The sequence below is a fragment of the Pavona decussata genome, unplaced genomic scaffold, assembly GCF_977016875.1.
Source record: "Pavona decussata unplaced genomic scaffold, jaPavDecu1.1 SCAFFOLD_146, whole genome shotgun sequence".
In the NCBI taxonomy this organism is placed as follows: Eukaryota; Metazoa; Cnidaria; class Anthozoa; order Scleractinia; family Agariciidae; genus Pavona; species Pavona decussata.
The window spans coordinates 367,355-511,533 of record NW_028145559.1 but is presented as its reverse complement, the minus strand read 5'-3'; the positions used below and the strand labels follow the sequence as shown (position 1 = coordinate 511,533).

At 37.3% G+C, this 144,179-nt stretch overlaps 2 pseudogenes across 2 annotated transcripts; both read left to right on the top strand.

Annotated features, from left to right (window-relative positions):
- The first annotated feature begins 28,314 nt into the window (after window positions 1–28,314).
- On the top strand, window positions 28,315–36,637 carry LOC146466288 (Golgi SNAP receptor complex member 2-like; annotated as a pseudogene). Its single transcript, XR_014868072.1, has 8 exons — window positions 28,315–28,460; window positions 29,706–29,770; window positions 31,788–31,898; window positions 32,396–32,474; window positions 33,345–33,398; window positions 34,477–34,620; window positions 35,114–35,200; window positions 36,238–36,637. The product of XR_014868072.1 is annotated as a Golgi SNAP receptor complex member 2-like (transcript).
- Window positions 36,638–36,729: 92 nt separating this feature from the next.
- LOC146466287 (allene oxide synthase-lipoxygenase protein-like) lies at window positions 36,730–75,431 on the top strand (annotated as a pseudogene). The gene is made up of 12 exons (XR_014868070.1): window positions 36,730–36,869; window positions 54,335–54,520; window positions 56,932–57,277; window positions 58,513–58,654; window positions 59,372–59,478; window positions 60,269–60,473; window positions 67,218–67,324; window positions 69,239–69,493; window positions 70,671–70,777; window positions 72,456–72,546; window positions 73,099–73,319; window positions 74,506–75,431. The product of XR_014868070.1 is annotated as an allene oxide synthase-lipoxygenase protein-like (transcript).
- The last annotated feature ends 68,748 nt before the right edge of the window (window positions 75,432–144,179 follow it).

Genomic DNA, 144,179 nt, shown 5'->3' with positions numbered 1-144,179 from the left:
GTATTTAACTGAAAGGACGTTTTGACACAAAGAAGTGCGACAATAACAACACATCAAAACACAAGTTAATTAAGCGATGGTTCTTGAAACGAACAACTTCACAGCTAGATAATAACATCAGGCTAATACGAAAATATTTCGTTCTCCGGCTCTAAAGCAAACATGACAGTGAAAAGAAACAACATAATAAGAACTGGAGTAAACCAGTTCATTTAAGTCGATTGTGCATTTTAGGTGGCCCCGAATCCCTGAATAAAGTTCACTGAATCTAGTTAAACACAACAACACAGCTGAACAGCAGACCAAAAATATTGCCGGCAAAAACATGGCCTTAACTAAACACTTTGATTACTTAGCGATATGTGAAAGAGAAATACAAACTCTAACTGAATAAAACACGATTGTTCAAGACTTACTGAGACCTTTAAGTTGTTTCCCTGTCAGAAGAGAACTTTCTAGCGGCGCCGCTGTGGTTCGCCAGATTCGCTCCCCAGCAAAGTCAGCCGATACCGTTCTATAATGTCGTATGCACTGCGCTGTTCAAAGGGCGCTTTGAAATGAAATGCTCAAGGTAAGTTTTTTTTTGTAATGAAACAAATATTCTTTTAACTGAAATGGCCAAAAATTTGATTAAGCGATGGTTCTTGAAACGAACAATTTCATAGCTAGAATAATAACATCAGGCTAATACGAAAATATCTTGCTCTCCGGCTCTAAAGCAAACATGACAGTGAAAAGAAAGAACATAATAAGAACTGGAGTAAACCAGTTTATTTAAGTCGATTGTGCATTTTAGGTGGCCCCGAATCCCTGAATAAAGTTCACTGAATCTAGTTAAACACAACAACACAGCTGAACAGCAGACGAAAAAAATTGCCGGCAGAAACATGGCCTTAACTAAACACTTTGATTACTTAGCGATATGTGAAAGAGAAGTACAAACGCTAACTGAATAAAACACGATTGTTCAAGACTTACTGAGATCTTTAAGTTGTTTCCTGTCAGAAGAGAACTTTCTAGCGGCGCCGCTGTGGTTCGCCAGATTCGCTCCCCAGCAAAGTCAGCCGATACCGTTCCATCGGTCAATCGCTGCCACTGACGGCGCGCTGACTTCTCATCGCAAAGAAGGCCTGAAAGTCAATGTGATCATCCTGTTACTAAAATAATAATAGTAATAATAATAAACAAAATAATGGTGACATGTTGTCGCGGAAACGTCATGTTTTCACCCTTTAAGCCCTAATATCAAAGGACAAACTCTCCTGTCTTGTCCCTATATTTTTCTTATAAAAGCCGACTGGGTAGAAGTTATTAAAATATCAAGAGAATTCATCTTGGGTGATCGTATCCTTAATTCTCATGACCTCAGGGATTGAATAAACATTAATTTTAGCAGGAGAAATTTGATGCTGATCACTGTTAGGGCTTAAAGGGTTAATCTCTCTACTTTTTATTGTGAAATAATACAACCGTCCTGGCACAAGCCTGACCCCATGCACCAAAGGTCTCTTATGCCAGCGGGGATGATCTTGCCACTCAGTCCGATAACTTGTCTGACGACAAGCCAGGGAGGGAGAGATGAACTGGCCCCTAGACCATAATAAGTACATCCCTTTCGGCTAGCGCTCACATCCGACTGTCTCAAATTCAGCTTCATCTATATATAACATGATTAGCCGTCTTCCAAGTGGTACGTCTTGAGGTTTGGGCATGCGTACGTAGTGAACCTCATATAACGAATAGAGAAATATCTCGTTGTTTATTTCAACAAAATGATCAGGCAATGATCAAAAATATGAAAAGCTAGGGGGAAAAAACACACTTGTGATTAGTCTATAAAGTCACTTAACGACGAGGGAATCTTTTCATTATTTTAATTTTGTTTAATAAAAAAAAAAAAAAACGCTCAATGTATGTGATTGTTCATTCTACCCAAGCCTTGGCATCCGTACAGATCGACGTCGTAGTTCATTTTTTATCTCACTCAAAGAGTTAATTTGTTTAGAAAAGAACTTTGCCGGAAACTTTTACCATCACTTTATAGGGATTCACGCCCTGGCCTCAAAATTAGTTTTTTCAGGTCACACATGTCATAATAGTTAATGATCAACCAGCACGCTAAGTAAGAATTAGGGCTGTTGATTGCAAGAACGGCTGATATCTTACTAACGCACGGTTGGATAAGTATGAAACCAACTTAGATCTGTCTACTAAAGAATTTTTTAGGCCGTAAACTTCGAAAATTAAGCAGGTTTTTGACCTCCAAACATTGAGCGTGTTCTATAATGTCGTATGCACTGCGCTGTTCAAAGGGCGCTTTGAAATGAAATGCTCAAGCTAAGTTTTTTTTTGTAATGAAAGAAATATTCTTTTAACTAAAATGGCCCAAAATTTGATTTCTCTGAACTGAACAATTCAACTTCAAATGAGAAAAAACATCATTTTGACAACAACTCGTCATATAATTAGTTTTGACAAATGCGAGCATCTCGAGCGACGGGCTAGGCAAAATTTTCACGCAATTCTAGAAAGTAACTAAGACATTCGCGGAAAGTCTGATTGTGTTGATTAGCTAGGTAAACTTAACTTACGGTATTTAACTGAAAGGACGTTTTGACACAAAGAAGTGCGACAATAACAACACATCAAAACACAAGTTAATTAAGCGATGGTTCTTGAAACGAACAACTTCACAGCTAGATAATAACATCAGGCTAATACGAAAATATTTCGTTCTCCGGCTCTAAAGCAAACATGACAGTGAAAAGAAACAACATAATAAGAACTGGAGTAAACCAGTTCATTTAAGTCGATTGTGCATTTTAGGTGGCCCCGAATCCCTGAATAAAGTTCACTGAATCTAGTTAAACACAACAACACAGCTGAACAGCAGACCAAAAATATTGCCGGCAAAAACATGGCCTTAACTAAACACTTTGATTACTTAGCGATATGTGAAAGAGAAATACAAACTCTAACTGAATAAAACACGATTGTTCAAGACTTACTGAGACCTTTAAGTTGTTTCCCTGTCAGAAGAGAACTTTCTAGCGGCGCCGCTGTGGTTCGCCAGATTCGCTCCCCAGCAAAGTCAGCCGATACCGTTCTATAATGTCGTATGCACTGCGCTGTTCAAAGGGCGCTTTGAAATGAAATGCTCAAGGTAAGTTTTTTTTTGTAATGAAACAAATATTCTTTTAACTGAAATGGCCAAAAATTTGATTAAGCGATGGTTCTTGAAACGAACAATTTCATAGCTAGAATAATAACATCAGGCTAATACGAAAATATCTTGCTCTCCGGCTCTAAAGCAAACATGACAGTGAAAAGAAAGAACATAATAAGAACTGGAGTAAACCAGTTTATTTAAGTCGATTGTGCATTTTAGGTGGCCCCGAATCCCTGAATAAAGTTCACTGAATCTAGTTAAACACAACAACACAGCTGAACAGCAGACGAAAAAAATTGCCGGCAGAAACATGGCCTTAACTAAACACTTTGATTACTTAGCGATATGTGAAAGAGAAGTACAAACGCTAACTGAATAAAACACGATTGTTCAAGACTTACTGAGATCTTTAAGTTGTTTCCTGTCAGAAGAGAACTTTCTAGCGGCGCCGCTGTGGTTCGCCAGATTCGCTCCCCAGCAAAGTCAGCCGATACCGTTCCATCGGTCAATCGCTGCCACTGACGGCGCGCTGACTTCTCATCGCAAAGAAGGCCTGAAAGTCAATGTGATCATCCTGTTACTAAAATAATAATAGTAATAATAATAAACAAAATAATGGTGACATGTTGTCGCGGAAACGTCATGTTTTCACCCTTTAAGCCCTAATATCAAAGGACAAACTCTCCTGTCTTGTCCCTATATTTTTCTTATAAAAGCCGACTGGGTAGAAGTTATTAAAATATCAAGAGAATTCATCTTGGGTGATCGTATCCTTAATTCTCATGACCTCAGGGATTGAATAAACATTAATTTTACCAGGAGAAATTTGATGCTGATCACTGTTAGGGCTTAAAGGGTTAATCTCTCTACTTTTTATTGTGAAATAATACAACCGTCCTGGCACAAGCCTGACCCCATGCACCAAAGGTCTCTTATGCCAGCGGGGATGATCTTGCCACTCAGTCCGATAACTTGTCTGACGACAAGCCAGGGAGGGAGAGATGAACTGGCCCCTAGACCATAATAAGTACATCCCTTTCGGCTAGCGCTCACATCCGACTGTCTCAAATTCAGCTTCATCTATATATAACATGATTAGCCGTCTTCCAAGTGGTACGTCTTGAGGTTTGGGCATGCGTACGTAGTGAACCTCATATAACGAATAGAGAAATATCTCGTTGTTTATTTCAACAAAATGATCAGGCAATGATCAAAAATATGAAAAGCTAGGGGGAAAAAACACACTTGTGATTAGTCTATAAAGTCACTTAACGACGAGGGAATCTTTTCATTATTTTAATTTTGTTTAATAAAAAAAAAAAAAAACGCTCAATGTATGTGATTGTTCATTCTACCCAAGCCTTGGCATCCGTACAGATCGACGTCGTAGTTCATTTTTTATCTCACTCAAAGAGTTAATTTGTTTAGAAAAGAACTTTGCCGGAAACTTTTACCATCACTTTATAGGGATTCACGCCCTGGCCTCAAAATTAGTTTTTTCAGGTCACACATGTCATAATAGTTAATGATCAACCAGCACGCTAAGTAAGAATTAGGGCTGTTGATTGCAAGAACGGCTGATATCTTACTAACGCACGGTTGGATAAGTATGAAACCAACTTAGATCTGTCTACTAAAGAATTTTTTAGGCCGTAAACTTCGAAAATTAAGCAGGTTTTTGACCTCCAAACATTGAGCGTGTTCTATAATGTCGTATGCACTGCGCTGTTCAAAGGGCGCTTTGAAATGAAATGCTCAAGCTAAGTTTTTTTTTGTAATGAAAGAAATATTCTTTTAACTAAAATGGCCCAAAATTTGATTTCTCTGAACTGAACAATTCAACTTCAAATGAGAAAAAACATCATTTTGACAACAACTCGTCATATAATTAGTTTTGACAAATGCGAGCATCTCGAGCGACGGGCTAGGCAAAATTTTCACGCAATTCTAGAAAGTAACTAAGACATTCGCGGAAAGTCTGATTGTGTTGATTAGCTAGGTAAACTTAACTTACGGTATTTAACTGAAAGGACGTTTTGACACAAAGAAGTGCGACAATAACAACACATCAAAACACAAGTTAATTAAGCGATGGTTCTTGAAACGAACAACTTCACAGCTAGATAATAACATCAGGCTAATACGAAAATATTTCGTTCTCCGGCTCTAAAGCAAACATGACAGTGAAAAGAAACAACATAATAAGAACTGGAGTAAACCAGTTCATTTAAGTCGATTGTGCATTTTAGGTGGCCCCGAATCCCTGAATAAAGTTCACTGAATCTAGTTAAACACAACAACACAGCTGAACAGCAGACCAAAAATATTGCCGGCAAAAACATGGCCTTAACTAAACACTTTGATTACTTAGCGATATGTGAAAGAGAAATACAAACTCTAACTGAATAAAACACGATTGTTCAAGACTTACTGAGACCTTTAAGTTGTTTCCCTGTCAGAAGAGAACTTTCTAGCGGCGCCGCTGTGGTTCGCCAGATTCGCTCCCCAGCAAAGTCAGCCGATACCGTTCTATAATGTCGTATGCACTGCGCTGTTCAAAGGGCGCTTTGAAATGAAATGCTCAAGGTAAGTTTTTTTTTGTAATGAAACAAATATTCTTTTAACTGAAATGGCCAAAAATTTGATTAAGCGATGGTTCTTGAAACGAACAATTTCATAGCTAGAATAATAACATCAGGCTAATACGAAAATATCTTGCTCTCCGGCTCTAAAGCAAACATGACAGTGAAAAGAAAGAACATAATAAGAACTGGAGTAAACCAGTTTATTTAAGTCGATTGTGCATTTTAGGTGGCCCCGAATCCCTGAATAAAGTTCACTGAATCTAGTTAAACACAACAACACAGCTGAACAGCAGACGAAAAAAATTGCCGGCAGAAACATGGCCTTAACTAAACACTTTGATTACTTAGCGATATGTGAAAGAGAAGTACAAACGCTAACTGAATAAAACACGATTGTTCAAGACTTACTGAGATCTTTAAGTTGTTTCCTGTCAGAAGAGAACTTTCTAGCGGCGCCGCTGTGGTTCGCCAGATTCGCTCCCCAGCAAAGTCAGCCGATACCGTTCCATCGGTCAATCGCTGCCACTGACGGCGCGCTGACTTCTCATCGCAAAGAAGGCCTGAAAGTCAATGTGATCATCCTGTTACTAAAATAATAATAGTAATAATAATAAACAAAATAATGGTGACATGTTGTCGCGGAAACGTCATGTTTTCACCCTTTAAGCCCTAATATCAAAGGACAAACTCTCCTGTCTTGTCCCTATATTTTTCTTATAAAAGCCGACTGGGTAGAAGTTATTAAAATATCAAGAGAATTCATCTTGGGTGATCGTATCCTTAATTCTCATGACCTCAGGGATTGAATAAACATTAATTTTACCAGGAGAAATTTGATGCTGATCACTGTTAGGGCTTAAAGGGTTAATCTCTCTACTTTTTATTGTGAAATAATACAACCGTCCTGGCACAAGCCTGACCCCATGCACCAAAGGTCTCTTATGCCAGCGGGGATGATCTTGCCACTCAGTCCGATAACTTGTCTGACGACAAGCCAGGGAGGGAGAGATGAACTGGCCCCTAGACCATAATAAGTACATCCCTTTCGGCTAGCGCTCACATCCGACTGTCTCAAATTCAGCTTCATCTATATATAACATGATTAGCCGTCTTCCAAGTGGTACGTCTTGAGGTTTGGGCATGCGTACGTAGTGAACCTCATATAACGAATAGAGAAATATCTCGTTGTTTATTTCAACAAAATGATCAGGCAATGATCAAAAATATGAAAAGCTAGGGGGAAAAAACACACTTGTGATTAGTCTATAAAGTCACTTAACGACGAGGGAATCTTTTCATTATTTTAATTTTGTTTAATAAAAAAAAAAAAAAACGCTCAATGTATGTGATTGTTCATTCTACCCAAGCCTTGGCATCCGTACAGATCGACGTCGTAGTTCATTTTTTATCTCACTCAAAGAGTTAATTTGTTTAGAAAAGAACTTTGCCGGAAACTTTTACCATCACTTTATAGGGATTCACGCCCTGGCCTCAAAATTAGTTTTTTCAGGTCACACATGTCATAATAGTTAATGATCAACCAGCACGCTAAGTAAGAATTAGGGCTGTTGATTGCAAGAACGGCTGATATCTTACTAACGCACGGTTGGATAAGTATGAAACCAACTTAGATCTGTCTACTAAAGAATTTTTTAGGCCGTAAACTTCGAAAATTAAGCAGGTTTTTGACCTCCAAACATTGAGCGTGTTCTATAATGTCGTATGCACTGCGCTGTTCAAAGGGCGCTTTGAAATGAAATGCTCAAGCTAAGTTTTTTTTTGTAATGAAAGAAATATTCTTTTAACTAAAATGGCCCAAAATTTGATTTCTCTGAACTGAACAATTCAACTTCAAATGAGAAAAAACATCATTTTGACAACAACTCGTCATATAATTAGTTTTGACAAATGCGAGCATCTCGAGCGACGGGCTAGGCAAAATTTTCACGCAATTCTAGAAAGTAACTAAGACATTCGCGGAAAGTCTGATTGTGTTGATTAGCTAGGTAAACTTAACTTACGGTATTTAACTGAAAGGACGTTTTGACACAAAGAAGTGCGACAATAACAACACATCAAAACACAAGTTAATTAAGCGATGGTTCTTGAAACGAACAACTTCACAGCTAGATAATAACATCAGGCTAATACGAAAATATTTCGTTCTCCGGCTCTAAAGCAAACATGACAGTGAAAAGAAACAACATAATAAGAACTGGAGTAAACCAGTTCATTTAAGTCGATTGTGCATTTTAGGTGGCCCCGAATCCCTGAATAAAGTTCACTGAATCTAGTTAAACACAACAACACAGCTGAACAGCAGACCAAAAATATTGCCGGCAAAAACATGGCCTTAACTAAACACTTTGATTACTTAGCGATATGTGAAAGAGAAATACAAACTCTAACTGAATAAAACACGATTGTTCAAGACTTACTGAGACCTTTAAGTTGTTTCCCTGTCAGAAGAGAACTTTCTAGCGGCGCCGCTGTGGTTCGCCAGATTCGCTCCCCAGCAAAGTCAGCCGATACCGTTCTATAATGTCGTATGCACTGCGCTGTTCAAAGGGCGCTTTGAAATGAAATGCTCAAGGTAAGTTTTTTTTTGTAATGAAACAAATATTCTTTTAACTGAAATGGCCAAAAATTTGATTAAGCGATGGTTCTTGAAACGAACAATTTCATAGCTAGAATAATAACATCAGGCTAATACGAAAATATCTTGCTCTCCGGCTCTAAAGCAAACATGACAGTGAAAAGAAAGAACATAATAAGAACTGGAGTAAACCAGTTTATTTAAGTCGATTGTGCATTTTAGGTGGCCCCGAATCCCTGAATAAAGTTCACTGAATCTAGTTAAACACAACAACACAGCTGAACAGCAGACGAAAAAAATTGCCGGCAGAAACATGGCCTTAACTAAACACTTTGATTACTTAGCGATATGTGAAAGAGAAGTACAAACGCTAACTGAATAAAACACGATTGTTCAAGACTTACTGAGATCTTTAAGTTGTTTCCTGTCAGAAGAGAACTTTCTAGCGGCGCCGCTGTGGTTCGCCAGATTCGCTCCCCAGCAAAGTCAGCCGATACCGTTCCATCGGCCAATCGCTGCCACTGACGGCGCGCTGACTTCTCATCGCAAAGAAGGCCTGAAAGTCAATGTGATCATCCTGTTACTAAAATAATAATAGTAATAATAATAAACAAAATAATGGTGACATGTTGTCGCGGAAACGTCATGTTTTCACCCTTTAAGCCCTAATATCAAAGGACAAACTCTCCTGTCTTGTCCCTATATTTTTCTTATAAAAGCCGACTGGGTAGAAGTTATTAAAATATCAAGAGAATTCATCTTGGGTGATCGTATCCTTAATTCTCATGACCTCAGGGATTGAATAAACATTAATTTTACCAGGAGAAATTTGATGCTGATCACTGTTAGGGCTTAAAGGGTTAATCTCTCTACTTTTTATTGTGAAATAATACAACCGTCCTGGCACAAGCCTGACCCCATGCACCAAAGGTCTCTTATGCCAGCGGGGATGATCTTGCCACTCAGTCCGATAACTTGTCTGACGACAAGCCAGGGAGGGAGAGATGAACTGGCCCCTAGACCATAATAAGTACATCCCTTTCGGCTAGCGCTCACATCCGACTGTCTCAAATTCAGCTTCATCTATATATAACATGATTAGCCGTCTTCCAAGTGGTACGTCTTGAGGTTTGGGCATGCGTACGTAGTGAACCTCATATAACGAATAGAGAAATATCTCGTTGTTTATTTCAACAAAATGATCAGGCAATGATCAAAAATATGAAAAGCTAGGGGGAAAAAACACACTTGTGATTAGTCTATAAAGTCACTTAACGACGAGGGAATCTTTTCATTATTTTAATTTTGTTTAATAAAAAAAAAAAAAAACGCTCAATGTATGTGATTGTTCATTCTACCCAAGCCTTGGCATCCGTACAGATCGACGTCGTAGTTCATTTTTTATCTCACTCAAAGAGTTAATTTGTTTAGAAAAGAACTTTGCCGGAAACTTTTACCATCACTTTATAGGGATTCACGCCCTGGCCTCAAAATTAGTTTTTTCAGGTCACACATGTCATAATAGTTAATGATCAACCAGCACGCTAAGTAAGAATTAGGGCTGTTGATTGCAAGAACGGCTGATATCTTACTAACGCACGGTTGGATAAGTATGAAACCAACTTAGATCTGTCTACTAAAGAATTTTTTAGGCCGTAAACTTCGAAAATTAAGCAGGTTTTTGACCTCCAAACATTGAGCGTGTTCTATAATGTCGTATGCACTGCGCTGTTCAAAGGGCGCTTTGAAATGAAATGCTCAAGCTAAGTTTTTTTTTGTAATGAAAGAAATATTCTTTTAACTAAAATGGCCCAAAATTTGATTTCTCTGAACTGAACAATTCAACTTCAAATGAGAAAAAACATCATTTTGACAACAACTCGTCATATAATTAGTTTTGACAAATGCGAGCATCTCGAGCGACGGGCTAGGCAAAATTTTCACGCAATTCTAGAAAGTAACTAAGACATTCGCGGAAAGTCTGATTGTGTTGATTAGCTAGGTAAACTTAACTTACGGTATTTAACTGAAAGGACGTTTTGACACAAAGAAGTGCGACAATAACAACACATCAAAACACAAGTTAATTAAGCGATGGTTCTTGAAACGAACAACTTCACAGCTAGATAATAACATCAGGCTAATACGAAAATATTTCGTTCTCCGGCTCTAAAGCAAACATGACAGTGAAAAGAAACAACATAATAAGAACTGGAGTAAACCAGTTCATTTAAGTCGATTGTGCATTTTAGGTGGCCCCGAATCCCTGAATAAAGTTCACTGAATCTAGTTAAACACAACAACACAGCTGAACAGCAGACCAAAAATATTGCCGGCAAAAACATGGCCTTAACTAAACACTTTGATTACTTAGCGATATGTGAAAGAGAAATACAAACTCTAACTGAATAAAACACGATTGTTCAAGACTTACTGAGACCTTTAAGTTGTTTCCCTGTCAGAAGAGAACTTTCTAGCGGCGCCGCTGTGGTTCGCCAGATTCGCTCCCCAGCAAAGTCAGCCGATACCGTTCTATAATGTCGTATGCACTGCGCTGTTCAAAGGGCGCTTTGAAATGAAATGCTCAAGGTAAGTTTTTTTTTGTAATGAAACAAATATTCTTTTAACTGAAATGGCCAAAAATTTGATTAAGCGATGGTTCTTGAAACGAACAATTTCATAGCTAGAATAATAACATCAGGCTAATACGAAAATATCTTGCTCTCCGGCTCTAAAGCAAACATGACAGTGAAAAGAAAGAACATAATAAGAACTGGAGTAAACCAGTTTATTTAAGTCGATTGTGCATTTTAGGTGGCCCCGAATCCCTGAATAAAGTTCACTGAATCTAGTTAAACACAACAACACAGCTGAACAGCAGACGAAAAAAATTGCCGGCAGAAACATGGCCTTAACTAAACACTTTGATTACTTAGCGATATGTGAAAGAGAAGTACAAACGCTAACTGAATAAAACACGATTGTTCAAGACTTACTGAGATCTTTAAGTTGTTTCCTGTCAGAAGAGAACTTTCTAGCGGCGCCGCTGTGGTTCGCCAGATTCGCTCCCCAGCAAAGTCAGCCGATACCGTTCCATCGGCCAATCGCTGCCACTGACGGCGCGCTGACTTCTCATCGCAAAGAAGGCCTGAAAGTCAATGTGATCATCCTGTTACTAAAATAATAATAGTAATAATAATAAACAAAATAATGGTGACATGTTGTCGCGGAAACGTCATGTTTTCACCCTTTAAGCCCTAATATCAAAGGACAAACTCTCCTGTCTTGTCCCTATATTTTTCTTATAAAAGCCGACTGGGTAGAAGTTATTAAAATATCAAGAGAATTCATCTTGGGTGATCGTATCCTTAATTCTCATGACCTCAGGGATTGAATAAACATTAATTTTACCAGGAGAAATTTGATGCTGATCACTGTTAGGGCTTAAAGGGTTAATCTCTCTACTTTTTATTGTGAAATAATACAACCGTCCTGGCACAAGCCTGACCCCATGCACCAAAGGTCTCTTATGCCAGCGGGGATGATCTTGCCACTCAGTCCGATAACTTGTCTGACGACAAGCCAGGGAGGGAGAGATGAACTGGCCCCTAGACCATAATAAGTACATCCCTTTCGGCTAGCGCTCACATCCGACTGTCTCAAATTCAGCTTCATCTATATATAACATGATTAGCCGTCTTCCAAGTGGTACGTCTTGAGGTTTGGGCATGCGTACGTAGTGAACCTCATATAACGAATAGAGAAATATCTCGTTGTTTATTTCAACAAAATGATCAGGCAATGATCAAAAATATGAAAAGCTAGGGGGAAAAAACACACTTGTGATTAGTCTATAAAGTCACTTAACGACGAGGGAATCTTTTCATTATTTTAATTTTGTTTAATAAAAAAAAAAAAAAACGCTCAATGTATGTGATTGTTCATTCTACCCAAGCCTTGGCATCCGTACAGATCGACGTCGTAGTTCATTTTTTATCTCACTCAAAGAGTTAATTTGTTTAGAAAAGAACTTTGCCGGAAACTTTTACCATCACTTTATAGGGATTCACGCCCTGGCCTCAAAATTAGTTTTTTCAGGTCACACATGTCATAATAGTTAATGATCAACCAGCACGCTAAGTAAGAATTAGGGCTGTTGATTGCAAGAACGGCTGATATCTTACTAACGCACGGTTGGATAAGTATGAAACCAACTTAGATCTGTCTACTAAAGAATTTTTTAGGCCGTAAACTTCGAAAATTAAGCAGGTTTTTGACCTCCAAACATTGAGCGTGTTCTATAATGTCGTATGCACTGCGCTGTTCAAAGGGCGCTTTGAAATGAAATGCTCAAGCTAAGTTTTTTTTTGTAATGAAAGAAATATTCTTTTAACTAAAATGGCCCAAAATTTGATTTCTCTGAACTGAACAATTCAACTTCAAATGAGAAAAAACATCATTTTGACAACAACTCGTCATATAATTAGTTTTGACAAATGCGAGCATCTCGAGCGACGGGCTAGGCAAAATTTTCACGCAATTCTAGAAAGTAACTAAGACATTCGCGGAAAGTCTGATTGTGTTGATTAGCTAGGTAAACTTAACTTACGGTATTTAACTGAAAGGACGTTTTGACACAAAGAAGTGCGACAATAACAACACATCAAAACACAAGTTAATTAAGCGATGGTTCTTGAAACGAACAACTTCACAGCTAGATAATAACATCAGGCTAATACGAAAATATTTCGTTCTCCGGCTCTAAAGCAAACATGACAGTGAAAAGAAACAACATAATAAGAACTGGAGTAAACCAGTTCATTTAAGTCGATTGTGCATTTTAGGTGGCCCCGAATCCCTGAATAAAGTTCACTGAATCTAGTTAAACACAACAACACAGCTGAACAGCAGACCAAAAATATTGCCGGCAAAAACATGGCCTTAACTAAACACTTTGATTACTTAGCGATATGTGAAAGAGAAATACAAACTCTAACTGAATAAAACACGATTGTTCAAGACTTACTGAGACCTTTAAGTTGTTTCCCTGTCAGAAGAGAACTTTCTAGCGGCGCCGCTGTGGTTCGCCAGATTCGCTCCCCAGCAAAGTCAGCCGATACCGTTCTATAATGTCGTATGCACTGCGCTGTTCAAAGGGCGCTTTGAAATGAAATGCTCAAGGTAAGTTTTTTTTTGTAATGAAACAAATATTCTTTTAACTGAAATGGCCAAAAATTTGATTAAGCGATGGTTCTTGAAACGAACAATTTCATAGCTAGAATAATAACATCAGGCTAATACGAAAATATCTTGCTCTCCGGCTCTAAAGCAAACATGACAGTGAAAAGAAAGAACATAATAAGAACTGGAGTAAACCAGTTTATTTAAGTCGATTGTGCATTTTAGGTGGCCCCGAATCCCTGAATAAAGTTCACTGAATCTAGTTAAACACAACAACACAGCTGAACAGCAGACGAAAAAAATTGCCGGCAGAAACATGGCCTTAACTAAACACTTTGATTACTTAGCGATATGTGAAAGAGAAGTACAAACGCTAACTGAATAAAACACGATTGTTCAAGACTTACTGAGATCTTTAAGTTGTTTCCTGTCAGAAGAGAACTTTCTAGCGGCGCCGCTGTGGTTCGCCAGATTCGCTCCCCAGCAAAGTCAGCCGATACCGTTCCATCGGTCAATCGCTGCCACTGACGGCGCGCTGACTTCTCATCGCAAAGAAGGCCTGAAAGTCAATGTGATCATCCTGTTACTAAAATAATAATAGTAATAATAATAAACAAAATAATGGTGACATGTTGTCGCGGAAACGTCATGTTTTCACCCTTTAAGCCCTAATATCAAAGGACAAACTCTCCTGTCTTGTCCCTATATTTTTCTTATAAAAGCCGACTGGGTAGAAGTTATTAAAATATCAAGAGAATTCATCTTGGGTGATCGTATCCTTAATTCTCATGACCTCAGGGATTGAATAAACATTAATTTTACCAGGAGAAATTTGATGCTGATCACTGTTAGGGCTTAAAGGGTTAATCTCTCTACTTTTTATTGTGAAATAATACAACCGTCCTGGCACAAGCCTGACCCCATGCACCAAAGGTCTCTTATGCCAGCGGGGATGATCTTGCCACTCAGTCCGATAACTTGTCTGACGACAAGCCAGGGAGGGAGAGATGAACTGGCCCCTAGACCATAATAAGTACATCCCTTTCGGCTAGCGCTCACATCCGACTGTCTCAAATTCAGCTTCATCTATATATAACATGATTAGCCGTCTTCCAAGTGGTACGTCTTGAGGTTTGGGCATGCGTACGTAGTGAACCTCATATAACGAATAGAGAAATATCTCGTTGTTTATTTCAACAAAATGATCAGGCAATGATCAAAAATATGAAAAGCTAGGGGGAAAAAACACACTTGTGATTAGTCTATAAAGTCACTTAACGACGAGGGAATCTTTTCATTATTTTAATTTTGTTTAATAAAAAAAAAAAAAAAACGCTCAATGTATGTGATTGTTCATTCTACCCAAGCCTTGGCATCCGTACAGATCGACGTCGTAGTTCATTTTTTATCTCACTCAAAGAGTTAATTTGTTTAGAAAAGAACTTTGCCGGAAACTTTTACCATCACTTTATAGGGATTCACGCCCTGGCCTCAAAATTAGTTTTTTCAGGTCACACATGTCATAATAGTTAATGATCAACCAGCACGCTAAGTAAGAATTAGGGCTGTTGATTGCAAGAACGGCTGATATCTTACTAACGCACGGTTGGATAAGTATGAAACCAACTTAGATCTGTCTACTAAAGAATTTTTTAGGCCGTAAACTTCGAAAATTAAGCAGGTTTTTGACCTCCAAACATTGAGCGTGTTCTATAATGTCGTATGCACTGCGCTGTTCAAAGGGCGCTTTGAAATGAAATGCTCAAGCTAAGTTTTTTTTTGTAATGAAAGAAATATTCTTTTAACTAAAATGGCCCAAAATTTGATTTCTCTGAACTGAACAATTCAACTTCAAATGAGAAAAAACATCATTTTGACAACAACTCGTCATATAATTAGTTTTGACAAATGCGAGCATCTCGAGCGACGGGCTAGGCAAAATTTTCACGCAATTCTAGAAAGTAACTAAGACATTCGCGGAAAGTCTGATTGTGTTGATTAGCTAGGTAAACTTAACTTACGGTATTTAACTGAAAGGACGTTTTGACACAAAGAAGTGCGACAATAACAACACATCAAAACACAAGTTAATTAAGCGATGGTTCTTGAAACGAACAACTTCACAGCTAGATAATAACATCAGGCTAATACGAAAATATTTCGTTATCCGGCTCTAAAGCAAACATGACAGTGAAAAGAAACAACATAATAAGAACTGGAGTAAACCAGTTCATTTAAGTCGATTGTGCATTTTAGGTGGCCCCGAATCCCTGAATAAAGTTCACTGAATCTAGTTAAACACAACAACACAGCTGAACAGCAGACCAAAAATATTGCCGGCAAAAACATGGCCTTAACTAAACACTTTGATTACTTAGCGATATGTGAAAGAGAAATACAAACTCTAACTGAATAAAACACGATTGTTCAAGACTTACTGAGACCTTTAAGTTGTTTCCCTGTCAGAAGAGAACTTTCTAGCGGCGCCGCTGTGGTTCGCCAGATTCGCTCCCCAGCAAAGTCAGCCGATACCGTTCTATAATGTCGTATGCACTGCGCTGTTCAAAGGGCGCTTTGAAATGAAATGCTCAAGGTAAGTTTTTTTTTGTAATGAAACAAATATTCTTTTAACTGAAATGGCCAAAAATTTGATTAAGCGATGGTTCTTGAAACGAACAATTTCATAGCTAGAATAATAACATCAGGCTAATACGAAAATATCTTGCTCTCCGGCTCTAAAGCAAACATGACAGTGAAAAGAAAGAACATAATAAGAACTGGAGTAAACCAGTTTATTTAAGTCGATTGTGCATTTTAGGTGGCCCCGAATCCCTGAATAAAGTTCACTGAATCTAGTTAAACACAACAACACAGCTGAACAGCAGACGAAAAAAATTGCCGGCAGAAACATGGCCTTAACTAAACACTTTGATTACTTAGCGATATGTGAAAGAGAAGTACAAACGCTAACTGAATAAAACACGATTGTTCAAGACTTACTGAGATCTTTAAGTTGTTTCCTGTCAGAAGAGAACTTTCTAGCGGCGCCGCTGTGGTTCGCCAGATTCGCTCCCCAGCAAAGTCAGCCGATACCGTTCCATCGGCCAATCGCTGCCACTGACGGCGCGCTGACTTCTCATCGCAAAGAAGGCCTGAAAGTCAATGTGATCATCCTGTTACTAAAATAATAATAGTAATAATAATAAACAAAATAATGGTGACATGTTGTCGCGGAAACGTCATGTTTTCACCCTTTAAGCCCTAATATCAAAGGACAAACTCTCCTGTCTTGTCCCTATATTTTTCTTATAAAAGCCGACTGGGTAGAAGTTATTAAAATATCAAGAGAATTCATCTTGGGTGATCGTATCCTTAATTCTCATGACCTCAGGGATTGAATAAACATTAATTTTACCAGGAGAAATTTGATGCTGATCACTGTTAGGGCTTAAAGGGTTAATCTCTCTACTTTTTATTGTGAAATAATACAACCGTCCTGGCACAAGCCTGACCCCATGCACCAAAGGTCTCTTATGCCAGCGGGGATGATCTTGCCACTCAGTCCGATAACTTGTCTGACGACAAGCCAGGGAGGGAGAGATGAACTGGCCCCTAGACCATAATAAGTACATCCCTTTCGGCTAGCGCTCACATCCGACTGTCTCAAATTCAGCTTCATCTATATATAACATGATTAGCCGTCTTCCAAGTGGTACGTCTTGAGGTTTGGGCATGCGTACGTAGTGAACCTCATATAACGAATAGAGAAATATCTCGTTGTTTATTTCAACAAAATGATCAGGCAATGATCAAAAATATGAAAAGCTAGGGGGAAAAAACACACTTGTGATTAGTCTATAAAGTCACTTAACGACGAGGGAATCTTTTCATTATTTTAATTTTGTTTAATAAAAAAAAAAAAAAACGCTCAATGTATGTGATTGTTCATTCTACCCAAGCCTTGGCATCCGTACAGATCGACGTCGTAGTTCATTTTTTATCTCACTCAAAGAGTTAATTTGTTTAGAAAAGAACTTTGCCGGAAACTTTTACCATCACTTTATAGGGATTCACGCCCTGGCCTCAAAATTAGTTTTTTCAGGTCACACATGTCATAATAGTTAATGATCAACCAGCACGCTAAGTAAGAATTAGGGCTGTTGATTGCAAGAACGGCTGATATCTTACTAACGCACGGTTGGATAAGTATGAAACCAACTTAGATCTGTCTACTAAAGAATTTTTTAGGCCGTAAACTTCGAAAATTAAGCAGGTTTTTGACCTCCAAACATTGAGCGTGTTCTATAATGTCGTATGCACTGCGCTGTTCAAAGGGCGCTTTGAAATGAAATGCTCAAGCTAAGTTTTTTTTTGTAATGAAAGAAATATTCTTTTAACTAAAATGGCCCAAAATTTGATTTCTCTGAACTGAACAATTCAACTTCAAATGAGAAAAAACATCATTTTGACAACAACTCGTCATATAATTAGTTTTGACAAATGCGAGCATCTCGAGCGACGGGCTAGGCAAAATTTTCACGCAATTCTAGAAAGTAACTAAGACATTCGCGGAAAGTCTGATTGTGTTGATTAGCTAGGTAAACTTAACTTACGGTATTTAACTGAAAGGACGTTTTGACACAAAGAAGTGCGACAATAACAACACATCAAAACACAAGTTAATTAAGCGATGGTTCTTGAAACGAACAACTTCACAGCTAGATAATAACATCAGGCTAATACGAAAATATTTCGTTCTCCGGCTCTAAAGCAAACATGACAGTGAAAAGAAACAACATAATAAGAACTGGAGTAAACCAGTTCATTTAAGTCGATTGTGCATTTTAGGTGGCCCCGAATCCCTGAATAAAGTTCACTGAATCTAGTTAAACACAACAACACAGCTGAACAGCAGACCAAAAATATTGCCGGCAAAAACATGGCCTTAACTAAACACTTTGATTACTTAGCGATATGTGAAAGAGAAATACAAACTCTAACTGAATAAAACACGATTGTTCAAGACTTACTGAGACCTTTAAGTTGTTTCCCTGTCAGAAGAGAACTTTCTAGCGGCGCCGCTGTGGTTCGCCAGATTCGCTCCCCAGCAAAGTCAGCCGATACCGTTCTATAATGTCGTATGCACTGCGCTGTTCAAAGGGCGCTTTGAAATGAAATGCTCAAGGTAAGTTTTTTTTTGTAATGAAACAAATATTCTTTTAACTGAAATGGCCAAAAATTTGATTAAGCGATGGTTCTTGAAACGAACAATTTCATAGCTAGAATAATAACATCAGGCTAATACGAAAATATCTTGCTCTCCGGCTCTAAAGCAAACATGACAGTGAAAAGAAAGAACATAATAAGAACTGGAGTAAACCAGTTTATTTAAGTCGATTGTGCATTTTAGGTGGCCCCGAATCCCTGAATAAAGTTCACTGAATCTAGTTAAACACAACAACACAGCTGAACAGCAGACGAAAAAAATTGCCGGCAGAAACATGGCCTTAACTAAACACTTTGATTACTTAGCGATATGTGAAAGAGAAGTACAAACGCTAACTGAATAAAACACGATTGTTCAAGACTTACTGAGATCTTTAAGTTGTTTCCTGTCAGAAGAGAACTTTCTAGCGGCGCCGCTGTGGTTCGCCAGATTCGCTCCCCAGCAAAGTCAGCCGATACCGTTCCATCGGCCAATCGCTGCCACTGACGGCGCGCTGACTTCTCATCGCAAAGAAGGCCTGAAAGTCAATGTGATCATCCTGTTACTAAAATAATAATAGTAATAATAATAAACAAAATAATGGTGACATGTTGTCGCGGAAACGTCATGTTTTCACCCTTTAAGCCCTAATATCAAAGGACAAACTCTCCTGTCTTGTCCCTATATTTTTCTTATAAAAGCCGACTGGGTAGAAGTTATTAAAATATCAAGAGAATTCATCTTGGGTGATCGTATCCTTAATTCTCATGACCTCAGGGATTGAATAAACATTAATTTTACCAGGAGAAATTTGATGCTGATCACTGTTAGGGCTTAAAGGGTTAATCTCTCTACTTTTTATTGTGAAATAATACAACCGTCCTGGCACAAGCCTGACCCCATGCACCAAAGGTCTCTTATGCCAGCGGGGATGATCTTGCCACTCAGTCCGATAACTTGTCTGACGACAAGCCAGGGAGGGAGAGATGAACTGGCCCCTAGACCATAATAAGTACATCCCTTTCGGCTAGCGCTCACATCCGACTGTCTCAAATTCAGCTTCATCTATATATAACATGATTAGCCGTCTTCCAAGTGGTACGTCTTGAGGTTTGGGCATGCGTACGTAGTGAACCTCATATAACGAATAGAGAAATATCTCGTTGTTTATTTCAACAAAATGATCAGGCAATGATCAAAAATATGAAAAGCTAGGGGGAAAAAACACACTTGTGATTAGTCTATAAAGTCACTTAACGACGAGGGAATCTTTTCATTATTTTAATTTTGTTTAATAAAAAAAAAAAAAAACGCTCAATGTATGTGATTGTTCATTCTACCCAAGCCTTGGCATCCGTACAGATCGACGTCGTAGTTCATTTTTTATCTCACTCAAAGAGTTAATTTGTTTAGAAAAGAACTTTGCCGGAAACTTTTACCATCACTTTATAGGGATTCACGCCCTGGCCTCAAAATTAGTTTTTTCAGGTCACACATGTCATAATAGTTAATGATCAACCAGCACGCTAAGTAAGAATTAGGGCTGTTGATTGCAAGAACGGCTGATATCTTACTAACGCACGGTTGGATAAGTATGAAACCAACTTAGATCTGTCTACTAAAGAATTTTTTAGGCCGTAAACTTCGAAAATTAAGCAGGTTTTTGACCTCCAAACATTGAGCGTGTTCTATAATGTCGTATGCACTGCGCTGTTCAAAGGGCGCTTTGAAATGAAATGCTCAAGCTAAGTTTTTTTTTGTAATGAAAGAAATATTCTTTTAACTAAAATGGCCCAAAATTTGATTTCTCTGAACTGAACAATTCAACTTCAAATGAGAAAAAACATCATTTTGACAACAACTCGTCATATAATTAGTTTTGACAAATGCGAGCATCTCGAGCGACGGGCTAGGCAAAATTTTCACGCAATTCTAGAAAGTAACTAAGACATTCGCGGAAAGTCTGATTGTGTTGATTAGCTAGGTAAACTTAACTTACGGTATTTAACTGAAAGGACGTTTTGACACAAAGAAGTGCGACAATAACAACACATCAAAACACAAGTTAATTAAGCGATGGTTCTTGAAACGAACAACTTCACAGCTAGATAATAACATCAGGCTAATACGAAAATATTTCGTTCTCCGGCTCTAAAGCAAACATGACAGTGAAAAGAAACAACATAATAAGAACTGGAGTAAACCAGTTCATTTAAGTCGATTGTGCATTTTAGGTGGCCCCGAATCCCTGAATAAAGTTCACTGAATCTAGTTAAACACAACAACACAGCTGAACAGCAGACCAAAAATATTGCCGGCAAAAACATGGCCTTAACTAAACACTTTGATTACTTAGCGATATGTGAAAGAGAAATACAAACTCTAACTGAATAAAACACGATTGTTCAAGACTTACTGAGACCTTTAAGTTGTTTCCCTGTCAGAAGAGAACTTTCTAGCGGCGCCGCTGTGGTTCGCCAGATTCGCTCCCCAGCAAAGTCAGCCGATACCGTTCTATAATGTCGTATGCACTGCGCTGTTCAAAGGGCGCTTTGAAATGAAATGCTCAAGGTAAGTTTTTTTTTGTAATGAAACAAATATTCTTTTAACTGAAATGGCCAAAAATTTGATTAAGCGATGGTTCTTGAAACGAACAATTTCATAGCTAGAATAATAACATCAGGCTAATACGAAAATATCTTGCTCTCCGGCTCTAAAGCAAACATGACAGTGAAAAGAAAGAACATAATAAGAACTGGAGTAAACCAGTTTATTTAAGTCGATTGTGCATTTTAGGTGGCCCCGAATCCCTGAATAAAGTTCACTGAATCTAGTTAAACACAACAACACAGCTGAACAGCAGACGAAAAAAATTGCCGGCAGAAACATGGCCTTAACTAAACACTTTGATTACTTAGCGATATGTGAAAGAGAAGTACAAACGCTAACTGAATAAAACACGATTGTTCAAGACTTACTGAGATCTTTAAGTTGTTTCCTGTCAGAAGAGAACTTTCTAGCGGCGCCGCTGTGGTTCGCCAGATTCGCTCCCCAGCAAAGTCAGCCGATACCGTTCCATCGGCCAATCGCTGCCACTGACGGCGCGCTGACTTCTCATCGCAAAGAAGGCCTGAAAGTCAATGTGATCATCCTGTTACTAAAATAATAATAGTAATAATAATAAACAAAATAATGGTGACATGTTGTCGCGGAAACGTCATGTTTTCACCCTTTAAGCCCTAATATCAAAGGACAAACTCTCCTGTCTTGTCCCTATATTTTTCTTATAAAAGCCGACTGGGTAGAAGTTATTAAAATATCAAGAGAATTCATCTTGGGTGATCGTATCCTTAATTCTCATGACCTCAGGGATTGAATAAACATTAATTTTACCAGGAGAAATTTGATGCTGATCACTGTTAGGGCTTAAAGGGTTAATCTCTCTACTTTTTATTGTGAAATAATACAACCGTCCTGGCACAAGCCTGACCCCATGCACCAAAGGTCTCTTATGCCAGCGGGGATGATCTTGCCACTCAGTCCGATAACTTGTCTGACGACAAGCCAGGGAGGGAGAGATGAACTGGCCCCTAGACCATAATAAGTACATCCCTTTCGGCTAGCGCTCACATCCGACTGTCTCAAATTCAGCTTCATCTATATATAACATGATTAGCCGTCTTCCAAGTGGTACGTCTTGAGGTTTGGGCATGCGTACGTAGTGAACCTCATATAACGAATAGAGAAATATCTCGTTGTTTATTTCAACAAAATGATCAGGCAATGATCAAAAATATGAAAAGCTAGGGGGAAAAAACACACTTGTGATTAGTCTATAAAGTCACTTAACGACGAGGGAATCTTTTCATTATTTTAATTTTGTTTAATAAAAAAAAAAAAAAACGCTCAATGTATGTGATTGTTCATTCTACCCAAGCCTTGGCATCCGTACAGATCGACGTCGTAGTTCATTTTTTATCTCACTCAAAGAGTTAATTTGTTTAGAAAAGAACTTTGCCGGAAACTTTTACCATCACTTTATAGGGATTCACGCCCTGGCCTCAAAATTAGTTTTTTCAGGTCACACATGTCATAATAGTTAATGATCAACCAGCACGCTAAGTAAGAATTAGGGCTGTTGATTGCAAGAACGGCTGATATCTTACTAACGCACGGTTGGATAAGTATGAAACCAACTTAGATCTGTCTACTAAAGAATTTTTTAGGCCGTAAACTTCGAAAATTAAGCAGGTTTTTGACCTCCAAACATTGAGCGTGTTCTATAATGTCGTATGCACTGCGCTGTTCAAAGGGCGCTTTGAAATGAAATGCTCAAGCTAAGTTTTTTTTTGTAATGAAAGAAATATTCTTTTAACTAAAATGGCCCAAAATTTGATTTCTCTGAACTGAACAATTCAACTTCAAATGAGAAAAAACATCATTTTGACAACAACTCGTCATATAATTAGTTTTGACAAATGCGAGCATCTCGAGCGACGGGCTAGGCAAAATTTTCACGCAATTCTAGAAAGTAACTAAGACATTCGCGGAAAGTCTGATTGTGTTGATTAGCTAGGTAAACTTAACTTACGGTATTTAACTGAAAGGACGTTTTGACACAAAGAAGTGCGACAATAACAACACATCAAAACACAAGTTAATTAAGCGATGGTTCTTGAAACGAACAACTTCACAGCTAGATAATAACATCAGGCTAATACGAAAATATTTCGTTCTCCGGCTCTAAAGCAAACATGACAGTGAAAAGAAACAACATAATAAGAACTGGAGTAAACCAGTTCATTTAAGTCGATTGTGCATTTTAGGTGGCCCCGAATCCCTGAATAAAGTTCACTGAATCTAGTTAAACACAACAACACAGCTGAACAGCAGACCAAAAATATTGCCGGCAAAAACATGGCCTTAACTAAACACTTTGATTACTTAGCGATATGTGAAAGAGAAATACAAACTCTAACTGAATAAAACACGATTGTTCAAGACTTACTGAGACCTTTAAGTTGTTTCCCTGTCAGAAGAGAACTTTCTAGCGGCGCCGCTGTGGTTCGCCAGATTCGCTCCCCAGCAAAGTCAGCCGATACCGTTCTATAATGTCGTATGCACTGCGCTGTTCAAAGGGCGCTTTGAAATGAAATGCTCAAGGTAAGTTTTTTTTTGTAATGAAACAAATATTCTTTTAACTGAAATGGCCAAAAATTTGATTAAGCGATGGTTCTTGAAACGAACAATTTCATAGCTAGAATAATAACATCAGGCTAATACGAAAATATCTTGCTCTCCGGCTCTAAAGCAAACATGACAGTGAAAAGAAAGAACATAATAAGAACTGGAGTAAACCAGTTTATTTAAGTCGATTGTGCATTTTAGGTGGCCCCGAATCCCTGAATAAAGTTCACTGAATCTAGTTAAACACAACAACACAGCTGAACAGCAGACGAAAAAAATTGCCGGCAGAAACATGGCCTTAACTAAACACTTTGATTACTTAGCGATATGTGAAAGAGAAGTACAAACGCTAACTGAATAAAACACGATTGTTCAAGACTTACTGAGATCTTTAAGTTGTTTCCTGTCAGAAGAGAACTTTCTAGCGGCGCCGCTGTGGTTCGCCAGATTCGCTCCCCAGCAAAGTCAGCCGATACCGTTCCATCGGTCAATCGCTGCCACTGACGGCGCGCTGACTTCTCATCGCAAAGAAGGCCTGAAACTCTACAGGTTAAGGACCCTACGTCTTCTCGCTAGCTGTTTTTTAGTTATTTTCGTCTCGGCCTGATGTCAAAAACGATTTGCTGATATTGCAATGCATTATGGGATAGCTGTGACAATTTTGCGCGGGGAACACCATACCTCGAATTTATTCAAAAATATTTTAAGTCTAAAATCACCTCTTCATTTACAGACTTCGACCACCACACGCTTTGGCAAATGAGCCACAACTCACGTTGGTACCATTTTGAGAGTGATACCGTCCGCTTTTAGAGAAGAGGTAATAATAGACTTTCGTCTGGCTCGGCTTGCCTCCGACTGTAAACTGTCACCTCGAGCGCTGAAAAAAGCACTATTTATCAGTCGAAAGGCAAAACATGCCTCGCTTCTTTGAGGGATGCTAGTGATTTTGCAGATTTCCAGGCTTAATGATGCCCTTCCATCACCAGACGGCCAAAAATATTTCAAGCAAAAAAGAAAACCATTAGGTAAAGCTTCGAAAACGCTCGCTTCACTTGCTCGCTTCTCCGAAATGTCAGTTTTGTCTTCGTCACTTGGTCACGTGGTTGAACGAATTCGTTTCAGGGCTAACGCGGTCATCAGCCAAAGCCAACAAGGTTTTCAGTGATCATCCTGTTACTAAAATGTAGTTACTGTCTTTCACATGGCATAATTAAAACAAAATAATGGTGAAGGGGTATCGAATGGTCTTTGCGAGCATGGGAGCAGTGTGTTTATTTTTGCGAGCACGAGCAGTTGAAAAATTTTTCCTGCGAGCACTTTAGAAAATACAGATGGCGAGCAGTGAACACTTCGAGTACTTCGTAAATTTTCCGCTAGCAGGAATCTCTCTTTTATTTAAAATAGGATACATTGTTTTGCGCCAAGTTATAGCTAATAATCTGGCTGACACCTCCAAAACGGAGCAATAGTTACAAGCCAGAGGTAAGGATGTTTCAACCTTTTTGTTTTAACGATATCATAACTGATTTATTGTTAATATATGTATAAAAAATGACTACAAAGGAGGATTAACGAAATTTCGAGCAATCGAGCACATGTTAACGAGAATGCGAGCATGCAAGCAGTTGCAAAAATTTTGCGAGCACGAGCAAGCGAGCACCCGTGTAATTTTTGCGAGCAATTTGAGCAGAGGCCAAATTTTGCGAACACTTTTAAATTGAATGAGACAATTCGATACCCCTTGGTGACATATCGTCGCTGAAACGTAATGTTTTAATCTCGCTACTTTTTATTCTGAAATAATACAAAAGCTGACAAAAGAAACCTCGGACACCGCAGACCTCTTATGCCAGCGGAGATGAATCTTGCTGCTTTGTCCGATAATTTGTCTTACGACAAGACAGTGAGGGAGGAAAAAGTCGGCTCCTAGACCATATGTGAGACAGATCCCTTTCGCGCTAGCGCTTATTAGTGTCACATGTATCACGTTACAACACACTCGGATTCTCAAATAACATCGACGTAATATTTAGTGAAGGTCAGGTACATGCGTTTCAGATCTCGGCAAAATGGGGAAAGAAACAATACCTCCAATAAGGGAAACTACAGTCTTGACTGTAATTGTATTGAAATAAATTTTTATTCATTCATCCAATTTAAAAAAAAAAAAAAAAACAAAGAAAGCCTTCAACCTCGTGGACCACAAGTGCCTTCTCCATAAATTAGAACCTTATGGAGTTCGAGACCCAAGCTATAACCGGTTCCTGGATTATCTCTGCACCCGCTCACAGAGAGTAAAATTTGGGAAGGAATTATCATCTAGCCTTCCCCTGGATTATGGTGTACCTCAGGGTTCACTTTTACTGGACCCCTTACTCAGTGCTTGCTGTGATCCAATATCAGCATGTATGCCTGATACCGTCATATATACCACTGGCTCGGAGTCAGACTGCATCATGACAGAAATACAAAAAGCCCTCCAAAGAGTTTAACAGTGGATGAAAAACAGCAAGCTTGTTCTAAATCTCGCGAAGACCAAATGTATGCTTTTTGGTACTAACTTGCAGAAACTTGCAAATGCCATCGAAAGGGTGAGAAATTTTTGCTATTTAGGGGTCACCCTTGACGAACACCTCTCATGGAAAGAGTATGTTAGTAAAGTGTTTACCAAGGTTAACAAGTGCTTGGGTCTACTCGGCCGCATCCGATCATGTCTAACGCAGCGAAATGCGGATACAACTGTCTCGTATTACCAGTAGTGTGCTACACCGACACGGCCTGGGGTGAATTGTATGTTGAGTGCAAGAGTAGGTAACAGCGACACAGCGCCTACAAAATCGAGCTGCACGCATAATTGTCAGACTAGCAAGCACCAGCGAAGCTCTCAAGACACTAGGATGGCCTAACTTAGAAACTATCAGGAAAGGGAACAAATCTATCTTAGTCTACAAATGTCTTAATGATTTAGTGCCCTAGTATCTTTCTGATCATTAATAGAAACCACATTTTCCATAATTACAATATACGTCGGCGTGAAGACATTCATCCTTCAAGACCCAAACTTAGCCCCGGAAAGAGAACTTTTAGATACTCCGGAGCGATTTTATTTAACTCATTACCTGAAACATACAAACGGGAAGCGTCCTTGGAGGCTTTTAAGCGACTTATGATGAAACACGATTATGCATAGATTTTTCTTAGTTTGCAAATGTTTTATTTATTTTTTCTATCTTGTAATTTTAGCCCAAAAGTGTTTATTACAGTCATATATATTGTATTTTTTTCTCTCAGACCACAAGTTTTTAGACTACAAGCGTTCATTGTAATTCATTACTTTGCTATTATGATTTTAGGTGTATACAGGGCCCCTCAGGATAACAGCCCCGTAGCTGATTGGGCCACCCTGTCTTAAATGAAGTCCGCTTACTTACATTTCGTTTCGTACACTTTTTGTCGAACATTAGCTCACCTCCAACTCCCCAACCCCTCACCCCACGTCCTCCACCCCTGTCACTCAAAAATGGACTGACTTGGGAGTTTAAGATGTAACGAGAACATAAAAAACCGGTAGATTTAGTAAGTAAAACTATAACTTTGCACCTGGATCAGTGACACTCTCAGGTCATGTTTTTGCCCTTTCTTTAACGTGGACTACTACGTGAAGTTTCCTAATTTCACGTTTGAAAGGCGTAGACAAACGACGACAGATTTTTCTTTCCCTTTTTAAATTTGGAATCGGGCAGTAAGAATCCGACTGCAGGATAATTTTTTTCCTCTGGTCTTGAGAACATATTTGTGTTGCTTTTTTGTGTGACAACGCGGGAACACTAAATTGTATAAACTAAGGACATTTGTATTGCTTAAAATGAGCGGATGTCTTAGAAAACAAGTTGTTTATTTCGACAGCTTTCACGGCTTCAGATTGGTTGATTCCAATCCATTTTGATTCTTATTTACGATTCACAAGGTAGGAGTGCCTGTTAGCGAAGGAAACTGACTGGTAGTAAACAGACTATTAAAGGTTGTGAAAAGGCACTTGCAGCGTCAGAATTCAACATTAATTTGTTTTAATTATATATTTTTGGGCACATTGCTTTTAATCTTCAAAAAATTCTGGGGGGGGGGGGGAAGCTCAAGCCTCCCCCCCCCCCCTGTCCCTCCCCGCGCTACGGGCCTGGCCAGGGCTGAGTTCCTCGAAGCATGGTTAGCGCTAACCATTGGTTAAGAGGTATTAAAACCTATAGGTTGTCATGGCATTTAACCCGGGTGAGCGCTAACCATGCTTCGGAGCAACTGGGCCTTGCTCTATCCGAGTGAAATCCAATCGGGCGACAGGGCTAGATGTTCCGAGCATGTCTCGTTTTGTGTCAGCGGAAGAGTCCATGAAAACAAAATGGCGGATTGGCTGATGGGTTCGGAAATGCTGACGGATAGATTTTAAATTTTTTGAGAATTAGGGAGAAGTGTTTTTATCCTGATCAAGTTAAACAGTCGTTTTTCAGCCATGGACAGTCTTAATCAAGAGACTGATCGGTGAGTTTTTTGTCCTGTTCTCGTTCATAGCTTAAATCGAGCTACGGATACGTGTCGCTTACTATAAAAATTATTGAAAGTGCCTTATAGTATTGCGTTATTTCGGTCATTGAAAAGAAAACTTAAACCTTTCCGAAACTTCCCTTAGTTACTGTACAGCTCTGTATTTTATTTTAAAGAAACTGTAGATATTTATAATACCGACTTCTCAATCTGGTAATGATGGTTATCATGAAATGAAATAAAATTTAAATTTTGTGACTTAAAATCTATAAATGCAACATTACCACTGAGGAAAATAAAACACAGTGACATACAAAATTGCGCATGGATTTTAAAATTGCCGTCTCAACTGACACAACTACCCAGAGCACATGTGCCCTTATATATGCAGATCATCCAAGCAAAATCAAGGACGGTGTCTACTAATAGAGAAGTATTTTTGTGTGGTTTATGGCTATGCCTGGAAAGCAGATCTCAGCAAGGGCTACTGGAATCCACAAAGAAAATTGGGAGTAACCACGCATTTTTAAGAGATAATCAAGCAACAATTATTCTAAAAAACAGAAAAATACAAAGTAATGTATGGCGTTATTTTCCAAATTGAAGCTTTGTTGAAAAATGCATGGTTACCCCCAATTTTTTTTCTGGATACAAATAGTTTTAAACGGCATAACAATATCCCCATATTAGTAGGCATCACCCATTGGAAACCCAAGTATTTTGAGATGCGCAGAATGTATGCGCAGTAACAAAGTAGGCACCGTCCTTAACTTTATGAAATGTAGTACAAAAGCTTATAAAAGGAGCCTCTATGATCTTCAAGAACACTTAAATTAAATGACATGGGACACTTACACAACTGATGGCTACAGTGTAGATTTAAGAAATATGCTCTCAGCGTATTTTATATAAGCTTATAGTTATTAGCATAGAGTTGCACCACTGCATGGTCAATTTATTAATTTATCCTATTTTGTTTTATTACTCTAGCACCCTATGATCTTAACATTATGGCCTTTGCTTTTGTGGATTAACTGCGAACAAGTCGAAGTAAAAAATAGACCATGGTTTTATGCCTTTATTTTATGGTCTTTTATAATTGAATCTCATTTTTTCATATAGGAAAAATACATGAAACAAGTGTAAAATTGACGCATAAATTAAGCAAGCCACTGTCAAGTTCAGTTGTTGCATCCATGAAAACTAATGCTCTGGATGTTTTTGTATCTTTTCTTACTTAAGGCTAATTGTTGGGGTACAAGGACTGCTGAGCAAGCTAAGTACAACACATCCAGACTTGTTACATGGTAAGAGAGCATTAACATGTTTACAATAGTTCCCGTATTTCCCAACTGGTTTTGTGTCCCTCTCACCCTTCCCCCATTTCTGCCAAGGATTTCATATTCCACAACACTAGCTGGGCATTGGGCATCCCCCCCTCTCATCCCAGTCCCAGTCAGTCAACTGACTTGGTACCTCTTGGGAGTAAAAAATTTATTCAGACCATGCCCACAAAACAGAATTCTGGTACTTTTTAGGGGACCTTTTCAAAATTTCTGAAGATCACCACTGTTACTTTTATATAGGAGAAACCCCCCCCCCCCCCCTCAAGCACTTTGTTAGCCATACTGTAAGAACACCGAGACTTTCTTCCCAGGGTCCTTTTCTGTTCCTTCTTCAAGAAATCAGGAACCCTAGTTGTGTTCTGTGAGGATCTTTCTTCTATTTGATCTTTCATCCACTGTTCAAAATATATCTTTCGCATATTTACATTTATTTAAAGCAATTTAATATTGTACACTTTACCGCCCATTGATAAAAAAAATTAATAAATAATAAAGCGTTAATATTGTGCACTTTAATGCCCCTCCTTTACAGGGAATTTCATCCAGAACACATTTTAGGTGTCATGCAACCAGCCAAAACCAGGATTCTTTCCGAAGGGAAGAAAAAACAATTTTCATTCTTGGTGATCATTTCCTTTACTCTTATGATCTGAATGTTTGATGATGTACCATAAAGTTCTGATAGTAGCGACCCTCTTTACTTTCATTATAAAAATTATCAGCTTTTGGGGCTCGTTACTTTTGGGGAGACATTATTTTCGGGGAACAAAAAAAAAAACATGAAACAAAGCTAGCGCTAGCTCTTTTTTCCAAAATGAAAAATTATATGATTCGCACAGAGCTCAAAGTACAACATACAGAATAAAGACCATTCTGATGTAAGAGTGCCAGATGACATTGGGGCTTGCAGCTCCACGCAGGCCCACCAAGCAAGATTCAATTACTCGATGTTGCATTCAATGCAGAATTTAAGAAGAGTGTTGACAGACTCACTACGGAACACTTGTTCACAAATCCAGAGCTATTTATGAGTGAAAAATTAAGCGCTGGTTATCAATGTGTGCTTTTCACAAAATGGGTGGGCACAGCATGGCAAGAGTTCTCACGTCAGCTGAAAGACAGTTATCCATTCATTCGTAAAATGTGGTACTGCACTGCCCATTTCTGGTAGCAGGGACAGTGAAATAAACATCAATGGTCTACCGCACTCCTGCATGAATGAATCAGCCGATGTAGAGGAAATCAAATTCTTTTCTGACTCAGGGGAGGAAACTAAACTCAGTGTTTTTACTCCATGGCACAGTCCAATGCATCTTATATTGCAGTATATAGAGTTTTTAATTTTAATTTGAAGAAACGTTCCTGTTTGTTAATACCAAATTGTACCAGTTTAGTTTTCACATTATGCCATCAGTGAACTGATGTCAAGGGCGGATAATGGTTTAAGGCTTTCCTTTGTTGAAAGTGCCTTATCATGATCAATTTGTCAATGCACCAACTGAAGATATTAGCATTGCATATTAATAATTTGACTATGGATTGGAAAACAAAGGCATTCGGTATGGGTATAACATAATTAAAAACCAACTTTGTCTTGCTACTTTTTGGGGGAGTCACTACTTTTTTTGGTGGGGAGGGGGGTGCTACTTTTGGGGACTCGCTATTTTCGGGATTTATTAGAAGCCACAATGTTTTGACGTTATTTTCGGGGGGGTCGTTACTTTCGGGGTGTCGTTACTTTCGGAGCGTCGTTACTATCCAAACTTTAGGGTAGTGACATTGTGAGAAGAAATTAGATGCTGGTTATTTTGTTGGGGCATAAGGGGTTATTTTGCTTTAATCTGTCTCTTAATTTGTCTTTCTAAGGTTGTGATCAAACAACTGCCTCCAACCCTTCCCCATGCTTTAGCCCTTTAACTGTGTCTAGATATAGACTGATGTATGTATTCACTTGTTTTTTTTTTTTTTTGTCGTGCAGCTGTTGAACAAGAAATAGAACACAACTTGGAACAAGCTTAAGTGAACTGGGACCGACTCACCATCCTTATTAACATTAAGAACCGCCACAGAAAAAGCAGAGTGCTCGAATGTAAGTCTTTCTGAAAGTTTCTTCTGTTTAAAATGAAATAATTGCAAGGTTATTAAATCTTCTTCTCATTGGCACAAAATTAGGTATAAGGGTTGAAATTATTCATCCAAAATCAACTTATTGCAGCAACAAGATAAAGCAAAATAACAGACATGGCTTTAAAGGAAAATTAATTTATTGATCACCAATAGAAACTGGAATGGGGTTTATAATCTTGAGAACCATGGACAAAAAAAAGACATTTTCCACAAACCCTTGTGAACTGCTATTGATGAATTCTTCCACTTAAGGTGTAGGACTACACCCTCTGACAAACCTTTTCTTTTTTTAATTATTTGCCTTACAGGACAGTACAGAGAGATATAATCTGTAGGACGTGAAAGAACCCACACACTGTTTGAAAAGATTAAGGTCATGCTGATGTCCAAATCTCACCCCAAATTTTATACCAACTTGATACTGAGATATACTATTTTTTTATGTTGATGCTTTCACAGAAAAGTGGATCAACTTACGTATGATTTGAGACATTTGAAAACAGGCCTTAACAACTACAAACATCGGAAGATGATGAAGGTACATATAACAATAATGACATTGTTACCTTTACTGCCAGTAAGCATGTTGGCTTACAAGTTCTTAACCTGTTCTTCATAATTAGCTTTGGAAAAATCCGAATCTGGATTATTGATTCAAGATCACTCAGATCATGGTGTATCAAAGGAACTAATGAATCTACTCTGGGTAAAGATACGTCGGTTCCTTGGATGCAACATGGCCCAAGTGACCTTACGTCAAAAATCCGGATTTGGATTTTTCCAAAGAAACACATCCTAAATCTTCCATGGATTAAGTTTGATTATTTTATTATTATTTGCATTTTAGTAAAATGAAATAGACAACAATAAGTACACGATGAAAATTCTAGGAAAAAATTTCCAAGCCCCCAGCAGGAATCGAACCCACAACCTTCCATATACTAGTTTGGATGCTCTAATAACTGATCTATGGGTCATTCATATGGTGAACAGGTCAGGCTTGAGGTCACCTATAGCTCAGTGCTTAGAGCATCCAAACTAGTATCTGGAAGTTTGCAGGTTTGATTCCTGCTGGGGGCTTGGAAATTGTTTTCCGAGAATTTTCATTGTGTACTTGTCATAGCATTGGGTGGTTGGCTGGTTTGCTAGATTTTAGTAAAAGCTTGTAAAATATGAGACAGGCTATTTAAACATACAACAACAATCTGTCAGTAAGGATGCCTCCAATAATAAAATTTAACCTCAGAAATTATTTTAACAAAAAAAATAATAATCATCCAGTCTTCATGAGCAGCAGCACCGTATAATGACAAACTTGTTGCCATGTAGAGTCCTCTTCTTTTGGAATAAAAAGACCTTGTGTTAAAATTGTTGTTTTTGTGGCTGATAACATTGATTCTTTTGGCAGGAACAAGAGGGAAAAGAAAGAGAGGAACTTTTAAACAGAAGGTTTAGAACTAATGTAAGCTACGTTACTTTTAGTATGTTAGATGTGTGTTTTTACTTCCAGAATCAGTGGAAGAAATCCCCAAGTGTTACCATTCAGATGTAAGCCATCAGAATCAGAATTCTTATGAATGCTGTTTTGCCCCGTGTTAAGCTTACTAGGTGATATTGGGGGTTATAGGTTAACCATCTAACTCGACCAGAATCTAATTTCTCCTTACCTAATGACTACATTTTCAAACATACAGGTCATGAGAAACAAATAAATGATCACAAAAGATGACATGTTCTGATATTTAAACAAATTTTCCCAGCTAGGTATCATAGAACAGAAAGGAGAGTAAATACATGTTGATATTTTGCAAAGGTTTTTATAGGAAATTAGCGTTAATTTCGGACAAAAATAGTGTCCGAAAATAAAACCGTCCGAAATTTTTACAGTATAGTATAAAACTTTAAAAGTACTTTCTGGGCGACAGCATCACATATTCAAAGCCAATATGCATGATATGTTCAGAATTCGGATTAGGTGGCTGTGCTCAATTGTTCTTTTTATCTTTGGAGAGGTAAGTATTTGAGACACTGCTTGAGGCATAAGCTTGATTGAGTTTGTGTTATTTTCTGGTTGGTGTAAAACCTTGAAGGTACAGTAAAACTATCATTTTCACAGATTTTATTCCAGTCAAATTCATGTTTTTTAGTCGTAAATTTACTTTGGGTATGTTTCAGCGCAGTGTCGGAAATTTTTGTCCGAAAGTTGTCCGAAATGAGGGAAAAAGTGGCCGGAAATTAAACGTCCGAAATTTTCTGCAAGTAATGTAGTATGTGGTGTTTTATGTTTTTTTGTATTGTTAATTTCCAACGTTCACAAAAGCATCATTGTTATTAACTCTTTTGACACAGCTTTTCCAGGAATGTTTTTGAAGGCATTCAAAAACTCGCAGCGCATGATTAAACACTGCTGCTTGTGTTTCAAACATTACTTCATTTTAGAATGATGATGTCAAAGATTGTAATAATGATGATGATGTCGTTAATGATGATGATGTGAACAGCTGTACTTGACTGTTTAGATTGTGTTATTTGTTTTTTAGGATAGTGGCGAAACATCTATCATGATAGACCATGAACTACAGCATAACACCTCACTTCAAAATGCAGACAGAGGAATAAGTGATTTATTGAGCAGTGGATCTAGTATTTTAACAAGTTTGAAAGGTTAACGTATAACTTTAAAAGTGAGCTCATTAAATTTCCAGTAACTTAATAATAAATTCATTTACACATGACATTCCACTGAGTAGTATTTTGACGAAGGAACTTTAAGGTAGTTTTGATTCTTATTTGACACCTTTTTATGATGTAGTTTATATCTACTGTATTTTTTTATTTTTCACCCATGAAGTAAATGTTTAAAGAAAAAACAAGCTGCACTAAGTTATTACAAATTTTATGTAGGAAGGAAATCAAGAACATATTACATTAACTTGAAGTTGGTGTCTATATTTTTTCCATTTGTATCAAAAACATTTGAAGGCTGATTGCATAACCGTTTTGTTCCAAATTTTAGGCTGCTTTTTTTTTCATTTTGCTTGAAAAGTGGCTAAATATTTGCATGTGGCCTTTGGTTTTGTTAGTGAACCTTGCTCTTTGGTTTTATTCACTGGTTTACGCTTAGTTTTCTCCAACTGGCCATCAAAGCAAATTTGCCAATTAACTGTCTTTCAACAGGGAGCTCATAAAAGAATATTGGATATTGCCAGCACGCTTGGTTTGTCTAACACTGTTATGAGGCTGATTGACAAGAGGGCAACACAAGTATTGTTGTTTGTTGGTGCAAATGAAGGGCTTGGTGCAGATTGCGCTTTTGCTGTTTCAGCTCACATTCACAGGAATGTGTGCAAGTGGCCTTGAGTTCCTTCAGGAAACACTGTCCCAATGTTTTATCCATTGCTTTATCCATTGCTTCGTTTGCAATTAAAACATATTAGGATTTAGAACAAGCTGATTGTGAGTTTCCAGTTTTTCAAGACTTGTGCCTGGCGTCAGCATTTTATCCTGTCATTGACTCATCACAAGTCAAAAGCTCAGCACAAAAAAGATAAAGGAAAATGCTATTTATTTATTTATTTATTTATTTATTTATTTATTTATTTATTAAGTTATTTTATTTTATTTTATTTTATTTGCTGTAAAACATGATATAGTAATACAAAAGGAGCAATAACGATTTGGCGAGGAGACCTCAAGAAACCATCAAGCTTATATAAAGAGGTCACTTCGAAAACGCAATAAAAATTAATACAAAATAGTGCTGCGTATGTGGGGCATGATCAAATCAGGATTATTACAATAAAAACTTGTGCATTCGTTTCGTGAAAGTAGGGAAACAAGATGAACCCGTTGTGCATGCTATAAAAATTTTGCATTGATATCTAAAACACTATTGCCTTCTGGGGATGCTTGGGAGCTAGGGTCCCACTCATTGTTCAGAAAAAAATGAGACTGAAATGGTAGACTGCGAAATTTTTTGCGTTGCATGTCGTATCAATGCACGGCCTTTGAAGGGAAAGCCTGGAACAAGTGCGAAAATAGAAAGAGACTGGAGAGTTTTTCTTGCCTCGCATGTTCATATCTCGCAATTACACATCACAAGTTATGCTTTCAATATATTTTACCTCGTATATTCACTTTACTCTTCACATGTATGTGAATGTCAAGGGAAAAAAAGCGACTGTTCTAAAGTTTGTCTGTAGTTCTAGCCTCTTGTCTTACAGAAATTCTAGATACGCAACTATTATATGTCTTCCATAGATAGCCTAATGATGTGTTTATTTCTCTGTATTTCCTATTAGGACAAATGGATTGCGTTTGGAGGAATGATCGTAACCTGTATAATTATGTTCTTAGTCGTCAAGTACCTCACATGATATTCAAGGATAAGCCAGTAGCTTATCAAATAATAATTACTGATCCCCATGAAATTCTATTGTTCTCTCTGCATAAAATCAACGATTGTAGTCTTTAAGATGACAAAACAACTGTCTGCGGAAAACGGAGGCGGTCCGTTTTTGTCAGCAGGGAAATTATCAGGGGTAATATAATTAAACGCGCTAAATAAGCATGCTGCAATATTAAAAAATATTGCAGTGTGGAGGTTACAATATTAGGTAAGGCTCTTCCACATCTTACAGCTCTACAACAGTACGTCTCTTCTTTTCCAGTCACTGAAACAGCCGGCATACCGCCAGCAAATCTTCCACCTCCTCCAGCTACACAGTCAAACAATGCTGAGGTATTTAGTGTGGGAAGAAAGCGAAAAGCATTGGATGATCAACAACCCAACGGTGTTCCCTTCAAGCAGGCGGCGCAACAATTCTTTTGCGAAATCTGCAGCGTACAGCTCAATTCACAAAGTCAAGCATCACAGCGCAAGGAGGGAAAAATTCACAAGGTTAATGCAACCAAACGTGACCTTTTAAACTCGGTAGGTCTTTTAAACTTTGCTGTAATTCTGCTTGTTAATATTTATGTTTTTCCTTTCTCGTGGCCTACAATAGTTAACAATCGCGCGCACTTGTTTTCAAACCCTTTCTATTTCAGCTGTTTTACTCTGACATAAAAGGTTTTTGTTGTGTAAATGTAATTGGACATCTCTCCTTTTTTATGTTTAAGAATTCAATTTAAAATCCCGGTATGTTTCCATTTTAGTTAGGCGTCAATGAAATATGTACGTTTGTGGTTAAAATGAAGCTTAAATAAGTAATAATTAAATAAGATAAACCCTTTGTATTTGGTGAGAGTTGAAGACCTTGATTAAGCATATTTCATCAGATAACTTGTTGAAAAACTATGGCAAAATAAGTCGGAAATATATCAAATTATTTTAATTGCATATTCTAACCATTTTGTTATAATTGCATTTAATTTAAAAAAAATAATAATTCAGGTATTTATATATCATTGACAAAAATGTGAATCTGCATGCTTACGTCTGACAGCTGTGCTCAGACGTTCCTCGTTACCTTGGCCTTATAAATATTTTAAATTAATATCTCTCCTAATATTTGCTTAAATTACGCTGAAGTTTTACTAGAGTGGCCAGTCCATCAGCTTGCACAGAATTAACAGCTATTTGTGAAAAGGTTTCGGTAAATGGATCAACATTGGGGAGAAAAACATTTCCAGACCATTGCAGTGAGCAGGTCGTTTTCCAGAAACAACCCATTCATGTAATTTAGTAAACCACCTAATTGTTAGGGTACTTAATTAGTTGTGGTCTTCCAGGTGAACTTATGTAATCAGCTGTTCTTTAGATCTATTAACAGAGCTTGTATATTGCTTGTGTTTTAGAGGGTTATATAATCACCAAGCTTCTGGAGAAAGCTATAAGTTTATAACCGTATTCAAAAGCGATATGGGGCGCCAATTTTCGGTCCTTTTTGTGCAGCAAGCGCAAGAGACTCTCGCGCTGGATATACGTAAGAACACCCAGGCGATATCTCTCGTTCAGAACCAGAACGCGAATATCACCCAGGTCATCCCAAAAAGACAAATAGAAATCGGTGGGCAGGCTGTCAGAGCCAGGCGATTTGCCGGTCTGAAGGCCTTTCAAAGCGGAGAAAAGCTCGTCTTAGTAAATAAGCCCTCACAACTAGCACGCTCAATATCATTCAAAGAAAATTCTAAACTATCGATCAAATCGGTTTGGATCTGCATGTCAATAGAATTATCCTTGGCATGCAGATCACGTTAAAAATTCGCAAAAACCCGCTTAATATCAGCCTGTGAAGTTTTTTCGCTATCATCAGCATCTACAACAGAATCAAACGAAGTTTTCTCCGCACGCTGTTGCTCGAGGCGAAAGAAATACCGCGTGGGCTTTTCTCCTTCCTCGATCCACTTGGCACGCGATCGAATTTTAGCGCCCTCCGCCTCACGAGAAATAACAGACGAAAGAGCGCTTTCAACATCTCGTAATTCGGAAACGACAGAATTGTCACCAGCATGGAAAGCATTTTAGCAAGAATTAAACGCTTAGTTAAAAAATTCCGCTCACGATTTACAGACTGACACTTACGTGTGCAGTAATTAATGCAAGCAGAACGAATGACAAGTTTCAGATCATCCCACCAAGTCGGCAATAACACTCTTTTGGCGATCAAAAACAGAAGAAATCTCACGCTTAAACTCATGATCAGCCGAAAGAGCGATATTTAATCTCCAAACACCATCTCGATTATTTGAAAAACCATCAAAAGAAAAATCGAGAACTACAACTGAAATCGTGATCGGAAAAAACACACGGTAAAACCTTGTTTGAACAAACAAATTTAAACAAAGAACGAGACAGCAAAAAACCATCAATACGAGTAGCCAGCGAGTGATCAGATTAGACCAAGTAAAAGAAACACCGCGCGGATTCAATTTGCGCCAAACATCGCTCAAAAAAAAAATCGGACAAAAAGGCCCTAAGACACTTTTTGTCCGACAGCAAAGTATTAGCAGAATAGCGATCTAATTTGTTATCAATACAATTTTTAAAAAAGTCAGCAGCAATAACGCGAGAACCATTAGAAATAAAATAATCATGTAACCACTCAAAAAAGGTTTTACGCTACGAGACAGTGTTTGGAGCATAGATATTAACAACATTAAGACTCATAGACCCTAGTAGCACCAATGCACTTAAAACGCGCTCGTCAGAATCAAATAAAAAACGAAAGATATGGCCCGAAAATCTGGGAGAGACAAATAAAGCTACCAGATTTGCCAGCAGATTTGCCTCTCCCAAAAGAGCAAAAGCATTGGCTAGGCCAACAAAGAGCGATTTCGTCCGCGACCTTCTTAGTGGACACATGAGTTTTTTTGTAATAAAAATAAATCATACATTCAAATGCCTAAGCTCGCGCAAAACAGCGAATCGCTTAGCAGGGGTGCCAAGACCCCCAACCTTTAAAGATACAATTTTCAACGACATTGGTGCTGCTAGCGGCGGTCTAAAATGACGCCTAGCCCTCACCTTCACAAACGCATGATCAGAGTCCTCCTCGTGATTATGATGATGACGATGGCGCTCACACTCCGCCTTTTCCTGTGTAGTACGTTTACAGTCCGAGGATGGTTTTTGGACACTTGAAGGCGGTGGCTCACTCGCTGCTTTCGGCTTGGGTGGCTTCTTGGGCTGTTGTTTTACAGAATCCTTTGAGTCCTTGGAAGACTTGGACGAAGGCTACTTGAAGACCGATCTCGCCGCCTCGGCAGCTTTAATGGCCTCCGCTTGCTCTGGTGTACGAGAGGCCACCTTGGCGTAAGAAGGCGATGCAGCAGGCGACGAAGCTGAGTCCGAAATGGTCTCCACATCATCGGGGTTTAGAGATCCGCCAGATTCGTTAACCACATTTGCGCTGTATAACACTGAAAAAAGGACATACTGAAACGTCATGGTCTTTCTCAAGACAAATAGAGCAAAGGGGCGGTGACTGGCAATCTTCAATCCTATGGCCCGGCGCTTCACAATTAAAGCACCGGAACGATGAGCATTTTGCGGCCACGTGGCCAACATCCCCGCAGCGACGGCACATTTTAGGCTGAGATGGATACCAGATTCGTATTGACTCGCCCGCAACAAAAATAGTTGGCGGGATGGGCAAATTCAACTGCATCTTAGCAGTACGCACACCATTATAGATATTAGCGGCGACTCTGTCCCAACGAAAAGAAAAAACCTTGCCATAATGCCAAAGTCGATTGATCAAAACAGTGTCCGGTAATTCATTAGGCACTCCGTAGATCTTAACAATCATCACACGATTCTCACAGTCGTCTAAGAAAACTGTGCAGCCAGCAATCGATACGGACAGGACACCAAGGGCAACGTTTTTCGCATCGGTCGATCGAAAGCTTACCATCCACGTGTTATCTGACGCCCGTCGCTGGATAGACAAAATTTCATCTACGTCTATACCGGCCGCATCAAAACCATTGATAATCTCTTGGCTGCTCACTTGTCAGTGTATCGACCAAAAAAACAACAGATAATTCTTTGCGAAGTCGCACACGGCGGTCAGTATCCTTCAAGTTCTACGTAAACTTCGGAGCTGATTCGTATCTCGTACAACAATTAAACAAATCACATAAAACTTTCGGTGCGCCTAGAGGTTTTTCAGGAACGTCTTGGGACGCATTCTCAGGCATAGAACAATCACCCAAATCCTGAGGTGATGGCGAAAACAACTCAGGCTTACAGGTGTCATCACAGGGCGTCTCTTCAGGGACCTCATCAACAGCTTTCGAAATAGGCCTTATCACGGTTTTCGACGCCGTTTTGACGAGAAGGCAAACACGCTTGAATTAACAGTGTTTGTATGGAAATCCGATGTCAAATAATTTTCATAAAACATCGCTTCTGAAAAATTCATGAATTGGAAACTTTTGGCACTAGGAAAGAGATTTTAAGAAAAAAAATTGGAGAGATGTAGCTGTGCCAGAAAGCGTCCAGTCGTGTTTCGAACTTTCCATACATTTGTCTGTATTTTTTTCCCGCGAACTATTTTTAGTAGCAGTTCACGGCTGGTTTGCTATACAGACAAATGTATGGAAAGAATGACTAAGGTTGAGACCTCTAGGTCTAGGGGCTAATTTTTTAACTTTGTTTAAAAAACATGGCTATGGTTAAGGGAGTTAAGGGTTCATTTTTGAGCTTAGGGTTAAACAATGGCTAGGACTAAGAAAGCGCTAAATTTGGAGCTTAGGCCTAAAAAATGGCTAGAGTTTGAAAGCTTAGGGTTAAATTTTGAGTTTAGGGTTTATAAATGGCCCGACTTAAGAAACTTTTAGGTTAACTTTTGGGCTTAGGAGTGGAAGGAAGCTTGGGGTTAATTGTTGAGTTTAGGGCTACAAAATGGCTAAGGTTGAGAACATTTGGGGTCATTGAGTGACAAGAAAACAATTGAAAGTACAGACAAACAATTTAAAAAAAAAAAGCCTCGACAACAAAAGAAGAAGACTCCACGACAGTTTCTCGGGAAATTTGGACCTCCAAAAATCGGGCGTGTTCTATCATAGACCTTTTTCATAAATGGCGGCTGATAAATTATTCTTTTTTAGTATATACCACACAAGTGAATAGTGCTTTTTGCGCGCGCTGATTGGCTAGCTCGGAGGTGATTAGCCAAGTACTATTCACCTCCGAGCAACCAAAGAGAAACAAGATGATAACCTTTTTCGCCACGGTCACTTAAGAGGAAAATATTTCGATAAAAGAGACGGCTATTACCAAAAATACAACAAATTTTGGTTTGACGGCATTACATGGTAAATTATTTAATCTTTTAAGCCTCATATTCTAAGGCAAAAAATAAAAATGCAATGTAAACAATGAAACATCTAATGTTTTGCAGTATGGTTTCAACAACAGGACAAATTTCACACAACAATCGAAGAAAAGCACGTAGCAACTAAACAAGTGCCCCTAGAAGTTTTATTTGTCTACAAGAAAGCGAGACGGAACTAATTTTACAATACGAAATCGCTTACCGCGCGGCGCGCGAGATTTTGAAATTTCGCGCCATTTGTCGGTATATTGAAAAAATTAAGTAAGTTTTGGTCCATTTCTTATTCAGCTTGTGTGGTATATACTAAAACAATAGGCCTTATCACGGTTTTCGACGCCATTTTGACGAGTAGGCAAACACGTCTGAAATAACAATGTTTGTATGGAAATCCGATGTCAAATAATTTTCATAAAATATCGCTTCTGAAAAATTCATGAATTGGAAACTTTTAGCACTAGAAAAAGAATTTAAAAAAAAAAAATTTGGAGGGATGTAGCTGTGCCAGAAAGCGTCCAGTCGTGTTTTGAACTTTCCATACATTTGTCTGTATTTTTTTTTTTTTCGCGAACTATTTTTAGTAGCAGTGCACGGCTGGTTCGCTATACAGACAAATGTATGGAAAATTTAAAACACGACTGGACGCTTTCTAGCACAACTACATCCCTCCAATTTTTTTTCTTAAAATCCTTTTACTAGTGCTGAAAGTTTGCAATTCATGAATTTTTTAGAAGCGATGTTTGCTGAAAGTTATTTGACATCGGATTTCCATACAAACGCTGTTATTTCAGACGTGTTTGCCTACTCGTCAAAATGGTGTCGAAAACCGTGATAAGGCCTATTATTCACCTCAGTGTCGGTGAAAGTAATGGATATTTACCTCGCCGCGACTATTCACCTCCACTTTGGTGAATAATTGTTAAGTATTAATAAAAATTAGCCCTACTAGCCTCGTCAGCATGTCCAAATTCAAAAGAATTTTTACTCTGAAATGAGGTTAGCAGGGCTAATTAACATGTATTGAAAAGAATAATAAATCGGCCGATATTTATGAAAAAGGTCTATGTCGTATGCACTGCGCTGTTCATTGAAGGGCGTTTTGAAATAAAATGCTCAAGCTAAGTGTAATGAGACAAAAACGCTTTAAGAAATAGCTTTTCTTTAAACTGAAATGGCCCAAAATTTGATTTCTCTGAACATTTTAACTTAAAATGAGAAAAAAACATCATTTTGACAACCACTTGTTATATAATTAGTTTTCGCGAATCTCTGAAGTTTCCTTTAAAATCAGAAAAATTGCCTGATTTTACGATTTAGATTACATAACAACAATAACAATAACAACCGGTTAAATTTCAGGATAACTTGCAAATCCTGGTGGTGAGAGGTTAAAGCCGATCAAAAAAATTCTCAAGAAGAGGTTAATGCCTGCCTTTATGTTTCTACGCGTTTACGAGGACTCCAGTCGCAAAAGTTCTTAGTTCATCTATGTAATCCGTACGTATGAAATCCGTCGCTCGGCACCACTCAGCAAAACATTTGCACAAATGTGCACAGCTCTTACGCTTCTCGATAAGCTTGAAGTTTAAGAACTTGCACTGAATGCTTGTGTCTGTGAGGTTGTACCTCGTACACTTGGACTCGGCTTGCCTTAAGTCTGTTAAAACGTCTGCGAGGAATTCAGTTCAGCATAAAAAAAGCCGCGTCCTGGATCCCTTCCTTCGCTCGGCACCACACAGCAGAACATTTGCTCAAATGTGCACAACTGTTATGCTTCTCGATGAGCTGAAACTTCAAAAGCACTTGAATGCTTGTCTCAGAAAGGCTGTTACTCATACACTTGAACGTTTCTTGAATTTGAAATGTATGTACACTCTGTTTTTTTTTTTTTTTTTTTTTTTATAAGAACGTCTAATTTTGGAGCTGAGGCTGAACGTTCTTATATTTTTTTGCGATCTGAGGCTGAAAACGTTCTTAAGATGTTCTTAAATTACATGGTATACACTACATGTATTTCAGTAAATCAATGCGGACGTGCTGAGATCATCAAGAACTGCTGATTATGACAAACCGAGATGTGTGTTACCATTGTTAATGTTATACAAAACATGTACTAAGTATTTTGGCTAATTTACGTTCGGTACGTTGATTTTATATACAGATTAGCAAAATATCAACGTTCTTATAAAAAAGGTTCTTATAAAAAAAAACAGAGTTTACTTCGCTTTCGATTTTTCATTCAACTCCGTTCGCAAAGAGCTGCATGCGCGTGTCATGTGTTCATTACGTTGTCGCTTTGGTCGGAAGTTGCCTCAACATCCAGTCGTTTTAATTTCAACAGCAATATCCAAACGGGGAGAATTTAATAAAACAATTATTCCATTCACGCTTGTTGGATATGAGATTGGTTATAGCCAACTCGGCGCTTCGTGCCTCGTTGGCTATTTACCATCTCATATCCAACGCGCGCTCATTGAATAATTGTTAAATAGATTTCTGAATAAACCAATAAATAAAGCAATAGTTAAGTAACGTAAAAGGTATTTACAAACATAGCACATATATTCAGTTAAGATATCAAAAATATAAGAAGTCATCAGCGTTATTGTTTGTTGCCGTGTAGTTAGCACCACTTCCCTGTAACAATTTGATTGTATTGCAACGGGCTGTTGTGTTACATAGTACCCAAATATGGTAGGTCCATATTAGGGCATGCCATGTGGTCGTGTAAGCAGAGCAGATTGTAAGAGTGTGTTGCTCGCAGACGATATTAAAACTGAAGAATAAAGTGTTCTTCGCGTTCTGTGTTAGCGAACCCAGGGTACGGTAACAGTATTATAAACTGACGACAGGCCATTCCCTCTTTCTCGTATTACTCAAATCAGTTGAAATCTAGAGGGGCAAACAAGAAGCTCGGAGAAAGATATCTATTAACATAGTTAGTATTAACTATGCTATTAAGAAAAAAGCTTTTCACGTTGGATTGTCATGACTCTCAATTTAAAGATGATACATCATTGTGAGTGACGTATTTCAGTGAGTGAATGACACAGGCATACTCGGAAGAAGGAAATCCGAGTGCTCCTATCCGGAGTCGAACCGATAACCTTCCGATTACTAGTTTGGATGCTCAACCACTGAGCTACAGGAGACTCGTGGGAGCTAAGGCCATTAATTAAAACTAGGTTCACTTTTGTTAAGATTTCTGTCCAGTTGAGGTTGATGGCTATCTTTAAGGGTTACGCACACAACTGATCCCAGTTGCGATGCGTGTTTGAAACTCCTTCCAATTTCCTACAACAAATATAGCCTCGAATGCGGTTACTTTGTGGATGACTGTAGATTGCTGGCTAAAGCAAATAATATCATAGGTGACAAATTACTCCTTAATTTTGGCGCGAAATTTCATCGTTAATTTATAATTTCACATGCATGTGAAATTGCAAAAATTGCTATGGCAACGTTCCCTATATCTCAGTTGCCAAGATGGCGTCCAGGTTTAAAGATGTTACGGATGAAAGAAGTTACCGCATCAAAAGACACTACAGAAAACCTAAATACGCGAAAGAGCACAGTCAATTAACTGGGTGAGGGTTTTGAGAACTGGTGTGATGAAAATGACCTTGAAAAATACCCTGAGACGGTTCGTCCTGAGCAGTGGGATAAAAGCACTTGAGCGGTTTCATGCCTGCGTGTGTAACAGACGGAACCGACCACGATTGTGAGCGTAATTTGTCACCCATGAAATTAAGAGGTAATCAAAGTGTGTACTCGTGAAATAAGGAGAGGGAAATTATTAGAATTTTGACAAAACGCGCGTGAAATTATTTCCTAATCTCACGAGTATACCATTTGATTACATATACTAAACCCTGAGTCGCTTTTTGCAGCGTCCACTTTGTAACAGATATTGGACTGTGATTTTTCATTAAATAAAAATCGTATAAGAACCATAGAGAAAGCAAACAATTCTTCCGTTTCCCCCAAAGGAGTCAGAGCGATTCGGTGAAGTGTTCAATGCAACTGTTTTCGAGTGTTGCTTTCAACAAATTCCATGCCATTCCTTTAATGTTACTGACCATCAGAGGAAATGATTTGTCGGTATGGCAAAACCTTGTAAAATAAAAAGGTGATTGTAAAGGATAACAAAACTCTTTATTTGCTTCAATCATTTCCATGACAACGGCCGAGAAACGCCCGGTGCAGGATAAACAGGAAGTGTTAACCCCAGGGGGAGGCAAATTTAAATTTGAGTCACATTGTCGATTATCAAATGAATACTCTTTAGCTTTGAAATTATTTCAATATTTATAGCAGCAGAACAGTGTATCCGTGAGAAATATTACGAAAAAAATATTGAATCAGTGAGATACATATCAAATATGTAGCAAGAAATCTGAGATGTTCAGTGTAAACTGGACAGACTTTCAATTATTTCAGTTCCAAAGTAATACATTCAAGCCACGCTACATTTGAAACAATTTTCCGGTTTCGCCTTAATTAAGTTTGACTGGATTCTTCATTATAGAAACGTCACGCTATTCGTTCCTGTTTTTATTCTACAAAGTTCTTTCTTTGCGCGCGTTCGGCAGCAAAAACAAGGAGCAGCAAATCAACGTAAGGAAGGTAAGTGAAAGCATTTTAAAGGCTGTTACGCTAGCAGCAAGATGTTCTGCTGCGATTGTCATAACTTCAGATTGAAGATAATGTACTTCACTGGAAACAATTTTCCGGTTTTGCCTAGTTTGACTGGATTGTCTATCACGTTCTTCGTTACAAACGACAGGTCATTCCCTCTTTCTCTTATTCCTCGAATCCTTGTCTGCGAGCTCATCAGGGAAATAGTAGAGCGGCAATCAAGCAATCTCGTTCCTAATGTCTCTCCTCTTTATGTCCCCTGGAAAAGCATAAGCTCTGCAGAGTAAGTGTTTGCTCGATTAAACATTTTAAACAGATATATGTTAAGAAACAAGCTGTTTAAGGTCGATTTTCATAACTTTCAGTACTAGTTGTTTTGTATTCAAATGCTTTCGACTTTAGCTGCATGACTAACTTTTATTGTTACAACACGACCAAATTCCAACTTGGATGAGGGTTTGGAACTGCTTCCAATTCACCACAACAAACGGAGCCATGAAGGTTGTTGTTTGTAAATAAATGTAGATTGTTGGCTGTATATGCAAAACCCTGAACCGCTACCTTGCGACAGATGTTGGACTTTGAATGAGTAAAGCCGAGCGTCACTCGAAAACCATTTAGACCGATGAAGCAAACGTTTTTCCGTTTCCGCCAGGGTGTTAAGAGCAATTCTTGCCAATTTCGTAATAAAATTTTCAGACAACTTCGTAAAAACAAACGCATTATCATTTAGTTTATATATATATATTTTGAAATCGTGGATCTACCAACTTTTTTACGTCAATAGAGTAGTGCCATCCAACAACTTACAAGAGCCGGCTGCATGGTCTAAAGAACTTTAAATCGTAATATTTCATGCTTTTAATGTTTCTTGTTACCAGATGAAATGATTTTTCGGTAAGGCAAAGGCCCGGGGGCAAAGGCAAAGAGCAATCGTTAAGCGGTGAGGGTAAAAGGCGGAAAGAGTTTGCGGAATGGAATGTGGAAAGACGTGCGGAATGGCATAATTATGCAAAATAAGAATTGCGGAATGACATAATTATGCGAGATACGATTAATGCAAAATGACTCACAGAAATACATTAAACTGAAAAAGCGCGCCTTTTTTTGGGCGCCAATTTGCAAATACAGCCTTTTTGTAACCATTCAACCGAAGAATGCATCACAAAAACCCAAACGATGGTATCTTCGAATTCAAACTTTTTTCCTTCGATTCTCATCGCATAGCCGTTGATGCAACATAGCAGCTCGTGGACTTTTATCGTTCGCGAGTGAACACAGGATTTGTAATACATTTGCATTAAAGAGGTTTGTTTATTTACGTAGCCTGGTTTCCATTCCACACGAGTCGTCCGCCATTACGGGAGATGTATACAACTCAATCGAAGGCTGGTTAAACTTGACATGTTTCAAGCTTTCACAGCGCCTCGCAGGAAAAAGACGTGAGTAAAGAACCGCCTCTGTTTATTATTGAAACGATTTATGTCACTTGTCGAGGATTTATCTGGTTATAACGAATGTGCTGTGGTTGGGATGATGCTCATTTCCGTTGTTTTACGTTTTATATGAATCAATTTATCATCCACAGCCAAACACACACACACGCAAAAAAATAAATAAATAAATAAATAAAAACGAAAATAAAAATTTAACCGCAAGCTATACCGCAGAACGCTTTCCCCGTATTTTGACGTGTAGATTTCGGTTTTTTATTTTCGAAGGAAGGATCTTGATGAAACAAATAAAATTTTCAACTCCAACATTTTATTAGAAACAATATCTAAGCAATTCGGGAAAGATTTCCGCACAGCCCCATACATTATTTATCCATGCACAACTGTCACACTAACCCACTTCCAAAAACGACGAGCGTGAAAACAAAGTGTGCCAAATGTATAGATAATTATGCATGGGGCTGTGCAGATATCTTGACGCAACTCGTACTAAAAATACTGTAAGAGACTAATGTCACTTGAAGCCTACTTTCTGTTATTGTACTGGTTATCCAAAACCATAAAATCTCGGTTTTAGAGAGGAAACATGAAATTCAGTCCACTTTGGAGAAGAGAGGGGTAGGGGGAGGGGAACTGCAATAACTGTTGCAACGTGTTGAAATAACACCCATGCCCATTTTTAACCATGAATAGTGCATGTCCCTCTGACTTATTAGTGATGGAATCACCTTCAGCGTGTATACTTTACAGTTAGAAGAACTTGCAAATAAATCATACTGATAACATCCCAAAATATTCCTAAGATGGAGAAAGCTTCTTCACCACTGTAACAACTATCATCCATCACAATGGCTGAACAATCCAGTCACATTGTATTTTATTTCCAAAGTATAAAACATGTTACCCCAAACATTATTCTGATCTTTGAAGTGGGTATCTAAGTAGGTGTTTCAACATTATGCTAGCTTATAGTGGGGCAAAGCCTTAAAGAATATGTTAGTATTATATACTGGTTTTTCGGCTTTTTTTTTTCTTCTTCTTTTACTGACCATTTTGTCTGATACTTGTACTGTCTCAGACAAATAAAAACTAAAATTGATCAGTTTTTAGAATTTGCTTTTAAATTTTGGCCTAATTAAATGATAATGCATCTTTGTTGTATACTGGCAAGGTTCCACATTAAATCATTTTTTTTTTTGACATTTTACAAACTGTAAGCAAGAACATTACAACATCACTTTGAAAACGATAAGTTTGTTGAGTTGTTTTCAAATTACATTACATAACTAATTATGTAATGAACAACTCATTTTTTGGCGTGAAAACAGCCTTGTTTATATTATGCTTAAGGATCTTCAAACTTTATGTTAAATGAAGATACTGTTTGTAGAGTTTTCATATTACAAGCGTTATATATGTGGACATGGAAACTGCTATGACAACTAGAATTACCAGCTAAAGTTATGGTGGATATAGTTTTGGTTGTCATAAGAGAGGATCAAGTATATGTGTGGGCTTAATCCTCTAATGGTCTTACATGACTTATTGGAATGATGACGATTCCCCTTGGTTTATTTTTAGGTCAGTCATCAAGAATCATAAAAATTAATTTTTAAAAAAATTATCTGTACGTAAACAAAAAACAAAAAAACTCTGGTTGTATGGTTGACCTAAAAAAGTCATAAATAGTGGAACATGTATGGAGAATTCATACTTTTGATCCTCTCTTGCTTGTTGTTGTTGTTGTTGTTGTTGCCAAATGTTAACTCCATGTGAATAGTTAGTTATTATTGCTCTACACCCCAAGGGGAAATGGGAGGTCAATTTTAGGGCAATGTAAAAATGCTTGTCCCTGACAGGGGTTGAAAATGTGCAGTTTTGTACCATTGCGGTGGAAATCAGAATCTCTGCTTTCAGAACCTCAAAGGAAAGCTTTTTTGTTCTGTGCAATGAGGAAACTGCTTGATTATTTCAATATTTTGTTTTGGTAACCCTTAAGGAAACTACATTGGGGCCACACCTATGCCAAGAGAGTCTGGTACAATTTACAACATTCTGTTCAACATTTTTGACGGCTTGTCCCTTCAGTTTTATGTAAGAGTCCCCCCTTCCCCTGAGGTGTAAGTGTGGTTACATTACATGTTTGTAGAGCTACTTGAGTTACTGTTGTTGAGCTACTGAGCAATCCAACCATTTATGGGTTTACCTCTGCGAGACCTGTGATACTCACCAATCAGGTAAAACAAGGAAAACCAAAAAAGTCAACAATAGGTTGACTCTAGGAAAACTTCACAGGCTCTTGTAATGAGGCACAGACCATAATACCGTAAAACTCCGGTTACGGGTGGGGATACGTAAAAAGGAAATGTCAACGACTTTTTTAGGGGCAAGGGGGGAAGGGGTGTTACGCGTTTATATAAAGATCAAAGATGGGCCTATAAGTGGAAGAGTGGTAGGGGCTTATCACGGAATAACATTTTCGTTTACAAATAGATGGCCCAAAAATCGAGGCGATTTATTAGCAGGGGAGGGGGACTTAAAACCGGGATTTCATGGTATGGGATAACCAGTACAATACAAGCTTATATCGATACTCTAAAATAAAAAAAAAGAAAAAAGAAAAGAAAGTAGATAAGAATTACGGTATGGTATTAATTACTGAGGCTTCAAGTGACATTAGTCTCTGACAGTATTTTTAGTACGAGTTGCGTCAAGATATCTGCACAGCCCCATGCATAATTATCTATACATTTTGCGACTCACACTTTGTTTTCACGGTCGTCGTTTTTGGAAGTGGGTTAGTGTGACAGTTGTGCATGGATAAATAATGTATGGGGCTGTGCGGAAATCTTTTCCGAATTGCTTAGATATAGTTTCTTATAAAATGTTTGAGTTGAAAATTTGTTATGTCAAGATCCTTCCTTCGAAAATAAAAAACCGAAATCTACACGTCAAAATACGGGGAAAGAGTTCTGCGGTATAGATTGCCGTTAAATTTTTATTTTCGTTTTCATTTATTTATTCATTTTTTGCGTGTGTGTGTGTTTTGCTGTGTATGATAATATGCCTGCCAACTCTCACGCATTATGCGTGAGTCTCACGCCTGCGGACTAAAGACATCGATCTCACGCATCGAGGACAATTTCTCACGCCTGACTCACAAATCCGGACGAGTTGTTCTTTAACACATGATTAATAACACAAATTCGATTCAATCATCCCTGAAAAGGCGCTTAAGGACGGTGCCTACTATTGTTACTGCGCATATGTTCTGCGCATCTCGAGACACTCGGGTTTCCTATTGATGGTGCCTACTAGAACAGGGATATTTTTGCGCGTTTTACTGTGCAGAGAAAGCAGAACTTAGCAAGTGATTTTGGTATCCAAAAAGAAAATTGGGGGTAACCATGCATTTCTAAGAGATAATAAAGCTTCAATTTGGAAAAAAGGCGCCATACATTGCTTTGTATTTTGCTGCTTTTTAGAATAATTGATGGTTAGCTATCTCCAAAAAATGCGTGGTTACCCCCAATTTTCTTTTCGGGTTTCAATAGCCGCTACTAAGATCTGCTTTTCCCGCATAGTGAAAAACCGCGCAAAAATACTTCGCTATCAGTAGGCACCGTCCTTAATGTTGACTTTGTGTCCTAACTGTATTACAACACACTGAAATTTTTTCAAAAGCTTTCAAACGTCTACAATCCGTTCGAATCGGAAGTGTTCAAAGGTTGTCGGAACATCTTCGGACATTTTCGGCAACGTTCGGAAGTCTTCGGAAAATAGTCGGAAATCTTCGGAAGTGGCTGGGACGTTTTCGGAGATTCTGGTCATAACAAGACGAAAATCTCACCCATTTGACTCAGAAAAAGTTGACAGGTATATGATAAATTGATTAATATAAAACGTAAAACAACGGAAATGAGCATATTACCGAACCACAACACATTCGTCATAACCAGATAAATCCTCGACAAGTGACATAAATCGTTTCAATAATAAACAGAGGCGGTTCTTTACTCACGTCTTTTTCCTGCGAGGCGCTGTGAAAGCTTGAAACATGTCAGGTTTAACCAGCCTTCGATTGAGTTGTATAGTCTGTATACATCTCCCGTAATGGCGGACGACTCGTGTGGAATGGAAACCAGGTTACGTAAATAAACAAACCTCTTTAATGCAAATGTATTACAAATCTTGTGTTCACTCGTGAACGATAAGAGTCCACGAGCTGCTATGTTGCATCAACGGCTATGCGATGAGAATCGAAGGAAAAAAGTTTGAATTCGAAGATACCATTGTTTGGGTTTTTGTGATGCATTCTTCGGTTGTAATGGTTACAAAAAGGCTGTATTTGCAAATTGGCGCCCAAAAAAAAGGCGCGCTTTTTCAGTTTAATGTATTTCTGTGAGTCATTATGCATAAATCGTATCTCGCATAATTATGTCATTCCGCAACTCGTATTTTGCATAATTATGCCATTCCGCACGTCTTTCCACATTCCATTCCGCAAACTCATTCCTCCTTTTACCCTCACCGATCGTTAAGAGGGTCAACTGAAAACCTCTCTCTACCTTAATTACATGAATTAAAATCATCTCGTCAGTCACTGATTAAGGAGTCAACCCTGATGCAGGATAAACAGGAAGCGTTAACCCAAGTGTGAACAAACCAGTTAAACCAAACTGTCAATTATCAAATAAATACTATTTAGCTTTGAAATTTTCTAAAATTTATTGTAGCAGAGCTGTGTATCCTTAAGAAAAGACGCAAAAAAATGACATTGAATCAGTGAGACATCTATAAAATATGTAGCAGAAATCAAAGTTGTTCACTGTAAACAAGACAGACTTTCAATTATCTTCCAAAGTAATACATCCGAGCCACGTTTCACTTGAAACAATTTTCCGGATTCGCCCAGTTTGATTAGATTGTCTGGCAAGTTCTTCATTCTAGAAACGTCACGCCATTCGTTCCTGTTTTTATTCTACAAAGTCTTTTCTTTGCGCGCGTTCGGCAGCAAAGACGTTAAGCAGCAAACCAACGTAAATAAGGTAAGTGAAAGAATTTTAAAAGCTATATGTTAGAGGCAATGTGTTCTAGTGCTGTTCAAGGTCGATTCTCATAACTTTCAGTTTAGCTTCATGAGTACTTTTATTGTTACTACACGACCAAATTCCAACTTGGATGAGGGTTTGGAACTGCTTCCAATACACCACAACAAACAGAGCCGTGAACGTGGCTGTTTGCAATTTGTTGTAGATTGTTGGCTGAACATGCAAAACCCTGAACCGCTACTTTGTGGACAGATACTTTAAAGGAATAAATGAGAGCTCATTTGAAAACCATTTAGACCAAGCAAACGTATTGTCCGTCTCCTCCAATCATCTCTTGAGTCATTGATTAAGGAGTTAACCCTGGTACTCAATAAACAGGAAGTGTTAATCCAAGTGTGAACAAACCAGTTAAACCAAACTGTCGATTATAAAGTGAATACTATTTAGCTTTGAACTGTTCCAAAATATATAGTAGCAGAGACAGAAATGTCACTAAAAGAACGTTAAATCAGTGAGATACTTGTCAAATGTGTAGCAAGAAATCTGAGATGTTCAGTGTAAACTAGACAGATTTTCAATTATCTTTAAAAAGTAATATCTAGAACAAACACTTCTTTTGAAACAATTTTCCGGTTTCGCCCAGTTTGACTGGATTGTCTGCCGCGTTATTCATTATACACGACAGGTCATTCCCTGTTTCTCTTATTCCTCGAATCTTTTCTGTAAACTTGTCAGGTAAATATACAGCAGAGCAGCTAGCAAGCAATTGCACCTTAGCTTGTTTCCTGGGTCTAGCCTCTTTCCATCCCATGGAAGAACGTAAACTTAGCAGGGTAATTATTTCCGGGATTAAGCATTTTAACAGGAACGGCACAATTATGCACACGCGGACAAAGTCCAAAGCGCCAATGATAACTTATGATCGATTTGCGATGACACATTTTCTTCGCTGTCCTCAAAGCGTGATTTCTTCGCCACTGTTTAAACTGTTGAGTAATTCTTAGAAGTTCTTTTTCCGTTTCACCGCTCTAAAAAGCTTTGTTTTCTTTCTGAAAACGGAATATCTTCAAAATTTACGCGTGAAAAACAGGGCCGCCATTTTGACTGAACTTGGATCTTGTACGCGTAGGACAAAAGCCTTTCTGGATTCTGATTGGGCCGTGTTTGCTGAAGGCAATTAGAGCAATAAGGGAGAAGAGGGCTTAATCCAGGTTTAATGAACAAATTAATTAAACAAATTGAAATTCGTGACTACAATGAAGAATACGAACAAAGGAGAAAGGAATTCGACCGAAACCCCAACGCGGTCTGACACAGGCATCCCACGTAAATCGGATTTATACCTTGATCTGGGTTTTAACACACAAGAAAGAAAAAGAGAAACAAACAAGTACAAGTGAATAGTTAAATTAACAAAGAATAATAATTAAGATAGGAGAGCAGGAAAAACAAAAGAAAAATCTTATTGTATTTTAGGATACCGCACAAGTTATCTGAACGACAGGTACACGACTGTGCATACAGCGGAGAATTTTAATTCCCTGATATTGCGAAGGTTACAGCAAGTCAGCCGCAGATTTCCGCATAAGTTATGGACTACAAGATTCTGTTTGCAGTGATAACCGTCTTTATCGCAATCATTTTACCGATTTTTTTTTTTGGGTAAGTTTATTTCTTTATCTATATTATTATTATTAATTTCTCCCTTATTAGTGACCTTTACATCAGTTTTTCATACAACGATGATCTGACTGCTGACTCCATCTAGACCGGTGGGGGAGGGCGGATATTGGATTCGCCCGCGCGACTTTGAACCTGAATAACTTTTTTAACCTTGCGCAAACGTCATGAAACTTGCGCCTGTCCCATGCAGGCTACTTTACACCCTGCTAGCAGAGCCTTTCTTTTGCTTGCTCGATTTTGAAAAAAAAAAAGGAGGCTCTGCTCGCAGGGAGGCTACTTAATAGCACAAGAACAACTGAAATTTTTTTTTTACAGTAACTGTCAAACTTCCGGCGCGCTGATTCGTTGGCTGGTAGCTATTGCTTACAATAAAAGTGACGTCAGAGATGTAACGCGAGCGCTTGCTCAACGGAAAAATAAAGCCAATAGGCCTTATCACGGTTTTCGACGCCATTTTGACGAGTAGGCAAACAAGCTTGAAATAACAGTGTTTGTATGGAAATCCGATGTCAAAAATTTTCATAAAACATCGCTTCTGAAACATTCATGAATTGGAAACTTTTGGCACTAGGAAAAGAATTTTAGGAAAAAAATTGGAGGGATGTAGCTGTCCAAGAAAGCGTCCAGTCGTGTTTTGAACTTTCCATACATTTCCTTGTATTTTTTCCCGCGAACTATTTTAGTAGCAGTTCACGGCTCGCTATACAGACAGATGTATGGAAAGTTCAAAACACGAACGGACGCTTTGTGGCACAGCTACATCCCTCCAATTTTTTTCTTAAAATCCTTTTCCTAGTGCCAAAAGTTTCCAATTCATCAATTTTTCAGAAGCGATGTTTTATGAAAATTATTTGACATCGGATTTCCAGACAAACACTGTTATTCCAAGCGTGTTGCCTACTCGTCAAAATGGCGTCGAAAACCGTGATAAGGTCTATTCCTCTCGTACTTTTCCGTGTTAGTATATACCGCACAAGTGAATAGTGCTTTTCGCGCGCGCTGATTGGCTAGCTCGGAGGTGATTAGCCAAGTACTATTCATCTCCGAGCACCCGAAGAGAAACAAGATGGCTTCCCGTTTCGCCACGGTTACTTAAGAGGAAACTATTTGATAAACGAGGCGGCTGTTAAAAAAAAATAAATAAATGGCAGCAAACTTTGGTTTGACGGCATTAAATGGTAAGTTGTTTAATCTTTTCAACCTCATCTCAAGCAGTTTAAGGCCTGGGTTTGAAGGGTGTTCAGAAATTATGAATGATCCCCTATATCTTCGGTTTGTCTGCCTAGAACAGGATGAAATTTTCCCTGAATATTAAACTTGATGTTTTCTTTTGCCTTAACGTATAATTTTGATCACGTGACACATCACGTGACCAAAAAATGAAAATTTCGTAAATCGGCGATATGGCGGCGAATTTTCTTAATATAGATAACTGAATTAGTGTTTCCGAAGCAAATTTTAAATATTTAACTTTCTACGTTTGGAATGACTGTCCTTAAATTTTTAAATTGGAGAAATTAACAATCAAAGGTTGAATTGTGGACTAAAAAATGACCTTTGTCCTGATAAATTTTTTCTGGAGAATAATGGACGATCATTCCAAACGTGAAGCGATGGAGATAGTTAATCTTTATTAGAAAAGCGTTTTTGTTTGACGTTTTCTCTTAAAACCGTCGCCTACCTGTCAAATATTTGCTTTTTTCACAAAAACGATCACGTGACATGTCACGTGATATATAGCACTACTTATTATGCTTAAAAATTTTTAGAATGATAAGATCTTTTTACCTTCCAAATTTCAGTTCAGTGCCATTGAAATTGTTAAAGTTATCTAAAATAAACCATTTTTCCTCTTAGAAGCCCTTAACCCAGGCCTTAAACTGCTTGAGTATTCTAAGGCGAAAAATAAAAATACAATCCCTTGTTTACGAAAACTGCCGAGCACTACAATTACAATGAAAACAATGAAAATATTTTTCAGCACGGTTTCAACAACAAGGCGAATTTCACAGAAAAATCGAAGAAATGACACTGTAGGAACTAAACAATGGTCTCCAAAAGTTTTATTTCTCTGCGAGAAAGCAAGACGGAACTTTCTACAATAAGAAGTCGCCTACCGCGTGGCGCGCGAGATTTTAAAATTGCATACCATTTGTCAGTATATTGTCAGAAATAAAATAATTTTTTGGTCCACTAGTTATTCAGTTTGTGTGGTATATACTAGAATAATTATTGTAAAAAACAAACGGACGGCAGTTTTCTATGGTCTATACTCTTATAGACCAGAAAATGACGTCATAAAATCTTTAAACTTCAAATGGAACCGCGAGCCCCAGGCTTGAGGAAAATGTACTGATGAAATTAAGGATGAAGTTCTGTTTGTTTTCAAGGCCATTATTTAAAGATTGCTACAAAGTGTCCCTTCCCCAGAACGACAAATTCCTCTGCAAAAAAGAGAGAACTTGGGAACTTGAGGGACTGGAGAAGATATGGAAGGTGAAAAAAGATCGCTCTGGATTCGCTTTATTGGATATGCCGCCATGGAAGCTAACAGCTGGTTCTTTCGTTGATCCGTTCACAAGATTTTACATTGAGGGATACATTAAAACAGTAGTTCTCAGCAAAAGCAGCGATTTAGTGTACCACTTAGATAAGAAGTTCTTTCCCAAGGAATTCAGCTACCATTACTACGAGACTTTGTCAGAGTATGTTGAGACGATTGCGATACTTGGAGGGGTAGGCAGAATCTTATAAACTTTTATCAATTTTATCCTATTAATAGTCTTTCTGGAATGATCATTATTCTACTACTACTACTACCGCTGCCGCTGCCGCTGCCACTGCCACTGCCACTGCCACTGCCACTGCCACTGCCACTGCCACTGCCACTGCCACTGTCACTGCCACTGCCACTGCCACTGCCACTGCCACTGCCACCACCACCACTACCACTACCACTACCACTACCATTACTACTACTACTACTACTACTACTACTACTACTACTACTACTACTACTACTACTACTACTACTACTACTACTACTACTACTACTACTACTACTACTACTACTACTACTGCTACTGCTACTGCTACTGCTACTGCTACTGCTACTGCTACTGCTACTGCTACTGCTACTGCTACTGCTACTGCTACTGCTACTGCTACTGCTACTGCTACTGCTACTGCTACTGCTACTACTACTACTACTACTACGAAGGAAGGTCTTAGGTTCGACTCTCGATAGTTTCCTTTGTCACCGAAGGAAAAATTTCGCTATTATTTATTCACTGGGCTAAGAACATAACACGACCTTTTTTTTAACAAATACCACTCATTGACATTCAAACCCCAACAGTTTGCAGGATGTTTGTTCCATGAACTTAGTTTAATGGTCATGATGAAGATGTACCTTCTTCTAAAAAAAAACCCATTCAAGACTAGAGGGCAAAACTCGATACCCTACTTATTACCAAAATGGCGGCAAAATGGCTAAAATCGTACCCTATTTATGACCAAAGCGGCTGAAGAACCATATCCTTTTGGGCCGCACATACCTTTATAGCCCATAAAAGGGAGTACCCCCCCCCCCCGGATCCGAACTAGTAATGGGAAGGTCTTAGGTTCGACTCCTGATAGCGAACACTCGGATATTCTTTTTCCGAGTACCGTAATGATTCGATTTAGCTCTCGAGTTTCTTGTTTACTTCTGGTGCCTCAAGGGAGGGCGCTTGTTTCTTTTTTTGAGAAACAACCGAATGTGCAGAACAAAAGGTAAATATTTATTTAAAAAAAAAATAACCGATGCATTACGCAGAGGCATGTAAAACAACTTTCCCGGATAAAACTAATGACTAATAGTCCTCTGTTCTAGTTTTTCACTAATCACTCAATAGGAATTCTTAGATTCCTATCGAGTTTCTTTAATAAAAAAATCTATATGCAAAGCTCACCTTTAAGGTTCCTTGTAGGAACACACTAAGCGGCCATCCCAAAACGAGGCTTTCATTGAAGATAAGAGTGAATGGATTAGTGACAAGTTCTTCACTCAACAGCGTCTGGCAGGAGTCAACCCTATGTCCCTGCAACGAGTGACTTTTCATGGAAGTAAAGGTGGGCGATCCTTCAAATACATTCACTTCATTTCAGATTATTGTTTTGTCATAAAAAAAGTGTACAAATGTAGCATAGCCGCCACTTCACTAGCCTGAGTATCAGACTCTCTCTACCTCTCCTTCCCTTAGGAAGGCCTGATACCCAGGGCCCAGTTGTTTAAAGCCCGATTAAGCCTGGATGAATGTGAATTTTGATTCAATTTTAATCACTAATCGGTGAAGAGTCTTCCAAAACATTTTTGTCACTCAGTTTTGACTTAGACTTTCCTTTACCTTTAGCTTGAAATTAGGCTTTAAAACCACTTCTAATGAAAACCTTGATTAACTTTTAATCCTAGATTAGCGTTAATCGGCTTTCGAACAAACCGGCCCAGGTTATCACTTTACAAAACAACTAAACAGCGCCTAAAGGATTTTGGAATCTTTACCCAGAGTCCTCAGGCTCTTTGGCCCGCGACTGGTCGCCAGGAGAGACTGGGAACTGGAATTATATTTTCGAAGTCTCCAGAGTCTCTCCTGGCGGCCAACCGCTGGCCAAAGAACCCGAGGACTCTGGGTACGAGATTGTGATTTGTCTTACAAATTCCGAAGGTTAAAGTCTAGGTGAGCCACTGAGTGCAGGAACGAGGAAATAAAGTGTTAAGTTTACGCGTTTTTTTGCCGCCACCCAGCGCGAGTTTTTTTCCCATTCATGATTTTGCTACTTTTCTTCCAGGAAACATTGGATTGGACTGGACCAAACTGAAGGAAAAACTGAATCCCACGTTTCCCTGGGAAGCCGCTGTACAAAAGACTTTGGGAAGACAAGACACATTGGAAGAGGTACTTTGTCTTTCTTTCAGTTCATTTTGTATCAAAAGGTTATAATGAGTCCTTGCCTGCTGTCTTGTGTGCTTCTGTATGTACATCTGATAATAAACGCTGACATGAAATAGTTTGCAACTCGATGGAAATACGTTTTACGTTAAAGAAGTAATTAAGTTCTCAGAAAAAGGTGTTTGCACGAGACGTTGGGATTTTAAACATTTGAGGACGGTGCCTACTAGTACAGCAGTATTTTTTTCGCGGTTTATCACTATGTGGGAAAAAGCAGATGTAAGCAAAGGCTAATAAGAATAATGGGGGGTGGGTGGGTAACCACTCAGTTTTTAAAAATGATTAAGCGAAAATGATTCTAAAAAGAACAATGAGAATGATGTATTTTTCAGTAAGCGACACAGGCACACTCGGAAAAAGGAAATTCGAGTGCTCCTACCAGGAGTCGAACCTAAGACCTTCATGCTCCACAAAACAATGTATGACATTTTTTTCCCAAATTAAAGCTTAATTATTTCTGAAAAAATGCGTAGTTGGCCCTAATTTTCTTTTCGGATTCTAATAACCTTTGCCAATATCTGCTTTTCCCGCGTAGTTATAAACTGCGTAAAAATATCTTTTTTTCCGTAGGCACCGCCGTAAAGAAACCCGACTTTCCGGGTCGGACCATCCCGAGATGCGCAGAGCGTATGCGCAGTTGCAATTGAAGAAGGCACTGTCCTTAATCATATATATATATTATATTCTTTTACCAGAGTAAGGTTTTATTGGTGCCCATATGTTGGTTGATTTTTAGGTCATTAATCAGGGCCGCATTTATGCTCTTCGTTATGAGTTGTGTGACGATCTGCCCAAGGAACCGAAGGACTATACCGATAATGATCCTAACCGGACTATGTGGGCCACACTGTCTCCCATTGCTCTGTTTGCGTCTGCGCCAGATAACAAAACTCAAGGCAACCATCTTGTGCCTGTGGCGATTCAAATGGACTTCAAACCAGGTTCAGTATCCTTAAGAATTCACTCAGTTTATACCAATTGGGGACAAATAGGCATTTTATACTGGTAACTGACCAACGCTTGTGGTTGCAGATCCTTAATTGACTGTGGTGCATTAGAGTATAAGTGGATAACAACACAAATTAAAGCGTCGTTACATTAAACCATTTGTTACAGAATATAACCTTTTTAACTGATTACTTGGATCTTACAAGGAAAGAAATGAGTGGAGACCATTAGTGAAACTTCGGCTAGGAAATCATAAATTAATCACTTTACTTGGCAGATAAAACAAAATTTCCCGAGATCAAAGATTTTGCCCTTCCTGCAAATATAAGCAAATCAAAGATGAAACTGTTGTTCTCTTCTACTGCAAAAGTTATTCAACTTTAGCATACCTCAGTGACCGTCTATCACGTAAACGCGCAATCTGATTGGCTACACAGGTGCCGTCTATCGATCGATAGACGGCACCTGGAGCTGTTGAAAAATGGCTTCCCCTTCGTGTTTTCGTAAAGTTTGTGAAGAAAACGTACAAACTGTTTTGCAAAAAGCCATGCCAGAAAAAAACAAAGAAAGCTACAAAGTATGGAATAAAGATTTTTTAAGGTAAGTGCAGAACAATTTCCGAAATAAAATGCTTTACTTCAGTGTTTATTTAAAACCAACAGCAAATTGCGTTTACCTAAGTTCGTAAGTAAACAAAACAAAGTTGTCAAAGAAAAGTAACAATTGCGGTTCTTGTTTTGTTTTAAATTGGTTTTCAACCCAAAAAGAAATTACAACACCTATTGAATAACAAAACAAAGTCGAATTAATTACGTGTTTGCAGAGGTTTTATGTGTCAGTGAGACAAACAAATGGCGAACCGTTTAAAGTTTCTTCACTAAAAGCCATCCGAGCGGCCATTGATAGATTATTATTTGAAGCAAGCACCTATTAACAAGCCGGGGTCTATCGTCGGTGATTAGGAATTTAAGAAAGCAAATGATACGCTAAATGCAGTGTGTAAAAATCTGATGAAAGAGGGAAAAGTTTGTCCAGTTGTTCATAAAACTCCCATCACAAGCGAGCAATTGCAAAGCTTTTTGAAAGTGGTCAACTAGGAAATGCAGATACAAAAGATCCTAAACAATTACAACAAACCGCGTGGTTTTACACATACCTGTATTTCGGGAGGAGAGGAAGAGAAAACCAACGCAGTCTCACTCCAAAGATGTTTATCCTCGATCCGCCAAACACCCCAGGGTAGACGATATTTTGAGCTGCGAAGAGACTTTCCGGGGGCGGTTTTGTTGACAAAAAGCCGGCCACCAAGGCGGCGTAAACGACAACAACGACGAAGCAGACGGCAAAATGTTTGTCAACTCGTTTCCAGAATTTGAAAATGACAAGGACTTTGAAATTAAAGTTAGTTTGAGCTTAACATCATTTTTTCTTCTACGGTTTGCAAGTTTCTGAGACTGCGCAATGTATGGCGAGATCACTGTGTAGCTTTGTTGATGAATGAACTTTGATGAATGAACTTTGCAAATGCGCCAGTTTGTCAGAGCGCGCGCGATTTAGCATGCATCATTTCACAAACGTATCAAAATTTATGAAATAAAAAGATTTTTTGCTTGCTCGCTCTCGGTTTCTATCGCCTTTGATAGTTGGCTCGGGGCTTCGCCCCTCGCCAACTATCAGCCGATAGAAACCTCGAGCTCGCCGTCTAATTGTTTAATAAGGGACAAGCTTTCATGATGACAACATACTGACCTCTCTTACCGAATGTTATTTAACAAATAGATTCTATTTTGCCGTGCGTCTGTACTCTGATAACGCACAGATGACGTCAAAACGTGGTGAGAACAAAGAAGTACGCTACGAGCCGCAGGCGAGTAGCGTGACTGATGTTCTCACCACGTTTTGACGTCCTCTGTGCGTTATCAGAGTACAGACTCACGGCAAAATGGAATCTATTTGTTTTATGCAATAACCAAGACGTTTTAACACATTTCGTGAGCGAGCATCGCGTTGCCTGAGCTGAGTCAAAACTTTTCCAGCAAACTCAGTTTTAGACTACTACACACAAGCAATTGTGATCTTCTAAATTAGAGTATAATCGGAAAGATTTTCACTAACAATTTTTTCAAAACTAACCTTTATTCCAGAAGGAAATCCTGACCCCAAAATATTACAGCATGTAAGTCGCTTCACTGCGATTTGTAATCGATTACTCGCCATTACCGTATTTTTATCGGCGACATATTTCGACAAATATATTGTCTTCGTTTTCACGTCACATCAAAGTTCTAGCTTTCCTATCCTGTTTGAGGTCACCCTCAACGGTCTTCGTCCAATTTTTTATTGGGCAGTTTTCCTTTCCTGCGAAAATTTGCCTGTTTTTGTCCGCTACTCGCAAAAACAGTTTGCAAAACTTTGTTGACCAGTCGCACTGGCTGGACTCTAGACTCTGATCACGTGCGCCGGTCACACCACTCGATGACGTCAATCGTGCGTCTATACTCTAATCACACACTCCTCTAGACCAATCAAAACGCGAGTTTTACACAGTTCATTGTATAATAAGCAATTATCAATCGTAGAAATTTTTTCTAAACATCTGATGAACTCTAACAACTGGTATTGTATACGCGCTTACTGCTATTTTGTTTGTGAAACTCTTCTTGTGCGATGGCAAACTAAAATCTTTTCACAAGAAGAAAAAAATACTACAGAACGACCTAACAGAAAGAGACAGAAAGAAAACAACAATAGTACAAAAGTTAATAGCGGAGCTCTCGCGCGCGCCGCAGGCGCGCGCAGCAGAGCCCTATAGCTAAGAGAATTTTGGTTTGGATATGACGTCATTTCTGTCCATCCGACCGTCCGTACGCAATCCCACAATGCTAATGAGCCCGTGTTTGTTTGGCGGGAAGTTGCATGGCGAGATAGTTTGGCAAGATGCGTTTACAACAGAAATGCTAAAGAACAAAAAACACAAAGACAATTTATACGTATTTGTTGGATATGTTGACAAACGTGGAAAGAAGAGAAAGAGAGAGAAAAAGAAAAAAAAAAGCGGAGATGATCAAGCAAAGTTGAACGTGGAAGAGAGCGACGGATAGCAAGTTAGAGCAGGCCGACCGGAAAAGAAAAGTAAGCTTAAGTTTAAAGAAGCCTCACATTTGCCTATATCACCCGTTCGTGATCAGTTATGGTAACTTTTCGAACTCTAAAATAGCATTACATAGACACTTTAATCGCTTTCGATACCAGCAATATTCGAGAAGTTAATTTTAAATTTTTTTTTTTTCGTGGCCGTGTGTTTTTTCGTTTGCAGCGCACGGCCCTTAACCTTATAAATGTGTTTGTAAACAAACACAAGTTTCAAAGCTCTGAAATAATTCTACCAAACACCAAAGAGTACGTTTCGGTATTCTCTTTTTCTTAAACTTAGAGACTAGAATAATTACTAATTAAGAGCATAATTGACACAGTTTTTAATATCCAATAATTTTTCGCCGGGAGCTTACTTGCCGTCGCAAAAATACCATGTTTACGTGATTACGACGGCCGTTTCAACAGATCATTTGTAAACCAAAAAGGTTTCTTCCCGGAAAAAAATCGATAACTTCCCTTTATGTTACGTGTTTCAAGCTTTACACAGATATTTTAATCGTTTATTAAATTCTCGATACCATCGATATTCGTGTAGAAATTAATTTTTGAACATTTTGTTTCGTGGCTGTGTTTTTTTCATTCGCACCTTTCGGCATTCATGTGTTTGTAAACACACATAAGTTTAAAAGCTCTGAAATAATTCTACCAAACACCAAAGACTATTTTCCCGTATTCTCCATTTGTTAACGTTTATTTAGAGACTAGAATTATTACTATAGGACCAGAATTGACACAGTTTTGGATTTCCAAACATTTTTCCCCGGAAGCTAACTTGCTCTCGCAGAAAATGTCATGTTTACGTGATTCCGACGGCCGTTTACAGATCATTTGTAAACGAAAATGCTTTCTTCCAGGCATCAATCGATAATTTTATTTATGTTATGTGTTTAAAGCTTTACGCAGATGCTTTTATCGTTTATTAAATTCTCGATACCATCGATATTCGTTTAGAAATTAATTTTTGTACAATATTGTTTCGTGGCCGTGTTTTTTTCATTCACACCACACGGCTCTCATGCGTTTGTAAACAGACACAAGTTTAAAAGCTCTGAAATAATTCTACCATACACCAAAGACTATTTTCCCTTATTTTCCATTTGGTTGACGAGACTAGAATTATTACTATAGGAGCAGAATTGACACAGTTTTGAATTTCCACTCATTTTCCCCCGGGCCGGTAACTTGCTCTTACACAAAAAAATATTATCATTCGACGGTCGTTTACAAATCATTTGTAAACGAAAATTCTTTCTTCCAGTACATGCATTTCCTTAGATTGGTTCTCGCAACCGTTAAAAAGAGATCTCGACTCGTCTTGAAGAGATGGGGAAAACCACCTGAGGAAATCCGAGCTCTCACTGAAGTGCCTCGAGAAATTTTCGTTACCTGGCAGACAAAAAGATAGACGGAACTCGTACAAAGTAATTGTTTTCAGAAACATCAGATCTAGAGCCGTTTGAAAAACCGTTTAGTTTCATAAAAGATCCAGAGTTCTTGCAAGCAACAAGGCACTAGGTGCGTTTGTCAAAACACTGAGGAAAGATCGTGAAATTGCTTGCGTAGTAAACAAAGAAACACTCACCCGAGAAATCGTTGAAAAGCATTTCCAGTCTTTCAGCTCGGCCGAACTGACACAACAAATCCTTCGCAGCTTCAAAATACTGCTTGGCTTTAGCTTTTGGTGCTAGAAATTTGTAGAAAATCTTGCCGGAGCGATTGGCGCACAAGACGAATACTCAATTTTTTACTGAGCTTGATGCAAAACGCTCTCGATTTCATTCAAACTTGAACAAAGCTGCCACTTTCATTCATGCCGGTCCGCGCGCGGGAAAATGTTACAAGTTTCTTTTTTTTTTTTTTTGACAAATAAAGTTCAGCTTTTCTGCTATAAATCTGTGCTTTGTCATCAATGTGTTGAATAATAAAACAATTATCCTGCTCAATCTTGCGGAATATCGCCTCATTTTAGCCAACTCGGCCTACGGCCTCATCGGCTAAGTATCAGGCGATACTTGTTCCGCGCGATTTCGCAGGATAATTGCTAATTGTAAGAAGAAGTAGCGAGTTGAAAGCACTTGCATGGTCGCCATGACTGATTTTAGTTTCTAAACTGAACAAATGTCAATCCTATCCAAGTTTTTAGCTTTGACACAAATAATCCGGCTTTTGCTGATTCCTGTAAGAAACACGAAAACTAACGTTTAGGAATTCCCTTTCTAGCTGCAGCACTTGATTTCCATGTATTTGTGGTACGAACAACCCGGCTTAAACAGTCGAACTCCAAAGAACTTTAGAGAAGTCGTTGTTTTTGGACACAAAATTAAGAAACCAACGGAATGTAGAACTGGCGTGTTCAGCCAGCCTCCATTGTAACAAATCAGCATTCAAAAAAAATTTGCCCTCTGCATTGCATTGTTATTGTCTGGGCAGTTTGCTGCATATGCACTAAAAATATAAGTGCAGAAATGATGAGGAACTGGTCAGGTTATTACGTTCATACACTAAGCAGATTTTTATAAATGCTATGAAAAAAATTGGAGCTCCGCTTTTAGGCTTGGCTAAATATATATATTAGAGTGTTGCTAAAAAAAGATACACTTCTTTATCCGTTTTTCTGCTCCTCATTTTGAACTGTCTAAATGGAATAGCTGCTATTTTCAGCGTGGAATCCAAAGCTGTGTTCACACTGAACTTTAATTATATTCAACTGCAGTATGCTTGAAGCTATCATACTCCATTTTATTTTGTTCAATTATGATTCGGTTCACATGTAACAAAACTGGCAGCATAACCTCACAATTGAAGTTAAAAAAAATCATGGCGCCCAATCTCGGCTTGGCAGCCTTGATTTTACTACCATTATAAGCCATTCTCAGGCTAGAATTAAGGCTCGGAAGGTTGCCTGATATTTTGCTGCCGTCGTGATTTTTGCGATATTTCTGCTTGAGGTTGTTAATTTAATTAACACGACACTATTGCGCACTTCTTGTGTACCCTCCTTTGGCCATTCCTTGGCTTACTTGAGCCCACACGAGTTTCTTATTATGCCTGATATTTAAATCGTTTTGCACCGCCTTTTCGCTCCACAAGCCAATAAGCAGTTTCGTCTCTTTGTACGCGTGTTACCACATGTCCGCCATTTTGGTCAATCACCGGCGCTCTGTAATTACTTCAAACAACCTCCTTGAGCTCGTTTGAACTAATCATAATCCGATTATAATCCAGGGCCAAGTTGTTCAAAGCCCGATTAAGCTAATCCCGGATTAACGTGAACTTCGATGCGAGTTTAATTAATAATTAATAAAGATTTTCCCAAAAGATTTTTGTGCGTCAGTTTTGCCTTAGATCTCTTAGCCTTTTGCTTGAAATAAGCCTTTTAAATCATTTTAAACGGGCAAGATGAAAAACTCGATTAACTTTTAATCGTGGATTAGCGTTAATCGGCTTTCGAACAACCGAACCTAGAACTGTAATTAGTTGATGTGAACGCCCTCCATATATAGCTTAATTATAATTGGGGACAAGTGTGAACACAGCTTAGATTTTAAACCGGCTAAAAATTGTAATTTATTTCTCCTCAGATTCGCCTGTGTACACTCCAGACGATGGTGGCAACTGGATGTTGGCCAAACTGAATGTTCAGGTCACTGATCTCGGATATGGACAAATTGTGGAGCACCTTGCGAAGGTATACCTTCTTCTGCTCTAATCAATTCGAGACTTCACCACCCGCACTCCCCACCCCCACCCCATCCGATTTAGAGTTCGGCCGTTTAGGCTTTAAAGTTCAAGACAGTCAATTTATCGATCTCGGATTGACTTCTTGATATCTTCATCACCCAAAGTAGAGTTCAACCGTAAATAAATCAGTTGTGGGGACATTATAGACTTAGTACTAACGGCAGACTGATCCCAACGACAGAGGTGACGAGCTTGATATAATAAAAACAACAAAGGCTAGAATAACTGAAATATATTTGTTTGTAAAAAACAATTTTTTCCGGATATTTCGGTTTGCAACACAAACCTTCCTCGAGGGCTGAACGAAAAGGAAAAGTGAGAAACATAAAAGGATCGTTACATATGAAGATTTAAAATATAAAATACATGACAATGATTGGTTGGTTAGGACTAAGTTACAAATGTGAGACATGTCATTGGCGTGTTTCGTCACGTCTATTTTATACCAAGAGGGTGCAATGTTTTAGCTTTGTTGATTAAAAGAGCTTCACGAGCCTTCCAGACTGAGTCACGTTTGCTGCGTATAAGTTCAAGCGGGAATAGGTGGACGTCGTTGATTGAGTGGCTAGGTTGGTTGAAATGTAGCGAAAAAGGAGTAGGGTTGATTAGTTGATGGTGATTCAGAATAGATCTGCGGTGTTCCCCGAAACGTTCATTGAGTTGGCGCTTTGTCTCCCCAATGTATTGCGAGTGGCACTTCTTACATTGGATTAAATAGATGAGGTTTTTGGAATGGCAAGATATGTAGTCAGTAATTTTACGTGTTTCGTTAGTGGCGAAAAACGTGCAGTTCTAATGACCTTCTCGGAGAAATGAGCGAGTTAGGCATCGTGGGTGGTTGCATTTATGAATACCTGCGGGTTGTTGATTGCAGGGCTCGTTTTCACGTAGCTTGGAATGGACCACTCACCAGGAGATCACGTAGACTTGCGTTGCGTTTGTAGGCGATAACTGGCGAATGAGGGAAAACTTGTTTGCAGTTGGCGGAGGACTGGAGGATGTTGATATGCTTCTTTACAATAGATGAGATTTTGGGAAGAGTAGGATTGAAGGATATGACAAAGGGTGTTCTGTCTGTTTTTGTGGCTTTCTGTTTTTGTGACTGTAGTCAGTTGCTTGACGTGGGATGGCTCGCACGCGATTTGCATCTCTTTGTAGGGAATAGCGGCTAAAACCACGTTTGACCAGTTGCTTGATGGGTTCTTCGCTTTGTTTGTCAAAGAAAATTTCTTACTAAAGTTCTTACTAAAAGGAATTTTACATCTAATGTTTAAAATAATTTAATTTAACTTTTTGTATCTTATCTTAGTACGCGCGGTGTGATTGGTCAATTTTGCTTGCCGTATTTCACTGTACAACCCGCTAAATTTGAACGTCTTATACCCAATTAAACTCGGTTAGTAAGAGGTATGTTTTTCAGTTAATTCTTTTTACCTTTCTTTTCGACGCACAACAAAGACCTTGGACAAAAAGCATAGGAGAGTGTAATTGTTCAATTCATTGAATTCTAATGCCTTGAATTCTTACTTAGACTTTTTAACCTCTTTATGCCTACGTACCCCGAATGGCGGTGATGCATTTCTTGTTTTCAGTTTCCAAAACTGTATTTCGAGGTCTATGAACGACGATTGGAAGTAGGATTAGTAGGTATTTTATTGATTGCATCAACAAATGCCCTTAGTTTAAGTAATAAAAATTCCAAAAGAACGAAAAAATAATAATAATAATAATAAAAAAAATAAATAATAATAATAATAATAATAATAATAATAACTGATATATTTTCTTAAGGTACATTTCAATTTGTAACCTTCAACTTCTCTTTTACCATATGATTAACTTTGCTTTTCCCCTTTTCAAGGTTCATTTCCTGATGGATTCATTCTGTGTGATATTAAAATTCACCATGTCGGTCCTTCATCCTTTGCATCAAATACTGAGGTATCATTGCAGAGAGGTAGTGGTCCCGAACACGATTGGAACTCCAGAACTTGTTGACAACGGAGCATTGATGGATCAGTTGTTTGCATTTGGACATGAAGGAACATATCGACTCCTTAAAGATGCATATCCATTATCCACGTGGGACATCACAGATTTTAGAAGCGAATTAAAGGTGCGCTGTTCCATCATCTTTCCATTATTTACTGTTTTTGTGACTTGGGGATAGCAGAGGTAAATAACGGTTAGCTTAAATCTGGTGCCATTTCAGTTCAACTTAATTTGGCTCTGAAGGGGCCATGAAAGCCTTACTCTAACTCGCTATTTTTGTTGTTCTTTAATGCTAAATATCCGTAAATTATAAAAAGAAAACGATACGGCAAACGTTGCAAAAATCAATCGGATGCGATAATCGATGCGGTTGCTAGAAAATTAAACAAAGAAAATACAAGTTACTACTAACAGCAAAAAGGGCGAACAAAAAAATAGCAAAAAACATAGAAATAACAAAATAAGCAGAAAGAGCTAAAGTGATACTTACAAACGTTATATAACCTCTAAAAGCGGAAAAACAAAGTGATTTAGAAAACGCAAAAAACCTAAAACTGTATTCTCCAAAGCACAAAACGAGAATAAATAAAAAAGCAAAGACGCGAATTTTTATACTAATGAACTATGGAACAATAGACGAAGTTATGCAGAAAAAGCTAACATAATAATAATAAAAACGACATACCAGCGTGACACAAAAATGTTCCTAGAAAACAAATAAGTTCGTTAAAAAGGATGCGGCCGCAACAGGCTCCAAAAAATGGAACGATAGCTCTCTCTTGGCCACGATATTGAACGAGAAACTGAGCTGTTTAACGTGTCCGCCACATGGCTCCCCTTAAAGTGGCAGTGTCAGGGTGATTTTGCTGTACTTTGGTCAAAACTGCACAGACATTTGACGAAATACCTCTTTACTAACATGAAATTGCTCTTAAAACACCAGGAAGAAAATATTGAGGGATTTCTCCAAGGAAGAACTGACCATAATTAGTTTTTCGCGACTTCTCTAAAATACACAAGAAGATATTTCAAGATTAATCCAAGAAAAATTTTCAAGTTGTAATCCATTTCCATCCTAGCCATCTACAGTTAAACATATTAAACTTAAACTAGTTTCTGTGCACTAGAATGGTTGTTGTTAACAAGAACGAACCGTTATTTGAACGATTCCATCGATTGAAGTATGTTTTGTGGCCATTCACAGTAATACTAAAACAGGTGACACTGGCCCTTTAAGCAGGCGAAAAAATTGATATAGAATATATGTCAGTAATCTCTTAACTTTGTTTTTGCTTCAACAGAAGCGTGGAGTTGATGACAGTGATCTTCTGCCATACTTTCCTTACCGGGATGACGGCAAGGAAATCTTAGAAGTCATTGAACAGATAGTGAAGGACTACGTGGACTTGTAAGTATGATCGATTATCGGCAACAGACACAGACAAGTTGTCTTGCTCTAAATATTGTTATTGGTGTTTGTGTGTGTGTGTTTGGCTTTGCTAGAAAGTGTTTTTTGTTTAACTGTTCTACCTCCGTTGTAAATATTTAATTTACATTATTTAAACCAGCTCCCTGTCATTTTTAGCTTCTTAGTTATTTCAGGGGGCTGGTAAGCCCTTAACATTTCAAAATCTTTTAAACTAAATGTATGAATAACTTTTAAACGTGGTAATAAAGTCTTGCTGTTGTTGTTGTTGTTGTTGATCAATTGCCGAGGGCTGAGATAATTAAAGTAAGAAGATTTCGATCACTAGATTAGGACATTTCAAGACATTTCACAGAACATGTAAATACGCGACAGAACAAATAAATTTCCTTCCTTCCTTCCTTCCTTCCTTCCTTCCTTCCTTCCTTCCTTCCTAAATTCAGTTTCTTGATGTTTGGAGAAATTAGTACATTAAATATGAAGGTTTAAAGGTAAAAGGAAAACATAATAGGGAGGGGAAGGTATTAACATATTAATACGTAGTAAAATTAAACATATACCTACAGAAATATAACATTACCTGCCTTTGCTCACTTTTGTTAGCAATCGAAAAATAATCTCCAAATTTTCTTGAAAACGGATCATTAATGTTTTTGGCTACGGAATGGAAACAGAGAGCTTGTTTACAAGGGGGAAGGGAAATCCTAGCAAGAGGTTGTCCTAGGGTGCCTTAGCACTCATGAATACATTTCTTCCTTTTTTACGCGACCTGTTTACAAGGCAGATAGCACTAGGGCTCCCTCCTTGTAAACAGGCCCAAGCTTGGAAAAAGTTGGGCGGACTATTTTAAGTTCTTTCCTCGTGTCTTAAGCGGCCTTCACACGGCAAACTAAAGTTGACAAACTTGTGTTGGCAAACTCAAATTGGTGTGTGTTAACGGCACAAAAACAGTCGGCAAACACGTTGACAAACTGTCGGCGACAAATAGAACTAGCCTCTATTCTCGCCAACTTTTTCACCAATTTTTTCGTGTCGGTAAACTCGTATTTGACGCTCCAAGGGTGGGATTTCTACTGATATAAGGTTTCGTTCAAACCTTTCTATTTTTCCAGCGCTTTCTGTTTCTTCTTCGGCGATTAACATACAATCGGACCAAGACACAAGCGGCAACTCTTCGCGAGTGCCACTGCACTACGTCGACCATGTTGCAAATTTAACGTGTTGTGATTAGACGCGAGTTTGACGTGTGAAGGTACGAGTTTGCCAACTTTTTGAAGTTTGCCAAAACGAGTTTTGGGGGGCACCCTGTTTTGAACAAAATTCACTTGATTTCATGTCATTGGAGTGTACAAGTCATATATGAGCAAGGTACTAGCTAAGTAAATTTAAGTTTAGTAAATATGCATGGATAAAAATCATGACACGGTGCTTTTGAATTATCATTTATATTTCACGCTCATGAGTCTGGTTAATCAAGTTTTTACAAAATTATGTGATGCTTTTATTCCTATTTCTATGTTACTGGCATTTTATCGTTTTTTTTTTATTGTAAGCTTATTATAAACTTCGCTCTGAGTCTAATCATTCATTGTCTCCGAAAATTCTTGGAGAGAATCGTCGATTGAACTGTTTCACTGTGTTGTGTAAACTATTATTTAAGGTATTATCACGACGATGAAGACGTAATAAAAGATCACGAACTTCAAAGGTACCTCGATAACTTGTCCACTAACGGCAGAGGTATTGGAAGAGTAAGTATAAAATCACCCATGTGTTTTTATTGATCAAATTGTTGTTGTTTTCTGTTTTTGTTTCCTTAACTACAACGTTGTCCTACGGAATTCCTAACACTTGAATTTAATTACCGGTTTATGACGCATGCACATTTGCTTTTTGAATGCACTGCCGCCTTGAAATAGACTGAGCATCATTATGCAGAATTAGCGAAAAGAATATACTCTTTCCCTGAAATGTTCCGGGTTCTTCTATTGATTGATTGATTGATTGATCGATTGATTGATTTATATATATATTTTTTTAATGCTGGTTTACAATTTTTTTTCTTTAGTGGTTTAGGTCACTACAGAACTGTTGATTAAATTGTAACATGACTTTACTTCGTTGGGCCATCGAATTGTAATAATCAGGGGTTGTTAGACCAAAATATAAAAAAACAACAACAAAAACAAACAAGATACTTGGGGAGTAATAAGATATATCACGTCACAGTCTAATTAACTGTTCAAATAAAATTATTCTCAGTACAGAATACTGAAACATTGAACCATCCTTAACTTTAATAGATTCAAGGATTGCCGGCGAGCATTCAAAAAAAGACGAACTCTGTGATATTGTAACCCGCATCATCTCACATGTGAGCATTCAACATGCTGCAGTCAACTACCCTTTAACAGACTATGCTCAATACACGCCAAACCTACCAACCAAGCTCTACGATGATACCAATGTGGTACATGATGACAAGTTTTCTCTTTTGCAGCTGCCAAATGGGAAGACTTCTGCTGTAAGTGTGATTTCATTGTTTACCTGAAGACTGGATAGCATTTTGCGCAAGAGACTATGAGGTAAGAGAGCGAATCCCCCATATATGCCCCTCTTCCTATGAAAATTTTTTTCAATCTATTTTTGTTTGCGTTGCTATTTTAATGTCGACATCTTATTGGTCAGTTAGAGTGACGTCATTTAATTTTAAACTCAATGGCGGATTATAATTTCCCAAAATTGCATGGCGCGAACTAAAAAAAGATTGAAAATATTTATCATGTGGCACAGGGATTCGCGCTCTTACCTCATAGTCTCTTGACAATTATTCCACGAGCGCGCGTTGGATATGAGATGATCACAGCCAACTCGACGCTACGCGCCTCGTTGTCTATCTATCATCTCATACCCAACGCGCGCTCGTGGAATAATTGTTAAATAGACCATAAAATGACGTCAAAAAATGTTCAAAACTCAAGTGGAACCACGAGCCACAGGCGAGTGGTTTCACTGTCAAGTTTTGGACATTTTATGGCGTCATTTTATGGTCTATAAAAGTATAGACCACAGAAAACTGCCGTCGATTTTTTTTACAATAACATGCAAAAAGTACGAGCAAAATTGGTTATTTTTTCGTTGAGAAAGCGCGCGCGTTACATCTGACGTCATTTTTATTGTCTGTACTCTTATAAACAATACCTACGAGCCAATAAGCGCGCGTGAATTTGGACAGTTATTGTAAAATAATGGTTCGGTTTTGTTAACAACAACCTTACTAGTGCACAGAAACTAGTATCAATTATGTTTGACTGTGGATGGCTAGGATGGAAATGGATTGCAATTTGAAAAAATTGGCCAGTTTTTTCAAGTTCCTTCTGACTATTTTGGAAAAACTGCCAAAAGTTGATTATATTATTATTATTTCGGAGAAGTTATTTCATGTTTTCTTCCCAATGCTGTGAGAGCAATTTCATGTTAGAAAAGAGGTTTTTAGGTTCAAAATCTCCGTAACAGTGCCCCTTTAAAATCTCTGGAATTCCCTTTCTGATTATATTAGGTCTTCTTCAACTCTTGGTGAATTTAAGACTAAGAATTTCTTTACCAATTAATATTTTCGTGTTTTAGTTTTAATTACCCGTAATTTTCACGGCTCTTTGCAGTTAATCCGTCAGTTATAATCAAATGGTTTGGCTTTTATAATTTTACAGATCGAAGCGAGTTTTACCAACAAACTGGGATTGTATCGATTCGACTCTTTGTTCGAATACGGGAAGAATCTTGAGGATCTCAAGGCGGCGAGACTCGTGAACAGTTCCTATAGTCACCTCACATATTATGTTCAGCCTCGTATGCAAGCAAAGAATGAAGAGCGGAAAGAGAGAGGTGACCTGACCTATCCCTATCTTATTCCAAAATGGCTGCCCAGTGGAATTCAGACCTAGCTGATCATTTTAGTGCTTAGATCAGCGCATACGTTTTGAGGCGTAACCAAGATTGTCGAGAAAAAGTAGCGTAATTTAGTTGCAATGGTAATAGCTAATAAGCCGGCATGTGTCAAGTTTCATTGTCCACAAGAGTGGATCTTGTAATAACAGTAGGGATTAGTTAGTTGAGGTTATAACGGTCGTTATAGTTACCTTTTGCACTTTGTAAGTCTGCTGCGCAAAAAAAATAGTAAACAAACAAGCCAGCCATGAATCGATTCGTAGTCAGGTTTTTATCGTGTTTAAGTTACAGCATAAGAGTGTAACACTTGACTTGAGTGTGAATTTTCAGTTTGCAGCCGAAACGCGGGATGAAGTAAGGATCAGTGTGTTGACGTTTCAGTCATTCGAGCTAAGATTAAACAAAAATTAAACAGTGTTTGCAGGACAGATTTTGTTTGAGGTATTCAGTGGTTGCTCCATCAAAGTAAACTCTATCATGTTATGACAAGAGGTGACATGTCGTCGGCCTCTGTTTCTACTAAAGTAGAATGTTTTTCAAGGGTTTTGGTCTACCATTTTGGCAAAATTAAGTCTGCGAAAGTAGTGTGAAAGAATTTCCCTCAGTCTTTTTCGTGCAAAGCTTACCGATGTCATGTTTTTAACTGTTGGAAATTCCTGAAAGAAAAATAAACCTTAATTGAACTAAATCCTTGGACGTTTCGTGACTACTGGTCCGGTTTCTCCTGCATCCCCTTCAATGTTGGAACTCAATCGATCAGATTCTACAACAACATTCAGCTGTGACTTTAACACGGTTTGTGTCCAATGTAGTAGCTTGTTTGGACCATATTGACAAAGATATTGTTCTCGTTTTTTATTTTGCTATAGACCTCATATTCTTTTCTTAGACATGATTAACTGCACAATGCCTTCCCCAGATCCAAGATGAAATTCAACTTGATAGCTTCCATCCTAAACACAAAACCTCAATGTAGTGGGGAACCCACAGTGCTCTTAACAAGCGGAAAGGGGTGGGGGAGGAGATGAGTTGGGTGGGGCGGGGGGGGGGGGGGTGAGGAATGCATAGAATGGCTGAGATTTGAAAACTAACAGGGTGAAGGAAGAACCTCTTCTGGATTCTTCATTGCATTCAAGGGTGAGCGAGTAATTAATTTTCATGACCAATGTGATAGTAGTTAATGATCCCAAGCAATCTCATTATCACGGACTAAAAATATGCAGATGCTCTATTCGAGGGATACTATTTCCATTTCAGAGTTTTTTTGAACCTCATTGCAAAGGCGAGGCAAAGTGCAAAGCTTTTCATTGACAATTAGTTTTTTTTTTGCATAGGAATAAAAACTAATTTTCATAATAAAAACTTTACACGAAGCCTCGCTTTCATAATGAGGCTCAAAATAACTTGGAAATGGCCTATTGCATTGCGCCGGCATGATTATTTTTTTACGCCGTAAGAGCACGCACATATACGACATTACGGTTTGGTTTGAGGCTCAATATCATGAAGGAGTAATGACCGGTCGTTTTCTCTTAAAAGAGCATGTTGCTCCCATTTTCCCTCCAATTAATGTATTTTGTTCCATTGAATTTTGAGAAATGCGACCCTTCAATGATAAATCCAAGTTTCCTGCGATATTACAGCTGTTTAAAAATCGATAAGTAGCCAGGTATAATTAATTTTTTTTTTTTCTAAACACTTTCTCTGGTTAAAAGTTTATAAAAACACTAAGCTTTCGATTGCCAGTCAGCAATCTTTAAAAAGTGAGATGTTCAAAGCGAAGGCAGAAATATATATACAGAGAGGTGAGAAAAAATAACGAAAAATATGAATAAATACAATAATACAAGGGAAATACTAGTGTGAAGAAAAAATATTGATGACATGAATAAAGTTACAATAAAATTGAGTATTGTCTTGGCAAATGTTTAGCATTATTGTCTGCCTGGCTAGTTATCGCTGTGTGCCAAGACTCCAGCGTTTTTCTTACGCGTGAATTGCCTCTGTCGATGATACGTGCATTCTCAAAATCAATAGTATGGCCTTCGAGCCACGCATGGCTGGCAACATTGGAACCACTTTTAAAAACTTTGGTGTTTCGAATATGTTCCTTTTTTCTAGTGTGTAAACATCTGCTCGTTTCTCCAATGTAACTCCATGTGCAGTCCGCACAGGGGATTTTATAGACAACGTTCGTTTCCCGATCTGTTGGGGGTCTAGATTTAGGAGACACAAATTCCTGTTGCAGGGTCTTGACCGGTCTGGTGGTGGCTCGGATACCGTTCTTGTTAAGAATTCTTGTAAGTGTTTCAGTAACGCCTTTGATGTATGGTAAAACTGCAAAGCCATTCTGGGAATCTGGTGGGTCTATCAACCTAAAGAACATTCCCACTAACTCTTCAGGGGAAGGGATGATTTCAGGGGTCGAAGTCTTCTTTAGGATGTTCGATATAGTTGCTGATTAATAGCCATTTGATTTCAACGCATTTCAACGCATTTTTCAATTGTAGGTATGCGCTAAGGATTAGGACATGCCAAGTCAACTATCGAGCGCGCATACGTACGCCCTCAACGCATAAGTTGCTGGTAACCGCTACGTCATGTTTGCTTATAGTAAACTCGCTTGGATGTTCTCCCATATTTTGTGCCTAAAGCATCATGTAGTTTCTTTACTAATTTTACGCACTTTCTGAAAAATTGAATAAAACACGCTAAGCGGTGCAAGGTTCAATCTTTTAATACCATTTTCTACCACGTGAGGAGTTTGCAAATGCACTCCTTAATTTAGAGCGGTTTTCAATCGAGTGTCGTAAGTAATTTCGCGTTTGCTTTGGTTTTGCTTTTCACAGTTCTAGACTATATGATTGGTTATCAAAGCTCGCGCCATTTTCTCAACCAATCAACAGCAGGACCAAAACCAATCGCGCTTGATAGCACGCGTTTTCCCGCGCTTGACGCATATTACATGTACTTGCTTCGAGTTCTGATTGGCTGATTGTGCTGTTTACATCTTTGGTGATTGGCCAGCGAAATTACTTTGGTTTTGGCTTTACAACACTCAATTGAAAACCTATTACACTAATTAATAAATTACACAAGTGGAAATGATTTACGCAATAGTTCCACTAATGTATTACCAATATGTAATCAAAAGACTACCAAGAAAGTTTACTATTTTTAAACTAGAACCAAAAAGGAGTTCATGATCATGTCGAGGATAAAGATGAGGGGGGAGGGGAGGGAACTCCTCGAATTTTTTTTTTTTTTTTTTTTTTGGGGGGGGGGGGGGGAGGAGGGGGGGGGGGGTTGCGGCTTGGTTCTCTAATCCCTCACCTTATTCCAGACCAAAATATACCATTTTCTGCTTCACTTTTTTAGACCTGTCCCAGTTGTTCAAAGAGCGGATAATTTTATCCACTGGATAGTTCAAAGGCCGGATAACTTTATCCAGTGGATAAGTCACTATCCGCCAGTTTTAATATGTGCAAAGATTTCAGTATTTCCTCTTGTACAAGCGAATATGAACGCTCTAACCACAGCATAGTTTGGAAGTGTACGAAAACCTTGGACAACATTTAACGTGAAGTATTTTTTAGACCCTGAAAAGCGCCTTATCCACCGGATAAAGTTATCCAGCCTTTGAACAACTGGGGCCAGATGATCATGAAATGAGAAAGTGTGCAAGATTTTCCCTATAGTCCTATGATTTGTGAATAGAGTACAAGCATATGTCAAATTTAAGAATGAAATTGTGTGGAAACCTTGCCAAAAGCATTCGTTGGAGTACATTAATATATGCTCCTCTGGATAGTGACTTATCCAGTGGATAAAGTTATCCGCTCTTTGAAAAACTGGGGCCTGGGGCCCGTTTCTCGAAAGTCCCGGTAACTTCCGGGCCCGTTAACTTATCGGGGCCGTTATCGGGAAACTTTACCGGGCCCGATAATGCGTTTCTCGAAGCACCCGTAAACTTTCCCGGTAATTTCCGGGCCCGGTAAAATAGAAGCCATTGCCAGGCTCTTGCGCGCTTCACGCTCGTTCGCAAGACAAGGAGAACGAATTAGGACTACACTAATCCATTCGATTCATTTGTGCGGAAAAGCACGGTTATGGATGAGACAGGATTGTCTTCATGCTTTTTGAAGGACAATACAATACGTTCTAAGTTTAACTTTTTCGTTTTATCAAAGGGTAGCAACCAAGAGAGATCACTATTTTGCATCATGCATGGTATCGGCAATTACTTTCAGGAAACTCCCTGATGCGAAATAGAACCTGAAAAGGATTATGAATGTTATCATCATGAATTCTTGTTGTGAGCATTACACTAATAGTCAGGATCAGTATGTAATTCCTTCAAAGTTGTAGAAGAGATGAAGCTAAGCAAGCTATGGCGATCGCCGGGGAAACAGTGTCTGCGTGATGTCCTATTCTATTTCAACAGTTCGTACTGATACAAATTTACTTTTAGCAGCCTTAGTATAGAGAATATTGGCAATAAGGAAGGATCTCATACAAGTTTTAAAATTGAATAGCTATAGTTCAACTGGCGTGATTTGATCGTCTTCGCCGGCAGACATCAAGCACTATTTTTACCGATCCGAAATCGGCTTTTGTATAATACCACAAGGCTCGATCAATTGAAATGCGACTGAACCTATTTTGCGAAAGTGGAACGATTTTTAAGTTCTTTATTCTCGTTTATCTATCGTGTGTAAGCTTCTTATTCTTTATCCCTCTAGCTAATGCAGCAAACACTGCATTTGTGTATTTCGAGGACGGCCGGCGCACAATTCGACTCTCATCGCCATCGCTCTGTTTATATCAATGGTTATGTTTACATTTATCTCAGTGCAGCATATCAGATTTCTAACTTCCTCTTTCTTATGAAAATTCTGCACATTACAAGAAAGCAAACAATATTGCTTACGGTAGGATTTGTTTTGCATGACAGGAACCCATTTTATGCTAAAAAGGAAGCCATTTCGAAGTAATAATGTGCGGCGAGTGAGCCGTGTTTACATGACAAAATATTTATTTTTTCTTCCGCCGTTGGTTGATAATTTATAACAATAAAATAGTTATAATTTCAAATTTATATAGCGCCCATATGCAAACACCCTAAGCGCTTTTCAAACATTTAAAACAACACTTACAGCAACAACAACAATAATAGTACTACGCCTGTATTCACGTTTGCTTCCGGTGCCAGCGGGCACCTTCTCGCTTTATTTCTCCGCAATTCGTCTCCAAGTTCATTCACGAGCCACTCGATTCTCGCTCGCAAAAGCCTGAATCTTTCTATGACTTCACAGTCAGCCATATCGGCCAGAATTAGCTGTCTTTGACAAGACCGAGGTCTTTTAACTAAACAAAAAAGTCCGCCTCCGGCCGCCATTTTGTTTAGTGTCGCAACATTTGCGATTTCCCGGTAAGTTTACGGGAGGTCATGACCTCCCGTAAATTACCGGGCAAGTTACCGGGAAATTTACCGGGATCGTAAATAACGGGAGTTTCGAGAAACACCCGTAAACTTATCGGGGACTTAACGGGCCACTTACCGGGCCCGATAAGTTACCGGGACTTTCGAGAAACGGACCCCTGGCATCTAGAATTCATACCCATTTTCAGACCTGTTTTCTACAATGATTGCCCGTTTCTGTAAAATCCATCCCATTTTCAGACCAAAATGGTTAAAATAACCATTTTCACAGCAAAAGGGCTCAAAAGCCATACCCTTGGGGGCCACACATACCCATAAGGCTTATACACATCTACAAGTTACGAGTGCTGTTTTTTCAAAACACGTTCCATTTTGTCCCTCGTCCAGTACCTCCAAAATGAAGTCACTGCTTTTCCCCACCCCTTCCCTCCTTGGCATTTTTTGCAACAGTGACTCCCAAATCTTGCCGCGACTACAGTTTAAAAACAGAATCAGTTTAGTTGTTGAAAATTTTCGCTTTAACGTTCACAAAATTATCAGTAAAACCTATTCCATCGGTAGTAATATGTAAATGGTACACGAGACTATCAACTGTTCACGTTTGGGGGTTAGTACTTTTTACGTTTCGGGGCTAGTAATTCTTACCTTTGGGGGTTAAATTTCTTACCTTTGGGGGTTAGTAATTCTTACGTTTGGGGGTTAGATTTCTTAAGTTTTGGGGTTAGTAATTCTTACGTTTCGGGGTTAGTTTTCTAACGTTTGATGGCTAGTAATTCCTACGTTTAGGGGTTAGATTTCTTATGTTTGGGGGTTAGTAATTTTTACCTTTGGAAGCTAGTAATTTTTACGTTTGGGGGTTCGATTTCTTACGTTTGGGGGTTAATAATTCTTACGTTTAGGGGTTAGTAATTCTTACATTTAGGGGTTAGATTTCTTAGGTTTCGGGGTTAGTAATTCTACGTTTGGGGGTTAGTTTTCTTATCTTTTGGGGTTAAATTTCTTACGTTTGGGGGTTAGTAGTTCTTACGTTTGGGGGTCAATTTTTTACGTTTGGTGGCTAGTAATTCTTACGTTTAAGGTTTAGTTTTCTTACGTTGGGTGGCTAGTAATTCTTACGTTTGAGGTTTAGATTTCTTACGTTTGAAGGTTAGCAATTTTTACCTTTGGAGGCTAGTAATTTTTACGTTTGGGGGTTAAATTTCTTACGTTTCAAGGTTAGTAATTATTACGTTTAGGGGTTAGTAATTTTTACCTTTAAGGGCTAGTAAGTTTTACGTTTAAGGGTTAGATTTCTTACGTTTGGGGGTTAGTAATTCTTACGTTTAGGGGTAAGATTTCTTGCGTTTTGGGGTTAGTTATTTTTACGTTTTAGGGTTAGATATCTTACGTTTGAGGGTTAGTAATTCTTACGTTTGGGGGTTAGTTTTTTTTATGTTTGGTTAGTGGAAATTATTACGTTTGGGGGTTAGATTTTTTTACGTTTGTTGGTTAGTTATTCTTACGTTTGGGGGTTAGTAATTCTTACGTTTAATGGTTAGATTTCTTACGTCTTAGGGTTAGTAATTCTTACGTTTGGGGGTTAGTAATTTTTACCTTTGGGGGTAGTAATTTTTCCTTTCCGGGTTAGATTTCTTACGTGTGAGGGTTAGTAATTCTTACTTTTGGAAGTTATTTTTGTTACGTTTCGTGGCTAGTAATTCTTCAGTTTAGGGGTTAGATTTCTTACGTTTGGGGGTTAGATTTCTTACGTTTCGGGGTTACTAATTCTTACGTTTGGGGGTTACTAATTTTTACCTTTGGGAGCTAGTAATTCTTACGTTTGGGGGTTAGTTTTTTTATGTTTGGTGGCTAGTAATTCTTACGTTTGGGGGTTAGATTTTTTATGTTTGGTTGCTAGTAACTCTTACATATGGGGGTTAGATTTCTTTATATTGGGTGTAAGTAATTCTTATTTTTGGGGGTTATTTTATTATGTTTGGTGGCTAGTAATCCTTAAGTTTAGGAGTTAGATTTTTTACGTTTGGGTGTTAGTTATTCTTACCGGTAGGGGTTAGATTTTTTACGTTTGGGGATTAATAAGTCTTACGTTTGGGTGTTAGATTTCTTACGTTTTGGGGTTAGTAATTTTTACGTATGGGGGTTAGTTTTCCTACATTTGGGGGTTACATTACTTACGTTTTGGGGTTAGTAACTTTTAGCTTTATGGGCTAGTAATTTTTGCGTTTAAGGAATAGATTTCTTACGTTTGGGAGTTAGTAATTGTTACGTTTGGGGGTCAGTAATTCTTACATTTGGGGGTTAGATATCTTACGTTTGGGGGTTAGTAATTCTTACGTTTGGGAGTTAGTTTTTTTACGTTTGGTGGCTAGTAATTCTTACGTTTGGGGGTTAGATTTCTTAAGTTGGGGGGTTAGTAATTCTTACGCTTGTGGGTTAGATTCTTACGTTTGTGGGTTAGTAAGTTTTTTACGCTTGGAGGTTAGATTTCTTACTGTTTTGGGTAAGTAATTCTTACGTTTGGGCGTTAGTTCTCTTACGTTTGGGGGTTTTGTGTTAGTAATTTCTTCCTTTCGGGGTAGTAATTTTTCCTTCCCGGGTTAGATTTCTTACGTGTGGGGGTTAGTAATTCTTACGTTTGGGGGTTATTTTTTTTACGTTTGTGGCTAGTAATTCTTAAGTTTGGGGGTTAGATTTGATACGTTTGCGGGTTAGATTTCTTGCGTTTTAAGGTAAGTAATTCTTACGTTTGAGAGTTAGTTTTCTTACGTTTGGGGGCTAGTAATTTTAACGTTTCGGGGTTAAATTTCTTACGTTTTGGAGGCTAGTAATTTTTACGTTTGGGGATTAGATTATTACGTTTGAAGGTTAGTAATTCTTACATTTTAGGGTTACTTGTTTTACGTTTGGTGGCTGGTAATTCTTTCGTTTGGGGGTTAGAAATCCTTACGTTTCGAGGTTAGATTTCTTACGTTTGGGGGTTAGTAATTCTTATGTTTCGGGGTTAGATTTCTTTTGCGTTTTGGGGCTAGTAGTTATTACGTTGGGGGGTAAAATTTCTTACCTTTAGGGGTTAGTAATTCTTACGTTTGGGGGTTAGTAATTCTTACGTTTGAGAGTTAGAATTCTTACGTTTGGGGTCAGTAAATGTTACGTTTGGGGGTTAGTTTTCTTATCTGCGGCGGTTAGATTTCTTACGTTTGGGGGTTAGTAATTCTTACGTTTGAGAGTCAGTTTTTTAATGTTTAGTGGCAAGTAATTCTTACGTTTGAAGGTAAGATTTTTGTACGTTTGTGGGTTAGTAATTCTTACGCTTGGGAATTAGATTTCTTACGTTAGGGGGTTAGTAATTGTTACGTTTGGGGGTTAGATTTTTTACGTTTGAAGGTTAGTAATTCTTACATTTGGCGGTTAGTTTTCTTATCTTTTGTGGTTAGATTTCTTACGTTTTGGGGTTATTAATTCTTACCTTTGGGGGTTAGTTTTTTTATGTTTGGTGGCTAGAAATTCTTACGTTTTGGGGTTATATTTTTTTGACGTTTTGGGGTTAGTAATTCTTACGTTTGGGGGTTAGATTTCTTAAGTTTAAAGGGTTAGTTATTGTTACGTTTGGGGGTTAGATTTCTTATGTTTTGGGGTTAGTAATTCTTACGTTTGAAGGTTAGTTTTCTTACCTTTGGGGGCTAGTAATTATTACGTTTGGGGGTTAGATTTTTTTACGTTTATGCGTTAGTAATTCTTACGTTTGGGGGTTAGATTTCTTACGTTTGAGGGTTAGTTATTATTACGTTTGGGGGTTAGATCTGTTACGTTTTGAGGCTAGTAATTCCTATGTTTCAGGGTTAGTTATTCTTACGTTTGGGGGTTATATTTCTTGTGTTTCGGGGTTAGTAATTCTTTCTTTTGGGGGTTAGTTTTTTTACGTTTAAGGGCTGGTGATTCTTACGTTTGGGGGTTAGTTTTCTTACCTTTGGGGGTTAATAATTTTTCCCTTTGAGGGGCTAGTAATTTTTAAGTTTGGGGGTTAGATTTCTTACGTTTGGGGGTTAGTAATTGTTACGTTTCGGGGTTAGTAATTGTTACGTTTGGGGGTTAGATTTCTTACGTTTGGGGGTAAGTAATTCTTACATTTGGGGGTTAGTTTTTTTACGCTCTGTGGCTAGTAATTCTTACGTTTGGGGGTTAGTAATTGTTACTTTTGGGGGTTAAATTTCTTACGTTTGGGGGCTAGCAATTCTTACGTTTGGGAGTTAGATTTGTTACGTTTTAGGGTGAGTAATTATTATGTTTGGAGGTGAGTTTTCTTACGTTTTGGGGGCAAGTAATTCTTACGTTTGGGGTTAGATTTCTTGCATTTGGTGGTTAGTAATTCTTAAGTTTCGGGTTACTTTTTTTACGTTTCGTGGCTAGTAATTCTTACGTTTGGGGGTTAGATTTCTTACTTTTTGGGGTTAGTAATTCTTACGTTTTGGGGTAAAATTTTTTACGTTTGGAGGCCAGTAATTCTTACGTTTTGGGGTTAAATTTCTTGCGTTTGGTAGTTAGTAATTTTTACCTTTATGGGCTAGTAATTATATCGTTTGGGGGTTAGATTTCTAACATTTGGGGGTAAGTAATTCCTACGTTTGGGGGTTATTTTTTTATGTTTGGTGGCTAGTAATTCTTAAGTTTGGGGGTTACATTTTTTAAGTTTGGTTGTTAGTTATTCTTACATTTGGGGGTTAGATTTTTTACGTGTGGGGGTTAGTAAGTCTTACGTTTGGGTGTTAGATTTCTTACGTTTTGGGGTTAGTAATTTTTAGCTTTATGGGCTAGTATATTTTGCGTTTAAGGAACAGATTTCTTACGTTTGGGGGTTAGTAATTGTTACGTTTGGGGGTCAGTAATTCTTACATTTGGGGGTTAGATATCTTACGTTTGGGGGTTAGTAATTCTTACGTTTGGGAGTTAGATTTCTTAAGTTGGGGGGTTAGTAATTCTTACGCTTGTGGGTTAGATTCTTACGTTTGTGGGTTAGTAATTTTTACGCTTGGAGGTTAGATTTCTTACTGTTTTTGGTAAGTAATTCTTACGTCTGGGCGTTAGTTCTCTTACGTTTGGGGGCTAGTAATTCTTACGTTTGGGGGTTTGGGGGTTAGTAATTTCTACCTTTGGGGGTAGTAATTTTTTCTTTCCGGGTTAGATTTCTTACTTGTGGGGGTTAGTAATTCTTACGTTTGGGGGTTATTTTTTTTACGTTATTGGCTAGTAATTCTTAAGTTTGGGGGTTAGATTTGATATGTTTGGGGGTTAGATTTCTTGCGTTTTAAGGTAAGTAATTCTTACGTTTGAGAGTTAGTTTTCTTACGTTTGGGGGCTAGTAATTCTTACGTTTTGGGGTTAGATTTCTTACGTTTTGGGGACTAGTAATTTTTACGTTTGGGGATTAGATCTCTTACGTTTGAAATTTAGTAATTCTTACATTTGAGGGTTACTTGTTTTACGTTTGGTGGCTGGTAAATCTTTTGTTTGGGGGTTAGTAATCTTTACGTTTCGAGGTTAGATTTCTTACGTTTGGGGGTTAGTAATTCTTATGTCTGGGGGTTAGATTTCTTTTGCGTTTTTGGGCTAGTACTTATTACGTTTGGGGGTAACATTTCTTACCTCTGGGTGTTACTAATTCTTACGTTTGGGGGTTAGTAATTCTTACGTTTGAGGGTTAGAACTCTTACGTTTGGGGGTTAGGAAATGTTAAGTTTGGGGGTTAGTTTTCTTATCTGTTGCGGTTAGATTTCTTACGTTTGGGGGTTAGTAATTCTTACGTTTAAGAGTCAGTTTTTTAATGTTTTGTGGCTAGTAATTCTTACCTTTTAAGGTAAGATTCTTTTTCGTTTGTGGGCTACTAATTCTTACGCTTTGGGGTTAGATTTCTTACGTTTAGGTGTTAGTAATTGGTACGTTCGGGGATTGGTAATTGTTATGTTTGGGAGTTAGATTCGTTAGGTTTGAAGGTAAGTAATTTTTACGTTTGGTGGTTAGTTTTCTTAACTTCTGGGGTTAGATGTCTTACGTTTTGGGGTTTTTAATTGTTACTATTGGAGGTTAGTTTTTTTTATGTTTGGTGGCTAGAAATTCTTACGTTTCGGGTGTAGATTTCTTACGTTTGGGGGTTAGTAATTCTTACGTTTAGGGGTTAGATTTCTTATCTTTTGGGCTTTTATTAATTCTTACGTTTGAGGGTTAGTTTTCTTACGTTTGGAGGCCATTAAATTCTTACCTTTGGGGGTTAGATTTTTTACGTTTTGGGGTTAGTAATTTTTACGTTTGGGGGATATTTAGTTTTTATATTTGGGGGCTAGTAATTTCTACGTTTGGAGGTTAGATTTGTTAGGTTTGAGGGTTAGTATTTCTTAAGTTTAGGGGTTAGTAATTCTGACATTCGAGGGTTACTTTTTTTACTTTTGGTGGCTGGTAATTCTTACGTTTGGGGGTTAGATTTCTTACGTTTTGGGGTTAGTAATTCTTACTTTTGGGGGCTAGTAATTATTACATTTGGGGGTTCGATTTTTTACGTTTATGCGTTAGCAATTCTTACGTTTGGAGGTTGAATTTCTTACGTTTGAGGGTTAGTTATTCTTACGTTTCGGGGTTAGATTTCTTACGTTTTGGGGTTAGTAATTCTTATGTTTGAGGGTTAGTTATTCTTACGTTTAGGGGTTATATTTCTTGCGTTTTGGGGTAAGTAATTGTTACGTTTGGGGGTTAGTTTTCTTACGTTTGTGGGCTAGTAATTCTTACGTTTGGGGTTTAGTTTTCTTACCTTTGGTGGTTAGTAATTTTTATCTTTGAAGGGCTAGTAATTTAAAAGTTTTGGGGTTAGATTTCTTTCATTTGGGAATTAGTAATTCTTCCGTTTGGGGGTTAGATTTCTTACTTTTTTTAATTAGTAATTCTTACGTTTAAGGGTTAGTTTTCGTACGTTTAGGGGTTAGTAACTTTTCCGTTTGGGAGTTAGTTTTCTTAGCTTTTGGGGTTAGATTTCTTACGTTCGGGGGTTAGTAATTCTTACGTTTGGGGGTAAGTTTTCTTACGTTTTGGGGTTAATAAATCTTAGGTTTGGGGGTTACATTTCTTACGATTGGAGGCTAGTAATTTTTACGTTTAGGGGTTAAAAATTTTTACCTTTAGGGATATTAATTTTTACGTTTGGGGGTTAGATTTCTTACGTTTGGCGGTTAGTAATTCTTACGTTTGGGGGTTAGATTTCTTACTTTTGGGGGTTAGAAATTCTTACGTTTGAGGGTTATTTTGTTTACGTTTGGTGGCTAGTAATTCTTACGTTTGGGGATTAAATTTCTTACGTTTTGGGGTTAGTAATTCTTACGTTTGGGGGTTAGTAAATTCTTACGTTTGGGGGTTAAAATTCTTAATTTTTAGGGTTAGGAATTCTTACGTTTGGGGGTTAGAAATTCATACGTTTGGGGGTTAGATTTCTTATGTTTTGGGATTAGTAATTCTTAGGTTTGGGGTTAGTAATTCTGACGTTTGGGGGTTAGATTTCTTACGTTTTGGGTTTAGTAATTCTTACGTTTGGGGGTTACTAATTCTAACGTTTGTTGGTTAAATTTCTTACGTTTTGGAGTTAGTAATTCTTAAGTTTGGGGGTTAGTAATTTTTACGTTTGGGGGTTAGATTTCTTACGTTTATAGGTTAGTAATTCTTACGTTTAAGGGTTAGTAATTCTTATGTTTTGGGTTTAGATTTCTTACGTTTTGGGGTTAGTAAATCTTACGTTTGGTGTTTGTAATTCTTACGTTTGGGGGATAAATTTCTTACGTTTTGGCGTTAGTAATTCTTACGTTTGGGGTTAGCAATTCTTACGTTTGGGGGTTAGATTTTTTCGTTTGGGGGTTAGTAATTCTTACGTTTTGGGTTAGATTTCTTACGTTTTGGGGTTAGTAATTCTTACGTTTGGGGGTTAGATTTCTAACTTTTTCGGGTTAGTAATTCTTATGTTTGGGGGTTAGATTTCTTACGTTTTGGGGTTAGTAATTCTTACGTTTGGCCGTTAGGTTTCGTACGTTTTGGGGTTAGTAATTCTTACGTTTGGGGGTTAGTAATTCTTACCTTTGGGGGTTAGATTTCTTAAGTTTGGGGGTTAGTAATTCTTACGTTTGAGGATTAGATTCCTTACGTTTTTGCGTTAATAACTCTTACGTTTAGGGGTTAGAAATTTTTCACGTTTGGAGTTTAGATTTTTACGTTTTGGGGTTAGTAATTCTTACGATTGGGGGTTAGTAATTTTTACGTTTGAGGGTTAGTACTTCTTACGTTTGGAGGTTAAATTCCTTACGTTTTGGGGTTAGTAATTCTTACGTTTAGGGGTTAGTAATTCTTACGTTTAGGGGTAAGATTTCTTACGTTTTGGGGTTAGTAATTCTTACGTTTTGGGGTTAGTAATTCTTACGTTTGGTGGTTACATTTCTTACGTTTTGGGGTTAGTAATTCTTACGTTTGGGGGTTAGTAATTCTTACGTTTAGGGGTAAGATTTCTTACGTTTTGGGGTTAGTAATTCTTACGTTTTGGGGTTAGTAATTCTTACGTTTGGGGGTTAGTCATTCTTACGTTTGAAGGTAAGATTTCTTACGTCTTACGTTTGGGGGTTAGTAATTCTTACGTTTGGGGGTAATATTTCTTACGTTTTGGGGTTAGTAATTCTAATGCTTTGGGGGTTAGATTTCTTACGTTTTGGAGTTAGTAATTTTTACGTTTGGGGGTTAAATTTTTTTACGTTTTGGGGTTAGTTATTCTTACGTTTAGGGGTTAGTAATTCTTACGTTTGGGGGTTAGATTTCTTACGTTTGGGTGTTAGTAATTCTTTCGTTTGGGGGTTAGGTTTGTTACCTTTTGGGGTTAGTAATTCTTACGTTTGGGGGTTAGTAATTCTAACGTTTGGGGGTTAGTAATACTTACGTTTGGGGGTTAGATTTCTTACGTTTGGGGGTTAGTAATTCTTATGTTTGGGGGTTAGGTTTCTTACGTTTTGGGGTTAGTAATTCTTACGTTTGGGGGTTAGTAATTCTAACGTTTGGGGGTTAGATTTCTTAAGTTTTGGGGTTAGTAATTCTTACGTCTCGGGGTTAGTAATTCTTACGTTTGGAGGTTAGATTTCTTACGTTTTGGGGTTAGTAATTCTTACGTTTGGGGGTTAGTAATTCTAACGTTTGGGGGTTAGATTTCTTAAGTTTTGGGGTTAGTAATTCTTACGTCTCGGGGTTAGTAATTCTTACGTTTGGAGGTTAGATTTCTTACGTTTGGGGGTTAGTAATTCTTAGGTTTCGCGGTTAGATTTCTAACGTTTTGGGGTTAGTAATTCTTACGTTTGGGGTTAGTAATTCTTACGTTTGGCGGTTAGATTTCTTAAATTTTTTGGTTAGTAATTCTTACGTTGAGGGGTTAGTAATTCTTACGTTTAGGGGTTAGATTTTTACGTTTTGGGGTTAGTAATTCTTACATTTGGGGGTTAGTAATTTTTACGTTTGGGGGTTAGATTTCTTACGTTTGGGGGTTAGTAATTCTTACGTTTAGGGGTTATAATTCTTACGTTTGGTGGTTAGAAATTCATACGTTTGGGGGTTAGATTTCTTACGTTTTGGGGTTAGTAATTCTTACTTTTGGGGGTTAGTAATACTTACGTGTGGGGGTAAGATTTCTTACGTTTTTGGGTTAGTAATTCTTACGTTTGGGGGTTAGATTTCTTACGTTTTGGGGTTAGTAATACTTACGTTTGGGGGTTAGTATTTCTTACGTTTGGGGGTTAGTAATTCTTACGTTTGGGGGTTAGATTTCTTACGTTTTGGGGTTAGTAATTCTTACGTTTGGGGGTTAGTAATTCTAACGTTTGGGGGTTAGATTTCTTAAGTTTTGGGGTTAGTAATTCTTACGTCTCGGGGTTAGTAATTCTTACGTTTGGAGGTTAGATTTCTTACGTTTGGGGGTTAGTAATTCTTAGGTTTCGCGGTTAGATTTCTAACGTTTTGGGGTTAGTAATTCTTACGTTTGGGGTTAGTAATTCTTACGTTTGGCGGTTAGATTTCTTAAATTTTTTGGTTAGTAATTCTTACGTTGAGGGGTTAGTAATTCTTACGTTTAGGGGTTAGATTTTTACGTTTTGGGGTTAGTAATTCTTACATTTGGGGGTTAGTAATTTTTACGTTTGGGGGTTAGATTTCTTACGTTTGGGGGTTAGTAATTCTTACGTTTAGGGGTTATAATTCTTACGTTTGGTGGTTAGAAATTCATACGTTTGGGGGTTAGATTTCTTACGTTTTGGGGTTAGTAATTCTTACTTTTGGGGGTTAGTAATACTTACGTGTGGGGGTAAGATTTCTTACGTTTTTGGGTTAGTAATTCTTACGTTTGGGGGTTAGATTTCTTACGTTTTGGGGTTAGTAATACTTACGTTTGGGGGTTAGTATTTCTTACGTTTGGGGGTTAGTAATTCTTACGTTTGGGGGTTAGATTTCTGACGTTTGGGGGTTAGTAATTCTTACGTTTGGGGGTTAGTAATTCTTACGTTTAGGGTTTATATTTCTTACGTTTTGGGGTGAGTAATTCTTACGTTTGGGGGTAAGATTGCTTACGTTTTGGGGTTAGTAATTCTTACGTTTGGGGGTAAGATTGGTTACGTTTTGGGGCTAGTTATTCTTACGTTTGGGGGTTAAATATCTTACGTTTTGGGGTAAGTAATTGTTACGTTTGGGGGTTAGTAATTCTTACGTTTGGGGGTTAGATTTCTTACGTTTGGGGGTTAGTTTACTCTTACGTTTGGGGGTTAGGTTTGTTACGTTTTGGGGTTAGTAATTCTTACCTTTGGGGGTTAGTAATTCTTACGTTTCGGGGTTAGATTTCTTACGTTTTGGGGTCAGTAATTCTTACGTTTGGGGGTTTGTAATTCTTACGTTTGTTGATTTTAATTTTTTTTCGTTTTTGATTTAGTAATTCTTACTTTTGGGGGTTAGTAATTTTTACTTTTCGTGGTTAGATTTCTTACGGTTTTGGGTTAGTAATTCTTACGTTTAAGGGTTAGATTTCTTATGTTTTGGGATTAGTAATTCTTACGTTTGGGGGTTAGTAATTGTTACGTTTGGGGGTAAGATTTCTTACGTTTTGGTGTTAGTAATTTTTACGTTTGGGGTTAGTAATTCTTCCGTTTGGGGGTTAGATTTCTTACGTTTTGGGGTTAGTAATAGTTACGTTGGGGGGTTAGTAATTCTTACGTTTGTTGGTTAAATTTCTTCCGTTTTGCATTTAGTAATTCTTACGTTTGGGGGTTAGTAATTTTTACGTTTGGGGGTTAGATTTCTTACGTTTAAGGGTTAGTAATTCTTACGTTTAAGGGTTAGTAATTCTTACGTTTGGGGTTTAGTATTCTTACGTTTTGGGGTTAGTAATTCTTACGTTTGGTGTTTGTAATTCTTACGTTTGAGGGTTAGTAATTCTTACGTTTGGGGATTAGGTTTCTTACGTTTTGGGGTTAGTAATTCTTACGTTTGGGGATTAGGTTTCTTACGTTTTGGGGTTAATAATTCTTACGTTTGGGGGTTAGTAATTCTAACGTTTGGGGGTTAGATTTCTTAAGTTTTGGGGTTAGTAATTCTTACGTCTCGGGGTTAGTAATTCTTACGTTTGGAGGTTAGATTTCTTACATTTTGGGGTTAGTAATTCTTACGTTTGGTAGTTAGATTTCTTACCATTTGGAGTTATTAATTCTTACGTTTGGGGGTTAGTAATTCTTAGGTTTGGCGGTTAGATTTCTTACGTTTTGGGGTTAGTAATTCTTACGTTTGGGGGTTAGTAATTCTTACGTTTGGCGGTTAGATTTCTTACATTTTTGGGTTAGTAATTCTTACGTTTAGGGGTTAGTAATTCTTACGTTTGGGGGTTAGATTTTTACGTTTTGGGGTTAGTAATTCTTACGTTTGGGGGTTAGTAATTTTTACGTTTGGGGGTATCTGTAATTCTTACGTTTGGGGGTTAAATTTCTTACGTTTTGGGGTTAGTAATTCTTACGTTTGGGGGTTAGTAAATTCTTACGTTTGGGGGTTAAAATTCTTAATTTTTAGGGTTAGTAATTCTTACGTTTGGGGGTTAGAAATTCATACGTTTGGGGGTTAGATTTCTTATGTTTTGGGATTAGTAATTCTTACGTTTGGGGGTTAGTGATTGTTACGTTTGGGGTAAAGATTTCTTACGTTTTGGTGTTAGTAATTCTTACGTTTGGGGTTAGTAATTCTTACGTTTGGGGGTTAGTAATTCTTACGTTTTGGGGTTAGATTTCTTACGTTTTGGGGTTAGTAATTCTTACGTTTGGGTGTTAGATTTCTTACGTTTTAGGGTTAGTACTTCTTATGTTTGGGGGTTAGTAATTCTTACGTTTGGTTGTTAGATTTCTTACGTTTGGGGGTTAGTAATTCTTACGTTTGAGGATTAGATTTCTTACGTTTTCGGGTTAGTAATTCTTACGTTCAGGGGTTAGTAATTCTTACGTTTGGGGGTTAGATATCTTACGTTTTAGGGTTAGTAATTCTTACGTTTGGAGGTTAGGGAATTCTTACGTTTTGGGGTTAGAATTCTTACTTATTGGGGTTAGTAATTCTTACGTTGGGGGGTTAGTAATTCATACGTTTGGGTGTTAGATTTCTTAGATCTTGCGATTAGTAATTCTTACGTTTGTGGGTTAGTAATTGTTGCGTTTGGGGGTAAGATTTCTTACGTTTTGGGGTTAGTAATTTATACTTTTGGGGGTTAGTAATTCTTACGTTTGGGGGTTAGATTTCTTACGTTTTGGGGTTAGTAATTTTTACGTTTGGGGGTTAGTAATTCTTACGTTTGTTGGTTAAATTTCTTACGGTTTGTAGTTAGTAATTCTTACGTTTGGGGGTTAGTAATTTTTACGTTTTGGGGTTAGATTTCTTACGTTTTTAGGTTAGTAATTCTTACGTTTCAGGGTTAGATTTCATACGTTTTGGGGTTAGTAATTCTTACGTTTGGGGGTTAGATTTCTTACGTTTTGAGGTTAGTAATTCTTATTTTACAGAGTTAGTAATTCTTACGTTTGGGGGTTAGATTTTTACGTTTTGGGGTTAGTAATTCTTACGTTTAAGGTATAGTTATTCTTACGTTTGGGGTTTAGATTTCTTACGTTTTGGGGTTAGTAATTCTTACGTTTGGGGGTTAGATTTCTGACGTTTTAGGGTTAGTAATTCTTACGTTTGGGGGTTAAATTTCTTACGTTTTGGGGTTAGTAATTCTTACGTTTGGGGGTTAAATTTCTTAAGTTTTGGGGTTAGTAATTCTTACGTTTGGGGGTTAGTAATTCTTACGTTTGGTGGTTAGATTTCTTGCGTTTTTGGGTTAGTAATTCTTACGTTTGGGCGTTAGTAATTCTTACGTTTGTTGGTTAAATTTCTTACGTTTTGGAGTTAGTAATTCTTACGTTTGGGGTTTAGTAATTCTTACGTTTGGGGGTTAGATTTCTTACGTTTTTGGGTTAGTAATTCTTACGTTTGGGGGTTAGATTTCTTACGTTTTAGGGTTAGTAATTCTTACGTTTGGGGTTAAATTTCTTACGTTTTGGGGTTAGTAATTCTTACGTTTGGGGGTTTGTAAATCTTACGTTTGGGGGTTTGTAAATCTTACGTTTGGGGGTTAGATTTCTTACGTTTGGGGGTTAGTAATTCTTACGTTTAGGGTTAGATTTCTTATGTTTTGGGGTTAGTAATCCTTACGTTTGGCGGTTAGTAATTCTTACTTTAGGGGTTAGATTTCTAACGTTTTGGGGTTAGTAAATCTTACTTTTCGGGGTTAGTAATTCTTACGTTTTGGGGTTAGATTTTTTACGTTTTGGGGTTAGTAATTCTTACGTTTGTAGGTTAGATTTCTGACGATTTGGAGTTAGTAATTCTTACGTTTGGGGGTTAGTAATTCTTACGTTTGGCGGTTAGATTTCTAACGTTTTGGGGTTAGTAATTCTTACGTTTGGGGGTTAGTAATTCTTACGTATGGGGGTTAGATTTCTTACGTTTTGGGGTTAGTAATTCTAACGTTTGGGGGTTAGATTTCTTACGTTTGGGGGTTAGTAATTCTTACGTTTGAGGATTAGATTTCTTACGTTTTCGGGTTAGTAATTCTTTCGTTGGGGGGTTAGTAATTCATACGTTTGGGGGTTTGATTCCTTAGGTTTTGGGATTAGTAATTCTTACGTTTGTGGGTTAGTAATTGTTACGTTTGGGAGTAAGATTTCTTACGTTTTGGGGTTAGTAATTCTTACGTTTGGGGGTTAGGGAATTGTTACGTTTTGGGGTTAGAATTCTTACTTTTTGGGGTTAGTAATTCTTACGTTGGGGGGTTAGTAATTCTTACGTTTGGGGGTTAGATTTCCTACGTTTTGGGGTTAGTAATTTTTACGTTTGGGGGTTAGTAATTCTTACGTTTGTTGGTTAAATTTCTTACGTTTTGGAGTTAGTAATTCTTACGTTTGTGGTTTAGTAATCCTTACATTTGGGGGGTTTGATTTCTTACGTTTTTGGGTTAGTAATTCTTACGTTTGAGGGTTAGATTTCTTACGTTTGGGGGTTAGTAATTCATACGTTTGGGGGTTAGATTTCTTACGTTTTAGGGTTAGTAATTCTTACGTTTGGGGTTAAATTTCTTACGTTTTGGGGTTAGTAATTGTTACGTTTGGGGGTTTGTAAATCTTACGTTTGGAGGTTAGATTTCTTACGTTTGGGGGTTAGTAATTCTTACGTTTAGGGTTAGATTTCTTATGTTTTGGGGTTAGTAATCCTTACGTTTGGGGGTTAGTAATTCTTACTTTGGGGGTTAGATTTCCTACGTTTTGGGGTTAGTAAATCTTACGTTTCGGGGTTAGTTATTCTTACGTTTTGGGGTTAGATTTTTTACGTTTTGGGGTTAGTAATTCTTACGTTTCTAGGTTAGATTTCTTACGATTTGGAGTTAGTAATTCTTACGTTTGGGGGTTAGTAATTCTTATGTTTGGCGGTTAGATTTCTAACGTTTTGGGGTTAGTAATTCTTACGTTTGGGGGTTAGTAATTCTTACGTATGGGGGTTAGATTTCTTACGTTTTGGGGTTAGTAATTCTAACGTTTCGGGGTTAGATTTCTTACGTTTGGAGGGTTAGTAATTCTTACGTTTGAGGATTAGATTTCTTACGTTTTCGGGTTAGTAATTCTTACGTTGGGGGGTTAGTAATTCATACGTTTGGGGGTTAGATTTCTTAGGTTTTGGGATTAGTAATTCTTACGTTTGTGGGTTAGTAATTGTTACGTTTGGGGGTAAGATTTCTTACGTTTTGGGGTTAGTAATTCTTACGTTTGGGGGTTAGGGAATTGTTACGTTTTGGGGTTAGAATTCTTACTTTTTGGGGTTAGTAATTCTTACGTTGGGGGGTTAGTAATTCTTACGTTTGGGGGTAAGTAATTATTACGTTTGGGGGTTAGTAATTCTTACGTTTGTTGGTTAAATTTCTTACGTTTTGGAGTTAGTAATTCTTACGTTTGGGGTTTTGTAATTCTTACGTTTGGGGGGTTAGATTTCTTACGTTTTTGGGTTAGTAATTCTTACGTTTTTGGGTTAGTAATTCTTACGTTTGAGGGTTAGATTTCTTACGTTTTCGGGTTAGTAATTCTTACGTTTTGGGGGGTTAGATTTCTTACGTTTTTGGGTTAGTAATTCTTACGTTTGAGGGTTAGATTTCTTACGTTTGGGGGTTAGTAATTCTTACGTTTGGGGGTTAGATTTCTTACGTTTTAGGGTTAGTAATTCTTACGTTTGGGGTTAAATTTCTTACGTTTTGGGGTTAGTAATTCTTACGTTTGGGGGTTTGTAAATCTCACGTTTGGGGGTTAGATTTCTTACGTTTGGGGGTTAGTAATTCTTACGTTTAGGGTTAGATTTCTTATGTTTTGGGGTTAGTAATCCTTACGTTTGGGGGTTAGTAATTCTTACTTTGGGGGTTAGATTTCTTACGTTTTGGGGTTAGTAAATCTTACGTTTCGGGATTAGTAATTCTTACGTTTGAGGGCTAGATTTTTTACGTTTTGGGGTTAGTAATTCTTACGTTTGTAGGTTAGATTTCTTACGATTTGGAGTTAGTAATTCTTACGTTTCGGGGTTAGTAATTCTTACGTTTGGCGGTTAGATTTTTAACGTTTTGGGGTTATTAATTCTTACGTTTGGGGGTTAGTAATTCTTACGTATGGGGGTTAGATTTCTTCCGTTTTGGGGTTAGTAATTCTTACGTTTGAGGGTTACATTTCTTACGATTTGGGGTTAGTAATTCTTACGTATGGGGGTTAGATTTCTTGCGTTTTGGGGTTAGTAATTCTTACGTTTGGGAGTTAGTAAATTCTTACGTTTAGGGGTTAGAATTCTTACTTTTTGGGGTTAGTAATTCTTAGGTTTGGGGGTTAGTAATTCATACGTTTGGGGGTTAGATTTCTTATGTTTTGGGATTAGTAATTCTTACGTTTGGGGGTTAGTAATTGTTACGTTTGGGGGTGAGTAATTCTTACGTTTGGGGGTTACATTTCTTACGTTTTCGGGTTAGTAATTCTTACGTTTTGGGGTTAGTAATTTTTACGTTTGGGGGTTAGATTTCTTACGTTTTTGGGTTAGTAATTCATACGTTTGGGTGTTAGATTTGTTACGTTTTGGGGTTAGTAATTCTTACGTTTCGGGGTTAGTAATTCTTACGTTTGGGGGTTAGATTTCTTACGTTTTGGGGTTAGTAATTCTTACGTTTAAAGGTTAGCAATTCTTACGTTTGGGGTTGAGATTTCTTACGTTTTGGGGTTAGTAATCCTTACGTTTAAGGGTTAGTAATTCTTACTTTGGTGGTTAAATTTCTTACGTTTTGGGGTTAGTAAATCTTACGTTTCGGGGTTAGTAATTCTTACGTTTGGTGGTTAGATTTTTTACGTTTTGGGGTTAGTAATTCTTACGTTTGTAGGTTAGATTTCTTACGATTTGAAGGTAGTAATTCTTACGTTTGGGGGTTAGTAATTCTTACGTTTGGCGGTTAGATTTCTTACGTTTTGGGGTTAGTAATTCTTACGTTTGGTTGTTAGATTTCTTACGATTTGGAGTTATAAATTCTTACCTTTGGGGGTTAGTAATTCTTATTTTTCGCGGTTAGATTTCTTACGTTTTGGGGTTACTAATTCTTACGTTAGGGGGTTAGTAATTCTTACGTTTGGGGGTAAGATTTCTTACGTTTGGGGGTTAGTAATTCTTACGTTTAAGGATTAGATTTCTTACGTTTTTGGGTTAGTAATTCTTATGTGTAGGGGTTAGTAATTCTTACATTTAGGGGTTAGATTTCTTACGTTTTGGGGTTAGTAATTCTTACGTTTGGGGGTTAGTAATTCTTACGTTTAGGGGTTAGTAATTCTTACCTTTGGGGTTGAGATTTCTTACGTTTTGGGGTTAGTAATTCTCACGTTTGGTGGTTAGTAATTCTTACGTTTGGGGGTGACATTTCTTACGTTTTGGGGTTAGTAATTCTTACGTTTGGGGGTTAGTAATTCTTACGTTTGGGGGTAAGATTTCTTACGTTTTGGGGTTAGTAATTCTTACGTTTGAGGGTTAGTAATTCTTACGTTTGGGGGTTAGATTTCTTAAGTTTTGGGGTTAGTAATTCTTACGTCTCGCGATTAGTAATTCTTACGTTTGGGGGTTATATTTCTTACGTTTTGGGGTTAGTAATTCTTACGTTTGGAGGTTAGATTTTTGACGTTTTGGGGTTAGTAACTCTTACGTTTGGGGGTTAGTAATTCTTACGTTTAGGGGTTATATTTCTTACCTTTTGGGGTTAGTAATTCTTACGTTTGGGGGTAAGATTTCTTACGTTTTGGGGTTAGTAATTCTTACGTTTAGGGGTTATATTTCTTACCTTTTGGGGTTTGTATTTCTTACGTTTGGGGGTTAGATTTCTTACGTTTTGGGGTTAGTAATTCTTACGTTTAGGGGTTAAATTTCTTACGTTTTGGGGTTAGTAATTCTTACGTTTGGGGGTTAGATTTCTTACGATTTGGAGTTATAAATTCTTACCTTTGGGGGTTAGTAATTCTTATTTTTGGTGGTTAGATTTCTTACGTTTTGGGGTTATTAAATCTTACGTTTCGGGGTTAGTAATTCTTACGTTTGGTGGTTAGATTTTTTACGTTTTGGGGTTAGTAATTCTTACGTTTGTAGGTTAGATTTCTTACGATTTGAAGGTAGTAATTCTTACGTTTGGGGGTTAGTAATTCTTACGTTTGGCGGTTAGATTTCTTACGTTTTGGGGTTAGTAATTCTTACGTTTGGTTGTTAGATTTCTTACGATTTGGAGTTATAAATTCTTACCTTTGGGGGTTAGTAATTCTTATTTTTCGCGGTTAGATTTCTTACGTTTTGGGGTTACTAATTCTTACGTTAGGGGGTTAGTAATTCTTACGTTTGGGGGTAAGATTTCTTACGTTTGGGGGTTAGTAATTCTTACGTTTAAGGATTAGATCTCTTACGTTTTTGGTTTAGTAATTCTTATGTGTAGGGGTTAGTAATTCTTACGTTTAGGGGTTAGATTTCTTACGTTTTGGGGTTAGTAATTCTTACGTTTGGGGGTTAGTAATTCGTACATTTAGGGGTTACTAATTCTTACGTTTGGGGTTGAGATTTCTTGCGTTTTGGGGTTAGTAATTCTTACGTTTGGTGGGTAGTAATTCTGACGTTTGGGGGTTACATTTCTTACGTTTTGGGGTTAGTAATTCTTACGTTTGGGGGTTAGAAATTCTTACGTTTGGGGGTAAGATTTCTTATGTTTTGGGGTTAGTAATTCTTACGTTTGAGGGTTAGTAAATCTTACGTTTGGGGGTTAGATTTCTTAAGTTTTGGGGTTAGTAATTCTTACGTCTCGCGATTAGTAATTCTTACGTTTGGGGCTTATATTTCTTACGTTTTGTAGTTAGTAATTCTTACGTTTGGGGGTTAGATTTCTGACGTTTTGGGGTTAGTAATTCTTACGTTTGGGGGTTAGTAATTCTTACGTTCAGGGGTTATATTTCTTACGTTTTGGGGTTAGTAATTCTTACGTTTGGGGGTTAGTAATTCTTACGTTTGGAGGTAAGATTTCTTACGTTTTGGGGTTAGTAATTGTTACGTTTGGGGGTTAGTAATTCTTACGTTTGGGGGTTAGATTTCTTACGTTTTCGGGTTAGTAATTCTTACGTTTTGGGGTTAGTAATTTTTACGTTTGGGGATTAGATTTCTTACGTTTTTGGGTTAGTAATTCATACGTTTGGGTGTTAGATTTGTTACGTTTTGGGGTTAGTAATTCTTACGTTTCGGGGTTAGTAATTCTTACGTTTGGGGGTTAGATTTCTTACGTTTTGGGGTTAGTAATTCTTACGTTTAAAGGTTAGCAATTCTTACGTTTGGGGTTGAGATTTCTTACGTTTTGGGGTTAGTAATCCTTACGTTTAGGGGTTAGTAATTCTTACGTTTGGTGGTTAGATTTTTTACGTTTTGGGGTTAGTAATTCTTACGTTTGTAGGTTAGATTTCTTACGATTTGAAGGTAGTAATTCTTACGTTTGGGGGTTAGTAATTCTTACGTTTGGCGGTTAGATTTCTTACGTTTTGGGGTTAGTAATTCTTACGTTTGGTTGTTAGATTTCTTACGATTTGGAGTTATAAATTCTTACCTTTGGGGGTTAGTAATTCTTATTTTTCGCGGTTAGATTTCTTACGTTTTGGGGTTACTAATTCTTACGTTAGGGGGTTAGTAATTCTTACGTTTGGGGGTAAGATTTCTTACGTTTGGGGGTTAGTAATTCTTACGTTTAAGGATTAGATTTCTTACGTTTTTGGGTTAGTAATTCTTATGTGTAGGGGTTAGTAATTCTTACATTTAGGGGTTAGATTTCTTACGTTTTGGGGTTAGTAATTCTTACGTTTGGGGGTTAGTAATTCTTACGTTTAGGGGTTAGTAATTCTTACCTTTGGGGTTGAGATTTCTTACGTTTTGGGGTTAGTAATTCTTACGTTTGGTGGTTAGTAATTCTTACGTTTGGGGGTGACATTTCTTACGTTTTGGGGTTAGTAATTCTTACGTTTGGGGGTTAGTAATTCTTACGTTTGGGGGTAAGATTTCTTACGTTTTGGGGTTAGTAATTCTTACGTTTGAGGGTTAGTAATTCTTACGTTTGGGGGTTAGATTTCTTAAGTTTTGGGGTTAGTAATTCTTACGTCTCGCGATTAGTAATTCTTACGTTTGGGGGTTATATTTCTTACGTTTTGGGGTTAGTAATTCTTACGTTTGGGGGTTAGATTTTTGACGTTTTGGGGTTAGTAATTCTTACGTTTGGGGGTTAGTAATTCTTACGTTTAGGGGTTATATTTCTTACCTTTTGGGGTTAGTAATTCTTACGTTTGGGGGTAAGATTTCTTACGTTTTGGGGTTAGTAATTCTTACGATTGGGGGTTTGTATTTCTTACGTTTGGGGGTTAGATTTCTTACGTTTTGGGGTTAGTAATTCTTACGTTTAGGGGTTAAATTTCTTACGTTTTGGGGTTAGTAATTCTTACGTTTGGGGGTTAGATTTCTTACGATTTGGAGTTATAAATTCTTACCTTTGGGGGTTAGTAATTCTTATTTTTGGCGGTTAGATTTCTTACGTTTTGGGGTTACTAATGCTTACGTTAGGGGGTTAGTAATTCTTACGTTTGGGGGTAAGATTTCTTACGTTTGGGGGTTAGTAATTCTTACGTTTAAGGATTAGATCTCTTACGTTTTTGGTTTAGTAATTCTTATGTGTAGGGGTTAGTAATTCTTACGTTTAGGGGTTAGATTTCTTACGTTTTGGGGTTAGTAATTCTTACGTTTGGGGGTTAGTAATTCTTACATTTAGGGGTTACTAATTCTTACGTTTGGGGTTGAGATTTCTTGCGTTTTGGGGTTAGTAATTCTTACGTTTGGTGGGTAGTAATTCTGACGTTTGGGGGTTACATTTCTTACGTTTTGGGGTTAGTAATTCTTACGTTTGGGGGTTAGTAATTCTTACGTTTGGGGGTAAGATTTCTTATGTTTTGGGGTTAGTAATTCTTACGTTTGAGGGTTAGTAATTCTTACGTTTGGGGGTTAGATTTCTTAAGTTTTGGGGTTAGTAATTCTTACGTCTCGCGATTAGTAATTCTTACGTTTGGGGCTTATATTTCTTACGTTTTGGGGTTAGTAATTCTTACGTTTGGGGGTTAGATTTCTGACGTTTTGGGGTTAGTAATTCTTACGTTTGGGGGTTAGTAATTCTTACGTTTAGGGGTTATATTTCTTACGTTTTGGGGTTAGTAATTGTTACGTTTGGGAGTTAGTAAATTCTTACGTTTGGGGGTTAGAATTCTTACTTTTCGGGGTTAGTAATTCTTACGTTTGGGGGTTAGTAATTCAACGTTTGGGGGTTAGATTTCTTATGTTTTGGGATTAGTAATTCTTACGTTTGGGGGTTAGTAATTGTTACGTTTCGGGGTTAGTAATTCTTACTTTTGGGGGTTAAATTTCTTACGTTTTGGGGTTAGTAATTCTTAGGTTTGGGGGTTAGTAATTCTTACGTTTGTTGGTTAAATTTCTTACGTTTTGGAGTTAGTAATTCTTAGGTTTGGGGGTTAGTAATTTTTTTTGTTTTGGCGTTAGATTTCTTACGTTTTGGGGTTAGTAATTCTTATTTTACGGGGTTAGTAATTTTTACGTTTGGGGGTTAAATTTCTTACGTTTTAAGGTTAGTAATTCTTACGTTTGGGGTTTACATTTCTTACGTTTTGGGGTTAGTAATTCTTACGTTTCGTGGTTAATTCTTACGTTTGGGGGTTAGTAATTCTTATGTTTGGGGGTAAGATTTCTTAATATTTTGGGGTTAGTAATTCTTACGATTGGGGGTTTGTAATTCTTACGTTTGGGGGTTAGATTTCTTACGTTTTGGGGTTAGTAATTCTTACGTTTAGGGGTTAGTAATTCTTAAGTTTTGGGGTTAGATTTCTTACGTTTTGGGGTTAGTAATTCTTACGTTTGGGGGTTAGTAATTCTTACGTTTAGGGGTTAGTAATTCTTACGTTCGGGGGTTAAATTTCTTACGTTTTGGGGTTAGTAATTCTTACGTTTGGGGGTTAGTAATTTATACGTTTGGGAGTTAGTTTTCTTATATTTTGGGATTAGTAATTCTTACGTTTGGGGGTTAGTAATTCTTACGTTTGTTGGTTAAATGTCTTACGTTTTGGAGTTAGTAATTCTTACGTTTTGGGGTTAGTAATTCTTACGTTTGGGGGTTAGATTTCTTACGTTTTTGGGTTAGTAATTCTTACGTTTGGGGGTTAAATTTCTTACGTTTTGGGGTTAGCAATTCTTACGTTTTGGGGGTTAGTAATTGTTACGTTTAGGGGTTAGATTTCTTACGTTTTCGGGTTAGTAATTTTTACGTTTGGGGGTTAGTAATTCTTACGTTTGTTGGTTAAATGTCTTACGTTTTGGAGTTAGTAATTCTTACGTTTTGGGGTTAGTAATTTTTACGTTTGGGGGTTAGATTTCTTACGTTTTTGGGTTAGTAATTCTTACGTTTGGGGGTTAGATTTCTTACGTTTTGGGGTTAGTAATTCTTACGTTTGGGGGTTAGATTTCTTACCTTTTGAAGTTAGTAATTCTTTTTTTTGCGGGGTTAGTAATTTTTACGTTTGGGGGTTAGATTTCTTACGTTTTGGGGTTAGTAATTCTTACGTTTGGTGGATGGTAATTCTTAAGTTTGGGGGTTACATTTCTTACGTTTTGGGGTTACTAATTCTAACGTTTGGAGGTTAGATTTCTTAAGTTTTGGGGTTAGTAATTCTTACGTCTTGTAATTAGTAATTCTTACGTTTGGGGGTTATATTTCGTACGTTTTGGGGTTAGTAATTCTTACGTTTGGGGGTTAGATTTCTGACGTTTTGGGGTTAGTAATTCTTACGTTTGGGGGTTAGTAATTCTTACGTTTGGGGGTTAGATTTCTTACGTTTGGGGGTTAGTAATTCTTACGTTGAAGGATTAGTAATTCTTACGTTTGGGGGTTAGATTTCTTACGTTTTGGGGTTAGTAATTCTTACGTTTGGGGGTTAAATTTCTTACGTTTTGGGGTTAGTAATTCTTACGTTTGGGAGTTAGTAAATTCTTACGTTTCGGGGCTAGAATTCTTACTTTTCGGGATTAGTAATTCTTACGTTTGGGGGTTAGTAATTCATACGTTTGGGGGTTAGATTTCTTATGTTTTGGGATTAGTAATTCTTACGTTTGGGGGTTTGTAATTGTTACGTCTGGGGGTTAGTAATTCTTACTTTTGGGGGTTAGATTTCTTACGTTTTGGGGTTAGTAATTCTTACGTTTGGGGGTTAGTAATTTTTACGTTTGGGGGTTAGATTTCTTACGTTTTTGGGTTAGTAATTCTTACGTTTGGGGGTTAGATTTCTTACGTTTTTGGGGTTAGTAATTCTTACGTTTGTAGGTTAGATTTCTTACGATTTGAAGTTAGTAATTCTTACGTTTGGGGGTTAGTAATTTTTAGTTTGGCGGTTAGTTTTCTTACGTTTGGGGGTTAGTAATTCTTACGTTTGGGGGTTAGATATCTTACGTTTTGGGGTTAGTAATTCTTACGTTTCTGGGTTAGTAATTCTTACGTTTGAGGATTAGATTTCTTATGTTTTGGGGTTAGTAATTCTTACGTTTCGGGGCTTAAATTTCTTACGTTTTAGGGTTAGTAATTCTTACGTTTGGGGGTTAGTAATTCTTACGTTTGGGGGTTAGATTTCTTACGTTTGGGGGTTAGTAATTCTTACGTTTAAGGATTAAATTTCTTACGTTTTTGGGTTAGTAATTCTTACGTTTAGGGGTTAGTAATTCTTAAGTTTGGGGGTTAGATTTCTTACGTTTTGGGGTTAGTAATTCTTACGTTTGGGGGTTAGTAATTCTTACGTTTGGGGGTTAGTAATTCTTACGTTCGGGGGTTAAATTTCTTACGTTTTGGGGTTAGTAATTCTTACGTTTGGGGGTTAGTAATTTATACGTTTGGGAGTTAGTTTTCTTATATTTTGGGATTAGTAATTCTTACGTTTGGGGGTTAGTAATTGTTACGTTTGGGGGTTAGTAATTCTTACGTTTGTTGGTTAAATGTCTTACGTTTTGGACTTAGTAATTCTTACGTTTTGGGGTTAGTAATTCTTACGTTTGGGGGTTAGATTTCTTACGTTTGGGGGTTAGTAATTCTTCCGTTTAACGATTAGATTTCTTACGTTTTTGGGTTAGTAATTCTTACGTTTGTGGGTTAAATTTCTTACGTTTTGGGGTTAGTAATTCTTACGTTTTGGGGGTTAGTAATTGTTACGTTTAGGGGTTAGATTTCTTACGTTTTCGGGTTAGTAATTTTTACGTTTGGGGGTTAGTAATTCTTACGTTTGTTGGTTAAATGTCTTACGTTTTGGAGTTAGTAATTCTTACGTTTTGGGGTTAGTAATTTTTACGTTTGGGGGTTAGATTTCTTACGTTTTTGGGTTAGTAATTCTTACGTTTGGGGGTTAGATTTCTTACGTTTTGGGGTTAGTAATTCTTACGTTTGGGGGTTAGATTTCTTACCTTTTGAAGTTAGTAATTCTTTTTTTTAAGGGGTTAGTAATTTTTACGTTTGGGGGTTAGATTTCTTACGTTTTGGGGTTAGTAATTCTTACGTTTGGTGGTTGGTAATTCTTAAGTTTGGGGGTTACATTTCTTACGTTTTGGGGTTACTAATTCTAACGTTTGGAGCTTAGATTTCTTAAGTTTTGGGGTTAGTAATTCTTATGTCTTGCAATTAGTAATTCTTACGTTTGGGGGTTATATTTCGTACGTTTTGGGGTTAGTAATTCTTACGTTTGGGGGTTAAATTTCTGACGTTTTGGGGTTAGTAATTCTTACGTTTGGGGGTTAGTAATTCTTACGTTTGGGGGTTAGATTTCTTACGTTTGGGGGTTAGTAATTCTTACGTTGAAGGATTAGTAATTCTTACGTTTGGGGTTTAGATTTCTTACGTTTTGGGGTTAGTAATTCTTACGTTTGGGGGTTAAATTTCTTACGTTTTGGGGTTAGTAATTCTTACGTTAGGGAGTTAGTAAATTCTTACGTTTCGGGGTTAGAATTCTTACTTTTCGGGGTTAGTAATTCTTACGTTTGGGGGTTAGTAATTCATACGTTTGGGGGTTAGATTTCTTATGTTTTGGGATTAGTAATTCTTACGTTTGGGGGTTAGTAATTGTTACGTTTTAGGGTTAGTAATTCTTACGTTCGGGGGTTAGTAATTCTTAAGTTTGAGGATTAGATTTCTTACGTTTTGGGGTTAGTAATTCTTACGTTTAAGGGTTCAATCTCTCACGTTTGGGGGTTAGTAATTCTTACGTTTGGGGGTTACCAATTCTTACGTTTGAGGATTAGATTTCTTACGTTTTATGGTTAGAAATTCTTACGCTTGGGGGTTAGTAATTCCTACGTTTAGGGGTTATATTTCTTACGTTTTGGGGTTAGTAATTCTAACGTTTAGGGTTATATTTCTTACGTTTTGGGGTTAGTAATTCTTACGTTTAAGGGTTATATTTCTTACGTTTTGGGATTAGTAATTCTTACGTTTCGGGGTTAAATTTCTCACCTTTGGGGGTTAGTAATTCTTACGTTTTGGGGGTTAGCAATTCTTACGTTTGAGGATTAGATTTCTTACGTTTTGGGGTTAGTAATTCTTACGTTTGGGGGTTAGTAATTCTTACGTTTGGGGTTAGATTTCTTACGTTTTCGGGTTAGTAATTCTTACGTTTGGGGGTTAGTAATTCTTACGTTTGGGGGTTAGATTTCTTACGTTTTGGGGTTAGTAATTCTTACGTTTCGGGGTTAGTAATTCTTACGTTTGAGGATTAGATTTCTTACGTTTTGGGGTTAGTAATTCTTACGTTTAGGGGTTAGTAATTCTTACGTTTAGGGGTTACATTTCTTACGTTTTGGGGTTAGTAATTCGTACGTTTGGGGGTTAGTAATTTTTACGTTTGAGGGTTTGATTTCTTACGTTTTGGGGTTAGTAATTCTTACGATTAGGGGTTATATTTCTTATTTTTTGGGGTTAGTAATTCTTACGTTTGGGGGTTAGTAATTCTTACGTTTGAGGGTTTGATTTCTTACGTTTTGGGGTTAGTAATTCTTACGTTTAGGGGTTGTATTTCTTATGTTTTGGGGTTAGTAATTCTTACGTTTAGGGGTTAGTAATTCTTACGTTTGGGGGTTAGATTTCTTACGTTTTGGGGTTAGTAATTCTTACGTTTGGGGGTTAGTAATTCTTACGTTTAGAGGTTATATTTCTTACGTTGTGGGGTTAGTAATTCTTACGTTTGGGGGTTAGTAATTCTTACGTTTGAGGATTAGATTTCTTACGTTTTGGGGTTAGTAATTCTTACGTTTAGGGTTTAGTATTTCTTACGTTTGGGGGTTAGATTTCTTACGTTTTGGGGTTAGTAATTCTTACGTTTGGGGGTTAGTAATTCTTACGTTTAAAGGTTATATTTCTTATGTTTTGCGGTTAGTAATTCTTACGTTTGGAGGTTAAATTTCTCACGTTCGGGGGTTAGTAATTCTTACGTTTGGGGGTTAGCAATTCTTACGTTTGAGGATTAGATTTCTTACGTTTTATGGTTAGTAATTCTTACGCTTGGGGGTTAGTAATTCTTACGTTTAGGGGTTACATTTCTTACGTTTTGGGGTTAGTAATTCTTACGTTTGGGGGTTGAATTTCTCACGTTTGAGGGTTAGTAATTCTTACGTTTGGGGGTTAGCAATTCTTACGTTTGAGGATTAGATTTCTTACGTTTTGGGGTTAATAATTCTTACGTTTAGGGGTTAGTAATTCTTACGTTTGGGGGTTAGATTTCTTATGTTTTATGGTTAGTAATTCTTACGTTTGGGGGTTAGTAATTCTTACGTTTAGGGGTTATATTTCTTATGTTTTGGGGTTAGTAATTCTTACGTTTGGGGGTTAAATTTCTCACGTTCGGGGGTTAGTAATTCTTACGTTTGGGGGTTAGCAATTCTTACGTTTGAGGATTAGATTTCTTACGTTTTATGGTTAGTAATTGTTACGCTTGGGGGTTAGTACTTCTTACGTTTAGGGGTTATATTTCTTACCTTTTGGGGTTAGTAATTCTTACGTTTGGGGGTTGAATTTCTCACGTTTGAGGGTTAGTAATTCTTACGTTTGGGGGCTAGTAATTCTTACGTTTGGGGGTTAGTAATTCTTACGTTTGGGGTTTAGATTTCTTACGTTTTGTTGTTAGTCATTCTTACGTTTGGGGGTTAAATTTCTTAGGTTTTGGGTTTAGTAATTCTTACGTTTGGGGGTTAGTAATTTTTACGTTTGGGGGTTAGATTTCTTCCGTTTGGGGGTTAGTAATTCTTAAGTTTGGGGTTAGATTTCTTACGTTTTATGGTTAGTAATTCTTACGTTCGGGGGTTAGTAATTCTTACGTTTGGGGATTAGATTTCTTACGTTTTGGGGTTAGTAATTCTTACTTTTAGGGGTTAGTAATTCTTACGTTTCAGGGTTACATTTCTTACGTTTTGGGGTTAGTAATTCTTACGTTTGGGGGTTAGTAATTCTTACGTTTGGGGTTAGATTTCTTACGTTTGGGGGTTAGTAATTCTTACGTTTGGGGGTTAGTAATTCTTACGTTTAGGGGTTATATTCCTTACGTTTTGGGGTTAGTAATTCTTACGTTTGGTGATAGATTTCTTACGTTTTGGGGTTATTAATTCTTACGTTTGGGGGTTAGTGATTCTTACGTTTGGGGGTTAGATTTCTTACGTTTTGGGGTTAGTAATTCTTACGTTTCGGGGCTAGTAATTCTTACGTTTGGGGGTTAGATTTCTTACGTTTTGGGGTTAGTAATTCTTACGTTTGTAGGTTAGATTTCTTACGATTTGGAGTTAGTAATTCCTACGTGTGGGGGTTAGTAATTCTTACGTTTGGCGGTTAGATTTCTTACGTTTTGGGGTTAGTAATTCTTACGTTTTGGGGTTAGATTTCTTACGTTTTGGGGTTAGTAATTCTTACGTTTCGGGGTTAGTAATTCTTACGTTTAAGAAAGAGATTTGTTACGTTTTGGGGTTAGTAATTCTTACGCTTAGGGGTTAGTAATTCTTACGTTTGGGTGTTAGATTTCTTACGTTTTGGCGTTAGTAATTCTTACGTTTGGGAGTTAGTAATTCTTACGTTTGGTGGTTAAATTTTTTTACGTTTTGGGGTTAGTAATTCTTACGTTTGAAGGTTAGTAATTCTTACGTTTGGGGGTAAGATTTCTTACGTTTTCGGGTTAGTAATTCTTACGTTTGGGGGTTAGTAATTCTTACGTTTGTAGGTTAGATTTCTTACGATTTGGAGTTAGTAATTCTTACGTTTGGGGGTTAGTGATTCTTACGTTTGGCGGTTAGATTTCTTATGTTTTGGGGTTAGTAATTCTTACGTTTGGGGGTTAGATTTCTTACGTTTTGGGGTTAGTAATTCTTAAGTTTCGGGGTTAGTAATTCTTACGTTTAAGAATTAGATTTCTTACGTTTTCGGGTTAGTAATTCTTACGTTTAGGGGTTAGTAATTCTTACGTTTGGGGGTTAGATTTCTTACGTCTTGGGGTTAGTAATTCTTACGTTTGGGGGTTAAATTTCCTACGTTTTGGGGTTACTAATTCTTACGTTTTGGGGTTAGTAATTCTTACGTTTGGGGGTAAGATTCCTTACGTTTTGGGGTTGGTAATTCTTACGTTTGGGGGTTAGTAATTCTTACGTTTGGGGTTTCGATTTCTTACGTTTTTGGGTTAGTAATTCTTACGTTTCGGGGTTAGATTTCTTACGTTTTGGGGTTAGTAATTCTTACGTTTGGGGGTTAGATTTCTTACCTTTTGAAGTTAGTAATTCTTTTTTTTAAGGGGTTAGTAATTTTTACGTTTGGGGGTTAGATTTCTTACGTTTTGGGGTTAGTAATTCTTACGTTTGGTGGTTGGTAATTCTTAAGTTTGGGGGTTACATTTCTTACGTTTTGGGGTTACTAATTCTAACGTTTGGAGCTTAGATTTCTTAAGTTTTGGGGTTAGTAATTCTTATGTCTTGCAATTAGTAATTCTTACGTTTGGGGGTTATATTTCGTACGTTTTGGGGTTAGTAATTCTTACGTTTGGGGGTTAAATTTCTGACGTTTTGGGGTTAGTAATTCTTACGTTTGGGGGTTAGTAATTCTTACGTTTGGGGGTTAGATTTCTTACGTTTGGGGGTTAGTAATTCTTACGTTGAAGGATTAGTAATTCTTACGTTTGGGGTTTAGATTTCTTACGTTTTGGGGTTAGTAATTCTTACGTTTGGGGGTTAAATTTCTTACGTTTTGGGGTTAGTAATTCTTACGTTAGGGAGTTAGGAAATTCTTACGTTTCGGGGTTAGAATTCTTACTTTTCGGGGTTAGTAATTCTTACGTTTGGGGGTTAGTAATTCATACGTTTGGGGGTTAGATTTCTTATGTTTTGGGATTAGTAATTCTTACGTTTGGGGGTTAGTAATTGTTACGTTTTAGGGTTAGTAATTCTTACGTTCGGGGGTTAGTAATTCTTAAGTTTGAGGATTAGATTTCTTACGTTTTGGGGTTAGTAATTCTTACGTTTAAGGGTTCAATCTCTCACGTTTGGGGGTTAGTAATTCTTACGTTTGGGGGTTACCAATTCTTACGTTTGAGGATTAGATTTCTTACGTTTTATGGTTAGAAATTCTTACGCTTGGGGGTTAGTAATTCCTACGTTTAGGGGTTATATTTCTTACGTTTTGGGGTTAGTAATTCTAACGTTTAGGGTTATATTTCTTACGTTTTGGGGTTAGTAATTCTTACGTTTAAGGGTTATATTTCTTACGTTTTGGGATTAGTAATTCTTACGTTTCGGGGTTAAATTTCTCACCTTTGGGGGTTAGTAATTCTTACGTTTTGGGGGTTAGCAATTCTTACGTTTGGGGGTTAGTAATTCTTACGTTTAAGGGTTATATTTCTTACGTTTTGGGATTAGTAATTCTTACGTTTCGGGGTTAAATTTCTCACCTTTGGGGGTTAATAATTCTTACGTTTTGGGGTTAGTAATTCTTACGTTTGGGGGTTAGTAATTCTTACGTTTGGGGTTAGATTTCTTACGTTTTCGGGTTAGTAATTCTTACGTTTGGGGGTTAGTAATTCTTACGTTTGGGGGTTAGATTTCGTACGTTTTGGGGTTAGTAATTCTTACGTTTCGGGGTTAGTAATTCTTACGTTTGAGGATTAGATTTCTTACGTTTTGGGGTTAGTAATTCTTACGTTTAGGGGTTAGTAATTCTTACGTTTAGGGGTTACATTTCTTACGTTTTGGGGTTAGTAATTCGTACGTTTGGGGGTTAGTAATTTTTACGTTTGAGGGTTTGATTTGTTACGTTTTGGGGTTAGTAATTCTTACGATTAGGGGTTATATTTCTTATTTTTTGGGGTTAGTAATTCTTACGTTTGGGGGTTAGTAATTCTTACGTTTGAGGGTTTGATTTCTTACGTTTTGGGGTTAGTAATTCTTACGTTTAGGGGTTGTATTTCTTATGTTTTGGGGTTAGTAATTCTTACGTTTAGGGGTTAGTAATTCTTACGTTTGGGGGTTAGATTTCTTACGTTTTGGGGTTAGTAATTCTTACGTTTGGGGGTTAGTAATTCTTACGTTTAGAGGTTATATTTCTTACGTTGTGGGGTTAGTAATTCTTACGTTTGGGGGTTAGTAATTCTTACGTTTGAGGATTAGATTTCTTACGTTTTGGGGTTAGTAATTGTTACGTTTAGGGTTTAGTATTTCTTACGTTTGGGGGTTAGATTTCTTACGTTTTGGGGTTAGTAATTCTTACGTTTGGGGGTTAGTAATTCTTACGTTTAAAGGTTATATTTCTTATGTTTTGCGGTTAGTAATTCTTACGTTTGGAGGTTAAATTTCTCACGTTCGGGGGTTAGTAATTCTTACGTTTGGGGGTTAGCAATTCTTACGTTTGAGGATTAGATTTCTTACGTTTTATGGTTAGTAATTCTTACGCTTGGGGGTTAGTAATTCTTACGTTTAGGGGTTACATTTCTTACGTTTTGGGGTTAGTAATTCTTACGTTTGGGGGTTGAATTTCTCACGTTTGAGGGTTAGTAATTCTTACGTTTGGGGGTTAGCAATTCTTACGTTTGAGGATTAGATTTCTTACGTTTTGGGGTTAATAATTCTTACGTTTAGGGGTTAGTAATTCTTACGTTTGGGGGTTAGATTTCTTATGTTTTATGGTTAGTAATTCTTACGTTTGGGGGTTAGTAATTCTTACGTTTGTAGGTTAGATTTCTTACGATTTGGAGTTAGTAATTCTTACGTTTGGGGGTTAGTGATTCTTACGTTTGGCGGTTAGATTTCTTATGTTTTGGGGTTAGTAATTCTTACGTTTGGGGGTTAGATTTCTTACGTTTTGGGGTTAGTAATTCTTAAGTTTCGGGGTTAGTAATTCTTACGTTTAAGAATTAGATTTCTTACGTTTTCGGGTTAGTAATTCTTACGTTTAGGGGTTAGTAATTCTTACGTTTGGGGGTTAGATTTCTTACGTCTTGGGGTTAGTAATTCTTACGTTTGGGGGTTAAATTTCCTACGTTTTGGGGTTACTAATTCTTACGTTTTGGGGTTAGTAATTCTTACGTTTGGGGGTAAGATTCCTTACGTTTTGGGGTTGGTAATTCTTACGTTTGGGGGTTAGTAATTCTTACGTTTGGGGTTTCGATTTCTTACGTTTTTGGGTTAGTAATTCTTACGTTTCGGGGTTAGATTTCTTACGTTTTGGGGTTAGTAATTCTTACGTTTGGGGGTTAGATTTCTTACCTTTTGAAGTTAGTAATTCTTTTTTTTAAGGGGTTAGTAATTTTTACGTTTGGGGGTTAGATTTCTTACGTTTTGGGGTTAGTAATTCTTACGTTTGGTGGTTGGTAATTCTTAAGTTTGGGGGTTACATTTCTTACGTTTTGGGGTTACTAATTCTAACGTTTGGAGCTTAGATTTCTTAAGTTTTGGGGTTAGTAATTCTTATGTCTTGCAATTAGTAATTCTTACGTTTGGGGGTTATATTTCGTACGTTTTGGGGTTAGTAATTCTTACGTTTGGGGGTTAAATTTCTGACGTTTTGGGGTTAGTAATTCTTACGTTTGGGGGTTAGTAATTCTTACGTTTGGGGGTTAGATTTCTTACGTTTGGGGGTTAGTAATTCTTACGTTGAAGGATTAGTAATTCTTACGTTTGGGGTTTAGATTTCTTACGTTTTGGGGTTAGTAATTCTTACGTTTGGGGGTTAAATTTCTTACGTTTTGGGGTTAGTAATTCTTACGTTAGGGAGTTAGGAAATTCTTACGTTTCGGGGTTAGAATTCTTACTTTTCGGGGTTAGTAATTCTTACGTTTGGGGGTTAGTAATTCATACGTTTGGGGGTTAGATTTCTTATGTTTTGGGATTAGTAATTCTTACGTTTGGGGGTTAGTAATTGTTACGTTTTAGGGTTAGTAATTCTTACGTTCGGGGGTTAGTAATTCTTAAGTTTGAGGATTAGATTTCTTACGTTTTGGGGTTAGTAATTCTTACGTTTAAGGGTTCAATCTCTCACGTTTGGGGGTTAGTAATTCTTACGTTTGGGGGTTACCAATTCTTACGTTTGAGGATTAGATTTCTTACGTTTTATGGTTAGAAATTCTTACGCTTGGGGGTTAGTAATTCCTACGTTTAGGGGTTATATTTCTTACGTTTTGGGGTTAGTAATTCTAACGTTTAGGGTTATATTTCTTACGTTTTGGGGTTAGTAATTCTTACGTTTAAGGGTTATATTTCTTACGTTTTGGGATTAGTAATTCTTACGTTTCGGGGTTAAATTTCTCACCTTTGGGGGTTAGTAATTCTTACGTTTTGGGGGTTAGCAATTCTTACGTTTGGGGGTTAGTAATTCTTACGTTTAAGGGTTATATTTCTTACGTTTTGGGATTAGTAATTCTTACGTTTCGGGGTTAAATTTCTCACCTTTGGGGGTTAATAATTCTTACGTTTTGGGGTTAGTAATTCTTACGTTTGGGGGTTAGTAATTCTTACGTTTGGGGTTAGATTTCTTACGTTTTCGGGTTAGTAATTCTTACGTTTGGGGGTTAGTAATTCTTACGTTTGGGGGTTAGATTTCGTACGTTTTGGGGTTAGTAATTCTTACGTTTCGGGGTTAGTAATTCTTACGTTTGAGGATTAGATTTCTTACGTTTTGGGGTTAGTAATTCTTACGTTTAGGGGTTAGTAATTCTTACGTTTAGGGGTTACATTTCTTACGTTTTGGGGTTAGTAATTCGTACGTTTGGGGGTTAGTAATTTTTACGTTTGAGGGTTTGATTTGTTACGTTTTGGGGTTAGTAATTCTTACGATTAGGGGTTATATTTCTTATTTTTTGGGGTTAGTAATTCTTACGTTTGGGGGTTAGTAATTCTTACGTTTGAGGGTTTGATTTCTTACGTTTTGGGGTTAGTAATTCTTACGTTTAGGGGTTGTATTTCTTATGTTTTGGGGTTAGTAATTCTTACGTTTAGGGGTTAGTAATTCTTACGTTTGGGGGTTAGATTTCTTACGTTTTGGGGTTAGTAATTCTTACGTTTGGGGGTTAGTAATTCTTACGTTTAGAGGTTATATTTCTTACGTTGTGGGGTTAGTAATTCTTACGTTTGGGGGTTAGTAATTCTTACGTTTGAGGATTAGATTTCTTACGTTTTGGGGTTAGTAATTGTTACGTTTAGGGTTTAGTATTTCTTACGTTTGGGGGTTAGATTTCTTACGTTTTGGGGTTAGTAATTCTTACGTTTGGGGGTTAGTAATTCTTACGTTTAAAGGTTATATTTCTTATGTTTTGCGGTTAGTAATTCTTACGTTTGGAGGTTAAATTTCTCACGTTCGGGGGTTAGTAATTCTTACGTTTGGGGGTTAGCAATTCTTACGTTTGAGGATTAGATTTCTTACGTTTTATGGTTAGTAATTCTTACGCTTGGGGGTTAGTAATTCTTACGTTTAGGGGTTACATTTCTTACGTTTTGGGGTTAGTAATTCTTACGTTTGGGGGTTGAATTTCTCACGTTTGAGGGTTAGTAATTCTTACGTTTGGGGGTTAGCAATTCTTACGTTTGAGGATTAGATTTCTTACGTTTTGGGGTTAATAATTCTTACGTTTAGGGGTTAGTAATTCTTACGTTTGGGGGTTAGATTTCTTATGTTTTATGGTTAGTAATTCTTACGTTTGGGGGTTAGTAATTCTTACGTTTAGGGGTTATATTTCTTATGTTTTGGGGTTAGTAATTCTTACGTTTGGGGGTTAAATTTCTCACGTTCGGGGGTTAGTAATTCTTACGTTTGGGGGTTAGCAATTCTTACGTTTGAGGATTAGATTTCTTACGTTTTATGGTTAGTAATTGTTACGCTTGGGGGTTAGTACTTCTTACGTTTAGGGGTTATATTTCTTACCTTTTGGGGTTAGTAATTCTTACGTTTGGGGGTTGAATTTCTCACGTTTGAGGGTTAGTAATTCTTACGTTTGGGGGCTAGTAATTCTTACGTTTGGGGGTTAGTAATTCTTACGTTTGGGGTTTAGATTTCTTACGTTTTGTTGTTAGTCATTCTTACGTTTGGGGGTTAAATTTCTTACGTTTTGGGTTTAGTAATTCTTACGTTTGGGGGTTAGTAATTTTTACGTTTGGGGGTTAGATTTCTTCCGTTTGGGGGTTAGTAATTCTTAAGTTTGGGGTTAGATTTCTTACGTTTTATGGTTAGTAATTCTTACGTTCGGGGGTTAGTAATTCTTACGTTTGGGGATTAGATTTCTTACGTTTTGGGGTTAGTAATTCTTACTTTTAGGGGTTAGTAATTCTAACGTTTCGGGGTTACATTTCTTACTTTTTGGGGTTAGTAATTTTTACGTTTGGGGGTTAGTAATTCTTACGTTTGGGGTTAGATTTCTTACGTTTGGGGGTTAGTAATTCTTACGTTTGGGGGTTAGTAATTCTTACGTTTAGGGGTTATATTCCTTACGTTTTGGGGTTAGTAATTCTTACGTTTGGTGATAGATTTCTTACGTTTTGGGGTTATTAATTCTTACGTTTGGGGGTTAGTGATTCTTACGTTTGGGGGTTAGATTTCTTACGTTTTGGGGTTAGTAATTCTTACGTTTCGGGGCTAGTAATTCTTACGTTTGGGGGTTAGATTTCTTACGTTTTGGGGTTAGTAATTCTTACGTTTGTAGGTTAGATTTCTTACGATTTGGAGTTAGTAATTCCTACGTGTGGGGGTTAGTAATTCTTACGTTTGGCGGTTAGATTTCTTACGTTTTGGGGTTAGTAATTCTTACGTTTGGGGGTTAGTAATTCTTACGTTTTGGGGTTAGATTTCTTACGTTTTGGGGTTAGTAATTCTTACGTTTCGGGGTTAGTAATTCTTACGTTTAAGAAAGAGATTTGTTACGTTTTGGGGTTAGTAATTCTTACGCTTAGGGGTTAGTAATTCTTACGTTTGGGTGTTAGATTTCTTACGTTTTGGCGTTAGTAATTCTTACGTTTGGGAGTTAGTAATTCTTACGTTTGGTGGTTAAATTTTTTTACGTTTTGGGGTTAGTAATTCTTACGTTTGAAGGTTAGTAATTCTTACTTTCTGGGGTAAGATTTCTTACGTTTTCGGGTTAGTAATTCTTACGTTTGGGGGTTAGTAATTCTTACGTTTGTAGGTTAGATTTCTTACGATTTGGAGTTAGTAATTCTTACGTTTGGGGGTTAGTGATTCTTACGTTTGGCGGTTAGATTTCTTATGTTTTGGGGTTAGTAATTCTTACGTTTGGGGGTTAGATTTCTTACGTTTTGGGGTTAGTAATTCTTAAGTTTCGGGGTTAGTAATTCTTACGTTTAAGAATTAGATTTCTTACGTTTTCGGGTTAGTAATTCTTACGTTTAGGGGTTAGTAATTCTTACGTTTGGGGGTTAGATTTCTTACGTCTTGGGGTTAGTAATTCTTACGTTTGGGGGTTAAATTTCCTACGTTTTGGGGTTACTAATTCTTACGTTTTGGGGTTAGTAATTCTTACGTTTGGGGGTAAGATTCCTTACGTTTTGGGGTTGGTAATTCTTACGTTTGGGGGTTAGTAATTCTTACGTTTGGGGTTTCGATTTCTTACGTTTTGTTGTTAGTCATTCTTACGTTTGGGGGTTAAATTTCTTACGTTTTGGGTTTAGTAATTCTTACGTTTGGGGGTTAGTAATTTTTACGTTTGGGGGTTAGATTTCTTCCGTTTGGGGGTTAGTAATTCTTACGTTTGGGGTTAGATTTCTTACGTTTTGGGGTTAGTAATTCTTACTTTTAGGGGTTAGTAATTCTTACGTTTCGGGGTTACATTTCTTACGTTTTGGGGTTAGTAATTCTTACGTTTGGGGGTTAGTAATTGTTACGTTTGGGGTTAGATTTCTAACGTTTGGGGGTTAGTAATTCTTACGTTTGGGGGTTAGTAATTCTTACGTTTAGGGGTTATATTCCTTACGTTTTGGGGTTAGTAATTCTTACGTTTGGTGATAGATTTCTTACGTTTTGGGGTTATTAATTCTTACGTTTGGGGGTTAGTGATTCTTACGTTTTGGGGTTAGATTTCTTACGTTTTTGGGTTAGTAATTCTTACGTTTGTAGGTTAGATTTCTTACGATTTGGAGTTAGTAATTCTTACGTGTGGGGGTTAGTAAATCTTACGTTTGGCGGTTAGATTTCTTACGTTTTGGGGTTAGTAATTCTTACGTTTGGGGGTTAGTAATTCTTACGTTTTGGGGTTAGATTTCTTACGTTTTGGGGTTAGTAATTCTTACGTTTTGGGGTTAGTAATTCTTACGTTTAAGAAAGAGATTTGTTACGTTTTGGGGTTAGTAATTCTTACGCTTAGGGGTTAGTAATTCTTACGTTTGGGTGTTAGATTTCTTACGTTTTGGCGTTAGTAATTCTTACGTTTGGGAGTTAGTAATTCTTACGTTTGGTGGTTAAATTTTTTTACGTTTTGGGGTTAGTAATTCTTACGTTTGAAGGTTAGTAATTCTTAAGTTTGGGGGTAAGATTTCTTACGTTTTCGGGTTAGTAATTCTCACGTTTGGGGGTTAGTAATTCTTACGTTTTGGGGTTAGATTTCTTACGTTTTGGGGTTAGTAATTCTTACGTTTGGGGGTTAGATTTCTGACGTTTTGGGGTTAGTAATTCTTACGTTTGGGGGTTAGTAATTCTTACGTTTAGGGGTTATATTTCTTACGTTTTGGGGTTAGTAATTCTTACGTTTGGGGGTTAGTATTTCTTACGTTTGGGGGTTAGATTTCTTACGTTTTGGGGTTAGTAATTCTTACGTTTCGGGGTTAGTAATTCTTACGTTTAAGAATTAGATTTTTGACGTTTTGGGGTTAGTAATTCTTACGTTTAGGGGTTAGTAGTTCTTACGTTTGGGGGTTAGATTTCTTACTTTTTGGGGTTAGTAATTCTTCCGTTTAGGAGTTAGTAATTCTTACGTTTGGGGGTTAAATTTTTTACGTTTTGGGGTTAGTAATTCTTACGTTTGGGGGTTAGTAATTCTTACGTTTGGGGGTAAGATTTCTTACGCTTTGGGGTTAGTAATTCTTACGTTTGGGGGGTAGTAATTCTTACGTTTGGGGGTTTTGATTTCTTACGTTTTGGGGTTAGTAATTCTTAAGTTTGAGGGTTAAATTTCTTACGTTTTGCGGTTAGTTATTCTTACGTTTGGGGGTTAGTAGATTTTACGTTTGGGGGTTAGTAATTCTTACGTTTGGGGTTAGATTTCTTACGTTTTGGGTTTAGTAATTCTTACGTTTGGGGGTTAGTAATTCTTACGTTTGGTGGTTAGATTTCTAACGTTTTGGGGTTAGTAATTCTTACGTTTGGGGGTTAAATTTCCTACGTTTTGGGGTTACTAATTCTTTCGTTTGGGGGTTAGTAATTCTTACGTTTGGGGTTTAGATATCTTATGTTTTGGGGTTAGTAATTCTCACGTTTGGGGGTTAGTATATCTTACGTTTGGGAGTTAGATTTCTTACGTTTTGGGGTTAGTAATTCTTACGTTTGTAGGTTAGATTTCTTACGATTTGGAGTTAGTAATTCCTACGTTTGGGGGTTAGTAATTCTTACGTTTGGGGGTAAGATTTCTTACGTTTTGGGGTTGGTAATTCTTACGTTTGGGGGTTAGTAATTCTTACGTTTGGGGGTTTTGATTTCTTACGTTTTGGGGTTAGTAATTCTTACGTTTGAGGGTTAAATTTCTTACGTTTTCTGGTTAGTTATTCTTACGTTTGGGGGTTAGTAGATTTTACGTTTGGGGGTTAGTAATTCTTACGTTTGAGGGTTAAATTTCTTACGTTTTCTGGTTAGTTATTCTTACGTTTGGGGGTTAGTAGATTTTACGTTTTGGGTTTGGTAATTCTTACGTTTGGGGGTTAGTAATTCTTACGTTTGGTGGTTAGATTTCTTACGTTTTGGGGTTAGTAATTCTTACGTTTGTGGGTTAAATTTCCTACGTTTTGGGGTTACTAATTCTTACGTTTCGGGGTTAGTAATTCTTACGTTTGGGGGTAAGATTTCTTACGTTTTGGGGTTGGTAATTCTTACGTTTGGGGGTTAGTAATTCTTACGTTTGGGGTTTAGATTTCTTACGTTTTGGGGTTAGTAATTCTTACGTTTGGGGGTTAGTATATCTTACGTTTGGGAGTTAGATTTCTTACGTTTTGGGGTTAGTAATTCTTACGTTTGTAGGTTAGATTTCTTACGATTTGGAGTTAGTAATTCGTACGTTTGGGGGTTAGTAATTCTTACGTTTGGGGGTAAGATTTCTTACGTTTTGGGGTTGATAATTCTTACGTTTGGGGGTTAGTATTTCTTACGCTTGGGTGTTAGATTTCTTACGTTTTCGGGTTAGTAATTCTTACGTTTCGGGGTTAGTAATTCTTACGTTTGAGGATTAGATATCTTACGTTTTGGGGTTAGTAATTCTTACGTTTAGGGGTTAGTAATTCTTACGTTTAGGGGTTACATTTCTTACGTTTTGGGGTTAGTAATTCTTACGTTTGGGGGTTAGTAATTCTTACGTTTGGGGGTTAAATTTCTTACGTTTTAGGGTTAGTAATTCTTACGTTTGGGGGTTAGTAATTCTTACGTTTGAGGGTTAGATTTCTTACGTTTTGGGGTTAGTAATTCTTACGTTTGGGGGTTAAATTTCTCACGTTCGGGGGTTAGCAATTCTTACGTTTGGGGGTTAGCAATTCTTACGTTTGAGGATTAGATTTCTTACGTTTTATGGTGAGTAATTTTTACGTTTGGGGGTTAGTAATTCTTACGTTTAGGGGTTATATTTCTTACGTTTTGGGGTTAGTAATTCTTACGTTTGGGGGTTAAATTTCTCACGTTTGAATATTAGATTTCTTACGTTTTGGGGTTAGCAATTCTTACGTTTAGGGGTTAGTAATTCTTACGTTTGGGGGTTAGATTTCTTAAGTTTTGGGGTTTGTAATTCTTACGTTTGGGGGTTAGTAATTCTTACGTTTAGGGGTTATATTTCTTATGTTTTGGGGTTAGTTTTTCTTACGTTTGGGGGTTAAATTTCTCACGTTCGGGGGTTAATAATTCTTACGTTTGGGGGTTAGCAATTCTTACGTTTGAGGATTAGATTTCTTACGTTTTGGGGTTAGTAATTCTTTCGTTTAGGGGTTAGTAATTCTTACGTTTGGGGGTTAGATTTCTTACGTTTTGGGGTTAGTAATTCTTACGTTTGGGGGTTAGTAATTCTTACGTTTAGGGGTTATATTTCTTATGTTTTGGGGTTAGTAATTCTTACGTTTGGGGGTTAAATTTCTCACGTTTGGGGGTTAGTAATTCTTACGTTTGGGGGTTAGCAATTCTTACGTTTGAGGATTAGATTTCTTACGTTTTATGGTTAGTAATTCTTACGCTTGGGGGTTAGTAATTCTTACGTTTAGGGGTTATATTTCTTACGTTTTGGGGTTAGTAATTCTAACGTTTAGGGTTATATTTCTTACGTTTTGGGGTTAGTAATTCTTACGTTTAAGGGTTATATTTCTTACGTTTTGGGGTTAGTTATTCTTACATTTCGGGGTTAAATTTCTCACGTTTGGGGGTTAGTAATTCTTACGTTTTGGGGGTTAGCAATTCTTACGTTTGAGGATTAGATTTCTTACGTTTTGGGGTTAGTAATTCTTACGTTTGGGGGTTAGTAATTCTTACGTTTGGTGTTATATTTCTTACGTTTTGGGGTTAGTAATTCTTACGTTTGGGGGTTAGATTTCTTACGTTTTGGGGCTAGTAATTCTTACGTTTCGGGGTTAGTAATTCTTACGTTTGAGGATTAGATTTCTTACGTTTTGGGGTTAGTAATTCTTACGTTTAGGGGTTAGTAATTCTTACGTTGAGGGGTTACATTTCTTACGTTTTGGGGTTAGTAATTCTTACGTTTGGGGGTTAGTAATTATTACGTTTGGGGGTTAAATTTCTTACGTTTTAGGGTTAGTAATTCTTACGTTTGGGGGTTAGTAATTCTTACGTTTGAGGGTTTGATTTCTTACGTTTTGGGGTTAGTAATTCTTACGTTTAGGGGTTATATTTCTTACGTTTTGGGGTTAGTAATTCTTACGTTTGGGGGTTAAATTTCTCACGTTCGGGGGTTAGGAATTCTTACGTTTGGGGGTTAGCAATTCTTACGTTTGAGGATTAGATTTCTTACGTTTTCTGGTTAGTAATTTTTACGTTTGGGGGTTAGTAATTCTTACGTTTAGGGGTTATATTTCTTACGTTTTGGGGTTAGTAATTCTTACGTTTATGGGTTAGTAATTCTTACGTTTGGGGGTTAGATTTCTTACGTTTTGGGGTTAGTAATTCTTACGTTTGGGGGTTAGTAATTCTTACGTTTAGAGGTTATATTTCTTACGTTTTGGGGTTAGTAATTCTTACGTTTGGGGGTTAGTAATTCTTACGTTTGAGGATTAGATTTCTTACGTTTTGGGGTTAGTAATTCTTAAGTTTAGGGGTTAGTAATTCTTACGTTTGGGGGTTAGATTTCTTACGTTTTGGGGTTAGTAATTCTTACGTTTGGTGGTTAGTAATTCTTACGTTTAGGGGTTATATTTCTTATGTTTTGGGGTTAGTAATTCTTACGTTTGGGGGTTAAATTTCTCACGTTCGGGGGTTAGTAATTCTTACGTTTGGGGGTTAGCAATTCTTACGTTTGAGGATTAGATTTCTTACGTTTTATGGTTAGTAATTCTTACGCTTGGGGGTTAGTAATTCTTACGTTTAGGAGTTATATTTCTTACGTTTTGGGGTTAGTAATTCTTACGTTTGGGGGTTAAATTTCTCACGTTTGGGGGTTAGTAATTCTTACGTTTGGTGGTTAGCAATTCTTACGTTTGAGGATTACATTTCTTACGTTTTGGGGTTAATAATTCATACGTTTAGGGGTTAGTAATTCTTACGTTTGGGGGTTAGATTTCTTACGTTTTGGGGTTAGGAATTGTTACGTTTGGGGGTTAGTAATTTTTACGTTTAGGGGTTATATTTCTTATGTTTTGGGCTTAGTAATTCTTACGTTTGGGGGTTAAATTTCTCACGTTCGGGGGTTTGTAATTCTTACGTTTGGGGGTTAGCAATTCTTACGTTTGAGGATTAGATTTCTTACGTTTTATGGTTAGTAATTCTTACGCTTGGGGGTTAGTACTTCTTACGTTTAGGGGTTATATTTTTTACCTTTTGGGGTTAGTAATTCTAACGTTTGGGGGTTAAATTTCTCACGTTTGGGGGTTAGTAATTCTTACGTTTGGGGGTTAGCAATTCTTACGTTTGAGGATTAGATTTCTTACGTTTTGGAGTTAGTAATTCTTACGTTTAGGGGTTAGTAATTCTTACGTTTGGGCGTTAGATTTCTTACGTTTTGGGGTTAGTAATTCTTACGTTAGGGGGTTAGTAATTCTTACGTTTAGGGGTTATATTTCTTACGTTTTGGGGTTAGTAATTCTAACGTTTAGGGTTATATTTCTTACGTTTTGGGGTTAGTAATTCTTACGTTTAAGGGTTATATTTCTTACGTTTTGGGGTTAGTTATTCTTACATTTCGGGGTTAAATTTCTCACGTTTGGGGGTTAGTAATTCTTACGTTTTGGGGGTTAGCAATTCTTACGTTTGAGGATTAGATTTCTTACGTTTTGGGGTTAGTAATTCTTACGTTTGGGGGTTAGTAATTCTTACGTTTGGTGTTAGATTTCTTACGTTTTGGGGTTAGTAATTCTTACGTTTAGGGGTTATATTTCTTACGTTTTGGGGTTAGTAATTCTTACGTTTGGGGGTTAAATTTCTCACGTTCGGGGGTTAGGAATTCTTACGTTTGGGGGTTAGCAATTCTTACGTTTGAGGATTAGATTTCTTACGTTTTCTGGTTAGTAATTTTTACGTTTGGGGGTTAGTAATTCTTACGTTTAGGGGTTATATTTCTTACGTTTTGGGGTTAGGAATTCTTACGTTTATGGGTTAGTAATTCTTACGTTTGGGGGTTAGATTTCTTACGTTTTGGGGTTAGTAATTCTTACGTTTAGGGGTTAGTAATTCTTACGTTTGGGGGTTAGATTTCTTACGTTTTGGGGTTAGTAATTCTTACGTTTGGTTGTTAGTAATTCTTACGTTTAGGGGTTATATTTCTTATGTTTTGGGGTTAGTAATTCTTACGTTTGGGGGTTAAATTTCTCTCGTTCGGGGGTTAGTAATTCTTACGTTTGGGGGTTAGCAATTCTTACGTTTGAGGATTAGATTTCTTACGTTTTATGGTTCGTAATTCTTACGCTTGGGGGTTAGTAATTCTTACGTTTAGGGGTTATATTTCTTACGTTTTGGGGTTAGTAATTCTTACGTTTGGGGGTTAAATTTCTCACGTTTGGGGGTTAGTAATTCTTACGTTTGGGGGTTAGCAAATCTTACGTTTGAGGTTTAGATTTCTTACGTTTTGGGGTTAATAATTCATACGTTTAGGGGTTAGTAATTCTTACGTTTGGGGGTTAGATTTCTTACGTTTTGGGGTTAGTAATTCTTACGTTTGGGGGTTAGTAATTCTTACGTTTAGGGGTTATATTTCTTATGTTTTGGGCTTAGTAATTCTTACGTTTGGGGGTTAAATTTCTCACGTTTGGGGGTTTGTAATTCTTACGTTTGGGGGTTAGCAATTTTTACGTTTGAGGATTAGATTTCTTACGTTTTATGGTTAGTAATTCTTACGCTTGGGGGTTAGTACTTTTTACGTTTAGGGGTTATATTTTTTACCTTTTGGGGTTAGTAATTCTAACGTTTGGGGGTTAAATTTCTCACGTTTGGGGGTTAGTAATTCTTACGTTTGGGGGTTAGCAATTCTTACGTTTGAGGATTAGATTTCTTACGTTTTGTAGTTAGTAATTCTTACGTTTAGGGGTTAGTAATTCTTACGTTTGGGCGTTAGATTTCTTACGTTTTGGGCTTAGTAATTCTTACGTTAGGGGGTTAGTAATTCTTACGTTAAGAGGTTATATTTCTTACGTTTTGGGGTTAGTAATTCTTACGTTTGGGGTTAGATTTCTTACGTTTTGGGGTTAGTAATTCTTACGTTTAGGGGTTAGTAAATCTTACGCTTGGGGGTTAGATTTCTTACGTTTTGGGGTTAGTAATTCTTACGTTTCTTGGTTAGTATATCTTACCTTTGGGGGTTAGTAATTCTTACGTTTGGGGGTTAGCAATTCTTACGTTTGAGGATTAGATTTCTTACGATTTGGAGTTAGTAATTCTTACGTTTGGGGGTTAGTAATTCTTACCTTTGGCGGTTAGATTTCTTACGTTTTGGGGTTAGTAATTCTTACGTTTGGGGGTTAGTAATTCTTACGTTTGGGGGTTAGATTTCTTACGTTTTGGGGTTAGTAATTCTTAAGTTTCGCGGTTAGTAATTCTTACGTTTAAAAATTAGATTTCTTACGTTTTGGGGTTAGTAATTCTTACGTTTAGGGGTTAGTAACTCTTACATTTGCGGGTTAGATTTCTTACGTTTTGGGGTTAGTAATTCTTACGTTTCGGGGCTAGTAATTCTTACGTTTAAGAATCAGATTTCTTACGTTTTGGGGTTAGTAATTCTTACGTTTAGGGGTTAGTAGTTCTTACGTTTGGGGGTTAGATTTTTTACTTTTTGGGGTTAGTAATTCTTCCGTTTAGGAGTTAGTAATTCTTACGTTTGGGGGTTAGTAATTCTTACGTTTGGGGGTAAGATTTCTTACGTTTTGGGGTTAGTAATTCTTACGTTTTGGGGTTAGTAATTCTTCCGTTTAGGAGTTAGTAATTCTTACGTTTGGGGGTTAGTAATTCTTACGTTTGGGGGTTTTGATTTCTTACGTTTTGGGGTTAGTAATTCTTACGTTTGAAGGATAAATTTCTTACGTTTTCGGGTTAGTTATTCTTACGTTTCGGGGTTAGTAGATTTTACGTTTGGGGTTAGATTTCTTACGTTTTGGGTTTAGTAATTCTTACGTTTGGGGGTTAGTAATTCTTACGTTTGGTGGTTAGATTTCTTACGTTTTGGGGTTAGTAATTCTTACGTTTGGGGGTTAGTAATTCTTACGTTTGGGGGTAAGATTTTTTACGTTTTGGGGTTGGTAATTCTTTCGTTTGGGGGTTAGTAATTCTTACGTTTGGGGTTTAGATTTCTTACGTTTTGGGGTTAGTAATTCTTACGTTTGGGGGTTAGTATATCTTACGTTTGGGAGTTAGATTTCTTACGTTTTTTGGGTTACGTTTTTACGTTTTCTTACTTTTTGGGGTTAGTAATTCTTCCGTTTAGGAGTTAGTAATTCTTACGTTTGGGGGTTAGTAATTCTTACGTTTGGGGGTAAGATTTCTTACGTTTTGGGGTTAGTAATTCTTACGTTTGGGGGTTTTGATTTCTTACGTTTTGGGGTTAGTAATTCTTACGTTTGAAGGATAAATTTCTTACGTTTTCGGGTTAGTTATTCTTACGTTTGGGGGTTAGTAGATTTTACGTTTGGGGGTTAGTAATTCTTACGTTTGGGGTTAGATTTCTTACGTTTTGGGTTTAGTAATTCTTACGTTTGGGGGTTAGTAATTCTTACGTTTGGTGGTTAGATTTCTTACGTTTTGGGGTTAGTAATTCTTACGTTTGGGGGTTAAATTTCCTCCTTTTTGGGGTTACTAATTCTTACGTTTGGGGGTTAGTAATTCTTACGTTTGGGGGTAAGATTTCTTACGTTTTGGGGTTGGTAATTCTTACGTTTGGGGGTTAGTAATTCTTACGTTTGGGGTTTAGATTTCTTACGTTTTGGGGTTAGTAATTCTTACGTTTGGGGGTTAGTATGTCTTACGTTTGGGAGTTAGATTTCTTACGTTTTGGGGTTAGTAATTCTTACGTTTGGGGGTTAGTAATTCTTACGTTTGGGGGTAAGATTTCTTACGTTTTGGGGTTGGTAATTCTTACGTTTGGGGGTTAGTAATTCTTACGTTTGGGGTTTAGATTTCTTACGTTTTGGGGTTAGTAATTCTTACGTTTGGGGGTTAGTATATCTTACGCTTGGGAGTTAGATTTCTTACGTTTTTTGGGTTACGTTTTTACGTTTTCTTACTTTTTGGGGTTAGTAATTCTTCCGTTTAGGAGTTAGTAATTCTTACGTTTGGGGGTTAGTAATTCTTACGTTTGGGGGTAAGATTTCTTACGTTTTGGGGTTAGTAATTCTTACGTTTGGGGGTTGGTAATTCTTACGTTTGGGGGTTTTGATTTCTTACGTTTTGGGGTTAGTAATTCTTACGTTTGAAGGATAAATTTCTTACGTTTTCGGGTTAGTTATTCTTACGTTTGGGGGTTAGTAGATTTTACGTTTGGGGGTTAGTAATTCTTACGTTTGGGGTTAGATTTCTTACGTTTTGGGGTTAGTAATTTTTCCGTTTTTAGGGTAGATTTCTTACGTTTTGGGGATAGTAATTCTTACGTTTTGGGCTTAGTAATTCTTACGTTTGGGGGTTAGATTTCTTACGTTAGGGGGTTAGTAATTCTTACGTTTGGGGTTAGATTTCTTACGTTTTGGGGTTATTAATTCTTACGTTTTGGGGGTGAGTAATTCTTACGCTTAGGGGTTAGTAATTCTTACGTTTGGGGGTTAGATATCTTACGTTTTGGGGTTAGAAATTCTTACGTTTGGGAGTTAGTAATTCTTACGTTTGGGGGTTAAATTTTTTTACGTTTTCGGATTAGTAATTCTTTCGTTTGAGGGTTAGTAATTCTTACGTTTGGGGGTAAGATTTCTTACGTTTTCGGGTTAGTAATTCTTACGTTTGGGGGTTAGTAATTTTTACGTTTGGGGGTTAAATTTCTTACGTTTGGGGGTTAGTAATTCTTACGTTTGGGGGTTAGTATTTCTTACGTTTGGGGGTTTGATTTCTTACGTTTTGGGGTTAGTAATTCTTACGTTTGGGGCTAGTAATTCTTACGTTTAAGAATTAGATTTCTTACGTTTTGGGGTTAGTAATTCTTACGTTTAGGGGTTAGTAGTTCTTACGTTTGGGGGTTAGATTTCTTACTTTTTGGGGTTAGTAATTCTTACGTTTAGGAGTTAGTAATTCTTACGTTTGGGGGTTAAATTTCTTACGTTTTGGGGTTAGTAGTTCTTACGTTTGGGGGTTAGTAATTCTTACGTTTGGGGGTAAGATTTCTTACGTTTTGGGGTTAGTAATTCTTACGTTTGGGGGTTTTGATTTCTTACGTTTTGGCGTTAGTAATTCTTACGTTTTAGGGTTATATTTCTTACGTTTTGGGGTTAGTAATTCTTACGTTTGGGGGTTAGTAGATTTTACGTTTGGGGGTTAGTAATTCTTACGTTTGGGGGTTATATTTCTCACGTTTTGGGGTTAGTAATTCTTACTTTTCGGGGTTAGTAATTCTTACATTTGGGGGTTAGATTTCTTACGTTTTGGGGTTAGTAATTTTTCCGTTTGTAGGGTAGATTTCTTACGTTTTGGGGATAGTAATTCTTACGTTTTGGGCTTAGTAATTCTTACGTTTGGGGGTTAGATTTCTTACGTTAGGGGGTTAGTAATTCTTACGTTTGGGGTTAGATTTCTTACGTTTTGGGGTTATTAATTCTTACGTTTTGGGGGTGAGTAATTCTTACGTTTGGGGGTTAGATTTCTTACGTTTTGGGGTTAGTAATTCTTACGTTTCGGAGTTAGTAATTCTTACGTGTGAGGATTAGATTTCTTACGTTTTGGGGTTAGTAATTCTTACGTTTAGGGGTTAGTAATTCTTACATTTGGGGGTTACATTTCTTACGTTTTGGGGTTAGTAATTCTTACGTTTGGGGGTTAGATTTCTGACGTTTTGGGGTTAGTAATTCTTACGTCTCGGGGTTAGTAATTCTTACGTTTGAGGATTAGATTTTTTACGTTTTGGGCTTAGTAATTCTTACGTTTAGGGGTTAGTAATTCTTACGTTTGGGGGTTACATTTCTTACGTTTTGGGGTTAGTAATTCTTACGTTTGGGGGTTAGTAATTCTTACGTTTGGGGGTTAAATTTCTTACGTTTTAGGGTTAGTAATTCTTACGTTTCGGGGTTAGTTAATCTTACGTTTGGGGGTTAGATTTCTTGCGTTTTGGGGTTAGTAATTCTTACGTTTAAAGGTTAGTAATTCTTACGTTTGGGAGTTACATTTCTTACGTTTTTGGGTTATTAATTCTTACGTTTGGGGGTTAGTGATTCTTACGTTTGGGGGTTAGATTTCTTACGTTTTGGGGTTAGTAATTCTTACTTTTCGGGGTTAGTAATTCTTACTTTTGGGGGTTAGTATTTCTTACGTTTGGGGGTTAGATTTCTTACGTTTTGGGGTTAGTAATTCTTACGTTTCGGGGCTAGTAATTCTTACGTTTAAGAATTAGATTTCTTACGTTTTGGGGTTAGTAATTCTTACGTTTGGGGGTTAGACTTCTTACTTTTTGGGGTTAGTAATTCTTACGTTTAGGAGTTAGTAATTCTTACGTTTGAGGGTTAAATTTCTTACGTTTTGGGGTTAGTAATTCTTACGTTTGGGTGTTAGTAATTCTTACGTTTGGGGGTAAGATTTCTTACGTTTTGGGGTTAGTAATTCTTACGTTTGGGGGTTAGTAATTCTTACGTTTGGGGGTTTTGATTTCTTACGTTTTGGTGTTAGTAATTCTTACGTTTGAGGGTTAAATTTCTTATGTTTTGGGGTTAGTAATTCTTACGTTTGGGGGTTAGTAATTTTTACGTTTGGGGGTTAGATTTCTTACGTTTGGGGGTTAGTAATTCTTACGTTTGGGAGTTAGATTTTTTTACGTTTTGGGGTTAGTAATTCTTACGTTTGGGGGTTAAATTTCTTACGTTTTTGGGGTTAGTAATTCCTACGTTTGGGGGTTAGTAATTTTTACGTTTGGGGGTTAGATTTCTTCCGTTTGGGGGTTAGTAATTCTTACGTTTGGGGTGAGATTTCTTACTTTTGGGGTTAGTAATTCTTACGTTTCTAGGTTAGTAATTCTTCCGTTTGAGGATTAGATTTCATACGTTTTGGGGTTAGTAATTCTTACTTTTAGGGGTTAGTAATTGTTACGTTTGGGGGTTACATTTCTTACGTTTTGGGGTTAGTAATTCTTACGTTTGGGGGTTAGTAATTCTTACGTTTGGGGGTTAAATTTCTTACGTTTTAGGGTTAGTAATTCTTACGTTTCGGGGTTAGTTAATCTTACGTTTGAGGGTTAAATTTCTTATGTTTTGGGGTTAGTAATTCTTACGTTTGGGGGTTAGTAATTTCTACGTTTGGGGGTTAGATTTCTTACGTTTGGGGGTTAGTAATTCTTAAGTTTGGGGTTAGATTTCTTACGTTTTGGGGTTAGTAATTCTTACGTTTGGGGGTTAGTAATTCTTACGTTTGGGGTTAGATTTCTTACGTTTTGGGGTTAGTAATTTTTAAGTTTAGGGGTTAGTAATTCTTACGTTTGGAGGTTAGATTTGTTACGTTTTGGGATTAGTAATTCTTAGGTTTGGGGGTTAGTAATTCTTACGTTTAGAGGTTATATTTCTTACGTTTTGGGGTTAGTAATTCGTACGTTTGGGGTTAGATTTCTTACGTTTTGGGGTTAGTAATTCTTACGCTTGGGGGTTAGATTTCTTACGTTTTGGGGTTAGTAATTCTTACGTTTGTAGGTTAGATTTCTTACGATTTGGAGTTAGTAATTCTTACGTTTGGGGGTTAGTAAATCTTACGTTTGGCGGTTAGATTTCTTACGTTTTGGGGTTAGTAATTCTTACGTTTGGGGGTTAGTAATTCTTACGTTTGGGGGTTAAATTTCTTACGTTTTGGGGTTAGTAATTCTTAAGTTTCGGGGTTAGTAATTCTTACATTTAAGAATTAGATTTGTTACGTTTTGGGGTTAGTAATTCTTACGTTTAGGGGTTAGGAATTCTTACGTTTGGGGGTTAGATTTCTTACGTTTTGGGGTTAGTAATTCTGACGTTTGGGGGTTAGTAATTCTTACGTTTGAGGGTTAAATTTCTTAAGTTTTGGGGTTATTAATTCTTACGTTTGGGGTTTAGTAATTCTTACGTTTGGGGGTAAGATCTCTTACGTTTTGGGGTTAGTAATTCTTACATTTGGGGGTTAGTAAGTCTTACGTTTGGGGGTTAAATTTCTTACGTTTTGGGGTTAGTAATTCTTACGTTTGGGGGTTAGTAATTTTTACGTTTGGGGATTAGATTTCTTCCGTTTGGGGGTTAGTAATTCTTACGTTTGGGGGTTAGTAATTATTACGTTGAGGGGTTAGATTTCTTACGTTTTGGGGTTAGCAATTCTTACGTTTCGGGGTTAGTAATTCTTACGTTTGAGGATTAGATTTCATACGTTTTGGGGTTAGGAATTCTTACTTTTAGGGGTTAGTAATTCTTACGTTTGGGGGTTACATTTCTTACGTTTTGGGGTTAGTAATTCTTACGTTTGGGGGTTAGATTTCTTACGTTTTGGGGTTAGTATTTCTTACGGTTGGGGGTTGGTAATTCTTACGTTTGGGGGTTAAATTTCTTACGTTTTGGGGTTATTAATTCTTTCGTTTGGGGGTTAGTAATTCTTACGTTTGGGGGTAAGATTTCTTACGTTTGGGGGTTAGATTTTTTTACGTTTTGGGGTTAGTAATTCTTACGTTTGGGGGTTAAATTTCTTACGTTTTGGGGTTAGTAATTCTTACGTTTGGGGGTTAGTAATTTTTACGTTTGGGGGTTAGATTTCTTCCGTTTGGGGGTTAGTAATTCTTACGTTTGGGGTGAGATTTCTTACGTTTTGGGGTTAGTAATTCTTACGTTTGGGGGTTAGTAATTCTTACGTTTGGGGGTTAAATTTCTTACGTTTTGGGGTTATTAATTGTTACGTTTGGGGGTTAGTAATTCTTACGTTTGGGGGTAAGATTTCTTACGTTTTGGGGTTAGTAATTCTTACGTTTGGGGGTTAGATTTTTTTACGTTTTGGGGTTAGTAATTCTTACGTTTGGGGGTTAAATTTCTTACGTTTTGGGGTTAGTAATTCTTACGTTTGGGGGTTAGTAATTTTTACGTTTGGGGGTTAGATTTCTTCCGTTTGGGGGTTAGTAATTCTTACGTTTCGGGTGAGATTTCTTACGTTTTGGGGTTAGTAATTCTTACGTTTGGGGGTTAGTAATTCTTACGTTTAGGGGTTAGATTTCTTACGTTTTGGGGTTAGTAATTCTTACGTTTCGGGGTTAGTAATTCTTACGTTTGAGGATTAGATTTCATACGTTTTGGGGTTAGGAATTCTTACTTTTAGGGGTTAGTAATTCTTACGTTTGGGGGTTACATTTCTTACGTTTTGGGGTTAGTAATTCTTACGTTTGGGGGTTAGTAATTCTTACGTTTTGGGGTTAGATTTCTTACGTTTTGGGGTTAGTAATTCTTACGTTTGGGGGTTAAATCTCTTACGTTTTGGGGTTATTAATTCTTACGTTTGGGGGTTAGTAATTCTTACGTTTGGGGGTAAGATTTCTTACGTTTTGGGGTTAGTAATTCTTACGTTTGGGGGTTAGATTTTTTTACGTTTTGGGGTTAGTAATTCTTACGTTTGGGGGTTAAATTTCTTACGTTTTTGGGGTTAGTAATTCCTACGTTTGGGGGTTAGTAATTTTTACGTTTGGGGGTTAGATTTCTTCCGTTTGGGGGTTAGTAATTCTTACGTTTGGGGTGAGATTTCTTACGTTTTGGGGTTAGTAATTCTTACGTTTCGGGGTTAGTAATTCTTACGTTTGAGGATTAGATTTCATACGTTTTGGGGTTAGTAATTCTTACTTTTAGGGGTTAGTTATTGTTACGTTTGGGGGTTACATTTCTTACGTTTTGGGGTTAGTAATTCTTACGTTTGGGGGTTAGTAATTCTTACGTTTGGGGGTTAAATTTCTTACGTTTTAGGGTTAGTAATTCTTACTTTTGGGGGTTTGTAATTCTTACGTTTGAGGATTAGATTTCTTACGTTTTGGGGTTAGTAATTCTTAAGTTTAGGGGTTATATTTCTTACGTTTTGGGGTTAGTAATTCTTACGTTTTGGGGGTTAAATTTCTCACGTTCGGGGGTTAGTAATTCTTACGTTTGTTGGTTAGGAATTCTTACGTTTGAGGATTAGATTTCTTTCGTTTTAGGGTTAGTAATTCTTACGTTTAGGGGTTAGTAATTCTTACGTTTGGGGGTTAGATTTCTTACGTCTTGGGGTTAGTAATTCTTACGTTTGGGGGTTAGTAATTCTTACGTTTAGGGGTTATATTTCTTACGTTTTGGGGTTAGTAATTCTTACGTTTGGGGGTTAAATTTCTCACGTTTGGGGGTTAGTATTTCTTACGTTTGGGGGTTAGCAATTCTTACGTTTGAGGATTAGATTTCTTTCGTTTTAGGGTTAGTAATTCTTACGTTTAGGGGTTAGTAATTGTTACGTTTGGGGGTTAGATTTCTTACGTTTTGGGGTTAGTAATTCTTACGTTTGGGGGTTAGTAATTCTTACGCTTGGGGGTTAGATTTCTTACGTTTTAGGGTTAGTAATTCTTACATTTCGGGGTTAGTATATCTTACGTTTGGGAGTTAGATTTCTTACGTTTTGGGGTTAGTAATTCTTACGTTTGTAGGTTAGATTTCTTACGATTTGGAGTTAGTAATTCTTACGTTTGGGGGCTAGTAATTCTTACGTTTGGCGGTTAGATTTCTTACGTTTTGGGGTTAGTAATTCTTACGTTTGGGGGTTAGTAATTCTTACGTTTGGGGGTTAGATTTCTTTCGTGTTGGGGTTAGTAATTCTTAAGTTTCGGGGTTAGTAATTCTTACGTTTAAGAATTAGATTTCTTACGTTTTGGGGTTAGTAATTCTTACGTTTAGGGGTTAGTAATTCTTAGGTTTGGGGGTTAGATTTCTTACGTTTTGGGGTTAGTAATTCTTACGTTTGGGGGTTAGTAATTCTTACGTTTGGGGGTTAAATTTCTTACGTTTCGGGGTTATTAATTCTTACGTTTGGGGGTTAGTAATTCTTACGTTTGGGGGTAAGATTTCTTACGTTTTAGGGTTAGTAATTCTTATGTTTGGGGGTTAGTAATTCTTACGTTTGAGGGTTAGATTTTTTTACGTTTTGGGGTTAGTAATTCTTACGTTTTGGGGTTAAATTTCTTACGTTTTGGGGTTAGTAATTCTTACGTTTGGGGGTTAGTAATTTTTACGTTTGGGGGTTAGATTTCTTCCTTTTGGGGGTTAGTAATTCTTACGTTTAGGGTTAGATCTCTTACGTTTTAAGGTTAGTAATTCTTACGTTTGGGGGTTAGTAATTCTTACGTTTAGGGGTTAGATTTCTTACTTTTTAGGGTTAGTAATTCTTACGTTTCGGGGTTAGTAATTCTTACGTTTGAGGATTAGATTTCATACGTTTTGGGGTTAGGAATTCTTACTTTTAGGGGTTAGTAATTCTTACGTTTGGGGGTTACATTTCTTACGTTTTGGGGTTAGTAATTCTTACGTTTGGGGGTTAGTAATTCTTACGTTTGGGGGTTAAATTTCTTACGTTTTAGGGTTAGTAATTCTTACGTTTCGGGGTTAGTAATTCTTACGTTTGAGGATTAGATTTCTTACGTTTTTGGGTTAGTAATTCTCACGTTTGTGGGTTAGTAATTCTTACGTTTGGGGGTAGATCTCTTACGTTTGGGGGTTAGTAATTGTTACGTTTCGGGGTTAGTAATTCTTACGTTTGAGGATTAGATTTCTTACGTTTTTGGGTTAGTAATTCTCACGTTTGGGGGTTAGTAATTCTTACGTTTGGGGGTTAGATCTCTTACGTTTTGGGGTTAGTAATTCTTACGTTTCGGGGTTAGTAATTCTTACGTTTGAGGATTAGATTTCTTACGTTTTGGGGTTAGTAATTCTTACGTTTATGGATTAGTAATTCTTACGTTTGGGGGTTACATTTCTTACCTTTTGGGGTTAGTAATTCTTACGTTTGGGGGTTAGGAATTCTTACGTTTGGGGGTTAAATTTCTTACCTCTTAGGGTTAGTAATTCTTATGTTTGAGGATTAGATATCTTACGTTTTGGGGTTATTAACTCTTACGTTTAGGGGTTATATTTCTTACGTTTTGGGGTTAGTAATTCTTACGTTTGAGGGTTAGTAATTCTTACGTTTAGGGGTTATATTTCTTACGTTTTGGGGTTAGTAATTCTTACGTTTGGGGGTTAAATTTCTCACGGTTTTGGGTTAGTAATTCTTACGTTTGGGGGTTAGCAATTCTTACGTTTGAGGATTAGATTTCTTACGTTTTGGGGTTAGTAATTCCTACGTTTAGGGGTTAGTAATTCTTACGTTTGGGGGTTAGATTTCTTACGTTCTGGGGTTAGTAATTCTTACGTTTGGGGGTTAGTAATTCTTACGTTTAGGGGTTATATATCTTACGTTTTAGGGTTAGTTATTCATACGTTTGGGGGTTAAATTTCTCACGGTTTTGGGTTAGTAATTCTTACGTTTGAGGATTAGATTTCTTACGTTTTGGGGTTAGTAATTCTTACGTTTATGGATTAGTAATTCTTACGTTTGGGGGTTACATTTCTTACCTTTTGGGGTTAGTAATTCTTACGTTTGGGGGTTAGGAATTCTTACGTTTGGGGGTTAAATTTCTTACCTCTTAGGGTTAGTAATTCTTATGTTTGAGGATTAGATATCTTACGTTTTGGGGTTATTAATTCTTACGTTTAGGGGTTATATTTCTTACATTTTGGGGTTAGTAATTCTTACGTTTGAGGGTTAGTAATTCTTACGTTTAGGGGTTATATTTCTTACGTTTTGGGGTTAGTAATTCTTACGTTTGGGGGTTAAATTTCTCACGGTTTTGCGTTAGTAATTCTTACGTTTGGGGGTTAGTAATTCTTACGTTTGAGGATTAGAGTTCTTACGTTTTGGGGTTAGTAATTCCTACGTTTAGGGGTTAGTAATTCTTACGTTTAAGGGTTAGATTTCTTACGTTCTGGGGTTAGTAATTCTTACGTTTGGGGGTTAGTAATTCTTAAGTTTAGGGGTTATATTTCTTACGTTTTGGGGTTAGTTATTCTTACGTTTGGGGGTTAAATTTCTCACGGTTTTGGGTTTGTAATTCTTACGTTTGAGCGTTAGTAATTCTTACGTTTAGGGGTTATATTTCTTACGTTTTGGGGTTAGTAATTCTTACGTTTGGGGGTTAAATTTCTCACGGTTTTGGGTTAGTAATTCTTACGTTTGAGGGTTAGCAATTCTTACGTTTGAGGATTAGATTTCTTACGTTTTGGGGTTAGTAATTCCTACGTTTAAGGGTTGGTAATTCTTACGTTTGGGGGTTAGATTTCTTACGTTCTGGGGTTAGTAATTCTTACGTTTGGGGGTTAGTAATTCTTACGTTTAGGGGTTATATTTCTTACGTTTTGGGGTTAGTTATTCTTACGTTTGGGGTTAGATTTCTTACGTTTTGGGGTTAGTTATTCTGAGATTTGGGGGTTAGTAATTCTTACGTTTGGGGGTTAGATTTCTTACCTTTTGGGGTTAGTAATTCTTACCTCTCGGCGTTAGATTTCTTACGTTTTACGGGTTAGTAATTCTTACGTTTGTAGGTTAGATTTCTTACGATTTGGAGTTAGTAATTCTTACGTTTGGGGATTAGTAATTCTTACGTTTGGCGGTTAGATTTCTTACGTTTTAGGGTTAGTAATTCTTATGTTTGGGGGTTAGTAATTCTTACGTTTGGGGGTTACATTTCTTACGTTTTGGGGTTAGTAATTCTTACGTTTCGGGGTTAGTAATTCTTAAGTTTAAGAATTAGATATCTTACGTTTTGGGGTTAGTAATTCTTACGTTTAGGGGTTAGTAATTCTTACGTTTGGGGGTTAGATTTCTTACGTTTTGGTGTTGGTAATTCTTACCTTTGGGGGTTAAATTTCTTACGTTTTGGGGTGAGTAATTCTTACGTTTGGCGGTTAGTAATTCTTACGTTTGGGGGTAAGATTTCTTCCGTTTTGGGGCTAGTAATTCTTACGTTTGGGGGGTAGTATTTCTTACGTTTGGGGGTTAGATTTCTTACGTTTTGGGGTTAGTAATTCTTACATTTGGTGGTTAGTAATTTTTACGTTTGGGGGTTAGATTTCTTACGTTTGGGGGTTAGTAATTCTTACGTTTGGGGGTAAGATTTCTTCCGTTTTGGGGTTAGTAATTCTTACATTTGGTTGTTAGTAATTTTTACGTTTGGGGGTTAGATTTCTTACGTTTGGGGGTTAGTAATTCTTACGTTTGGGGTTAGATTTCTTACGTTTTGGGGTTAGTAATTCTTACGTTTAGGGGTTAGTAATTTTTAGGTTTGGGGGTTAGATTTCTTACGTTTTGGGGTTAGTAATTCTTATGTTTGTAGGTTAGATTTCTTACGATTTGGACTTAGTAATTCTTACGTTTGGGGGTTCGATTTCTTACGTTTTGCGGTTAGTAATTTTTACGTTTCGGGGTTAGTAATTTTTACGTTTAAGAATTATAATTCTTACGTTTTGGGGTTAGTAATGCTTACGTTTAGGGGTTAGTAATTCTTACGTTTGGGGGTTATTTTCTTACGTTTCGGGGTTAGTAATTCTTACGTTTGGGGGTTGAATTTCTTACGTTTTGGGGTTAGTAATTCTTACGTTTGGGGGTTAGTAATTCTTACGTTTGGGGGTAATATTTCTTACGTTTTAAGGTTAGTAATTCTTACGTTTGGGGGTTAGTAATTCTTACGTTTGGGGGTTAGATTTCCTACCTTTTGGGGTTAGTAATTCTTACGTTTGGGGGTTAGTAATTTTTACGTTTGGGGGTTAGATTTCTTACGTTTCGGGGTTAGTAATTCTTACGTTTGGCGTTAGATTTCTTACGTTTTGGGGTTAGTAATTCTTACGTTTGGGGGTTAGTAATTCTTACCTTTGGGGTTTAGATTTCTTACGTTTTGGAGTTAGTAATTGTTACGTTTCGGGGTTAGTAATTTTTACGTTTGGGGGTTAGATTTCTTACGTTTCGGGGTTAGTAATTCTTACGTTTGGGGGTTAGTAATTTTTACGTTTGGGGGTTAGATTTCTTACGTTTCGTGGTTAGTAATTATTACGTTTGGCGTTAGATTTCTTACGTTTTGGGGTTAGTAATTCTTACGTGTGGGGGTTAGTAATTCTTACCTTTGGGGTTTAGGTTTCTTACGTTTTGGAGTTAGTAATTCTTACGTTTCGGAGTTAGTAATTTTTACGTTTGGGGGTTAGATTTCTTACGTTTTGGGGTTAGTAATTCTTACTTTTGTAGGTTAGATTTCTTACGATTTGAAGTTAGTAATTCTTACGTTTAGGGGTTAGTAATTCTTATGTTTGGCGGTTGGCTTTCTTACGTTTTGGGGTTAGTAATTCTTACGTTTGGGGGTTAGTAATTCTTACGTTTGGGGGTTACATTTCTTACGTTTTGGGGTTAGTAATTCTTACGTTTCGGGGTTAGTAATTCTTACGTTTGAAGATTAGATTTCTTACGTTTTGGGGTTAGTAATTCTTACGTTTAGGGGTTAGTAATTCTTACGTTTGGGGGTTAGATTTCTTACGTTTTGGGGTTAAAAATTCTTACGTTTGTAGTTTAGATTTCTTACGATTTGGAGTTAGTAATTCTTACGTTTGGGGGTTAGTAATTCTTACGTTTGCCGGTAAGATTTCTGACGTTTTGGGGTTAGTAATTCTTACGTTTGGGGGTTAGATTTCTTAGGTTTTGGGGTTAGTTATTCTTACGTTTCGGGGTTAGTAATTCTTACGTTTGAGGATTATATTTCTTACGTTTTGGGGTTAGTTATTCTTACGTTTGGGGGTTAGATTTCTTACGTTTTGGGGTTAGTAATTCTTACGTTTGGTGGTTAGTAATTCTTACGTTTGGGGGTTAGTAATTCTTACGTTTGAGGATCAGATTTTTTACGTTTTGGGGTTAGTAATTCTTACGTTTGAGGATTAGATTTTTTACGTTTGGGGGTTAGTAATTCTTACGTTTGAGGATTAGATTTTTACGTTTTGGGGTTAGTAATTCTTACGTTCAGTGGCTAGTAATTCTTACGTTTGGGGGTTAGATTTCTTACGTTTTGGGGTTAGTAATTCTTACGTTTGGGGGTTAGATTTCTTACGTTTTAAGGTTAGTAATTCTTACGTTTGGGGGTTAGTAATTCTTACGTTTGGGGGTTAGATTTCCTACCTTTTAGGGTTAGTAATTCTTACTTTTGGGGGTCTAATTTCTTACGTTTTGAGGTTAGTAATTCTTACGTTTGGGGGTTAGTAATTTTTACGTTTGGGGGTTAGATTTTTTACGTTTGGGGGTTAGTAATTCTTACGTTTGGCGTTAGATTTCTTACGTTTTGGGGTTAGTAATTCTTACGTTTGGGGGTTAGTAATTCTTGCGTTTGGGGGTTAGTAAGTCTTACGTTTAGGGGTTATATTTCTTACGTTTTGGGGTTAGTAATTCTTACGTTTGGGGTTAGATTTCTTACGTTTTGGGGTTAGTAATTCTTACGTTTGGGGGTTAGACTTCTTACGTTTTGGGGTTAGTAATTCTTACGTTTCGGGGTTAGTAATTCTTACGTTTGGGGGTTAGTAATTCTTACGTTTGGCGGTTGGATTTCTTACGTTTTGGGGTTAGTAAATCTTACGTTTATGGGTTAGATTTCTTACGTTTTGGGGTTAATAATTCTTACGTTTGTAGGTTAGATTTCTTACTATTTGAAGTTAGTTATTCTTACGTTTGGGGGTTAGTAATTCTTACGTTTGGCAGTTAGATTTCTTACGTTTTGGGGTTAGTAATTCTTACGTTTTGGGGTTAGTAACTCTTACGTTTGTGGGTTAGTAATTCTTACGTTTGGGGGTTAGATTTCTTACGTTTTAGGGTTGGTAATTCTTACGTTTGGGGGATAAATTTCTTACGTTTTGGGGTTAGTAATTCTTACGTTTGGGAGTTAGTAATTCTTACGTTTGGGGGTTAGATTTCTTACGTTTTGGGGTTAGTAATTCTTACGTTTGGGGTTAGATTTCTTGCTTTTTGGGGTGAGTAATTCTTACGTTTGGGGGTTAGATTTCTTACGTTGTGGGGTTAGTAATTCTTACCTTTGGGGGTTAGTAATTCTTACGTTTGGGGGTTAGATTTCTTACGTTTCGGGGTTAAAAATTCTTACGTTTGTAGTTTAGATTTCTTACGATTTGGAGTTAGTAATTCTTACGTTTGGGGGTTAGTAATTCTTACGTTTGCCGGTTAGATTTCTGACGTTTTGGGGTTAGTAATTCTTACGTTTGGGGATTAGATTTCTTAGGTTTTGGGGTTAGTTATTCTTACGTTTCGGGGTTAGTAATTCTTACGTTTGAAGATTATATTTCTTACGTTTTGGGGTTAGTAATTCTTACGTTTGGGGGTTAGATTTCTTACGTTTTGGGGTTAGTAATTCTTACGTTTGGTGGTTAGTAATTCTTACGTTTGGGGGTTAGATTTTTTAGGTTTTGGGGTTAGTAATTCTTACGTTTGAGGATTAGATTTTTTACGTTTGGGGGTTAGTAATTCTTACGTTTGGCGTAAGATTTCTTACGTTTTGGGGTTAGTAATTCTTACGTTTGGGGGTTTGTAATTCTTACCTTTGGGGTTTAGATTTCTTACGTTTTGGGGTTAGTAATTCTTACGTTTCGGGGTTAGTAATTCTTACGTTTGGGGGTTAGATTTCTTACGTTTTGGGGTTAGTAATTCTTACTTTTGTAAGTTAGATTTCTTACGATTTGAAGTTAGTAATTCTTACGTTTGGGGGTTAGTAATTCTTACGTTTGGGGGTTAGAATTCTTACGTTTTGGGGTTAATAATTCTTACGTTTCGGGGTTAGTAATTCTTACGTTTGAAGATTAGATTTCTTACGTTTTGGGGTTAGTAATTCTTGCGTTATGGGGTTACATTTCTTACGTTTTAAGGTTAGTAATTCTTACGTTTGGTGGTTAGTAATTCTTACGTTTGGGGGTTACTAATTCTTACGTTTGAGGATTAGATTTCTTACGTTTTGGGGTTAGTAATTCTTACGTTCAGGGGCTAGTAAATCTTACGTCTAGGGGTTATATTTCATACGTTTTATGGTTAGTAATTCATACGTTTGGGGGTTAAATTTCTGACGTTTGGGGGTTAGTAATTCTTACGTTTGGGGGTTAAATTTCTCACGTTTGGGGGTTAGTAATTCTTACGTTTGGGGGTTAGATCTCTTACGTTGTGGGGTTAGTAATTCTTACGTTTCGGGGTTAGTAATTCTTACGTTTGGGGGTTAGATTTCTTACGTTTTGGGGTTAATAATTCTTACGTTTGTAGGTTAGATTTCTTACTATTTGAAGTTAGTAATTCTTACGTTTTGGGGTTTGTAATTCTTACGTTTTGGGGTTAGTAACTCTTACGTTTGGGGGTTAGTAATTCTTACGTTTGGGGGTTAGATTTCTTACGTTTTGGGGTTAGTAATTCTTACGTTTGGGGGTTAGTAATTCTTACGTTTGGGGGTTAGATTTCTTACGTTTTGGGGTTAGTAATTCTTACGTTTGGGGGTTAGATTTCTTACGTTGTGGGGTTAGTAATTCTTACGTTTGGGGGTTAGATTTGTTACGTTTTGGGGTTAGTAATTCTTACGTTTGTAGTTTAGATTTCTTACGATTTGGAGTTAGTAATTCTTACGTTTGGGGGTTAGTAATTCTTACGTTTGCCGGTAAGATTTCTGACGTTTTGGGGTTAGTAATTCTTACGTTTGGGGGTTAGATTTCTTAGGTTTTGGGGTTAGTTATTCTTACGTTTCGGGGTTAGTAATTCTTACGTTTGAGGATTATATTTCTTACGTTTTGGGGTTAGTAATTCTTACGTTTGGGGGTTAGATTTCTTACGTTTTGAGGTTAGTAATTCTTACGTTTGGTGGTTAGTAATTCTTACGTTTGGGGGTTAGTAATTCTTACGTTTGAGGATCAGATTTTTTACGTTTTGGGGTTAGTAATTCTTACGTTTGAGGATTAGATTTTTTACGTTTGGGGGTTAGTAATTCTTACGTTTGAGGATTAGATTTTTACGTTTTGGGGTTAGTAATTCTTACGTTCAGTGGCTAGTAATTCTTACGTTTGGGGGTTAGATTTCTTACGTTTTGGGGTTAGTAATTCTTACGTTTGGGGGTTAGATTTCTTACGTTTTAAGGTTAGTAATTCTTACGTTTGGGGGTTAGTAATTCTTACGTTTGGGGGTTAGATTTCCTACCTTTTAGGGTTAGTAATTCTTACTTTTGGGGGTCTAATTTCTTACGTTTTGAGGTTAGTAATTCTTACGTTTGGGGGTTAGTAATTTTTACGTTTGGGGGTTAGATTTTTTACGTTTGGGGGTTAGTAATTCTTACGTTTGGCGTTAGATTTCTTACGTTTTGGGGTTAGTAATTCTTACGTTTGGGGGTTAGTAATTCTTGCGTTTGGGGGTTAGTAAGTCTTACGTTTAGGGGTTATATTTCTTACGTTTTGGGGTTAGTAATTCTTACGTTTGGGGTTAGATTTCTTACGTTTTGGGGTTAGTAATTCTTACGTTTGGGGGTTAGACTTCTTACGTTTTGGGGTTAGTAATTCTTACGTTTCGGGGTTAGTAATTCTTACGTTTGGGGGTTAGTAATTCTTACGTTTGGCGGTTGGATTTCTTACGTTTTGGGGTTAGTAAATCTTACGTTTATGGGTTAGATTTCTTACGTTTTGGGGTTAATAATTCTTACGTTTGTAGGTTAGATTTCTTACTATTTGAAGTTAGTTATTCTTACGTTTGGGGGTTAGTAATTCTTACGTTTGGCAGTTAGATTTCTTACGTTTTGGGGTTAGTAATTCTTACGTTTTGGGGTTAGTAACTCTTACGTTTGTGGGTTAGTAATTCTTACGTTTGGGGGTTAGATTTCTTACGTTTTAGGGTTGGTAATTCTTACGTTTGGGGGATAAATTTCTTACGTTTTGGGGTTAGTAATTCTTACGTTTGGGAGTTAGTAATTCTTACGTTTGGGGGTTAGATTTCTTACGTTTTGGGGTTAGTAATTCTTACGTTTGGGGTTAGATTTCTTGCTTTTTGGGGTGAGTAATTCTTACGTTTGGGGGTTAGATTTCTTACGTTGTGGGGTTAGTAATTCTTACCTTTGGGGGTTAGTAATTCTTACGTTTGGGGGTTAGATTTCTTACGTTTCGGGGTTAAAAATTCTTACGTTTGTAGTTTAGATTTCTTACGATTTGGAGTTAGTAATTCTTACGTTTGGGGGTTAGTAATTCTTACGTTTGCCGGTTAGATTTCTGACGTTTTGGGGTTAGTAATTCTTACGTTTGGGGATTAGATTTCTTAGGTTTTGGGGTTAGTTATTCTTACGTTTCGGGGTTAGTAATTCTTACGTTTGAAGATTATATTTCTTACGTTTTGGGGTTAGTAATTCTTACGTTTGGGGGTTAGATTTCTTACGTTTTGGGGTTAGTAATTCTTACGTTTGGTGGTTAGTAATTCTTACGTTTGGGGGTTAGATTTTTTAGGTTTTGGGGTTAGTAATTCTTACGTTTGAGGATTAGATTTTTTACGTTTGGGGGTTAGTAATTCTTACGTTTGGCGTAAGATTTCTTACGTTTTGGGGTTAGTAATTCTTACGTTTGGGGGTTAGTAATTCTTACCTTTGGGGTTTAGATTTCTTACGTTTTGGGGTTAGTAATTCTTACGTTTCGGGGTTAGTAATTCTTACGTTTGGGGGTTAGATTTCTTACGTTTTGGGGTTAGTAATTCTTACTTTTGTAAGTTAGATTTCTTACGATTTGAAGTTAGTAATTCTTACGTTTGGGGGTTAGTAATTCTTACGTTTGGGGGTTAGAATTCTTACGTTTTGGGGTTAATAATTCTTACGTTTCGGGGTTAGTAATTCTTACGTTTGAAGATTAGATTTCTTACGTTTTGGGGTTAGTAATTCTTGCGTTATGGGGTTACATTTCTTACGTTTTAAGGTTAGTAATTCTTACGTTTGGTGGTTAGTAATTCTTACGTTTGGGGGTTACTAATTCTTACGTTTGAGGATTAGATTTCTTACGTTTTGGGGTTAGTAATTCTTACGTTCAGGGGCTAGTAAATCTTACGTCTAGGGGTTATATTTCATACGTTTTATGGTTAGTAATTCATACGTTTGGGGGTTAAATTTCTGACGTTTGGGGGTTAGTAATTCTTACGTTTGGGGGTTAAATTTCTCACGTTTGGGGGTTAGTAATTCTTACGTTTGGGGGTTAGATCTCTTACGTTGTGGGGTTAGTAATTCTTACGTTTCGGGGTTAGTAATTCTTACGTTTGGGGGTTAGATTTCTTACGTTTTGGGGTTAATAATTCTTACGTTTGTAGGTTAGATTTCTTACTATTTGAAGTTAGTAATTCTTACGTTTTGGGGTTTGTAATTCTTACGTTTTGGGGTTAGTAACTCTTACGTTTGGGGGTTAGTAATTCTTACGTTTGGGGGTTAGATTTCTTACGTTTTGGGGTTAGTAATTCTTACGTTTGGGGGTTAGTAATTCTTACGTTTGGGGGTTAGATTTCTTACGTTTTGGGGTTAGTAATTCTTACGTTTGGGGGTTAGATTTCTTACGTTGTGGGGTTAGTAATTCTTACGTTTGGGGGTTAGATTTGTTACGTTTTGGGGTTAGTAATTCTTACGTTTGTAGTTTAGATTTCTTACGATTTGGAGTTAGTAATTCTTACGTTTGGGGGTTAGTAATTCTTACGTTTGGCGGTTAGATTTCTGACGTTTTGGGGTTAGTAATTCTTACGTTTGGGGGTTAGATTTCTTAGGTTTTGGGGTTAGTTATTCTTACGTTTCGGGGTTAGTAATTCTTACGTTTGAGGATTATATTTCTTACGTTTTGGGGTTAGTAATTCTTACGTTTGGGGGTTAGTAATTCTTACCTTTGGGGGTTAGATTTCTTACGTTTTGTGGTTAGTAATTCTTACGTTTGGGGGTTAGTAATTCTTACATTTAAGAATTAGATTTCTTACGTTTAGGTGTTAGTAATTCTTTCGTTTAGGAATTAGTAATTCTTACCTTTAGGGGTTAGATTTCTTACGTTTTGTGGTTAGTAATTCTTACGTTTGGGGGTTAGTAATTCTTACGTTTGGGGTTAAATTTCTTACGTTTTGGGGTTAGTAATTCTTACGTTTGGGGGTTAGTAATTCTT